The following is a 144,179-nucleotide window of genomic DNA, read 5'->3' on the forward strand; positions in this document are numbered from 1 at the left end:
TCTAGCTAGCTTGTGCACGGATGCTACACTAACATGGGCTTCAGCAGCATGGATTGCAGCATGGGCTAAGCCGCTCAGTAACTACTCAGGCTTACACAGCCCATGCTGCCATGGCTTCACTGCTATTGGTACTGGCTCTAGCTCGATTAAAGCTAGTTCTGGGAAGCCGGCAGTCCCCCTGCAGTCACACACCACAATTGCAGTGTGCATATATCCACAGAGAGGCAGGTCCTCCCCCGTGAGCTTATAGTCTAAATATACAAAGGGTAGGAAGGGAAACAAACACAGGGAGGGAAGTGGCTTGACCAAGGTCACACATCAGAGCCAGGAATAGGCCCCAGTTGTTCCGATTCCAAGCCCAGTGCACCATCCATTGGGCCACCTCTTATTCTCAGGTGCACCTGCTAAAGTGAGCGAGTTAACACCACTGCTTGGAGCTGGGAATGGAGAGGACAAGCCCTTTGCTAGCATCTTGCATACACAGCTTATTCACTGCCAGAGCTGCTGTGGGGATGGCTCACCTAACCCTGTGCTTTGCTCCAGCCTGTGCTACCATCCCAATAAAAAAAACTAATTCAACCCACCTTTCAAAACTCAAGCTAATAACACCAGAACTGCACACTCAGCTCTCCCCAAATCCTTTAAATCCCTGGGCCTCCGGAGTCCTTGGGAGCTGTACTAGTCCTCTGAGCTCCATTCCTAATATTAAAGATAAGCAAAGAAATCGATTCCACCTCCCCCGAGACCTCATCAGACAAATGATGGCTTCACCCAGGCATTATCCCCTGGGATTATCCAGAATAGACTCCAGTTAACCTGGCATTAGAGAGACTCCTTCCCCCTAATAAAGTGCCTGCTACGTGGCACCACGCTTAATTCCACAGGCCCTGCTCTGAGCTATAAGCTGCTGCTTTTCCCTTTCGTGACCTGTTTGCTGCATAAAGGCCCCGTTCCCATTGTGCCACTGACTAAATCCACCCAGCTCCCTGCAATTACATTAAGCAGTGGCCATTATGTCCATGGAGCTATATGTGCCCTATTCCTTCCTCTGGTTACAGCTGACTTATGGGTGCAAAGCAATTGTGGAACAGGAAGGGTGGGGGGCTTTCCCTTAATAAGACAATGCGATGGAGCCTCTTGTTATTTCCTTCCTCGTCTCCCAGAGTTTACTTTCCCATTGGCCTTTCATCCCATTCAATGGCTCCTGCTTCATGCATCTCCAGATGGGCATGCGGAACAGCCCGTTTCCTGGTGAAATCTTGGCTGGGTTACTTTGCCCCCAGGGCCCGAAAAAAAAAATCAAGCAGGCAGAGAAGAGGCAGGACTCAGCTGTGATGACTAAAGAGAGGATGCTGTTGGATTCAGACACACCATATGGTTCCTTCTGGCTTTCTAGCTCCCAGCCTGACTCAGGCAGCCCATGCCACCAAGGGCTAATTCTCAGTGCTAGCCCAGCTCCATTCCAGTACAGGAAATGGGGCAAGCAGAAGTGGCATGTTTGTGCCTTCCCACATCCTGGAAGTGGCTGGGGGGGTCTCGCCACCGCCTGACTCAAGTTAGAGCATCCTCACAGCAGCTGTAGCTTACACTCAACTGACCACCATGGTAAGGCACCATTCCAGCAGACAAAAATAGCCAGAGCACAAAGGAGTTGCTGTCCTGTGGCCATTGTCCAGCCATGCCTCTTACATAGGGGACTGTGAGGGACACCACACAGGTGCTATGATTCAAAGGAGACTCCTCCCTGCTGGGGGCATTCCTTAGTGACTGATCCACCAACTTGCAGGCTGCTGGCACAGCACCCAGGAGCCATAGGTCAGTGGTGAATCGGGTCCAGGTTCTCCATTAGAGCTGGTCTACACAGAGCAGTAGTCTACACTGCTGCTGTTCCCCCTGCGGTGTGAACACCCAGACACTCCATCGCGCACAGCCAGCCAAGTCCCACAGGTGGCACCAACTCCGCAAACCCCTGGGAGCTCTCTGACCCCAATTCTGCTCCCAACCAACGTGCTGCACCCGATTGCCGAAGGGGTGCGTGGAGCCCAGTTGGTGTCTCTGCATCGTGCCTTTACACCTTTCGCTGCCTCATGTGGGAGCGTGTTCACATGGCCGGAGGGCACAGCCTGTACAACCTCCCTAGGGGTGTAGCGCTGGCTGGCACAGGCCCAAGGAGTGCAACCCAAATAAGGCGACTGGGGACTTAGCAGTTGCAGCACACCTGTCTCTTTGTGGGAATGCAAGTTGGCCAGTGCCAAGCAGGGCTGGCCACCAGATGCAGGCGGATCATGGAAAAGAAGTTATCAGTTAATATCTGAGCTAGCCACAGCTGGAGACGTGTGCAAGAGATCCAGGAAAAAAGGGAATGGGCTTGCTGTGGACATCAGTTGTCCAGGTGCAGCCGTGATGTGAAATATCGTTCATACCAGCCCCAGGAGATGGAGCTGCTCTTCCACCTTGTAACTAAAAGATCTCAGGGAAGCACTGCAGATCACTGAAGTGTGGGCTACATTGGAGAGAGGTTGGCCTGGGAGTTAAGGTACACGGCTGGAACTCAGAAGATCTGAGTCCAGTTCCCAGCTCTGCCACAGCTTCCCTGTGACACCTTGGGCAAGTCATTTAATCTCTCCCTCCCCCCCCCTCTGTAAAATGAGGATAACAATTCTTCCCTTCTCTCACCCTTTGTCTCATCTGTTTAAATTATAAAGCTCTTTGGGGCAGGGCCTGCCTTTTACTGTGTGTCCATGCAGCACCAAGCACAATGGGGCCCTGTTGCTGGTTGAAGTCTCTGGGTGCTACTGTAACAAATAATAGCATAAGTAAGAGTGACAGAATTTGCCCCTACATAAGTTCTACTTATTCTATATGCCATACCCATCATCATGGCATCTGCGCGGAGCTGCTGTTTACAAATAGCCATGAGTCTTGCTTTCTCTTTAAATCTCTTCAAGGTTTGCCATCTCTCCCTTCCTTTCCCACTGCTTCTCCTCCTGCCCACAGATGGTGGAGGCTGAGAGACAATTACCATAAGGGAAGCAGTTTGGTGCAATAAGCTATTTTATGAAGTTCTGTTTGTTCTCTGCGCACGTTAGAATCCTTCAGTTTCATCGTCCTCCCGAGATTGGATCTATTTCCTTCCTCATTTGGAGAGGCAGCTGTTGAGCTCACGTGTAATGGGCATGGTGATTTCTAACAAGCACTGCAGCCCGGCCTGTGAAGCCCTTTTGCGATTACCTACCTAAAGAAGTGAGCACTGTTTTTTTTTAATTTTCCTCTTAAACAAAATGATCTACTTCTTCCATTTGGTCTCTTTAACCCTGCTGCTGCTGGACTTACGCAGGGAACATAAAGTAAGCTGCAAGCATATGTGACCAAGGATGGTTTTGTAATTCAGGAGCTGGACTGGGGCTCAGGAGAGCTGTGTTCTGCTCCCAGATCTGCCATCAGTTCCCTGCACTAGTGTGGCCAGATCAAGTGGAGTCATGTCCCCACTTCCCCCTGCCAAAAAGAGCTCAGCTGTAGGACTGATGGAAACGCCTCCCTCACAAATTCTTCAATGGATTTTTTTTTTTTTTTTGGACAAAATGACCAGTTCCAGGGAAAGGGCCTGTTTGCCTGAAAGTTTCTGGTTATTCACTGTAAAACCAAAACAGGACAAGAATGTGCGGGGTGATGTTTTCAGTCAAAAAGATATTGGATTTATTTTATTTTATTTTATTTTTGGTGGGGGGAAAGAGGTGATGAAAAGTTAGAAATTGCTGGTGAAATTTTCTGCGGGGAAAAACCCCATTTCCTGACCAGCTCTGCTCAGTTCCCAGTGTGCGGAACAACTGGAAATCAGGCTCTTGCGGGGGTTCTTATTCCTGGGAGGCTAACCAGCACTTCGCAGAATCAAGCCCACAATTCTGTGCCTCAGTTTCTTGTGCATAAAAATGGGGAGAACAGTCTGTCCTCCCCACCCCCTTTGTCTCTTCTGTATATAGACAACGAGTTTCCCAGGGCAAGGACTGTCTCTTACTGCAGCACCTGGCTGAACAGGTCTCTGATCTTGGCTGAGGCCTCCAGCTACCATTGCAAGGCAAGCAATGCCAGCGGCGTGTGTCCCAGCCCCCTTTTGAAGGTCCTGGGCCCAACTAGGCTCAGCTCTGCCTAGTCACTTCAGCTCAGGTTGCCTCCCAGGAACTCCCTCTGAAAGCCCATTCAACACCCTGAAATCCCCATGTCCATCCCTGGGCTCTCTCCAGTGGGCACCAGAATCCCGTGTCAGCCAAAGAAATAGATATGACATATGCTCATTGGGCATCACCCTCAAAGGCCTTTGGGAATTCCATCTCTGCGGTACCTGGCACTAGCCCGTGCCACCATGTTGAGACCTGTGAGTTAGGATTCATGGCTTAGAGCCCCAACTCTATCATTGGCTTGCTGCACAGCTTGGGCCAGTTACTTCCCCTTCTGTAGGCCTCAGTTTCTCCCCTTCTGGAACATTAGTGGTATTTCTCTTTCTGCAAAGCAGTCTGAGGCCTGGGGCTGGAGAAACATCATGCCCAGGCAAAAGGCTATTATTGTGTCTTTAAAATTAAACACAGCACAATGGAAACCAGTTCCTGTGAAGTGAAGTAGCTTGGAATTGTTAATGAGGCAAAAGTATCTGCTCACAGGAACTCTGGAAGTGTCAAGAGAGCCCCGAGGTGATAACTTATTTAATAGAGAATTAAGAACAGGGGGGAAAGAGGGCACCTGCCTCAGCATGCTGGCTCTGGGGTGCTTATTAAAGTCTAAATGATAACATCAAGTTAATTAGAAGGGGGCAAAGGTGCCATTCCATCTATTTTAAGTACCTCTGCATGTTGCAAAGGTCGTCGGCTGTCACCGGCATTGCCCTCAGTGTCTGAGTCAGGCCAACGCTAAGCGCTCTCCGTGGCGGATGAAATAATCACTGGTTGGATTTTCTTTATTTGATCGAAGGACCTGCCTTCGTTTGCAGGAAGAGGAATTGATATTTCCCCTTCTCACCTGCAAGAGCAGCTGCATCCAGGGCAGCCATAACAAAGGGATAGCAGAGCCCATTGAAAAGAAGGGGTGTTGGCCCCTGGTACTACAGCGATGGGTGTGATATGGCCACCAAAAGAGACAACAGACTGTTCGGTGTGTCAGGCTTTTCATGGGCACTCAAGAAACCTGGGCACAGGCAAGTCACATGCATCAGATTTTGAAGAACTCAAGGTCCAGATGTCAAAGGCTCAGAACCCACATTTGGAGCTGTGTTTTCAGAGGAGCACAGTTCCCATTTAGGTACCTAAATAAGGGCCAGATTTTTGGAAACATTCAGCACCTGGCAGCTCCCATGGTGACCTTTATGGCCAGATTCTCCATAAAGCCCAGCACCTGATGGGTACACATGTCAAAATTTTTGGAAGGGCTGGCCATCTTTTTCAAGTGCCAAAATGATATGTGATCTCTCCCTGTGGCCTCAGTTCTCCAGCTGTGAAATGGGGCTAATAATGCTTCCTCCCACCCTTTGTTTTGTCTATTTCGATTATAAACTGTTCAGAGCAGGGACTATGTCTTCTAATATGTCTGTGCAGTATCCAGCACAATGGGGCCCAGATCTCAGTTGTGGTGTATAGGTGCTACTGGAATACAAATGCATAACGATAAGCATTGGGGTGGAAATGCATGCTGTGCTCATAAAGAAGACTAGAAGAGAAGACTTCTGTTCTCTCTCTTTTCCCTGCCTTTTAAGAGTTGTATCCAAACATGAATGGTGAAGGAAGGTTTCTGTTCTTCCAGCTGAGCTGAAGCTGAAACTGGCTGAAAAACACCAGAGCATTTTCCCTTCCCTTTGAGGATTTCTCTGAACTGCAGGGCCTGGCTCAAGCTGTGACAATTTGAATATGAGAGAAAGAGTGAGAGAAAGTATGAGGGAGATTCTCAGTAGACCATCACCAGAGGGAGAGATTTTAAAAGCTGCCTAAACATTAGCCCAAGATGTGGGAGTCTTATCATAGAATCATAGGGTCAGAAGGGACCCCCAAGTGTCATCTAATCTAACCCCCATTTAGTCTTCTTCCAGTTCCCTAGGAGATGAGTCTTGGCCAGGGCTCAGGTGGAAGGGAGAGCTGCTCCACACACCTTGAATTCCTTCCAACAGAAAGGACTGTTCCAGAAAATGTTATGCAAATACAATTATTTTGTCCATCAGATAAGGCGTCTTCAGTGTAGCTGGAGTACCTGTGATTTACAGGTGTGTGTCAGTTATTCAGAACAATTTCCCACCTCCTTTTTCCTTCCTGAGACAGGTCAACTTCCCATCCCTTCATGTGACATACAGTCCAACCTCATTCTTCCTTGCAACATCACTTCCCTTCTTAATATGCTGGCTGATATCACTGCCTTTCCTGTAACATCACTTGTCTTCCTGTGACATGGGAGCAGACATCCCTTCCTCTCACATCACATGCTCTTTGTCCGATCAATCTAATGAAATCAGTGCTGCCAATTAAAATAAAATAATCTAACTGTGATAAGATCCATGCTCTGTAAAACCTTGTAACCTTCACATCACCAAAGGAAGGGGCTGTGGTTGCACCTACCAATCACCAAAACATACATCAGGAATTTATTGCAAGAGTTTGGCTTAAGACTCACCATCTTTGCCAGGATGGCTTCACGGTGTTCCATGAATAGCTGAAATACAGCCACTAAAGTGTTCTTCTAAAGGGACTGATAAGCATATGTCCCTTGCCCAAACTCCATCTTACTGCCTCCATATGATCTGATGTCTTTGTCATTGAGATAAAGCAGTGTTGAAGTCCCATGGCAGCATGACATCCACACAGTAAAAAAATCACTTACTTTGTCTCCTGTTGCATCAGGGGTGGCAAAGGACAGAGGAAGGGGTGTTATATTTCCCCCCTTCTTTTAACAAAAGGGAAACTGCAAAGTTTCACAAAGGGGGTTATGATGGTCAAGTTGTCACCAGGCTCATTACACAAGACAAGGGGTCACTGAATGAAATTAAAAGGTGGCATACCCAAAACAGATTAAAAAAACACACTTTTTCCACACAGTGCATTAAACTGTGGAACTCACTGCCACAAGAAGTCACTGAAGCCAAGAACTTAAGAGTCAAAGAGGAATTGAACATTTCTGTGGAAAAGAATATCCAGAGTTATCATGATTGATAACAAAAATGTCAGCAAGGATATTAAAACTCATGCTTCAGGGCTGAAGCCAACTTCTAACTAAGAGAGATCACTATGAGACCTCTGTGGGGGCAGATTACCCCACATCTGCTTTGTTTCTTGTATGTGGCTGCTGTCAGAGACAGGACACTGGACTAGATGGGCCAGGGGTCTGACCCTATATTCCAATGCTTCCCTGGCAGCTAGAATGGGTGCCTTCCAACCCTGCTCTTTGTGACATCAGTGGGGCACTCCCTTCCTTCCGTTTATCTCAGCTGCATCAGGCAGTCAGCATTTTGTTCCTCATGCCGACTCCCTGCTTTGACAAAAAGCAGTTTAAGAGGAGAGGTTTAGCAAGGCTTCGGGGGATATTGCCAGGATTTTTCATCCTAAACTTGCTGCCGTCAGCCCCACAACAAATATGTTTCGCCTAGAAGCTACAATGCATTCAGCAGCACAGTAGGTGTGAGCTACCTGAGTGGAACAGGCACATTCATCAGTACAGCAGATCAGTCTTATCTTGGATATAAATATTTAGCAGCGCCTGTACAACCTGCGTGGCTGGAACTGACTCAGAGAAGGTATAATTACACCTACACGCATTGGGGGCGTTCAGATGCACAAGAGACACACTCAACCTCGCTGAATGGGGAATGTTTGGCAGCACTGCTGGTGGATAGTATCTAGTGGTACCTGGAATAGCCAGCAGCACAGAGGGGGTGCATGACTTCGATACCCTAGAAGGTTTGACATCACAGAGGTGTCTCCCAACTGGAGCATTCAGACAGCACAGTGGGTACAAGCCACTTGGTGTTGGAACTATTAATATTAGAAAATATTAAGATGGGAGGCCAGACACTAATGTAACCATAAATTCCTTTAAGTCCAAAGGCTTGTTATACAGCAGCTCTAAACACACCTAACGGCTTAAAATAAGCAGTCACTGCACCCAGTACAGGGATACAGTGTTCCTAAGCGTGTGATCAGTATACTTACAAATAGGCCAGACCTGGGGAAAAACTGATCACCCTGGTGTGCGGCAGTATGATCAGATAGGGTTTGACAAAGCACCCTCAAATTCATAACTCATTATGGCCTTTAACAAATGAATGATGTCATTGCTAATTACTGACTTCAGCTGCAAACCAATTTAAGACAATTCACCCCTAGTTTCCATCTTAATCCAGATAAAAACCACAGCCTCCTTCCTTCACAAGGCCTTTCCTCCCCTCCTTGTTGCTGTCCAACAGGGTTTCCGTTATACTTGGGTTCACATAGGCTTTACTTTTAAGAGAACGTTGGTAGGTGGGGTTGGAAGGTCCATGTTGGCTCCTTTTGTCTTACTTAAAAAGACCTAAAGACACCGCAGAGACCTTCTTTTTCAAAACTTCCCCTTATCTCAATTATGTGAGCCAGGCATCCTCCCTACTCCATCCCTTCTGGCTTGATCACTCATTATTTTCAAGGCCTTCCTTCACTTGCTAATCAGGGTCTTTATTTACAACACATAGCACCAAACTTAAGCTAATCAATTCTTTAATGCCATATTTCTCCTGCGCTCGGGCACATGGAATGTTTGCAGCAGCCAGTCAGTCAAGACTAAAAACCCAGGGACATTGGCTTCCTTGGCCTCGTGTCTTTCTTTTGGAACAATGAAGATTTTAACATCTTGTCTGGTGCTTTGAAAGGATAGGGTGGTATCTAATGTTATGAGTGTTGCAGGGATATCTGGTCCATAACGTCAACACCAGTTTACTTCCTCGGCTTCCCTTCCACACTAGCTGCAAGTACTGCCTTTGATGTGCTATACAAAAACCCCAGCACGTTGTGCCTTTGAGTTACAAGCACGTTCCAACATGGCACCTACCAACCCCTGCCGGGAAGCTACTGCCATGCTGCCAGAGTAATTGAAATAGTGCAGCTCAGAGAGTTGCTAACGGGGGGCCGTGGGAGTCACTATGTTGAGGAGGAACTTGCCAAGTACAGGAGATGTGTTTGCCAGATCTCAGGGGCTGCACTCTGAGCTGGGCTCTAACACAAGGAGGGCAGCGCCACTCAGACAATTAGCACCCTGGCTTGATATCTTTGTTTAGCAACCTAAGGCCGTGCTCTCTGTTTAGAAAAAAACTCGGTGAGTTTGCAATCTCCTGAACTACTTTGAAGTGAGAAATACAGCCCTGTGGGAACAAGCCTCTCTCTGCAGCAATGCTGTCTCAGGAGAAAACAAACCCAAGATCACTTTATCCCTGGGTGCATGAGAAAGGAGAGGAGCCAAGTACTGCAGTGTCCAATGACCTCACTGAAAATCAAGGGTGTTCATCGCCTGTTGGAAGTGGGGTCAGAGTTCCCAGGAACGCTGCCTCAGCCCAAGTGATTGCAATCTCTTGGGGCAGGAACCATCCCTTCGCTCTGAGGTTGTACAGCACCTGGTTCATGACTGGGGCTCCTAGGTTCTACCACTGTCTATAAAATAAGATTCCAGGATGTCTCTCTGAAGCCTAGACAAGCTGTTGAATCAGCGTGAGGCATAATTGGGAGCTTTTTATTGTTTAAAATATGACTAGGCTCAATCATCACTGTGCCCCAGAAGAACTAGATGGAACAGAGACTAGAGGTTCTGGGGTGGTTGGAACGTGACCACTGAGCAGAGGAAGTGGGGTCCGGAGAAGTCATGATTTGTGCCTTTTGTACTTCTTCATGTTGGATGGAGAAGGCCACAAAAAGTCAGGGATGGGTCTGGGTTTTTTCTATTAGAAAACAAGACTCTATGGAGGACCAAATTCGATAGGGTTATAACATCAGAGAAGCCATGCAAGTGAAATTCAATTAACCGAGAGAGGGAGTGATTTTTGACTCCGGGTCCTTTAAACCTTGTGTTTCCTGGTAATTATCTCTTTAACGCTGATGCCTGAGAGACTCATAGGGTAAAGATATCCTTATTAAAGATGTGGATAGGGGTTGAGAGAGCTCTCAGTCCATATTTCCATGTTTTCAGCTAAGACCCCCCGTAAAAGATAGCATAGGAGAGTGCTCTCGCTGCTGGCATGCTCCCTTGTGGTGGGGCGTGGGTGTAGTAGGCTTTTCTCCATCTGGCTCCCTCTGCTGACAACCTCTCCTGACCTGCAGTGGTCTCTCTTCCCGTAACTCAGCCCTCCGGCAGAGTCACGATTCAATCCCACCCCAAGGCTCACAACTAAAAGTCCAAATGTTCCTTTTAAAATGGGCTTCAGCCCTGATTCTGGGCCCCACGGCCATCACACCCTCCTCTACGGGCTCTGAGTCATCTTTTCCCTCCTCCCAGGGCCCCACACCACCAACTAATAGGGGAACCCAGCCCCCACCCCCTCCACTGGGCTCCAGTCCAAGGACCCCAAGACAGGCAGCCAAGGTTCATGCCACCAGACTTCTTCCTACCAGGCTTTTCTCAAGCCCTCTCCGCCACAACCGCTCTAGGTTCATCCAACTGTCAGCATTGGGACTCACAGAGTCATCCCCTGGAATCTCCCAATAAAATCACAAACCAATAAGTGTATTTAAACCTATTGCCACCCTCCTTGCACTTGACCTTGCATCCTTCTCTAGCTTCCCTCCTCTATTCCCCAGTTAAAAACCTCCTGGGATTCTCCCTAGCAGATCCGCTCCTGCTCTCCTTTCAGAAAAAAATCACCAGAGCCTGCTCCACCCTAGCATCATTTCAGAAAAATTTGGGTGTGTGGGGGGGGGGCACAGGGGCAGGGCACAGATCAAAGTTGCATTAGCATAGAGAATATTATATGTGATTATATTGTATCTTACAAGGCCAGGTGGGGGACACCCAAAATATGGAAGACATAATGGAGTAGATAGCCCTATGAAAAGTCTGGGTTGGGCAACTGCCCCCCTTGTTCCATCGTAAATGACACCACTACACCCTGGCTGCTTGCCAGCCTTCTCTACTCCGGCAAGGACCCCATGACTAGCTAGCTCTCCGTCTGTCTCCCAGTGTTTCTCCTTGACCCACTCTAATCCCCAACAGTGCTTGCAAGGTTCCTCTCTCTTTCCCTCCAACCCCATTTCTGGGCCATTCTTTCTCTCAGCCCCTTCCCAGCTGGGCTTCATCTTCAATTAAGCAGCTGTGTGTTAGTTGGCCTCTCAGGCTCACTTTAACCCTTTCATCACCTGGATAGGAAATACACCCCACCACAGATCGAGATTACCATACTGGCTCAGACCAAGAAGGTGCAAGCAGCTCTGCAGTAGGCAGATATGGCATATGGGGAGGAGGGATAGCTCAGTGGTTTGAGCATTGGCCTCCTAAACCCAGGGTTGTGAGCTCAGTCCTTGAGGGGGCCACTTAGGGATCTGGGGCAAAAACTGGGGATTGGTCCTGCTTTGAGCAGGGGGTTGGACTAGATGACCTCCTGAGGTCCCTTCCAACTCTGATATTCTATGAACCTGCCTCTAAGAGAAGTTTCTTCCTGACCCTCACCTCCATTAGGGGTGACAGGGGTAGCCATGTTAGTCTGTATCAGCAAAAACAACGAGGAGTCTTTGTGGCACCTTAGAGATTAATAAATTCATGTCCGGAAGCAGCAGGGTTGATATTCCCTTCCAAAATTTGAATATTATTTTTAACAAGGTTTGACATTCCTGATATTTCTAGGGTTAAAAAAAACAAGCAGGGAAAAAATGCAGACCCCCATCCCTCCCCCCCAAAAAGAAGACCCAGTCCAAGTTGTTTTTCCTTTTGAAAATCAGCTTTAAGGGCAAAATCCTTCAGTCCTTTCTGAGGCCCGAGATCAGCTGATTTCTTTGGCATTTAGCCAGCATAAGGCACACAAACTTTGGCCCTAAATACCCCACATGCCAGGCATCCAGTTACTCCCTCTGCCCCTCTGGAGTCCTGGATAGCTGTTGATATTTTTCAGCACCAAACTGCTTTGCACATCTGGCTTTCTGTTTACAGTGCCTGTCATTCCCTTAGCTGTTATAGGAGTGAATGTATTAAAGAGCAGTCTGGGTTTGCAAAGTGACTCCTGCAAGAGACGTGACATATTTATCTTCCCCTTGGCAACTTCCACATCAAATCTGTTTAGTTTTACAAATTTCAGCGGGGACATTTATTTCTCCTCACTAAATTTTCTGGCTCCAACTCACTCCTGGAAAACTGAGCTGTGCTCTTCTTGCTCTGCTCTCTGCATCATCCCTGATCATGAAGATGAGGGTAGGGGAAGAGAATCAGAATTTAGCAGGTAACTGGGTTAATGCAACTGAATCCTGCTTCCTCTGCTGGGCTGAGAGTAGTAGCTACTGGTTTTGTCAGTAAAGGAAGCATATGTGACACATACGGCTCAAACGGTGAGAGGGTGTAGTCCAAAGAGTTGGGCACTGGTCGGAGAGTCAGAAATAAAGATCTGTTTCTGGCTCCGCCACTGGCTTGTTGCATGACCTTGGGTGAGTCGTTTTATTCCCCCCCCCACACACACACACACTTTGTTTTGTTTATTTAGACTGTAAGTGCTTTGGGGGCAGGCAGTGCTTTCTCTCACTATAGGGGTGCATCTATGCTGCAGCTGGAGGTGTAATTCCTAGTTTGGGTAGATGCACATGCTTTAGCTCTGCTCAGGTTAGCATGCTAACAATAGCAACCTGGCAGTGGCTGCTCTGGCCATCTACTGGAGTACGTACCTAGGATTCCAGATGGGCTTTTACTCTGGCAGCTTGCTTGAGCTGCCATCTGTGCCAACGTGGCCAGGCGGCTGAGTTGGCATGTCGCCATGTACCCGAGCTGGGAATTACACCTCCCTGCTGTAGTGCAGGGATACCATGTGTATGTGCATCTCCCAGCACAGGGGAGCCCTGATCTGTAACATTGGTACTGGCACCCAAGAAATGAACAGTTTCACTTTTTGTTTCTCGGAGGAGGGGCCGTGCAGTGCTTGATGGTTACTGTTCACAAGAGGATCCTGCCACCTGGCTTCATTCCATGCAGAGCATTAAACCCAGCATTCGGTGTTGAGGAACTGATGCTGAGCAGCTGCAATGTCCCTTGAAGTCAACTTGCAATGCAGGTGCTCAAGGCATTGTAAGGGGTGAAATTCACCCTGTGCGGAGGGCCAGTGCAAAGCCCGGGCATCAGCAAAGTCCCACTTAGTAGTGTGATGCTGGTCCTATACCCCAGAATGAATTTCACCCTCCCACTCCTGCAATGGGAGCTCTGAGCACAGAGCTGAGAGCAGCCATTTGCTCCTTGTCACAGAGTCCTAGGGTTTAAGGCCAGACGGGACCACCGGATCACCTACTCTGACTGTCTATCAAGCCACTAAACACCATCGCTACACCAAACCCAACAGCCAGAATTAGACGAAGTATTACAGTCCTCAAAAGAATAAACTGTAGTGTGCCACATGCAGAGAACTAGAGGGACCAAGGTGCATGCCTCTGCAATGGCGGTGAATTACTTTAGTGAGCTATACCCAGATGATCCCTGCAGGCGAACACCAGCCCACACTGCAGAGCAAGACAAAAAAACTCCAAGGCCACCGACAAGCTGACCTGCGGTGAAATTCCTTCCTGACCCTGAATCTGGTGATCAGTTGGACTCTGAGCCTGTGAGCTAGAATCAGCCAGCAAAGCACCTGAGAAAGAGAATCTCAGTACCACCTCAGAGCACCACTCCACCCCATCCATCCAGTGTCCAGTCCCATCTATGTGTACAAGAGATCCCCTGTCTTAACGGCAACTTTGCTTACAAGAAAGCTTGATCAGTTGAGCCTCCCTTGGCCCATAAGGAGTTATGGAAAGCAGGAGTGCAGCCCAAATTGGTCTCAGAGGATGTACAACATGGTGATGAAAAGAAGACTGTAGAATTGTGATTGTGCAGGACTCCAATTCCTGCAGGAGGCTGAGGACTTGTGGCTAAACAACAGGGCATCTGGTGTTCAGTGCAGGCTCTGAGAGGGCTTATTTCACCGCTCTTCACAAAACTCCTCCCCTGGCAAATTTCAAGTAGCCTTGGGGACAACCTTGGGGATTCTCCTCTTTGAGGGCCTTTGTCGAATGTGTCCGTGCCGAGGGTGGGGGCTTGCATGTGTGTGGCAGGATTCGGGGAAGATTTCTGTGATTTTCTGCCCCACTCCATTGAATCACACAGTTCTGTGTTTCATAAGGAAGGAGCTGTTTCCCCTCCGGTGAAGGGGGCCCACTTCTGCGGAGTAAAGAGCACACATGGCCATAGCAGGGCTCTTCCTCCCATAATGCAACTCTCTCATTCTGCAGGGAGCCTTCTCTCTCAGAGCTGTACGGTAGCAGGGGGAGGCCCAAAGCAGAAGGAGGTTCAGTCTTGCCTCACCCTGCAAACTCCAAGGGAATCTGATAAACAGGGCACAGATCTGGCTTGGGAAAAAAACCTCAGATCTGATCAACTGTGTTATGCAAGCCCCAAACCATGCTTCATTCTGCCGAATCTGTATCACACAGCTCCACTGAGTCAAGCCCAGCAGTTGAAGAGAGCAGGCACCGAGCTCTCTCCCTAAGACAGGCACTGCTGAGGGTAATGTTCATGCCATTAGTAAAAGGTGTCGTTTCCAGAGCGCGCTAGGGATCCTTCATGTACAGCAAATAAGTAGGCAGGTGTGCGAGTAGCTCATCATCCCCAGTGGGAAACACCTGAAGCTACTCACACAGGCATTGAGAAGCATCTCTAAACAGTAAACACAAAGAGATGCAGGGAGAGGAGCTTGACGGATATACAAGCCAACTGTGCAGGAGTAGTTCTACAGGGGAGGTCCACAAGGAAAGCCCAGACCCCTCCAAACAACGAATCCTGATGGGGAACCTCGAGGAGTGGGGTGGGATTCCAGAATGGATGGGCCAGTATAGCTGAAGGTTATAGGAAAGGATGGGGCAGCATTTAGGCGACAGGACTCAGGAGACCTGGATTCACTTCCCTGCTCTGTCACAGATAACCTGACGAAGTCACTGGGGGCCAGATTTTTAAAGGTGTTTAGGTGCCTATGGATGCAGCTAGCACCTACTCAGTGGGAGTTGGGCACCTTTGAAAATCCCATGAGGTGCCTAGCTGCTTCATTCAAGGCCTAGATCTCTTTAAAAATCTGGCCCTAGGTACCTAACAGCCTTAGGAGCCCATGTCTCATTTGCAGAAGGGACTCGGGCACTTTGGAGCCTAACCACATTGAAAGCCAATAGAACTAAGTCTCTCGGTACCTCAGTCAGGTTTGAACATGAGACAGACTCCTGAGTCACTTAGATGTGTTTGAAAATCTCCCCCTTAGCCTCTCTGGGCCTCAGTTCCCAGGGACAACAGCAGTGCCCGGCCTTATAGGGGTGTGGTGAGAATAAATGCATAGACTCTGTGAGGTGCACAGACACTGTGGTAATGGGGCCATATAAGTACCTAAAATAGAGAGATTACCTGATCTCACATGGAACGTAAGATACCTGACTACCCAGTGTGGACAAATGCCTTCTCCCAGCCCAGTCATCCCTCTGCTTCCCCAGTTTCCATGGACTGGGTCAAAAGTGACCGTTTAGAAGCCACACACTTTGACTGCTGCTGCACTTGGCGGGGGCACTGTCCACGCCAGCACGAGGACATCAACAGAGCAGCAGGGACCAGGCGCTTTGAACTAAACAGGACGCCATTTGCTTCCTATGATGTTTATTTTAGCCATTGGTTAAACTTATTGGTCGCTCTCCTGTTCCCAAAGCCCTATCAGTGGCTGGGAGAATTAAGGTTTTGTTTTTGTTCTTGGTTTTATTTTATTTTTTCCATTATAGACATTATTAAAAAAAATAAATTTTACAATAATACATTTTGTTGTTGTTGTTGGTTGATCATTTTAAAAAAAGGAAAGAAAGGAATTACAAAAAAAAGCCACACAGTATATGTATATGGTTATGTATATACATACATATATGTTGATATAGGTGGTCTCTATATACATACACTATATATGTATATATAAAACAAAAGAAAACGGAAAGAGAATAACATACAGAGGCCCCCCATCCATGGATGGCCTCTCCCGTCCAACCCAAACCCAACAGGATAAAGGAAAAGATCCCCATCGAAAGAGCAATTTGGAAACATCGAGACAACCTTTTAACGGTGGAGGTTTTTGTCTTTGATTTTAAAATTTTCATCAATCCCAGGAAAGGAAAAGATTTAAAGAGACGCCCACCCCACCTTGGAACTGGCAAAAGAATCCCCGGGGTTCCGAGCAGCCTGCATCCTGATCCAGTGTTTGCCCATCCAGTCAGGGATGCAGCCTCAAAGGGGAGATTGGGGTCCGCATGTGAAACGTTCATTGTTCCCCCACACACACACCTTCCCCACCGTGGTTTGAGTGGGGGGACGTAAAACACTAGCATGTGGATTTCCCAGGATACAGAATACCAGACTTCATCTGGGGTGGGAATTAAACATACAGAATTCTCAAGCAGCAAAGAGAAACTGAACATGGGAAGGAAAAAAAGTCTCTGTCCTTCGCTCCATCCTCCCACCAGCCTCCTGCAAACAGCTATAGTGATCCTGGCACTGCCAGAGTCCATCCAGGAAGTGGCAGGTCATTCTCTGTCCCTTGGCCTTCACCAAAGCTTCAGTAGGTCACTGCCTGTTCCCCCTAGTTCTGTTCACAGCTTTGGATCCATTGTTTGTGTGTGCACACGTGTAAGTTTGTTGTGAGTCTCAGGCTCTTGCTTCAGAAAGGAAAAAAAACATAAGTACCTATAAAAGAAAATGATCAAAGTTCATCCGCTGGGATGCATGTCCACGCAGAGGTCGGTGCTCCCAGGGCCGGCGTTAACTCTATTCTTGCACATTAAGTGTCTGACACAAGGATTCTCTTTTATTTAATTTCTCAAAAGCAGAAACCCTGGGAGAAAACAAGTTGAGAGAGAGAGAATTCTTGCAAGAGTTTTTGGGTGTGTGTGCGCGCGAGTGTGGGTTTAGTTGGTATTTCCTTCACAATGCGGTTCCTCTCTCCTTTATAACGCCAGTTTCACAAGAAGGAATGGGAGACCAGAGAGGATACCCCTGGCTGAATGTCGGCTGCCAGATGCCTTCTGGTCCACAAAAGTCTTCTGGTCTGGCATAATGTCTGTGGTCAGCAGTGTCTGTGAGCAGAGGAATGGAAAACAGGAGTTTAGTACAGTGGCAGAGCTCTGTGTTTGCATAAGGGAAAGCATCTGATCTTATCTTGGAATAATGTATCTGCTGTAATAAACACTGTTTCTACCTGCTCATAGATTTTAAGACCAGGAGGGACCAATACATCTTCTAGTTTGACTCCTGCATAACTCAGGCCAGAGAATAACAGCCAGTTATCTCTGTACTGTGCCCAGTAACTTGTGTCTGTCTACAGCATATCTTCCAGCAAGGGATCCAATATTGACTTGAAGACATCAAGAGATGGATAATCTACCACTTCCCTTGGTAGCTTGTTTCAGTGGCTTTTTCCCTCAGCATTGAAAAATCATGCTACCAACTCTAGCCAGATCTGGTTGGCTACTAGGGTAGGGTGGGGATCTTTGGGAAACAGCTTTTATTTTCCTTCTGAATTTGGGAAGGGATTTAAAGAAATCAAAGAGCTTGCATTTTTCTCAGATATCGGAATTTTTTTTCCACATTTTTGATTATTTTCAAAACTGAATTTTTCATTTCAAAATTTTGATTTTTTTTTTAAAATGTCAAGCCTGCTCTGTCATTTGTTAAAAAAACAGGTGAATTTTTTGTGTGTGAAAATTTCATCCAAAATCTCCCCTTTTTTGGTATTTAAAAATGTCGTCAACATTTCAAGAGCTGAAGAAAAAAAACATCATGTCAACCAGCTCCTCACAAAGCTGCCGGGTCACAGCTGTGCCAAGCCAACTCTGCTACAGCAGATGTAAACAGAACACTTTGAGTCTCAGTCGTATGGTGCCAGTATGAACACATCTAGCTGAACAGTAATGCTATGCCTCCCACTATCCTACGGTGCACCAGTGGCCTTGTGAAATCTCCCAGAATGCACTGCATATAGAAGCTGAGCTGAGTACTGTGGGAGAGATACCCAGAGGGCATTGCAAATGAATTGCTTTAGTGCGGATGAGAAGCAAACCTTCAAGGGGTCCTTAAACCGATTCAGCCTGGCTAATGTGGACATACTAAACGGTTTGTGCTTAATCCAGCTGAATAGAAATGGTTCCGTTCTCTCGTGGAGACAAGGCCTAAGATGCTAAGCACTCTCTGGCAAGATGATTGGCCCCTTCAACTTCGCATTGCTTCATTGCCTGGACAACGCCTAGACTCCAAGGTGATAGGGGCTATAGATAGGTCTACACAGCAATTAAGCACCAGTGGCTGGCCTGGGTCAGCTGACTTGGGCTCGCAGGCTGTAAAATTGCAGCGTAGACACTCAGGCTCAGGCTGGAGCCCTATAGGAACACTTAAGATTGAACACATAGAACATTGCAGAATCGGGCCGTAATTAGGGTTAGCACATATTCTAGAGCCAGCAAAACACAACAGGGGTGAGTAGGTGTTAGGGATACACACATACAGTACCACTGAGATGTGGAAACGGAGTAGGAACAGGCTCAAGGGATTTTAAAAGCCTGGCTTTTTTCTTTAATTCCTTAAAGGGTAGCCCTGTAGATACAGCAGTTGAAGATCAGCTCAGCTTAGAGAAACCTTACAGTCCCAGTAGATATGCTGAGCCTCATTTGTAACTGAATCTGGCTCCATCTCTTGCCTCTGTTGGCATGTATGCATGGCACAAAGCACCCCTATGCTCACACTTCCATGCTCTCCAGCCTGCCCCTTTCTCTCTTCCCAGGAGATGCCCCTGACACATACCTCCGAGAAGCAGAGACTGTGCTCTTTGGATTTGTTTAGCTTCGGTCCATGTTCCTGTGGAGGAGAGAGAACAAGCCAGGAGGTCTTGCCAAAGGTCTTAGGGTTTCATGCAACCTGAAATCAGACCTGGTAGCCAACTATCATTACCCCCATTTTATAGATGGGGAAACAGAGGCAGAAAGAGCTAAAGTGACTTGCCCAGGATCACACATGAAGTTTGTGGCAGAGGGGAACAGAGCGCGGGAGCCCTAACTCCCAGCCACCTTCTCTAGCCACTATATTACATTCCTTCACGGAGCTGGGAACAGAACCCAGGAGTCCTGACTCCCAGGCACTTGCTTTAAGTAATAGGCCATCCATGCTGCATCGTGGACAGACTGTGCTTGGAAGGTGCAAGGAAGCATCTTTGTCGGGCAATTCCAGACCAGGCTTCCTCCTTCCTGTCACTTCTCTTTAATCTCCAAAAAAAGCAGTAAGATCTACCTCCGGTGTTACGTTGCGGATGAGACAAATCATTCCCTTTAGCTGGTAAGAAAGGAATGTGCTGGCTGTTCCGTGCCCTCGGTTCTAAAGGCCTGACTCATTCCACCAGCCCTGCTCAAACACGCTCTCCCTCCGGAGCACACTAAGCCCAATTTCATGGGAGCTGAACTTTTGTCATTTTCCACTGTCCTTGCAGAGCCGGCCTGCAAGGGCATCCCAAACTGTTTTCATTCTGATCACAGGCCTGCAATTACCAGGCTTCCACATTTGCATGGGGCATTTGAAGGCAGTTCAGAGTGTGTGTCTGGTATTGAAACATTAAGTCTCTCGGTGTGCTCTGCGTACGCTGGGGCTGCCAGAAAAGCTTTGAGAAGGAGAGAAGAAAGAAAATTCTCATCCCTCACTCCCTGGGCTACTTAGCCTCTCTGCTGGACTCCTGCCTAGATCTGGGCAGATAGTGCAAACAAAATAAATCTGCAAATATCTATTCAACTTCTGCAAACTCCGATTGACTACATTCACATCTCTTGTGTTCCTTGCCTGAAAGTCTTCCAGCAGATGAATCCAGATATTGTTCTTATTTTTTATATGGCAATACTGCTCGCAGGCCCCACCCAGGTTGGCGGCCCCACTGCGTTCAGTGCCATACAAACATATAGCAAGAGACAGTCCCTGCTCTGAGGAACTCACGGCACAAACACTCACAATGTAAAATTTCACATGCAGGGTACGTCCACACTGCAATTAAAAACCTGCGCCTGGCCTGTGCCAGCTGACAGGTTTGCAAGACTCAGGCTATGGGTCTGTTTAATTGCAGTGTAGATGTCCAGGCTCGGGATGGGGCTCGGGCTCTAGGACCCTGCAAGGTGGGAGGGTCACAGAGCTCAGCTGCAGCCCACGCTGAATCATCTACACCTCAATTAAACAGACCCCCACACCAAGCCCTGCAAGCCCGAGTCAGCTGGCACAGGCCAGCCGTGGGTCTAATTGCAGTGTAGACATAACCTTTGAGAGGAAATTCTGAATCTGCATCAGGATGGGCTTGTTATCTAAGGCCCTGTCTTCCCAGCAGTGTTATCTTGAGGTATAACTCAAGTGTTTCCCCTAAACCAATTTCCTTCCACACACACGCATCTCTAGCTTAAGATAAGTAGTGCTTTCAACTGAGGCTAGCTGGCTTGTTGGGTGGGGGCCGGAGGTCAAGCACGGCAGATGCAGTGGGGATACGGCGACTCTGTGCAACTCGAGCGTTGTTTGCTGTGCGGCCACTCGCACACGAGAGGCGTTAACTCAAGTGTCAATAACTCACGCTAACCCTGCTGTGAAGACAAACCTGGAAAGCTTGCCTTCACTGGAATGCCAGGTTGTGTTAGAACACATCCTCGACGAGTTATGTTAACTGACATGCTGTCAAACACGACTTTGCTGGGACTGTTGCTTTGAGCATTGCATTGTAGGCAAACCCTTTTGGATCTATATATAGGCTCAACCCCTGGCATGGTATTAAACACGGAGGCCCCTGTGGACCCTGACACAAGATGTGATTTTTAACATTGTGTTGGTTAACGGGACTCCTGATGGCTGTGTTCTAACATCACCTACATTTCTAGGGAAGACAAGCCCCACATCAGAATCCAGCCAGGGAGCAGAAGCAGTTCAACGTAGCTTAGGCAGCAAATGGCGCTTGTTGCGTGCTGCAGCGGAGGGACCGTGGGGATGAGGAAACAGCCCTGAGAAGAGTTCAGAGTCTGTATCAGGTGGAAAGAAAAGGAGTACTTGTGGCACCTTAGAGACTCACCGATTTATTTGAGCATGAGCTTTCGTGAGCTACAGCTCACTTCATCGGATGCATACTGTGGAAACTGCAGAAGACATTATATATACACAGAGACCATGAAACAATACCTCCTCCCACCCCACTCTCCTGCTGGTAATAGCTTATCTAAAGTGATCACTCTCCTTACAATGTGCATGAAAATCAAGGTGGGCCATTTCCAGCACAAATCCAGGTTTTCTCACCCCCCCCCCCAAACCACATACACACAAACTCACTCTCCTGCTGGTAACAGCTTATCCAAAGCGACCACTCTCCCCACAATGTGCACGATAATCAAGGTGGGCCATTTCCAGCACAAATCCAGGTCTTCTCATCCCCCCCCCGTCCCCGCCCCCCACAAACTCACTCTCCTGCTGGTAATAGCTCATCCAAACTGACCACTCTCCTTACAATGTGTATGATAATCAAGGGGGGCCATTTCCAGCATAAATCCAAGTTTAACCAGAACGTTGGGGGGTGGGGGGGTAGGAAAAAACAAGGAGAAATAGGCTACCTTGCATAATGACTTAGCCACTCCCAGTCTCTATTTAAGCCTAAATTAATAGTATCCAATTTGCAAATGAATTCCAATTCAGCAGTTTCTCGTTGGAGTTTGGATTTGAAGTTTTTTTGTTGTAAGATAGCGACCTTCATGTCTATAATTGCGTGACCAGAGAGATTGGAGTGTTCTCTGACTGGTTTATGAATGTTATAATTCTTGACATCTGATTTGTGTCCATTTATTCTTTTACGTAGAGACTGTCCAGTTTGACCAATGTACACGGCAGAGGGGCATTGCTGGCACATGATGGCATATATCACATTGGTGGATGTGCAGGTGAACGAGCCTCTGATAGTGTGGCTGATGTGATTAGGCCCTGTGATGGTGTCCCCTGAATAGATATGTGGGCACAGTTGGCAACGGGCTTTGTTGCAAGGATAGGTTCCTGGGTTAGTGGTTCTGTTGTGTGGTATGTGGTTGTTGGTGAGTATTTGCTTCAGGTTGGGGGGCTGTCTGTAGGCAAGGACTGGCCTGTCTCCCAAGATTTGTGAGAGTGTTGGGTCATCCTTCAGGATAGGTTGTAGATCCTTAATAATGCGTTGGAGGGGTTTTAGTTGGGGGCTGAAGGTGACAGCTAGTGGCGTTCTGTTATTTTCTTTGTTAGGCCTGTCCTGTAGTATCCCCGATAATGTCACGGCTAACCTGGTGGCAGAACTTTGTGACTTTGTCCTTACCCATAACTAGTTTACATTTGGGGACAATGTATACCTTCAGATCAGCGGCACTGCTATGGGTACCCGCATGGCCCCACAGTATGCCAACATTTTTATGGCTGATTTAGAACAACGCTTCCTCAGCTCTCGTCCCCTAACGCCCCTACTCTACTTGCGCTATATTGATGACATCTTCATCATCTGGACCCATGGAAAAGAAGCCCTTGAGGAATTCCACCATGATTTCAACAATTTCCATCCCACCATCAACCTCAGCCTGGTCCAGTCCACACAAGAGATCCACTTCCTGGACACTACAGTGCTAATAAACAATGGTCACATAAACACCACCCTATACCGGAAACCTACTGACCGCTATTCCTACCTACATGCCTCCAGCTTTCACCCTGACCACACCACACGATCCATCGTCTACAGCCAAGCTCTGCGATACAACCGCATTTGCTCCAACCCCTCAGACAGAGACAAACACCTACAAGATCTCTATCAAGCATTCTTACAACTACAATACCCACCTGCGGAAGTGAAGAAACAGATTGATAGAGCCAGAAGAGTTCCCAGAAGTCACCTGCTACAGGACAGGCCTAACAAAGAAAATAACAGAACGCCACTAGCCGTCACCTTCAGCCCCCAACTAAAACCCCTCCAACGCATTATTAAGGATCTACAACCTATCCTGAAGGATGACCCAACACTCTCACAAATCTTGGGAGACAGGCCAGTCCTTGCCTACAGACAGCCCCCCAACCTGAAGCAAATACTCACCAACAACCACATACCACACAACAGAACCACTAACCCAGGAACCTATCCTTGCAACAAAGCCCGTTGCCAACTGTGCCCACATATCTATTCAGGGGACACCATCACAGGGCCTAATCACATCAGCCACACTATCAGAGGCTCATTCACCTGCACATCCACCAATGTGATATATGCCATCATGTGCCAGCAATGCCCCTCTGCCGTGTACATTGGTCAAACTGGACAGTCTCTACGTAAAAGAATAAATGGACACAAATCAGATGTCAAGAATTATAACATTCATAAACCAGTCAGAGAACACTCCAATCTCTCTGGTCACGCAATTATAGACATGAAGGTCGCTATCTTACAACAAAAAAACTTCAAATCCAAACTCCAACGAGAAACTGCTGAATTGGAATTCATTTGCAAATTGGATACTATTAATTTAGGCTTAAATAGAGACTGGGAGTGGCTAAGTCATTATGCAAGGTAGCCTATTTCTCCTTGTTTTTTCCTACCCCCCCCCACCCCCCAACGTTCTGGTTAAACTTGGATTTATGCTGGAAATGGCCCCCCTTGATTATCATACACATTGTAAGGAGAGTGGTCAGTTTGGATGAGCTATTACCAGCAGGAGAGTGAGTTTGTGGGGGGCGGGGACGGGGGGGGGATGAGAAGACCTGGATTTGTGCTGGAAATGGCCCACCTTGATTATCGTGCACATTGTGGGGAGAGTGGTCGCTTTGGATAAGCTGTTACCAGCAGGAGAGTGAGTTTGTGTGTATGTGGTTTGGGGGGGGGGGGGGTGAGAAAACCTGGATTTGTGCTGGAAATGGCCCACCTTGATTTTCATGCACATTGTAGGGAGAGTGGTCACTTTGGATAAGCTATTACCAGCAGGAGAGTGAGTTTGTGTGTGTGGTTTTTGGAAGGGGGGGGGTGAGAAAACCTGGATTTGTGCTGGAAATGGCCCACCTTGATCATCATACACATTGTAAAGAGAGTGGTCACTTTGGATGGGCTATTAGCAGCAGGAGAGTGAGTTTGTGTGTGTGTGTGTGGGGGGGGGGGGGTAGAGGGTGAGAAAACCTGGATTTGTGCTGGAAATGGCCCAACTTGATTATCATACACATTGTAAGGAGAGTGATCACTTTAGATAAGCTATTACCAGCACGAGAGTGGGGTGGGAGGAGGTATTGTTTCATGGTCTCTGTGTATATAATGTCTTCTGCAGTTTCCACAGTATGCATCCGATGAAGTGAGCTGTAGCTCACGAAAGCTTATGCTCAAATAAATTGGTTAGTCTCTAAGGTGCCACAAGTACTCCTTTTCTTTTTGCGAATACAGACTAACACGGCTGTTACTCTGAAACCTCTATCAGGTGGGTTGCCCCTACAGACAATTTTGTGACTTGTCTCCCACCAGTAACAGCCATATGGGCCAGCACAAGCATAGACAAGGGCAAGCCGGGGTTTGCATGAACTGAGGTAGCTGGAGGTGATTCCACTTACAAGTTTCCAGGGCTTCTGAGGGCTGAGCTAAAAACTGGAGCACAAGTGCCGAGGGGCCACACCCGCTACTTGTGCTGCTTTGGGGTTTGGCAGCGGGGCAGCTACTCCGACTTCGGGCCATCAGGGCTACTCCGGAGTGTACACGAGCCTAAATATCCTTTCAGTGTGTGTCAGTCTGAAAGGGGCTGTGGGTTTTGCCCCATTCCAACCACTGGTTCTAAGCCAGCGGACTGGCCAGTCATACCCAAGCCATGCTCTCCCATGAAACCCTTGTGAGAGAGAGCTGAGAAAGGTAAGCTGAGGGAGGGGAATAAGTCTCTGAAAGGAGCAGGTACAGTTCAAGAACAAAAGCACTAACAAGAGGCTCTCCCAGTCTCGCTGCAATAGGGCTTTTAGTGCCAGAGATGGCCATAAAAGCACTGAAGTCTCTCTCTGTGAAGTGAGATGGGGCCATTAGACTTATCTCTTCCTTTCATCCTTTTGCGGTTCCAACAGTTAAAGGGGAAATGGGTAGACTCAGGAAAGTGAGATTTACAGTGTCTGAGAGAGTTGCTGGGGCACGGGATTTTCATTCACACTTCAGAGCCCACAGTGCACCTGGGGAGGCCACAGATGCACAACGGTCAAGTGCACGCACACACACAAATACACACGTGGACACACACATGGGGCTATTGCTGCTCTTCCAAGAAAAACATTTACGGAAGTTCAAAAAATACAAGCTAACTTTTTCTTTTCATTTTCTTGCCCAAAGTCAGATAGTGAGTCAGAAGCAGACCGAGACGTGAATCCCAGGAGTGTTTTCTAGTCCCCTGGCTCTCACCGACAGAGCACACCCTTAATTCTTGACAAAGGGGTACAAACTGAAAAGCTAAGTGCATAGTTCTCTTCTCAGCGGCCCTGGTGTAAATGTGAGTAACCCCACTAAGGTCAATGTTGGTGTCACTGCACTGGGCTTAGTTCTTCTCTCACTTGCATTAGTGTAAATCTGCAGTAGCTCTGGTGAGGTCAATGGAGTCACACCAGTGCACATGATAGGAGACCGGGCCGGCTCCAGGCCTCAGCGTTCCAAGCAGGTGCGTGGGGCAGCGGTTAGAAAGGAGCAGCAGTGTTTCTGCCGCCGCGGCAATTTGGCAGCAGCTTCTCCCTTTTGCTGTCCACGGCAGTTTTTTTCACTGCTTGGGGCGGCAAAAACTAGCTGGCCCTGATAGGAGAATTAGGCCTAATGACATTAATGGAGATACTCCTGATTTACACTATTCCTGATGTACCCAGTGGATCAGTGCTCACTCGGGGTCAGATTCTGATCTCACACAAGTGTACATTAGGAGCAACTCCACTGACTTTCATGGAGTTATTCCTGATTTACAAAGGAGCGACTGAGCCTGATTTTTGAGTAAATCCAGTGTCACACCACTGAAGTCAGTGGAGTAACACAGGCCAAGTCCTCTGTTGGTATATTTGGGGCAGCTTGGCTAAAGCCAATGGAGCTGTGCCTGTTTTCACAAGTAGAGAACACAACCCTCCTCATTGTATAGAGGATCAGAATCAGGCCCTGTGTGTTACTCAGGTATCACTCCTATTAGAGTTGGGCTAATAATGGGTGTTTTGGTTCTCTGGCAATTCTGAAAAAATCAGGGAAAAATTGTTCCAGGGCAAACCGAAAATGACTTTTTTTTAAAAAAATGTCAGCATGTCGAAAACCAAAAAGAAAGAAATAAAATGTCAGGTCGAATTAAATGTTTTGTCTTGACAAAATCACAATGTTTGGGGTTCTGGACCATTTTGAAATATCTGGAGGCTTTTTCCAATAAAATTACAGGACATTTCAAAGCACAAAGTTGTTCTTAACACACCCCACCCCCCAAAAAAAATCAAAACATTTTGTTTCATAAAATGTCAAAATGAAACATTTTGATTTTTTCCGATTTTTAAGGTGTTTTTCAACCAAAACTTGGTTGGATCTGACTCCAATTCCCAACCAAATCTGCATTCCTCACTGAACAAGAGTTATGGCGAAAATATTTTACCCAGCTCTCTTCCCACTGAGTTCTCCTTGAGTAGCAACTGAGCTCAGGGTCTGACCTAGTGGAGTTCACTGGGTTTACTACAAGCAAAACTAGTCCACTAGTAATTGACTCGAGCAATATACCGCCACAGCACCACCACCAGCCCTTCCGTCATCGGGTGGCAAATGGAGCAGAAGATGCAGTAACGCTGATAACAGCGTTGTTTTTCCCTTTCTTCCCACTTAGAAGGAGAACAATTCTGCCAAGCGTGTCTCACAATGAAAACTGAGCCGAGTGCCCACCAAGGCAGCGGTGGGGCCCTGATGTGCCGCAATTCTAGCATGAAATTGAGCTGCTGATTGTCTCACAGATTGGTAACTAGAAAACATAAGATGTAATTACTCAAGCATGCCGGATCTAATTAGAGGCTGCCCAAGGGTGACATTGCTGCCTTCACATGTGCTCGACAGCCTGAAGGAGAAGACGAGACTTACTTTGTTTCTGCAGAGGTGGATGGAGAATCATCCTCCGGTTGGGACTGTGAGTAGGAGATGCCCGTCTATCTAGCTAGCTCTTTGGGGCAGGGACTGTGTCTTTCTATGTGTTTGTACACTTCCTAGAGCAGATCAGGGCCTCTGGGCATTACCATCTGATAAACATTAAAAGACGGGGGGCCTGCAGAGCGATTCCATTATCTTTCTGTACATCACCCCAATAGGTGTGGTAGCTTGATGCTTCCCCTGCCTTCAGCAATGCAGCTTCAGGTGCAGGGATGAGGGGAGCAGTAATTTCCATATGGGTCTGAGGCTTCATCTAGACTAGGATTGAAGGTTATTGGACTGAGTTAGCTATCTCGATTCCAACACCTTCGAAAACTCTAGACCAGATGAGGTAAATTGTACTAAAGCACGTGCTAAACTAGCTGAGTTAAAGCCTTGCTATAGTGCAACTTGCCTTGTCTTCACTAGAGTTTTAGAAAGCATTGTATCGAGCTAGCTAACAACACATCTTTCAGTCCTAGGTATAGCTATACTAGAATCATTCGGCAGAGTAGACCTACTCGAGCTGGCTTTCAACTAGCGAGCTCAAGTACCTGAATAGTGCAGCAGCACCCAAGTTGGACAAGTCCACCTGGGTGGGTAGCCCCTGCTGAAGCACATGCTGCTGCCATTTCACTGCTCTCAGTACCCGAGTCAGCTAGATTAAAGCTAGCCCAGGTGTGTCTCCACAAGCTGCAATCACACCCCGTGACCACCGTGTAAACAGATCACTCCTCTAGGCAAAGCTGTGAAGGAGAATGCCAAATGGGCGTGGCCAGCTCCTGCTGCAGGATGAGAATAATTCCCAAGCAACTGGAAGTCTGCAGGGCCAGAGGAATTTGAGGAGGCCAAGGATGGAGCCGTGAACTGTGGTTTGAGGTTTAAATTCTAAGACCCTTACCAGCCCATCTGGGTTTGTTGTTGCTTCTGGATTCGATTCAAAAGCAGAAGGGACCTTATTTTCCAGTTCTGGTTCCTGTTTGATTATGGCTGAAATCTCAGGAGGGCAGCTCAGAAGGTAAATCCCACAAAATCAGCTATAGTCCTAAGAGATTAGCTATTTGGGGTCAACATCTTAACAGAACCATTTGCCAAGGTTTCAGTGCCCTGGAACCTGAGGACTGGCCCTGATTCAGCCTCTGACATAACCTTAATCTTGATCCAGATCCAACCACCTCCTCCCCAGCCCATCACCAGCAGGATTACATAGCAGTGTATGCACAAAGGAGCGTACATGCGTGCCGTAAATCCATGGACTGAGGGGCACTTTCAGCTCCCAGTGCTCAAGACTAGCCTGTGTGTAAAGCCAACCTGGGCAAAAACTGGTAGCCAGTGGGCCACTGAATGGGAAAGCATTAGCCTATGAGATATCCAGCCCAAGCAAGAGAAGGCTAAAAGAAATCAAACCATCTTATACACATAACAGTGAGCACAGCACTGGGACTGTTCAGGAGCCCTGGGGGATTCTGGGTAATAGACATGTATTGGGGTGGGCAGAGCCCAGGGAGATTCTGGGTAACTGAGAATACAGTACTGGGCAGGGGTCAAGAGGATTTTGGATAACAGAGAATTTGGCGCTGTAATAACTCAAGAGGTACACTTGCAAACAGCAGCCTTCAATAAACAACCCTCACTTTCCAAGGCTGTAGGCTAAGCCCCGGCAGGCACATCGATGTGTGGAAGGCTTTGGCCAAGGTAGGTCCATGCATCCAATTAACATGCATCTTCTGTAAAGAGGGAGCAGGAGCTGGAGCTGAGGTCCTACCTGAACAGAGGTGCAAGTTGTGATCACACTTGTGTCATAGATGGTGTTGCTGTCATTGATGTCATCTGGCAACGCAGGGCTCTTTTCTGTCTCAGGTGGCAGGGTGACAGGCAGTGAGGGGTTTTTGGGGGACAGGTTGACATCCGTACCATTGCCGAAGGCCTGAATGGCATTTCCTGCGAGTAGAAAGAGAGACAGTGAAACCACATCCCCAAAGCCCTATCAGCTTCTATGCAGACAACTCACAGGGCACACAACAATAAATACTGAACATGCTGTGCTTCCCCATGGATCTGAAAACACTTTACAAACATAGGAATGGATTAACGCTCACAAACTCCCCCTCCTCATGAGACAGGTCAGCATAATCCCCATTTTATAGATGGGGAAACTGAGGCACACAGAGGGGCTGCAGCTTGCCCGAGGCCACACAGCAAGTGGGTGGTAGAGCCCAGCTCAGAGGCCATGGTGGACATGACATCCAATCACTATACAGCATTACTTCCTTAGACTGGGAATGGAACCCAGGAGTCCTGACTTCCAGGCCACTGTGCTAATCACTAGACCATAATCCCTTCCCAAGGCAAGGAGTAGAACCCAGGAGTTCTGACAGCCAATTCCCTGCTCTAACCACTAGAAATATTGCTTGCTGTGTTTTAGGGTTGCTCCCAGCTGGTTGTATCAAGCTTCATGGTCATCAGGGATCGGGGCCAGAAACTGACTTAGATAATGACTGAGAGGCAGCCAGTACCACCTCATGCCCAGACTCTCACACCAGCAAACTGTGAGAGGAGACAGTTGCTGGGGCTCTGTTGGACCAGCCGGACAGCCTCTTCCTCGGGAAGGGGTCTGCTTGCTTCGAGGCAGCTGCAGAAGCAAAAGCCCTCAAGCTTTAGTTGCACACATCCCACTTTGAGAAGCATGCCATGGCAGAGAAAGCCAGGAGCCCCTAGCTGGCAGTGGGATGCCAGGGCCGGGGGTGGGAGTGAGCTGGCATCAAACAATGTGGGCAAGTTATTTCTCTTCCTGTCAGGCTGTCATCACTCATTCATATGCTTCTTTCTTCCTGGCCTCGCACCTTCTCTCTCTCTCACACACGCTCTCTATCCACCTATTCTTCCAATTCCCTGCTCCTCTCTCCCGCTTCTAATTCCAGCCCTCCTTCCTGCCCAGACCTCATTGCTCTGGGGCCTGTTGCTTTGAGGTTCTGCTTCATTAGTTCTGACACAGCCCCTGCAGATCAAAGTGTTTTCCTCTCCTTAACCCCTTCTCCCCCCCAGCCCCAAGCCCGTTTCTCAACTAACACTAAATCCCACCACAGAGGGGATATATCTTACGAACTCTCATCTTCAGCAGGGACCCCACCCTCTCCCTGAGCCCACGGAAGGGGGTTGAGGGCAGCAGTGCTGGAACTAGGGGTGTTGCCACACCCCCTGGCTTGAAGCAGTAATAACAAACACCAAATGCATGGTTTCCATCATCAGCACCACCACCCCTGATCAAGGGGACTCTGTGTCGAGCATTTACACTTCCCACGGATCCCCCAGGACGGTCCTGGAGTCCTCCCCAGTCCAGCCCGTTGCTGTGCAGAGGTTGTCAAGTGGCTCTCCCATGCAGAAGATTGGGCTGGCAGCAGTTCTGCTGCTCCAGTAGTAACTCCTCGTTCCCCGTCTCTCTGTCTCTCACACACACGCACACGAGGCCCTAGCCTGTTTCAAGGTGGCAGCTTGGGGCAATTCTACCCAACGGTACAAGAAAAGCTTCCAAAGGGGGTCGGCAGGGGAAGGGGCAACTAGGCCCCGTGCCCAGCGCAGAGATAAATGCTCAGGTGCACTGCCTCCAGCCCCGCTCCCCCCTGCGGCGCCATCACAGAGCATATGGCAAATGCTGACGGAAGTGGCACCAATTACGTCTTTTCCATTGAGCCCCCGATTCCTCTCCAGGCTGCATGCAGGAGAGGCATCTCGGGGGTGCGGCGGCAGCATTTAGGGAAGGCAGAGAAAAGGAGAGAGCGATGGGATGGGAGTGATTGGAAAGCAGAACTAAAAATACCGTCTGGTAGAGGATCTTCCACCTCCACCTCCACCCTCTCCCTATCTTCCTTCCCCATCACCTCCCATCCTCCTCTACTTCCTTCTCATCCTTCATCCCTCTCTGCCCCTTGCTACACTCACCCTCATCCCCCAATTTCAGCATCCCTGCTCCCTTCACTAGGCTTCTCTTCCCGCCCATAGGCATTCTCATCGGCCCTAGATGCACCATGGGCAAAGCACACCAGAGGCAAAGGTTTCCAGCTCCCCCAGACAGGGACAATGCACAGGAGCCAGAAAGCTGGAAGAGATCAGCTGCCAACCACATGGTTCAAAGCCACTGAGTTCAAGGTGCTGCCCTTCCCCCCGACACACCTTAATCTTTCCTCTCTCCACCTTCTGCACCCTGAGACCCCTATTGCTCATTGCAAAGGAAAAAGAAATACCAAATGAGCAAGGGGGTAGAAGAGTTAGGTAGCATTGCCAGGGTATATGGTTTGATTGTGAGTTTCATGATAGTCTGTGTTTTACTTAGAACCCAGTATCTAATGTAAGTGACTGCATGAGAATCTCAGTTCTTTTGAAACGAAAGCTAAGATTCCAACCTTCCTGGTGTGACAATCACTAGTCAGCCCATCAAGATACATATAACATTTATAAAGTTAGTGTAGTAGTCTTTGAATATTCCATGTATCTACAGCATCTGTCACACCTGGTTACAGAGAAAAGCTTAAAAACATGACCCAAGTGTTCCTTAAAGGTTCAGAAACTAGAAGGCAAAGAAAAAAAAGCCCCAAAGTTGTGGGAGTATGGGGGTTAATCTTATGCATATTAAACTTATTTCATTATATTGCGGCCCTGACTCGGGGGTTGGGGTTGGCAGTACTGATAATAGGAGAAATTGAGAAGAGCTGAGGAACTCGGAGTTCACAAACCTGGAAGGAATTATACTTGGAGTGGAGACAGGGATTGGGGCTTAAGGACACAGGGTACAGGAAGGCTAGCAAGTTAAAGAAGTATGGACTGGATGAATAGACTATAAAGTGAATAGAAAGCTGGCGAGATCATCGGGCTCAATGGGTATTGATCAACAGCTCGATGTCTAGCTGGCAGCCGGTATCAAGTGGAGTGCCCCAGGGGTTGGTCCTGGGGCCCATTTTGTTCAACATCTTCATTAATGATTTGGATAATGGGATGGATTGCACCCTCAGCAAGTTTGTGGATGACACTAAGCTGGGGGGAGAGGTAGATATCCTGGAGGGTAGGGATAGAGTCCAGAGTGATCTAGACAAATTGGAGGATTAGGCCAAAAGAAATCTGATGAGGTTCAACAAGGACAAGTGCAGAGTCCTGCACTCAGGATGGAAGAATCCCATGCACTGCTACAGGCTGGGGACCGACTGGCTAAGCAGCAGTTCTACAGAAAAGGACCTGGGGGTTACAGTGGATGAGAAGCTGGATATGAGTCAACAGTGTGCCCTTGTAGACAAGAAGGCTAAGGGCATATTGGGCTGTATTGGTAGGAGCATTGCCAGCAGATCGAGGGAAGTGATTATTCCCCTCTATTCAGCACTGGTGATGCCACATCTGGAGTATTGTGCCCAGTTTTGGGCCCCCCACCATAGAAAGGATGTGGACAAATTGGAAGGAGTCCAGTGGAGGGCAACAAAAATTATTAGGGGTCTGTGGCACATGATTTATGAGGCAAGGCTGAGGGAACTGGGCTTATTTAATCTGCAGAAGAGAAAAGTGAGGGAGGATTTGATAGCAGCCTTCAACTACCTGAAGGGGGGTTCCACAGAGGATGGAGCTAGGCTGTTCTCAGTGGTGGCAGATGACAGAACAAGGAGCAATGGTCTCAAGTTGCAGTGGGGGAGGTCTAGGTTGGATATTAGGAAAAACTATTTCCCTAGTCGGGTGGTGAAGTACTGGAATGGGTTACCTAGGGAGGTGGTGGAATCTCCATCCTTAGACGTTTTTAAGGCACGGCTTGACAAAGCCCTGACTGGGATGATTTAGTTGGGGTTGGTCCTGCTTTGAGCAAGGGGTTGGACCAGATGACCTCCTGAGGTCTCTTCCAATCCTAATCTTCTATGATTTGTATGTAGGTGGAAACAGACCTGAGTCTATCTAGCATATCAATGGCATGTTGCAACTGCAGTGACTTAACTGAGCTACATGATGAGGTGGGGAACGGGTGTTGGTGGGACAAGGCAATAACACATTTGTTACCTACCTCTGGACTCCAACATCTCTAGCACTCACAAGTGAAATGAGCTTTGGCAGTTCTCAGTCTAAACCCTGGCAGCCATTGAGCCGTACAACAAAACGGACACACGCTTTTGACGGGACTGGTAAGCTCTCCGGAGAACCTGGAGTCTGGAACAGTGGAGGATGAAGCCAGTCCAAAAGTCCCATGCGTCACGCATCTCACACAATGAGATTTGGCAGCTCCGTTGTGCCTGCCTCCGTAGCTTGTAAAATGCCATGCCACTCTCAAACGTGACATAGCAAGTGTCATTCACTTTGTGGGTTGGCTGTGGTGTCACCGACCACTAGGCCACACTCTGGTCCCGGGGCTAGGAAGCCTGACACCCAGCATTCCAGTGCTGCCTCACAAAAAGTACTATAACCCGCTGATGAAGTGTGTCTCCCTGTATGGGCTCGTCCATGTAGAGAATAACAGCCTGCTTAGCGCAACAGCTCCTCTTAGATGGCTGAGGTGTATGCTGTGGCACTAAAGGCCCTGGGTTCAAATCCTGATAACTCATGTGGGGAAAAACAGCATGTAGTGGTATAATTAAACACTGGGTCCTAATGAACATGCATAAGGGGGCTGTTTATCTGTTTATTTATCTACCCAATACCTTTCATCAGCATGAAATCCTCATGATATTTTAAAGGAGAAGTTAAAGAGTAAATGCAAACTATCGGTGAATATGCCCATTTGCATAGTATGTCCTACATGGGGCTGTACAAAGTGTGGCAACTGTGCAAATCTGGATGGACTGGTACAGCTGCATAGGGTGAGCAGGCAGGAATAGCAGGAGGGTGGGGTCTGCAGGCCAGGATTATGGGGCAGTGGAAACATTGGAGTGGGGTGGGGAATGGGGCCCCATTACTGGAATAACAGGTGGTGCGCTAACGGTCAAGAGTGAGGGGAACTGGTGGAGCTGCATTTGGGGAATCCAGAACTGGAAAAACGGGGGTGCTGCTGGTCAGGTTTGAGGTGCATTAATAATAATAATTATTATATTATTTCTTTATTTACTATTACAGAGTACCAAGGGAACCAGGGCTCCTACTTCCTTCTCTACAGTGCCTCCTGGTGTGAAAGTGTGCTTGGTAACAGTGCCTTCTGTTTCATGAGTGTGCTAGGCTAATCCTGCAGGGCAGGGCTAAACTGCAATGGCAGAATAATCCAGGCCTGCTTGCACCCTGTTGTTATCCCCAAAACAGATGAAATTAGCTTGGCCATTAAGCAGGGATGGGAATGCTGTTAGCACTAAGGCGAGAGAGCTTGACGGTAACATTTTCAGATGATTAAATTGAATAACAACTGATTAAATGGATACCATTATAATAAGTAACGGAGAGAATGACGCTCCCGGAGCTCAGCACACCAGAGCCTCCTTCATCAAAGGGACCTTGTCAATAGCAATCTGGAAGGTTGTAACGTTTCCCAAAACTCCACAGAAAGCAAGCCCAAGCCAGAAGGAATGTCCTACATCTCCTTCCTGTTCAGAGACATGGAGCAGGAGCTCTGACAAGGTCTCGTGGAGAGGCCAGAATAGCTAGGAGGTTACAGACACCTGCAGCACCACTGCTGAAAGAAGCGTGCAATACAGACGTTGTCAGCTCCCACCAACACAAAAATGAGTGCTTCTGCAGCATAGCATACAGCACTCCTTGGAGTCTTTTGCATCAGTACTCTTAGACTGCTTCCCACAGCTTCTCCTGCTGGGAGAGGCTGGGACTGGAATAGCTGGGAGCTCCCCCACAGCCAGAGCTCCTGCCCTGCTCCCTGGGCAAGGCCAAAGCCCTTGCAGACAAACAAAGAGTGAAGAGCGGTGCCTTACGGAGACATGGATTTTCCGTGAAGTCTCTCAGGAACTTCTCACACTCCTCCTCCATGTTGCCGCTCCCTCTGCAGGAGCACCAGGGTGACACCGTGATGCTGGCGATGCTCGAGTCAATGTAGTTGGGCGTCATATCAAACCCTGCTCAGGAGGAAGGAAAGGGAAAGGGAATCAGGGGCCAGTAGAGCAAAGTCTGATGGAGAGAAACAGCTCTGCACTCCCTCCTGCCCCGACAGCCTCCCCTCACAGCAGGGTGGGCTTTGCACCAGCTTGGCTCTCGTCTTCCATGCCCAGTGGATTCCCCATGATCCAGGCAGATCTAAAGGGAACTGAAGATGGCCCATTCTGGCCCCCAGCTCTCCTCAACCCAAATGGCTCTGAGAGACCCCCACTACCAGGGACTCTCCCTCCAGCAGCTCACTCAAGAACCAGCTCAGGGTCGGATCCACAGGACAAAAGGGGAAGTAGGTAACTCAGTGGGAGATGAAGGGAGGGTAACAATTTGGTGGTGGGCGAAAGGCTCCGTGTCCCATAACTAGCCCCTGGTATTGTCCTGTCTAAGCAGACACATGGCTCTTGGTCCCTCTGAGTTGGCCTGGTCCCCTGCTCCTTCCTTCTCTCTGTGGGAATCTCGTCTGACTCAGACATGCTGCTTGCCTGCTGAACCTGCCCCTGTGTCTCTCTTCAGGCCCAATGAGCAGAGCTGCCCTGACAGCTTCACACGGGGACTGGGCCCACCCATCATCCCCTCTCCGTTCCTGGTGTCAGGATGCCTTTAAGTCCTGGTGTCAGGATCATAACAACACTTCCCGGCTGGCCTCTGCGGCCCCTGCAACACTGCGCGTTAATTGTGGGGCGGGAGAGGCGCTCCGGGTCAGAGCGAAGCCGAGCAAAGCGAAACCCTGGACTGAAGAGTGAAACTGAGTTGGAGTGACAAGGTGGCCGGATTTGCTATCCCTGAAACTCACAGCTCTCTCTCCTGCAACCTGCACCCTAGGATCTAACCTACTGCCAAAGACCGAGGGAGCACCCCTCTGGGGACAGGCCAATCGGCATGGGCTGAGCGTGGCAAACACCTCTGCCACCTTCAGTTGTTTTCTCCCAGTTGCGCCTCTAGAACCGGATTTGTCTCCAGTAATAATACATCCTCCTTTAGCAACAGATCTTGCTGTACATAGCAAGGCCAGCATCGCTGTCCCCCGTTAACAGAGGGAACCTCGAGACTTACCCAAGCCCACGCAGTAGGTAGAGCAAGGAATAGAGCCCAGCTCTCCAACCTGGGCCTATCTGCTGGGCCACAGCATCTCCATAACCCCACCCCGCAGCCAATGCACAAATGGGTTTGGCGCCTTTGCTCTTGTGAGCAAAGTGGAAGGCTCCTGCAGATACAAGTGGTTGTGCTTGCTGGCTGCAGCAGCTTTGCTAAACTTCCAACATCTGCATCCACTACCACCCCTCCAATACGCCCCAGCACTAACTTATTCTGTCTCTAAAGTGTCAAGTCCCCCAAGCCACGATCCATAAACCAGTCCCCCCAAACCCAGACACTGATTGAGAAAGGCAACCCCACTGTGCTCTGCATGATGAACAAGACAGACTCACCTATCATCCCTGCGTAGGCGCCCAGACACGCCTGGTAATTATCCCCAGGGCAGCTGGTAAGTGACTGGAAAGAGACTTGACAATTTGTGTGAAAATCTGCCAGTCTCGACCTGGTTACAAAACACAAGAGAGAGAACAGGGTTTGGTTGGTTTGTCTGTTTTTTTTTTCTCCCTCAGAACTAGTAAATTCAGTGGTTTTAAAGCAGAGAGAAAAAGAGATGAAGAGAAAGTATTAGAGAGGAGAGCTACAGGAGAATAATGGCTAGGATCTGCCAGCAATATTTTCATGTATATGATCTCATTCTGTCATCGATCACACTCATGCAGCATCTACCACGGTATATCAACCATGGCTCAACACCATTCAGGGAGATGGTGTTACTGCATCACCGTAACAGGGCATTTATGTGATTGGGAGACAGATTTGAGTGCAAACACGCACAAATACGTTGACACATGGTGACTTACATCAACCTAACTTTGTAGAGTAGACCAGGGTAGGTTTTGAACATAGCTCACACCCAGAACATGAGGATGCTCTGAGGATCAATTGCCCCCCCACCCCCTTAGACGGGCCAACTTGTGTGAAAAGCACCAGCAGACTCAAGTGAGAGGTTTCTGTGCATGGATGGGACTCTGATTAGGGGCAACACTTGTGTAGAACTCGAGTTAACTTTGCACTAAAGACACAAGCCCTCAGAAGCAAGACTCAGAATGCACAGAAACCACGAAGGGGACAGGGTGGGCTGAGGTCCCAGGCCTGCCCCTCAAGAACAAGCAGGTTCCCAGATCTCTTTGCTGATTACGGCCATGCTGATCACCGCAACCTTACAAAATTCCACTCCTCACAGGGAGTAAGATTTCCTGAAGGGCAAATGAGCTATTTATAGGGGTTGGGTTGTTTGGGGGGTGGGGAGTGTTGTTTTTCAGGTTGGGTGAGTAGATTCAAAGTCTGGGCTAGTACATTTCCATTGGGCTTTTGTAAGGCTGGATTTACAGTGAGGAAATGATATGGGCTATACACATATGGAGAGAAAATCAGAGTGCCTAACCCAAGCAGACCCATGCAAATTTCATATAGCTTCTCATAGGAACATAACAATTGCCATAGCAGATCAGACCTGGCTCTGACAGTGGCCAGCATCAGCTGTTTCAGAGGAAGCAGCGAGAAACCCCAGTGGACAATTAAGGAATAATCTGCACACAGGGGAAGATTCTTTCTGATCCTCATCAGGTAGTGGCTGGTTTGTGCCCTGAAGCAGGAGGATTTATATCCCTCAGCTACTCAGCAGCTCACTGGGGACAGAATGAGACAAAGCCCTTCTTTTTACACACACCCACATTGGGAAACCAAAAGGGAAATATTTCACCTTGTTTCCCCATTGTTGTTTTAAACAGGCTCTCACAAACCCAGGGAAACCCAGGCACAAAGGCCACCACTTCCCCTGCCAGTAAGAGATGCTGGTTTGGAGCAGGAAGGTCTGGGGAAAAGATTCTATGAAACATCAGTGACCCATTCTCTCCTGCCCGGCACCCAGCCACTGTACTATGCACTGCACACACAGCAAAAACCAGGAGAATTCACATCAGGCCTCTTGCAACCTTGCTCGCAAGGAGAGACACAGATCAAAGCTCTCCTTCATGGCCTACTTTTTTTGCAGCTCACTTGGCAGCTGTCCTTGGGGTCTCCCTTCCCTGCTGCTCCTAGGGATGGATGACACACTGCCCTAAGGCCCACTGAAGTCAGCGAGAGCCTGGCATGCTTTTCCTGACAATTGACGGGGTAGGGATTTCTGAGCTGTTTACAGTTTGTTCCTAAGCCAGGTTGGGAACAGGCACTAAGGGACTAATTCTGAGAGGTGCAGAGTGCAATCAGCACACCCCGGCTCTAGAGGGAGCAGAGAGTGCCCAGCACCTCGCAGGATCAAGCCTTAACACTTTCAAAGCCTGAAGGGCTGGACAACCATTGAGGGGGTTGAGTGACAGGCACATCAGAGCCCCTTCCCGCTCCTCTGAGTGCAAACGCTCCCCGCCTGAATGGCTCGTGCTTGCTTGATCTCAGAGAGATGTGGCTTCTGAGCACAGACGAGGCTGATGTGCCTGTCCGGCTCGTTCCGAGTGGCTGGGTCCTGCCATCCCTCCGCCCCCCGGGGGGTGACAGAAACAGAAGGCGTCAGAGCCTCGCCAGCCAGAACAGCAGGAAAAACTCCCTCTCTTCGCTCTCTCAATAGCCTGACCTGCAAGCTCCTCTCTGACCCACTCAGGGGATGGTGAGAGCAGCCCTGTTGCAAGGCGTGGGGCCGACTCTCCCCGTTGCAAGAGCTATCGCTGTGCTCTCACATTGCCACAAGTTTCATGCCATTAGTGTCTGGGTCCACGTACACTGAGACGTGTTAGCATTATGGATGGGCCGAAGCAATAGCTCCTTCTGGGAACATCCCCGCCCCAGCAGTCACAACTAATGGCTGCAGCCAAAACAAGGGCTCCCATTGTGCCAGGTGCTGTGACCCCATAGAGCGAGAGAAAATCTCTGCCCTGGAGAGCTTACAAACCGAAGCAAATTAGACAAACGAGGGCAGTGCCGTCCCCCTATTTCACAGAGATGCAGAGAGACTAAGGGTCACCCAAGGAAGTTTTCAGAAGCACCAAGAACTGAACTCAGATCTCCTACATCCCTGGCCAATGCCCAAATCACAAGGTTACCCTTTCTTGTGTTTGACGCTTTGGATTCAATAAAACCTGGATGTAAATCACCCTTTGCTGGTTTACACCACACTGCTACAGTCAGCGAGTTACACGGCTAGCTGTGTATGTTACCCTGGGCCATAGTAGCTACACTAGAAATACTAGGAATAGCAAAGCCGCAGCTACACCATTATACAATTACATTGGTATCCATGCGTGTTGCAGTATTATTTACATTGCATGTACTGTGAGTAACCCTATACTTATTGGTCCTTGCTTACTCAGGGTTCTTCCACTAAGGAAGAAGTGGTGAGCTGGGGCCATCATTCATGTTGGTGTCCATGTACTGCACACAGATTCCCAGTTACCCTGTAAATACTATAAGGATGGCATACAAGATACTGGCCTAATATGCTTAGCTAGTTACCAGCAGCAGCTGGTGTGCTGGGACATTGCTCACTCTTTAAGTACTGCCTAAATTCAGAGTGCTCTGTAAATTTCATATCCTTGTTTGGCCACGCTGCTGCCAGCATCGTTACAGGATTGTATAATTTCATTGCTGTATCTTATCGGCCCCTGAAATGTTAGAGGTTGGCGTGCAGTTGAAGTGCCTGGGGTTGGGTTGTTTTTGTGATTTGCCAATGACATTGAAATACAAAGTTGTAGGTTTACAAAGGGAATAAGAAACCAGAGGCTCCGCTTCCCCATATTAGCTCCCCTCTAGGCTCTCATGCTCACCCCAGTGCATCACTGGCAGTAGCTCTAAGCTACAGGGTAGGCAGAATGAAGGTGAAAAACAGGCCATAAGAAAGGGAAAGGATGACAGCGGTATCAGGGACTAGGGGCAGTGGGGGAACGGACCAGAACATCCTGCTTCTGAGCATCACATAAAGATGCAAATAAAGCCTCTTCCCTTTCTTCCGTGCCTTTGCTGGGGCTAGTGGCTAAGTCAGTGGATTGAAAGCCAGGCAACTTCAGTTCTATTCCTGGCCCGGCCTCAGACTGCTGGAGAAGTCACTTTGCCTCTGTTTTCCCTCACACCCCTTGTTGTCTTCTCTTGCTTCTCGGTGGCAGGGGAGAGAAATCAACCAGAATATTTGTTACGTAATGAGAGGCTCTCAGACACCAAGGTGATGATGGCCACATGGGAGCATGGCTATTATTATTATGACAGGTTTCAGAGGAACAGCCGTGTTAGTCTGTATTCGCAAAAAGAAAAGGAGTACTTGTGGCACCTTAGAGACTAACCAATTTATTTGAGCATGAGCTTTCGTGAGCTACAGCTCACTTCATCAGATGTTCAAACATCTGATGTTCAAACAGACTTCAAACATCTGATGAAGTGAGCTGTAGCTCACGAAAGCTCATGCTCAAATAAATTGGTTAGTCTCTAAGGTGCCACAAGTACTCCTTTTCTTATTATTATTATGTGTGTTATGGTAGCACCCAGGGACCCCAACTGAGATCATTGCGTGAGGTGCTGTAAAAACACAGAATGAGACAGTCCCTGCCCTATAGATCTTACAAAGACAGAACCAAGGGCTGGGGGGAAGGATGGCACAAACAAGCAGAGCGAACACAGTGATGGTCTGCAAATGCCACGTTAGTGCCACCATTTCAATTGGTGTCTTCCTTCCTTTGGAGGATGGGGTTTTCTTGGGGTTGGCTAAACAGGGAGAGAAAGGGAGGAAGAGAGGGAGGGGAGAGGAACGAGGATAGATAGATAGATAGATGATAGATTTCCAGAAAGGCCAATAACCAGGAGCTCCATATGGAGTTAAGGAGTTTGCTTACATTACAGCCTTACAGCTGTAAGGCTTGCTGCCGCCAATCGGGATTTTCTTCTCAGTTACATCAAAGCTGCCTTGCAAATCGTATCATTTCAATCTAAAATTGAACTGGCAGCGCTGGGCAGGGAATTTTCTACAGTTGGGAAAGCTGGCCAAGAAAGAAATGGGGTTTCCTCCCAGGAACAGAAGTAATAGTTGAACAAGAGATGAGTCAACAGAAAAAAAACATAAATCCAAGCATAAAACAGCTTTGGCATCTCTAAATGAATACTCTTCTCGATTCAGTTTAGTCAGTTCCAACCATCGAACCCATGGTGCCTTATCATTATGTATATTGCAGTAGACCTGCATACCCCACTGTGCATACACCTAGTGAGAGACAGTTCCTGCCCCGAAGAGCTTACAGTCTAAACAGACAAGACCAGCAGAGGAAGCAGTCTACGTGACAGACCCACAGTCACAGGCAGAACATGGAATAGAACCTAAGTCTCCTGAGTCCCAGTCCAGTGCCCTAATACCTAGATTATACGGTCTCACCATAATACCTGGAATAGGTGCCCCATATGCACTGTAAAAAACACCACATTGTGGAACTCAGAAACAATAACAGAATCTCCCTCATCAGGGTTTGCAACATATTGAGGACTGAATTGTGACTCAGCCAAACCGGGTCAATGTAGCCAGGTCCCCTGACATCATATTGCTCTGTGTAGAGAAGACCTTGGCTTTTACAGGGGAGTCTCCCCTGAGCGATTTTTTCTTGCCTCTTTCCCATTTTTTTCTTTTTGCTTCCTTGTTAATTAAATGTCAGCTCTCTACAACCAGTGATTGAATTATCCAATACTACCTGCCTACAGCCATCCAAATGGATCAAAATAAAGGGCGGAAATTGTGTTATTTTTTAAATACGAATGATTTGGTTCCACAGGTTTTTGATCATATTAAATGGAGGAACAAACAAAGCCATGACTGAATGAAGTGGAAGGATCTGCAGTAATACCCTCCATTTATACAATGCTTTTCGTCACAACAGATATCAAAGCCCTCTACAGAATGAGTGACAGACCCTGCCAAAATGCAGCCGCTCCTGGAGTGGAACACAGCAGTTGTTTACGAGCACGTAGCAATAACAATTGAGGGCAGGATGCAAGTGGTTGGAAAACAAGGGTCAGAGGGAAAGTGGTGTAACTTGAGCCAGTCTGGCATTCCATGTGTGTCCAAAACTAAGTGTGGCTGGCTCTGCTGTACATGCCAAAGGATTAGAAGTGAAACATGCAACAGCCACCAGGGAACTGGAAGATAAACAGTCGTCCCATGTGCTGTATCTTATACCCTTCTCCTGCTGCTTATTAAGCCCTTATGTGTAAGTTACAGTCATTTTTGCTCTGAGTTAGCACTTACACCAGTTTGCTGACCCACTTATTGCCTATCTACAGACTACATTTTCCAGGGCTATGTTAATGGGATGTGCCAATCTTAATGGGATTGGGGCCTTTAGACACCAGGGTAATATAAATAATGAACAGTAATAAATAATAACATAATAACAACTGTAATAATAATAATGCAGAGGACACCACCATTTAGTCCACTGATAAATCTGGCCCAGAGACCTGCAGTGGAGCTGCACCTCCTTTAGACAGAGAAGAAAGCTGGTCTTGTGGTTAAGACACTGGGACCTGAGAGAAGGGGGCTCAATTGCTGGCTCTGCCACAGACTCCCTGTGTGACCCTGGGTAAGTCACTTAGGAAACGCCTCCGCTGCAACTGGGAGTGTGCCTCCCAGCCTGGCTAGGGTCAGCCTGAGCTAGTGCCCTAACCACAGCAGTGTGGATGCTGTGGCACTAGTGGAGGCTTGGGCTAGCCACCCCAGCTCAGATCCACCTGAATCCCTAACTCTGAGCTCTGAGGGCTTGGCCAAATCTCCACCAGGGCAGCAATATACACACAGCTATTCATAGCACAGTTCTGTCTACCCGGGCTGGGAGGCAGGCTGCCAGCTGCAGGGCAGACGTACCCTTAATCTCTCTGTGCCTCAGTTCCCCACTGTGACATGGGGTTACTCATCTTCCTCCTTCCCACTGCTCATCTATTTAGACTGTCAGATTTTCAGGGCAGAGATTGTCTCTCACTGTGTCTGTACAGCACCTAGCTCTGGGCTTTTGCTACTGTAATTACATAACCTGGGCCCAATTTGCCACGTCTCCCATAAACTCATGAACATCTCTATCTGCAGAACACAGGAGACTACAGGACTGGGTATCCTGAACCCCTACTCTTGTGGCTTCCAACGTGCCTGGCACAGATATTCCGTACTGAGAGTAGAGAAGCCCTGACTTCAGCATTAGGCTTAACGATATGCACTACTATCCAGTTGGATCATGAATTCTGGAGTTGCTAAAGCTAAAAGGTCCCAGGGGATTTCTGGATCTGCAGAGCAGCCCTGGTAAAGGGCAATGAAGAAATCTTTCTCCTCCTCTGGATACAACATTCTCTCACTGGAGTTAGGCAGCGTAAAAACAATAGTTTCCCTTGATTCATTACCAGCCCGGAAACAAACAGCAAGGTATGATACAGCTCACCAGAATTAATGAGCTCAGATATCACTTCCTCCTGCATGTCTCTCCCCTGGCGTTTTCAATTCTCCTAAGCAGGCGAGGCGACGTTAAAGGACACGAGTGCTCAGGCAGGAACTTAAAAATGGATCAGTCCTGATTCTCAGTGTCGCTAAGGCCCGTTCTGTGCTGCTCGGGAGTGGAAAGGAGACTTAATGTGGGAATAACTGGCCCCATGAGAATAACCTCTGTGCAGAGTGTCTTCCCCGGCTGTTGAATAGCTGGTTTTATCAGGTCCATACATGGAGCCTGCTTCCAGCCCACTTGGGTAGGGACGTGTCCCCAAAGAGCAGTGTATTACAGCTGTTCTCTGCTTCCCAGGGCCTACAGGGGGCCAGCAAGCATGGAAAAGAGTTCAGGATGCAAAATTTCAGCTTTGCTTTATTCTGAGACCCAATTGTCCTATGCCCTCTGTCTAGCTAGGTGCCTATATGGCCTTTGCCACCACAGGATCTGAGTGCCTCTCTCCTGTTTGAAGGGATTGCCCAAGAGAAGTATTCTGAATAACCAGCAGCATAACAAATTTGTCTTTAATGAGCAAGGGGGAATGGGCAGCACAGAGGACAGCAGGGGAGAGAGAGAAACAGCAAAGGGAAAGGAGATTCTCTATTACACCTTAGCCACCAATTCCCTGGCTTCCATCTCCTGGCTAACGCCTCCCGACATGCTGCAAGCAGAGACACCAACCGAGGGTATGTCTACACTGCAACTGGGGGTGCGATTGCAGCTTGGGTGGACATACCCACAGTTGCATAACTAAAACTAGCAGTGGAGATGTGGCGGCATGGGCTTTGCAATGCGAATAAGTACCCAGCGTTCCCGGTGGGCTCGTGCAGCCCACACTGCAGCCTGGGCCGCTACACCTACGTTGCTGTTTTAAGCCATGCTACCGTGTGTAGAGCTAGTGCAGGGATGTCTACCCAAGCAGCAATCACACTTCAGATTGCAGTGTGGACAGACTCTGAGAGAAAGGAGTGCTTGCTGCTTGCGTGGCAGGAGTGTTCTATTCAGGAGCCACCAATGTGGGTTTTAATTCCCTCTTCTCTTGTGGAAAATGTGAGAACAAAAGCAAATCAGAACGTCCTGGCCCCTGATCCAACTCCCCCACCCTTCAGTATGCAAACTGTACATGTTGTCAGCCCTCAGGAGGGAAGGATGTCAATGCATACATCCGCCCCCCCATCCTCACCCCCAGTTCAGAGCCAGCTCCCACTCCTTGCTGGAAACAAACCTCTCCTTCCTGTCATGCTCAGCTCTTTTGTTTTAGTGCCACTCATAAATCCAAGGCAAAGCTACCCTGATAGCACTCCACTCCTCCTCACAACGCAGCGGATTAGGCTTCAGTAAACCTGCTTGTTTATTTCCCTGGTCTGTGATATTATGCTCCCAAAGGGAAAGACACTCTTCCACAGCCTGCGGCAGAATCAACACAGTGACAGACGCCCTGGGCTCCAGCCTACAAGGCTCTGAGCACTCCATCCCATACCCAGTAAAGCACCTACACACCTGTAGAGTCTCAATGACGTCAACTCACGTGTTTAAAGTCAAGCACGTATTGAAGTGCTTTACTGGAGTGGCTTTGGAGCGCTCAGAACCTTGCAGGATTGAGTACCCCCAGGGTCTTCACTGAGGAGTTAATCCGGGCTCTTACCCATGTTTTAGACTAACTCTCCCTCCCGTCCACACCCAAAAACCGTTTACCCAGGTCTGGAGGTGCTTCAAGCCTGGGCTACCTGGCCCAGCTGGGGGGTGCAGGGTAGAACCCAGGCTACACTTTCACTTGGGCTAGAACCCACCTGCTTCGCAATGAGGATGCGGGCTAAATCACTCGAGTGCTGATAGTCCTGTAATATTTTCCCATAATTCCCTCGGTAAGACAGACAAGTTCTCCCACAATTGACAATTGGCTGGGAAAGAATCAGACTATCTCTGCTCAAAGAACCATCGGTGGGTGCAGAAACAGTGAGGTCACAGTAACTTAGATATGGCTTTGCGCAGCATGGGTACTCACACCCGAGCGAAGGTAACACACGTGTTCAGACAGCCATGCAGATCAACTGGGCTAACTCTGCAGTGAAGACACACCCTAAAAGGGGAAGGAAAGTTGTGCCACCCCTCTGCAAAGATTTCACCCTTTCTGCAAATTTCCTAGCAGGAAGGTATTTTCAAGGAAACAGCCAAATTTAGGAGAATATTCATAGGAAGCAAATGTGGAGGGACAGAACCTCCCCGATGTAAACCACTGTAGCTCCATTGATGACGCCAGTTCGCCCCAGATGAGGATAAAGCAAACTGAATTTGCAAACACAGCCATTCATGCTGGAAATCTGATTGTAAGGGTGACACTCCTCCCACCAGGGAATGGAGTTAACACCATGTGACGTAGGGGCGCACAACACTATCTCCGGCTATGGCTACGCTGCGGCTGCAGGTGTCATTTCCAGGTTGGGTGGATGCACATCTACTAACGGTGTGGACAGAGGCATGGACTAACCACCCAAGTAGACACCAAGGGTCTTGGATGGGATTGTACTTGAGCGGCCAGCTGCTGCTTCTGCTGCCTAGCACCATTCCAGCCACACTGCTGTTTTTAGCATGCTAGCTTGATCAACGCTAGCGTGTGTGCATCTACCCGAGGTGGAAGTTACCCCTTCAGCTGCAGTGTGGACATACCCTCAGGTTTGAATACGGAATGGTCATGAAGAGCTGCTCACCAACAATCCACAGACCAAGAATTGTTCTGCAAATAATGTTGAACAAGGGTCTGTTCACAAACACACAAAAAAGTAAGAGGGAAACTCACAAGAAAGAACACAGGGATTGCCAGATTGGATCAGAACTGTGGTCGACCTAGCCCAGTACCCCATTTCTCTCAGTGGCCAAGACCAGCTGCTTCTGAGGCACGGGCCAGAAACCCTGCAGCAGGCAACTATGGGATAATCTTCCCCCGACAAGAAGTTTCTTCCTGACCCCCATTAATTAGAGGTTGGTGAATGCCATGAAGCATGGGGGTTTCTATCCCTCACTGAATACATATTTTGGTACAAATCAATCTGAAAAGGCAGCACCTGTGGAGAAACAGGAGGAAAGGTTTGCTCTTGCTAGTGGTACAACTGGAGATACAACAGCAAGCAGGCTGCAAACAGAAACAGCTCCTGCTGAGAAGTGGCATGTGAAAGGAGAAGGGATGCCAGGATAGATGCTGAAGGGAAAGTTAAGCAACAAAGCCCAGTACCAATGGAATGGAAACCTGTGGATACAGCACCCCAGGGGGGAATGAGAACACCAGTTTGTATCATTCTGATGTGGCTGAGCCACCTTACTGAGCATCTGCTCAACCCCACAGAGTCAAAGACATCGAATGCAACCAGCTGTGAGCTTTGTCAGCTCTGGGTGTAAAGAGCCCTGCCTGCCTTCCCCAGAGAAAGAGCATCGGCAAGGGTGAGGAAAGAATACGGTGCTGCTCAGGAAGCCACTGCTGCTGGCACCTGAGAAGGCCGGGTGCCACTCACCGCTTACATGTGGGACTTACATTTCACAGCTGGAGTGTGCGCTCTGCTAAGTGGGTGCTGTCTAATAAATAGAGCAGGGGGACTGTGACTCAGAGGACTTGTGCTCTATTCCCTGCCCTATGCCACTGATCTGCTGGGTGACCTTGGGCCATTTCACCTCTCTGCACCTCAATCTGCCCATCTGCAAAATGGGGATACTACTACCTCCTGGCGTGGGATGGGGGGCATTTGTGAGGGTCAATTCATTAATGTGGCGCTCAGGTACTATGGTGATGGGCACCAATGCAAAAGCACAGATAGCATGCTTGCAAGGTGCCTAGAGATCCAGAGAGGGCAGGGACTAGAGAAGGGCAAAGAATTATTATTAGAGATGATCCTGGAAGAGAAATCTAGATCCAAACCAGCCCTACGGGCGTTGTGCAAAATCTGCACCCAGATCTGGATTTCCCAAATGGCCCCTAGCTTCATAATGGGCCAGACCAAATCCCTGAATCCCAGTTGCCACCCAGTTCTGGGCCATTCAGCATCAAGGCAGCTTGAGCCCATCTTTGATGATGCAACATGAGTCGCAGACCATGTGAATTCAGAGCAGGGGAGATCTAGCTCCCACAACTGCCACCTCTCTTCTCGCACCCATTGCCCTTGGTGTTGCTATTACCACCTCCAGACTGACCTCCATGGATGTCCAGCCTGCGCCTCTTCTACTTCTGCCTGACCCCTTTCCTCGGTGCCCATCCCAAACATTCCTGCCCTGCTGCAAAGGAATGAACCATCCTGCAGGAGACAGCCAAAGCTGCAGCTAGACTGCAGGGGACAGAGGGCTGCAGAGTCCTGACTCTAATGGATGGGCAAAGGGGTGGTGTAAGAAGCTCTAACCCCATTGCCCACCAATGCAGGGAATAGTCCCTGTCCCTGAGCTCCCTGGGGGTCTGATCCTCCTTGCAGATGTGCTGGTGTAAATCAGGAGTGACACCACTGAAGTGGTGCTGCATTGGTGTGGACCCAGTGCAAGCAAGCTTAGAATCAGACTGCATGAATGCAAGCAGCAGGGAGAGTGTTAGTGCAGCCAGGGGTGTGAGATGCTCCAAAGTAGGTGTGCCCCCCCCCCCACACTTCTTTTTCACACCAGCTGGTGCAACTGCGCTATGCATTGGAAAGCGTGCTGTTCCCATGAACAGGAGGCCACTTCTGAGCATGCTCCTCAGGTTGTATGTCTCTAGGGGCTGCAGCAATGCCTCCCCATGCACAAGGCAGAGAGAAGGGAGGGAGACTAAGAACGTAGAGTCTAGTCTACCCTAGGAGTCTGGAGTCCTGGGCTAAGGACCTGATCCAGCTCCCACTGAAGTTAATGGGACCCTTTCCACTGACACCAGCGAGGTTAGATCTGGCCTTAAAAGCCCCCATAATCTCTTGCCAATCTGCAGGCAAGGGGGGACTTGCCCCACTGCAGAAAAACTCTGATGCTTTCTAAACATCCTTGTCCTAAGAAGGTACTTGAGCTCCTTCTTTCCCCCACCCCTGCCCTTCCTCAGGAGATAAAGTTCATGACAGCATCTCCCTCTCCCAGAATTAGAGACAAAGTTATGTCAATTCCCTTAAAAAACTGTGGCAAGTTCATCACCGAGCGTGATGGAAATTTGTCAGCCCACTCCCCGGGGCCCTGCTCCTGGCTTGTAGAATCCTCTAAGGCAAATGTTATTCTTTTCATAATACATGACAAGCCAGCTGGTAATCTTTCCATAATATCCAAGCCAGATGTCACTCTTTCCATTATATACAATGAGTTCACAGTCATTGGATGAGATCCTAACTGCCAGGAATAAACCTTATTGGAATAGTTCCATGGCTTCTCAGATTTCTGCCTTTAAGTGCCTCGATGAATAGAGACATAGCCAAGTCCATTTTAGCAGCAACGCGGGGAACTCATGCCAAATTGCTGCTCACAACTCCAGGCAGCAGGTGGGCCCGGCCAGTCTTTGCCTAGAAATCTGAGATCTACTTTGGAGTCAGCTTCCCTGGCAGCTGAGGTCAAATCCCATGAAAGAGGGAGGAGGAGGAGGGAGAGAGAGAGAGAGCGTGCACCAAAAATCTTGGCTGTCAAGTTTTTTTTCCTGAAATCCATCCAAGAAAAAAAGGAACAAAAAAGGATTAAAAGAAAAGAACAAACGAGCCCAACCCAAATGCTGAATTTCAAAGTTAAAATTCTCCGGCTTGTTTCTCCTTTGATGAATTCATCTCGGAAATGTGTTTTCCTTCTGGACGAAAAGGCCAGGACAATTCAATTTGGCCGGGATTCCCTGGCTAAGGTTTCCTTGTGCCCTTTAAAGGAAAACAGGCAGAGTGCTGTTGAATTTGACCACATTAAGATAGCTAAGTCACCTGCAGCTGTTCCAGTCATGGGAAGTGGGAAGGGTGCAGTGCCAAGATTTTCCAAGTAACTAGTCATTTGGAGTGCCTCCATTGTATTATGACCAACATGGGACAGTTTGAAGGGGCTTGAATGTCAAAGTATGGAGCACTCAGGTCCCTTTAAGACATCTGAACCTGGACACCCAAAATCACTGGTCACTTTGGAAAATCTTGGCCTGCGGTCACTGATATCAGAGACAAGGTAGTAACAACAAACCATTGCCAATCTGACCTGGGAGAAAATTCCCTCCCGACCCCAAATATGGTGATCAATTAGAACCAGAGCATGTGGGCAAGACCCATCAGCCAGACACCTGGGATCATCTACCAGGATGATCAAAGGAATGGGGAATCTACCTTAGGAGAGAAGACTTAAGGAGCTAGGCTTGTTTAACCTAACGAAACAAAGGCTGCGGGGAGATATGATTGTTCTCTATAAATACATCAGAGAGATAAATACCAAGGAGGGGGAAGAGTTATTTAAGATAAGGGCCAATTCTGGCACAAGAACAAATCAATATAAACTGGTCGTCAACAAGTTTAGGCTTGAAATTAGAGGCAGGTTTCTAACCATCATGTGTTGGTAATCCATCGCTGACCATAATGTGGAACTGTATCAAAAACTTTACTGAAATCCAGGTAGATTCTATCTACTTCATTTCCTTTGTCTAGAAAATCAATTACCTTCTCAAAGAAAGAGATCAGGTTGGTCTGGCATGATCTACCTTTAGCAAAGCCATGTTGTACTTTATCCCAATTACCATTTACCTCTATGTCTATAATTACTCTCTTTCAAAATTTGTTCTAAGACCTTGCATACAATTGAGGTCAAATTAACAGGTCTGTAGTTTTCACTCTTTTCCCCTTTCTTAAACATAGGTACTTTGTTAGCAATTCTCCAGTCACAGGGTACGACCCCTGAGTTTACAGATTCATTAAAAATCTTTGCTCTTGGGCTTGCAATTTCATAAAACAGTTCCCTTAAGATTGAAGATTTCCCTTAAGAATGAAGATTATCTCCCTGCACCGTTTGGTCCCATTAAGTTGTTTGAATTTGGCTTCCAGCTCGGATATGGTAATTTCTACTTCCATATCCTTGTTCCCATTGGCCACCCTGCCGCACCTCCAAGCTCCTAATTACCCCTATTAAAAACTAAGATCCCTCACAATCTTGTAACATATTTATCCTCACAGCACCCCATGAGGCAGGGCAGTGCTATTATCCCTATTGTACAGATGGGGAACTGAGACCTGATAGGGTGGGCAGGACGAAAGTGCCAGAAAGAGCAATACCCCCACTGCAGCCAGAGAGCTTCCGCGCTCGGCTCGGCCTCTGGCGCCGCATCCCCCTGCCTTTGTTTGGTTAGGGGGAGGGTGGGCTATGTCAGAGCATCCCGGGAGTGTGCACCTCACACAGACAAGCCCCTGCTCACCAAGAGCTTTACAAACCCAACAGGGCACACAGTAAACTCGCAGCTGGTAGGCCGGGCTGAGATTTCAGGAGGGATCTGTAGCGGGAAGAGCAGGACTGCACAGGAGGCCCAGAGGATTGGGAGCCCTGGGATTCTGCAGCAGCATTTAACGGGCTCCTCAGACGCTGCCCCCTCTGAGCCCTGGGGCCCAATAAGCCATGCCAGGGGAAACCTTCCCATGCAGTATCTATGCAGACACTTGCCTTCCCCAGCTCAGCAGCGGCCCCTCTTATTCACTAGCCTGTTCCTTCAGCATAGCCTCCTCAAATTGCCACTCAATCCCCTTCCCTTATGTTCATTCTGCCTGCTCCTCAAGCAACCCCTCACCCCTCTGCTCACCCCTCTCCAAGGTCCTTCAGGACACATGCCCATGATGCTCAGTTTGCACCCTGGGTCCACCAGGGTGTGTGCGCAGAGCACAAGTGGGGAGTCAAAGGAAGGGTGACAGATTGGGTAGGGCCCAAGCCCTGGACTTAGACTGGATAAGTAACCATGGGTAAGTCACCTAGCCCCTCTATGCCTCAGTTCCCCCTTTGTAAAACAGGGATAACAGTACTACCCTGCCTCACAGAGGTGTGTTGAGTATAAAGAGTGCAAGGCCCTCAGATAACACTGTAACAGGGTGAGTATAAGTCCCTAGACAGATAGGAACAGAGCTGGGTGGATAACTTACACAAAAATGAAATTTGTAGGGCAAAAAATATGTTTTCCATTGAAAACAGAAACCACTAGATGGATGATGCAGTTCCATCAGATGACCCTGGCAAAACGTATGACCAATAAGGAGGATGATTCTTTTTGCATTTAATTGTTCAAGTTCAGAAGTGATTTATGTCTGAGATGTTGTTAAGAATGCATGCCCGTGAAAACATGTGTGCGACACAGAAGAGTTTGGTGTTTGTGAGGACTGTGGTTGGTTAGCTAAAGGAGTCCAAAGGAAAAGAGAGGGAAGCAGGGGAAAAATCCACAAGAGGAGCATTTATACATGTTTCCTCATCAATATGTCACTGAAAAAAGTAATATGGAAATTTCACTTGGCCCATGAAGAGCTATTGGCCCAGATTTGGAGACTAAAGTCAGTCATTAAGGTTTCAGAGTGTGACACAGAGGAATCTTAGTCATGCTTTAAGTGCAAATCTCAACTGAACCTTAGCTCTGGAATCTGTACCAGGGAATATCTTGTAACAAATGTACACACACCTGCCACTTTATAAAAACCTTCCTGTCATAATGGAAGCTGATGATGAACAAAAGGAAAGAGGGGGAGGGGAAAGAAGAGGAGCACAAAAACACTAGACCCTGTAAAAGCAGCTAAACCTAGAGGCAGTGAATAGCTGTGTCTTTGATGATAAACTTAAGATAAGTTATTATTTAGAGGACTAAGGATTTTGGGTACATTAGATTAGAGAGAGAAATAAATTAGGTCAGATAGCCAATAGGTCGGCTGCAAAGATAAGTCCACTTCTTCTTTGAATTAGGAAATAAAGTCACCCATATTTTTAAGGACACTCCATTTTGATTCATCACGGATAAGTGCACTTGAAAGATTTTTTTATCCACTCGCCTATGTTCAAAACCTATTATTACCCAGGAAGAGACGGAAAGAATTAAATGCACACATCATTTGATTTTAATTGAAGGAATGTTCTATTTCATTGAACTGCTAACTAAGCTGAACAAGAGATTGTGTTTACATAAGCAAACCCTGAGTCAGTATAGACTGGCTGTCACATTAAGTCAATACTTATGAAGGTTCTCTATTTAATTATTCAGGGAGAATTGACTTATTATTGTGTTAAGAGTGTGGTTAGCCTTAAGCAAGGTAGCCACTGAGCTGAAAGATTTCTTTAAACTTTCTTTGAATGCTGATCTGGTTTCTGCTGAAGATTTGAGGTCTTTTATCATCATCATCATCTTTCTGACTAGTGCAGCCACCTCTCTTGTGCAAAGGAATGAATTAGCGGGGAGGGGAAGAGGTCTCTGTTATTCCTCTCTCTCACCTCTTCCTTTGGTTCTCTTTATTCCCCTTCTGCATTGCACAGGAGGACAGATCCAACAACCTCCATGCAGAAGTCACTATGCTGGGTGAAGAAGGGACTTTGCATTTTTCTAAAGCATATTTAGGTAAATCATCAATTACTGTGAGTTGGGAGGAGAATTTTCCCCAGGGGCAGGTCATTCCATCACTGCAGGGTTCCTTGCACCTCCCTCTGAAGCAGCTAGAGCTGACCACTACCAGAGACAGGATATTGGTCTAGATGGAGCCCTGCTCTAGTCTGCTTTGCTCTGGAGATTCCTAGGTTCCTATTGGAGATTTGCATTTAGGAGTGACTGGCTGGCTCAGAGGAGCATGATGGGCTGTAGAACCATTCACCTCTAGCTCATGAATTCAAACCCAGCCTAGGTCATTACTGGTGCAACTCTGCTGCCATCTGACAGTTGTACAGAAGTGTGCATGTGGTGGGATGCCGTCCTGCTCCCAACACACAGGCCTCTGCATTGCAAAAAGCTCTGCAATCATTAGCAGTCTCTGCTGAGACGCCAAGGACTCAGTGCACCATGGCAGAGACCCCTCCAGTGAGACTGAAGTCATTCGTAGGGGCAAAGCATGAAGAAAGCATGTCACATTGTGTCTGTTGTGTGGATGAGCAATGGGGTTTTTCCCCCCTCTCAAGAGCTGTCAACCCAGTGCCAGATTCACCCTACAAGACTGTAAACTGAAAATATAAATTGAGCAATATTTTAACTGGTGACTGGATAAATGACCCCTTGGCCTGTCCCATTTGGGACCAGTTACTTTGAAACAGCAAGGCAATGAGCAAGGCAATGGAGAATCTGGCCCTCCATGTTTTCCATATACCCATCTGCAGCAGGGAAGGAACAATCCTTGCAGATGGATTGAGTGAGGCCCAAAGGAAGGCTGGAGGTTTCAAGCATAGCAAGCATCCCTTGGTACCAAACCAGGCTGACTAATCAGGGAGTGATGCTGAAGGAAGCTACCATCTAGGCCCCCCTCTCACCCCCAGGGATATCTAAACTTCAGTCTGGGGCCTTAACGGGAAAGGGAGGATTCCTTTATCACACACAGATTTTACACGACAGTCGGAGCATCCTTCATCTAAAGCAGTGCAGGTGTAAAACAGAGCAGGTTGAGTAACAGCCTGAACCCCTTTGGATTCCCTCTTCACAGTCACCCTTTGAGACCTTGATCAAAAGGTACAGCCCACCAGAAAAGCACGTCGGTAGTGGCAATTCCAGTGGGCTTGCTGTCAGCTGGTTTCTACTGGTTTCTACTGATCCCTACTGATGAAGCAGAAGGCCGAGGAACCAGTTGTCTGACCCAAGTATTCTGAACTCTAGATGCCAACAGGAAATGGCTAACATTTGGCAACCGGAATTTCAGTGACAGTGCAACTAGGCACAACTGAGTGCTAACCTGGTGGCATGACAATGAGCAATGGGGAGTTCCCTCCCCCTTCACCATGCGGATATGAGCATCCAAAGACACTCAGCCAAATGCAAGCCTACCGAGTGGGGAAAGCAACCCAATAAGATCTAGTCAAGCTCAGATGATAACGTTAAACCATGCCATAATCCAGAAAGTCCCCAACAGGCAGTCAGCAGGAATGCCTGCTTCCCATCTCACTAGATAGAGAGATTTATCTATTCTATTCATTTCTTCATTTATTTTTCAGAACACTAGGTAAGTCCATGTACATATTTTTTCCCTTCTTCTTCTTTCCGGGGGAATATCTTGACAGCTAAACAGCAGCACTGAGCCACTCTCATTACATGTTGTAATGAAAAAGTTGAGCTGCTCTGATGCTGTTTATCAAGGAAACATTCATTATAAACGACATTTTGCTTGTACTAGCAAAGGATATGAAGCTGGGGACACAGGTTAAATACTATAATCAGTGCCAGAATCGAATAATCACCTTCTCCCCATCCCATAAGTCAATTGTTTTAGGGGGAGAGGATTGGGAAAGGGGAAAGAACCTGAAGAATTAAAAGCCTCCCTGCCTTTGGATGCTGTGGAAATTCAGTTTGTAGAGGATGGGAAATTCTTAAGCACCAGCATCAGTGAAGCATATAAGACCAGATTATTTGTGGTCTTGACTTGCTGATGCAAGATGAAAAATACAGCAAACTGCAGCTGCTGAAATCAGCTTTCCCCCCCCCCCTCTTTCCTTTCCCCTTAGCTGAGGTTACTGTTTTGCAAAAGGCTTTTATATTCTGGGAGCTAAAACCTGTCCATTGCAATCAGACACACAGCACAGGGAGTTTGTCAGAATTCTCAGTGGCAGAGGGGAAGGCTTCCTGGCATAAAAAGCCTCGCAAATCATAACGCTCCCTCCTCTCACTCTTCAGCACTCAGAGAACGGGAGAGGGCCAGGGCTTGGGAACTGGAGGGTCTCTCAGGGGCCTTTCAAAAGGCATCATAACATAAATGAGGAGGAGGAGTAGGATTTCATGCTAAGGCACCTAGAGATCTGGCCTCTCCAAACTCCCCTCTCCACATCCCAAATTTCTTTGAATCCAACCATCTGGTGAGGAAGAACAGAGTTTCAATAAGACTGAGCAATGAAGAGGCAGAGTCGATTGAACAGAGTCGATTTATGGAATGGGCTTAGATTGTGCAGCTCACTTCACTGTACCCTGGCCAGCATTTCAAGCCAAGTATCTAGGGGCAACAGTTAGTGTAGTAACCCTAGTGCATGCCCAGGCATTCCAGCTTTGCACTGCTGGTCTCCACACTTCAGCGAGGGATCCAGGACTAGACTAGTAAGGAATGCTGCAGTCTAGGACTGATGTGTCTCATTAGAAGTGAGAGAGAAGCTCAACTGGAGGAGCAGGGGTCAGCTCAGGTTGAAAAAGGTGCATTGGCTGAGCTACTGGGACAGGGCAGGAAGACTAGAAAAATCAATAGATGCTAGAAAATGAGAGTAAGGCACATTGAGAGACTGGGTAAGTTGCACCAGGGCTGGAATAGCCAAGGGGGCTGCAGACCACAATTACAGTGCACTGGGAAAGTTGGAGGGGTAGAGGCGGTGGTCCCAGATCTGGAATAGCAGCGTGGCTTCAGGTTGGTGTTAAAGTACATTAGCAGAGCTGTGGAAGTGCCCAGGACTAGACTACCAGGGGGTGCTGCAGCTGAGAATGTGTGCAATAGTTTGTGTGCTCAGAACAGGGATTTGGGAGTGTTGGGCCTCAGATAGCACATTGGAGGCAGGTCAGGATTGCACAGCATCAGCAGAACAACAACCCAGGACAGGCGGCAAATCAAGGCTCTGGCAGAGCCAGAGAAGGAGTGAGGGGCCGAGGCCTAGGATGGTGCTACAACTCCAGAGAGAAGGACATCAGAAATGATAGGTGGAGGGCTTGGGCAGGAAGCTTGCCCAGCACTTATCTACGTTGGCCCAGGTCCCAGTCCTTTATGTTTGTGAGCCCCATACTAAAGAAGAGGTGGTGTGTGAATTACAGAAACTTGGAGACCCAGCTAGCAGAAAGTCCTGCTCCTTTAGGATTTGGCTAGGATTGGTCACAGCTGTTCCGGGTCTTTCATTGGAAGCTGCAGTTTGAAACCGTTCTAGCACATGGCTTAGGAAGACACATTTGCCTCATTCTCCCCCCCAGAATCCTGGGACTTTAGGATTTCTTTTACCCTACAGCCTGCAGGAGAGTCCCTTGCCCAAACCATTGACAACCCTCAGGAATAACCAATCCGAGAGGTGTTGGCATCAGGTCCTTGCGGCAGAACCAAGGGAGTGCCCAAAAATCATGGCACCTGCTGCCATCCCATTGCTTCCTCTGCTTGTGTGTTACAGCCCCTTCCCCCGCCCTGAGTCTGCCCTGCGTAGTTAGTTTGTCAGCTCTTCAGGGCAGGGGCTGTCTGCTCCTCCGTGTCATGCAGCGTCTGGCACAGTGGGGCCCCATTCTTGGCTAGTCCGTAGGCACTACCGTAATAAACAGGATTAATGCTAATAATAATGCCGAGGGCATTTTGCATTTCAGTAGACATCTGCAGCCTGTAAACTAAAAAAACGTAGCACGGCCATTGCACTCCAGGAGACAGGTGACCTGTTTGTATTGCCCCTGTTACAGTGCAAGCAAATAGAATCATAGAATCATAGAATATCAGGGTTGGAAGGGACCCCAGAAGGTCATCTAGTCCAACCCCCTGCTCGAAGCAGGACCAATTCCCAGTTAAATCATCCCAGCCAGGGCTTTGTCAAGCCTGACCTTAAAAACCTCTAAGGAAGGAGATTCTACCACCTCCCTAGGTAACGCATTCCAGTGTTTCACCACCCTCTTAGTGAAAAAGTTTTTCCTAATATCCAATCTAAACCTCCCCCACTGCAACTTGAATAAACATGCTTCAGCTAATTCCAAAGCCTAGGCTTGTACCCAGGGGCCCTGGGAGCTTTCTGCAAACTTCCCTGTCAACATTCACGCAATAGGGTGTTACACAACTAGGACCCCACGTACCTGAGTTGGTGGAGTTCCTGGGAACCTTTCCACTGAGTTCCATGGGCTTTGGATTGGACATGAAGGGGCTGGATTTTTTTTTAAAACGGGCTGAGGACCTGCAGCTGCCAGTGAAGTCAATGGGAGTTTGAGGTGCTTAGCACCTCTGAAAATCATGCTGTACATGCAGAAACAGTGTCGGTACCTGGGGGCTGCACTCAGGCCGGTCTACAGGTGTTCAGTGTCCAGAAGTAGCATGAACAGAACCGATTCTCCTTGCTGCTCACCCTAGTGTAAACCAGGCGTAACGCCACTGAAATCCACAGAGTCATATCTGGGTGCAGGCAGCACAGGTGTGGGAGCAGAGTCAGGCCCAGAGAGGCTTCTTGCTTAGATAGAGCCCCAGGAAGCTTTAGCTTAATCCAAACTCATTTTCCAGGTGAGCTGTTCTCTGGGGTGCTAAAGCACATGGTCCAGCAGGCCCTGTGTCTAAAGCCAAGTCCCGTATCAGAACTTCCCAGAATGGGGTGGGCTTGGAAATCCAGGCCAGGCTCTGCAGCCTGGGTGCCCTTTCTAAACCCATCACAATTAGGTCATTGAGCCAGACCCAGGCAGTGCTCTGTGATGTCAGCGGGGGCTGCAGATGCAGCTCAGCACCTCTTAAGATCAGGCCACCAGGTTGCAATTCACCCCAGCACCAAGACCGTGCACCATGTCAGCCTCCCTGGGCAGCACAACTATAAAATGGGGCTGCTGCATTTGCAGGCCCATTCCAGCTAGCAAACTAAATCAGTTCCAAACCTTCTCCTCCCACCAGGGAACTATACCCAGAGCCAATTCCAGATGGGCACAGAAATCCAGTCCATGTTTCTATTCTCTTTATTCCAGGTGCATGAATCCTCTCTTCCTGTAGGAAATGCGTGCTCAGCCTGAGGGCCGCAATGTTTCACTTGCGTCAGTTGCAAGTAAATCCAAGGGTGGATTTTAGTGCCCAAGAGGAATGGATGCTGGTTATGCCTCTGGCGCTGCCTGAGCCCTCAGCCAGGAATCTGTGGCTCTTGTAGAGTGTGTGGCTGTGGCAAGACACCAATGGTAGCGTATGCAAACTCACTGCCGGCGCAGACCTACATCCAGCTGGCTGGTTAGCAGAGCAGTAGAGAGCGCAGCCTACCGCAGCTCTCTGGGGGAAGTGCAGCTGTGAAGGGCAAAGCCATGGAGGGGGAGCTAACTGCCTGGGCAAGGTTTGCGTCAGCTGGCACAGCCTCCGATGGTCTAAGGCAGGGGAATAGCTGATCACGCCATGGTGGGAGTGAACAGCATCCCTATTGCTCTGGCAGTATTTGGCTTCACCAGTGCAGGGATGAAGCCGTTACTGGTTTTGAGGCCCTGCCCTCTTGGCCCTCTACAGTTTGGACTTTTCTAATCCTGCCCTTGCCCATTCGGGGCAGCCTGGGGCATCCACTGAACACAGTGGGTGTCTCTGGGTAACAGCAATCCAGCCCACAATGGAGCAACGTTAGCGGAGACTGGAGGTAAAGTGCAAGCAACACGTTGTCCATTTCACCGCCTTCTCTCATACCCACAAGGCCGTTTATAAGAGCTGCAGCCCTCCAGGCTGGTACACTGCCTGCTAGTTAAAATGCCTCCATCTCCAGCATTCAGAAAATAGCTGTCTACAGTATTGCTTTCAGCTGTAATGGAAAACTGATAGCTTTTATCTCCCCAACTTTATGACTATTGATGGGACAGAGGCCAGTGTCTGACGACCATTTAAAAGCCAGCCCTGTGCAGTCAGAGAGCAGCAGCAAAAAGCAGTGAAATCTCCAGAATGATTGTCTGGCTGAGCATATGGCACCAACATCCAGTAAACAAAGCAACTAAAAAAAGAAAGAAAAGAAAAACTTTCCATCTGGGGGCAGGGGAGGGGAATCAGAAAAAAAATATTCCAGTATTGACTTCTGCAAGCATTACTTCTCCAAGGTCAGTCTCAGTCCCGTGGTGTTAGCCATCCTGCCTGCCCAAGCTTCATAAGGGGAGGATGGGAGTTTAAGAACGTCGGAATTGCTGTACTAAATCAGACCAGTGGCTCACCCAGCTCAGTCTTCAGAGTTGCCCACTTTTGCAGTTTTATTACGAGTCTTGCAGCATTTGATGTTTTTTCTTAAAGCTCCAGTTCCTGGATTCATGTCATTACATGAAAATTTCACTTTATGGTTAAAAAACTAAGTTTCAAGCCTTAGCAGTTGGGAAGAAAATTGGGAAAATGTGAGTGTAACCCTAGGGGGTAAGAAAGCAGACGGCAAAGAAAACAAATCCAAAAGTATTGCTGGGCATAGGTCGGAAGTTCATTTTTCTGCAGGATTTTGAGATTTGGACGTTTAGCTGCATTCTAAATTGGAGTAAAAATTTCAAAGGAAAGAAAATTCCAAACCATTTTTGTTGTTGTTGCTGGTCAATCAAAATGTTTCGATTTTGACATTTTTTAATTTGTATTACAATATATAATGTTAGACACAAATAGTATGTAACACAACATTTAAGAAAACCAGCAAATTGGAGAGACAAGTTTCTGCTGGGAGACAGCCAGTCGGTGCACTAGACTTATCACCTCTAGAAGTCTCAGTGTGGGTCACAAGAACTAATCAGTTTGCTGTTCCCTTGACCTGTTCACCCCCACACGCGCTTCTCACTCCTGATCTATCCTGATGCTCCATTTCAAGGCTCCTCCCACACAGCTCTACCAATGGGTCTCAATCCTGACCTCAGAATCCTCTGCCATCCCAATGTGATTCTTCCAAACTCTGCCCTCAGTTCCGAAGTACAGCTCTTCCTGGGGTCTGCACACAAGTCTGCCAATGCCCTTCCAGCCTGCCCAGCAACCACAGTCCTGGGTCTTTCCTGAGCAGAGCCTGCCTCTCATGCCAGACTGCCTGGTATTTCTGGGATAAGGAACTCCTGGCCACCCATGCTGCAGGCATGCATTCACTATTTTGTAGCAATTGGCTCTGAACAGCTTCCGCTGCGATTCCATGCAGCTGCTTTCTCGCTGGTGGCTATGCACCAAACCCTCCGAGAATAGGCAGAAACCTTTTTGTAGCTACAGCGGCGTCCATAACCAGCTCGCGGTCACCGCTTGTGTCTGTAATCTAATTCTGTACGCTCCTTCTACTAGCACAGAATTTACACACGCTTCATCTCCTAACACAGGCTACGGCATCCGGCACCGCAGCAAACAGCCCCATCTGCCTTTTGCCACCACAACCCCGTTCAGTCTGCAAACGCCCCTCCTTTCAGGGACTGGGGCCACACATAGCACTAAAACCCAGCCTGTTCCCAAGTGACTAGGGATTGGAGTGAGATTTTCAGAGCTGACTAAGGGATTCAGACGCACAACTTCCATTCATTTCCATGGGACGAGTATCTAAATCCCTGTGACAAACCTCAGAGCTGACTCTTGGCAGCCTGAGCTGTGGTGGAAGATGGGACTGGAACAGAGACCTGCTGTCTGCAGAGACCTGAGTGGCAGTGAAAGATGAAACTAGAGTTCTGAATAGAGAAGCACCAGTGCTTCCCAGGCTACACTGAATAACGGCACTGGGTTCCCAGCTGTTCAGCTCCTGTGTGCCTATTTCTTTGAATGCCGCTAATCCTCTCTCATCAGCTGAGTTGCAGCACTTTCACCAACTGTTGCATCAGGGCCTGCTCCAAACACTGGAGGGTGTTTACCTGCACATCCCACTCTCCTGACTTGGGGATGTTTTGAACTGGGCCATCCTGAACGTGGGATTCCCTCACTTGCCATTTTGAATCTCCGAACTCTGATTCTAACTCATCAGAGCTGTAAATTCTGACTGACCTTCGAAACTGAGCTGCCAACTGGAATCTAGCCCAGGCCAGATGTAAATACTGCTTGACAGCAGTTGAGTTGCCTCTGTGATAAGTTGAGGGGTCTCAGCCAGACCAGTTTCAACTGGACAAGTCACAAAACCAAACATTTTAATGGATGCCTTTGTGGGCAGTCTCAGCAGAGGCCAAAGACTGAATGGATCTTGGAGCAGGAACTCCTCCCTTGGCTCTTACCCTAGAAGAAAGTCCCTCCAAGCCCAGGATGAATCTTGCCCTGCTGTTGCCCATGTTAGATTTGTTCTGTAAAAACGTGACATCAGAGCCTGATCTAAAGCCCATTAAAGCCAGTGGGAGACTTTCCACTGATTTCTAGTGGGCTTTAGATCAGACCTCCTGGCCAAGATTTTCAAATCTGATTGGGGGGGGGCCCAACTGGAATTGGCTTAAAGGGGCCCGGTTTTCCAAGGCCTGGTGCTCAGCATGAGCTGAAAAAATCAGGTGAGCTGATCATCTTAAAAAACAGAGGTCTCCAAAAGCCCTAGTCACTTGGGAACAGCATCTGTCCAAGAACGTGAGAGGCTTCCCCAGCATGAAATTCACCAAAGTCTTCCGTGAAAAGCATGTCTCTCCGGGTGGCTCTGCTTTTTTTGGTTTGTTGGGCTTTTTCCTCTTGCACCAACTGCTGTGAGATAACATGAGATATCTCTGCTTAAAGGTTCTCCAATTACAGTTCATGTTGCCTTGCATTAGCAGTGGAAGTTGGAGGCTTAATTACCTCCCATCCTGGCAGAGAAGCTTTATCTCTTCCTTGTGTAGCTATTAGGTAGCATTGCTGCTCGTTGATTTGCTTCAGAGTGCAATCAGCACTCTTGGCCCCATGTAAAGATTAACAAGATGAGCATCATGCAACGACTCAGGACTGGTAAGTACATGCACAGATCAGATTCTCAGCGGTCCAGTCAATGAACTTACTGTACGTGGCCCAGTTACCCTCCACTTTCAATGGCAGTTGACTGGTTCTAATTCCATTCTGTACAGAAAGTAGTGTTGCACACTACCCTAGCTGGGTCATTTTCACAAGGGGTAAGTGCTCAGTAGCTCCATTTGGACATCTAAATAAAGGTCACGTTCTCCAAAGGGTCCAGCACCCAGCAGTCCCATTGTCGCATTCATGGACAGATTTTCAACCAAACCCAGCACCCAATGTGCTGAGCTCTTGTGAAAATCTGGCCTCAGTTGTGGGTGCTGAGCACTTGGAAATCTGACTCTGAGCTCTGGTCCCAAAAGACAGTGCAACTTGATTTGGTATAACCCAAAGCTTGCACTACTTCCAAAAGGGGATTAGGGAGAGGGACAGAGGCACCTACCCAGACATCACTAGGCCAAGACTGCATCTATTCATAATACTGAAGGAGTATCCACCTTACAGACCTCTTTGTCTATACTCCTTCCCTGACACCTCCTGGCCTTCTCCTCTACAGCTCCTGCCATCCACCTCCCTGAACCCTCTCTGACTGCCCTCCGTCTCTTTTCACCTTCCTTCACTCTAGTCCTACGTAGTGCCTCTTAACCTCTTCCCACATCCTCCAATCTCATCACCTCTTTAAAGCATGTTTTGGAATAGACAGCCCATAGAGAAGATGCTCCACTAAACTAACTTGCACTACTTTACACTGGCCTGGCTAGTGTGTAAGCGCACCACTGCCCTCTATTGTATGGAATCTGAATTGCTCAACTGTGTGTCCCAAGCCCTGTACTGCAAACAGCTGGCGGAGGTTCTTTCTGAGCTCAAGAGGGTGGGCTCTGTGCTTCCTCTGAAGCAGGAAGATCTGTGTCAAGTCTTAGGCAGCTCCCAGTTTGTTAGAGTATCCAGAACTAGCACAAATGTCTGGCCACCATAGTGACACCTCTGTGCTACCCGCAGAGGATCTAAGAGGAAGCCACGCCAGCTGGTCCTGAGGAACGATGAGGTTGACATCCTCCAAAGGAAGTCATCAGAGTTTGTTACTGTGGCAGAGGTTCTGGAGCCATGACTAGTCTACGCCACCATCACTGCATTTGGAGGGGTAACCCGGGAGCTGATACAGGCTGCCTGAGGCTGCAGCCCAATTGAGAGAGATGCAAAGCAAGTGAGGGCAAAGCTGGCATGCTCTATTTATACACATTCCCAGCATGCTGAGGTTGGAATTACAGCCTTGGCGGTGGCTCACGGCCAATGCCTTGTTATTTATAAATGTACAGCGCCTTGGAGACAAACAAGGGAGAGGAGACGCCTTTCCAGCAACAAACAGAACTACAAACAAATATCAGGCTCTTTCTGATGCTCCCAAGTGAGTGTAGAGCCTGCCTGCCAGCACATCTTGCCTGGAGCCAAAGAGGATGCATCTGATACCAGGGGAAAGGTTACCATGCATGGCATCTCGCTACCCTACCAAACCCACCAGAGCTTGATAAGGCTCTAATCCTCTATGGGTTGCTGGGAAATGGCTGCAAGTGACTGGGGAGGTTCCGTTCAGATAAGAGTCTGGCTGCTTAGTCAGCCCCATGAGGTTCCCTTCTGAGCTACCCAGGCTCCAGCACAAGCTGGAAAAGCAGTTTCTCTCTCTGTGTGTTCCCACTGCCCTGTCCATCTCATACTAGTAGGAGCCACGTGAAGCAGATGTTCTCAGATCTCAAAACCAGGATGGGTCCAGCCTTCTGGGGCAAAGGGTCGGGGCAGATTCTGTGTCTGAACCCTGTCCGCCCATCGCTAACAAGAGTCTGATTTGGGTTGGATGCCAACTCATTACGATTGTAAAGATTGGGCATGGCCTTGCTGAGATGGTCAGGGAAGCCCGGACTGACCTTACAAGTTAGTGCTGATATTTATCAAATGGCTCCACCTACAGTGAGGGCTGGGAACAGTTTCACAGTTGTAGTTAGTTTCACAGGCTGGCACAGCTAGGCTAGTGACGTACAACTGCAGTGGGCACTGGTTCATCCGATGCTGGCTACGTCTTGTGCATGTAGGAATCAATGGCAGCCGCACTGGAGCTGCCCACACAAGGCCATCACATGGACTGCACAACGCTCACACTGAACCTTCTTAATTCAGTGCAAACCCAGGGAAATGTGGACTATATATCTGCACAGCTGACTGTCCCTTAAGGAGTTTGGGCTGCCCCAGCTCCATAGGGTATCTCTACACTGCAATAAAATATCCATGGCTGGCCCATATCAGCTGACTTGGGCTTGGGCTGCAGGGCTATAATATTGTAGTGTAGATGTCTGGGCTTGGGCTGCAGACCGGACTCTGGGGGAACCCCACAAGGAGGGAGGGTCCCAAAACCCAGAGGTCTACACTGCAATTTTATAGCCCTGCAGCTCAAGGCAGCTGACACAGGCCAGCCGCAGGTGTTTAATTGCAATGTAGATGTGTGCTATATGAGCAGAGATTGATTCTGTCCAGCTTCAGTGCATTGCATAGGGAAGTAGAAGTGGTATCCCCAGGAATGCCGAAATCTGCTCTCCCCAGCTCCAAATTTACTGCACCATCGTGGGAAATGCAAATGACATCCCTCGGCGAGCAGAAACCTCATCTGAGCAGCTCCAGTAGATTCCTGGATGCTCAAGACTTAGCTGGCAATGGATAAGCCAGTGCCCACCACAACCAAAAGGCTAATAGCTTTGGGAACAAACCTGTAGGCAAGTGTTCACTTGTCAGCCTTTCCAACAGCTGTGAGAAAGAGAAAGAGAGAGGGCTGGGTGCACGTTCCAATGGGAACAGCAGGTTCCTAACCCTTCTGCAGGGACAGCGCCGTAGTTAGATGCCATAGACAGAGAGTCTCAGCAGCTAGATAGACAGACAGACAAAGTCATATAGACAGGGGCAGCGGGAGACTCAGATACACTGAGACAAGTCTATCGCTAATGATGTTTTTCCTTGGCCGGTTCTTCCGTGCATCCTTGTAACATCACTCAAGATTTTCCTCTCTCTGATCTCAGATGACACTCTCCTCCAGCCCGCAACACAACAAAAGCGCACAGACCAAACCAACTCAGCTCCCCACGTGCCAACCTCAATGGTCACATCCCCAAACACCCCCTCCCCAAACTGCCTCTGTCACACAACACTCACATTGTCCCGACCCCCAAATTGCTCACCCCAAGGTGCCCCTTACGGCATTCCCGCCAAATCCTCCAACCCCCACAAATCATCCCAAACACACCAAAGGGCCCCAGCATCCAGATAACCCCAACACAGACCACCTAACCCACACATATGCACCTAGATTTATCTTAAGACACATGCACCCCAACATACACACACCCCTGGGAGAGACAGTAAATGCAGGGTTTGCCCTCCTTTTGGTAGTCTGATGCCCACGTCACAGCTGGCCCTGTGCACTCATGGTGCCTGACACCCAGAAGCCTCTTGGCCTCCATCAGGGGATTTTTATTACACTGCCAACAGCTCTGCTCTGCTGTTTGTCCCCAGTGGGACTGGCTGGGTGGCTGCCTTCCCACCGTAAGACTGGCGCTCACAACATTGACGCCTGCTTCTAGCCCCAAGCCCCAAAACACCCCCAAAACAAACAACACTGAAACTAATCAACCTACACTCCCTCCCGCCCAGTACATTAATAACGGTTTTGAAACAACCACCCTAACCCCAAGCAGAGATTGTTGGGATTTTTATCCCAAAAGGGGAGAAGTGCCAGAGACTCCAGGAAACCCACCAGGGACTTCACTATTGCTATTGATTTTAAGTGGAAAGTGCTCAGATCCCACACTGATGGCTGGCACCACAGAACCCACAGAGAGTCTCTCAGCACCATTAATGCTCAGGCTCAGACTGGCCCGAGAAAGGCCCGCAGAGCAAGTATCACCAAATTCCACAGCTTGGCACAAACGCCAGCTTTGTTCCCGGGATAGGAGAGCAAGTTACGAGGCTGGGCGGGGGTGGGGGAGGAGCAGAGCCAGTTTGAGGGTCACTGGCAGAGCTGTGGAGGGCCCCAGAACTAGAATAACCAGGGGTGCTGCTGATGGGGATTGAGGCACCTGGGCAGTCGGGCGGGTAGGGAATTTTTCAACACTTACTGTAATTGAAAACGGCCAATTTGTCAAAACCGAAACTTTTCACTGAAGTGGTGCAGGATCAACAAAACTTTTCCCCGGAAGGTTTCTTGGGCCCAGGATGGAATTCCTCATCAAAATGAGAGAGCCCCAGTGATCAGGGCATGCAGCAGGGATGTGGGAACCCAGGTTCAGGTCCTTTGTCTTCTTGATTTGGAGCAGGGACATAACCCTGAGTCTCCACCATCTGAAGTGGGTGCCCTAACCCCCAGGGTATTCTGCGGTGGGGGGGGTCTCTCCTGCTGGAGCTGTTGCATGTTGCACTGGGTCAGGGCCAGAAAGACTGACTCTATAGCCCAGTGGTAAGGGCACCAAATCAGGGAGAGTAGGGTCTTGAACCTGGATCTCTCACATCCCAGGTGAGTGCCTGGCCACCTTGCTTTTCTGGGGTGGGACTCTGGCTATGTCTACACAGCTAAAAAACTTCAGCGTCCAGGTCAGCTGACTCAGGCTCGCACTGCTAGGATAAAAATAGCAGTGTAGACATTCAGGTTCGGGCTGGAGCCCAGGCTCTGAAACCCAGCAAGATGGGAGACAGGCTACAGTCCAAGTGGGAATGCTGACATTGCTAATTTAAGCCTCGGGCATGGGCCCCGTGAGTCCAAGTCAGTTGACCCAGGCTCTGAAATTTGCTGCTGTGGGTACTGCTGTGTAGACAAGTTTCTCTCTCTCTGGTTTTTCTAAAGGTCTCAGTTTTGTCCCAGTGTGGAATCAAGCCAAATGCCAAAACCTCAACTTTTTTCACAAAACAAAGTTCTTCTTTTCAAGGGCTGCCAACCCTCCAGCATGGTCCTGAAGTCTCCAGGAATTAAAGATTCATTTTTAATTAAAGGTTACGTCGTGCACAGACACAGAGTTGTGCACATAAACACCCACCCATGCACGCACCCCAGCTATAAACTCAGCCAGAGGATCTGCTCGAGCCATTTCCATTTCAAACGCCAGGAACGAAATCTTCTCTCTAGCTCTCAGCCTGACAGTTAAAAAGAAAATTATTCTTTGGTTTTTTTCTGCCTGCATCCCGCAGGGAAACACAGCTCAGGTGTTGGGCCGCATTTGTCCGCAGACAGGTCTCTGCTTTTAAACAGCTTTACAGCTGCAAACAAAAGCAGGTCAAGTGAGCTGCCCAGGCATGTCAAAATCCCATCGCATGTGAATAGGGCTACCGGCTACTCCTCATTGGTAGCTAGGGATGCCTTGGATAGATTAACCCTTTGCAAGGCATGACATCGCCGTGCAAGACCAGCGCTATCCCTTCCTAAGGCCACCAGACAATAAGGAGTCTAAGTAAGCAGACAAGCATGACGTGCCCTCAGGGCTAGAGCAAGGGACTGGGAGTTACAACTCCAGGTGCTATGCTAGGATCTGGAAGGCAGTGTGGGTCTAGCAGGTAGAGCAGGGGCACCGGAAACCAGAATTCCTGGGTTCTGTACAGGCTGACTTCAACATCTACTTTGTACTTTCCTAGCATGTTCATGCAATGTTCTCCAAGTGTTTAATTAATTAATCACAGCTATTGGTGAGGTAGGCCGCTATCACTATCTACATTTTACCAAGAGAACAAACAGGCAGAGAGGATAAGCCCAAACTTTTCAAATTCAGTGGCAAAAGATAGGTACCTAAATAAAAATTTAAGTGCCCATGTTTAGCTACCCAAGTTTGAAAATTTGGCCCTAAGGGCCACCCAGCTAGCCCATGGCAGAGCCAGGAATGGAACCTCGGAGTCCTGCTTTCACACTCCCTTACTCTAACCACTAGACCCCACTGCACTCCCTGAGGCAGACATAGCATCCTGCAGTCCTGACTCCCCGTCCTCTGCTGTAAGCACTAGACCTGCACTGCCCTCCACGAGCTAAGGCTAGAACCCAGAAGTCTTGCTTCCCCAGCCGCAGGGCTCTGACACACCATTGTACATTCTCTTCTTTGCCAGGAACATATTTCAAAGTGAAAACACACAAGACAAATGTCGCACACTTTCCTGCACTCCTGCTGCTCTCCCTCCCCTTTCAGTCTAAACTTCATTTCATGCTGGAAGGGGTCTATAATTTGTGCTCTACAGAGCTACATTCTCTCAGGCACTCTCTCTCAACTCTTTCCTAATGCAGGTTATTTCCCTCTGCGAGTCGGACACATCCACAGCATTTAACTTCTGACAAGTGTCGGGCTTGCAGACCTGCTGACAAAGAACTGCCGTTAATTTGACGCTGCATAGAGCCTGCCCCATATCATTTATTCATAGACACTGGTGTATTGTATTACTGGTGGATTAAAAGCCACATTCGGAAGTTTCAAACTGACTCATTTGCAAGGAGAGGAGAAGTAGATACAGCTTTACGAGTGCAGGGACTGGACTAGATGACCTCTCAAGGTCCCTTCCAGTTCTATGATTCTATTTTGACACTAACCACCGAGAGCCTGCAGCCATGCGACAGGAAGTGGACCCTCCTCCGATAAACAAATTCTTTCCGGGGCCAATCTTCCACTGGGGAGAGCAAGGGGAGTTTTTGCTGTATGAATAATAATGCTCAGAGGAAAGTCCGGAGCACTCTCAATTTGGTTTGTACACAGGGGAACCAAGAGCCTTCACTAAGAGTGGAGACATGGGTGTGGGTTTTTAAAGCAAGAGCTCATCTCTGAGTGGTATTTAAATGGTGCCCATTGCTGTAGCATTTGAGCAGTGAGCACCACACAGGTTTTCATGGGATTATCCCCACAGCACCCCCATGAGGCAACGTAGTGCTTTATCCCCATTGTACAGCTGGGAGACTGAGGCCGTGTGGACACGTCTACCCTGCGTTTTAAAACCCGCCGCAGAGAGTCTCAGAGCCTGGGTCTACAGACTCTGGTTCGCATTACAACACTAAAAATGAAGCCAGGCTGGGCTTCAGAGCCCAAGCTATACAGCTCTATTTAGCGCCGTAGCATGAGACCGAGTCTGTAGTCCTGGGCTCTAAGACTCACTGCCGCGGGTTTTAAAATGCAGTGTAGACATACCCAGACCGGCTAAGTCTATGGTAAGTCAGTGGCAGGGCAGGGAATTGACCACAGGTGCCCAGGGTCCCAAGCTAACACCCTAATCATCAGGCTGTCTTCCTTCTCCCTACACCCACCTGCCACTGAAACACAGCTCCCCTACACCCCAATCCTCCAGGCACAAAGCATCGAATGAGGACCCCTTGTTACTTACTACGTCTTACTATTTATATTACTGCAATGACTAAGAGCCTGAACAGAGCTCCAGGCCCCAGCATGCTAGGCACTGTACAAACACACAATCAGAGACAGCCCCAGGCCCAAAATGCTCACAGTGTATATAGACAAGACAGAGAAAGGGTGGGAGGGGAACGGGAGGCCCAGCAAGGGGAAGTGACCAGTCCAAGATCTCACAGCAGGTCACTGGCTGAGCTGGTGAATAGAACCCAGATCTTTGGACTCCCACTCCCTGGCCTTAACCGCTAGAGTCTAGACGGTACTTCCCCTTAAGACTGGGCTTGTTAGTAGTGCTAGTGAAATAAAAACCAACAGGGAAAACTGTCTTTCCCTGGTTTGTCAAAATTCAAAATGTAATGAGGAAGGCGGTCACACACAGAAATACATCAATCAGCTCCCCCCATAGAGCAGATTCCGTAAAACCCTCTTTAGCTCTGGGCGCTAAATTCCCTGGCGCTTCCAACAAGCCAATGACATTAGACAAAGACTTAAGACAAATTCCTAAGTACAGTTGTAGCCCTTCCCCATGGAAGGTCGGATGGCGTGATGATGAGACTGGTGTAAATACCTAGAAAGGTTAGGCCGGGGTAGACTAGGCAGACAGAGAGACAGATTAAACATGCCAGTAGACAGAGGAAGGAATCTGAGCAGCTGTGACAGAACATCACTGCCAAGGCGATGATTGAACCAGCAGAGGGGACACCTCTAAGCATCCAAGTCTTTGGATAAGGAATAAAGCTCCTCTCCAGCAGCAGACAGAGCCTGGACTACACAATCAAGCCTGAGTTCTTCTAGTATCCCACCAAGGTATAATGGAACACTCAGTCCGCAGGCTGTACCACTGTATACCGAGTGGCTATACCTCAATACAGGATCCCCCAGACACCAATCAGCAATCAGCGGAAATGCTGCAGCCATCAGGGATTGTTTACAACACCACACACTCATCCAGCAGCAAGAGGGGTGACCAAGAAGGATCTGAGTTAATCTCTTAAATCACAGGCTCCTGTGAGTTAAAACCAGCAAAGGGAATCCACAGCGGATGGACTACATAGCAAGGTACCTACTGTGGAACATGGAAGCACCATGTCATGACAAGCATGTCAGAGACTAGAGTTGCACCGCCCTGGTCTAAGGGCATGCCGGGTCCCTGGAGTCACTGAGTCCATGGAACCGTGCACCAATTCACACCAGCGCACAATCTGACCCAAACTCAGTAGTTTAAAAACCTAGAAGAGAGCCAACCAGCCAAATGCAGCATGGAGCCATAGAACAACCAAACAACCAGAACCAGCATAAACCCAGCTACCAGCAGCTAACCAGCTCTGCCAGAGCATAGTGCAGAAGAGACCACTGCAAACCTGTACACAGACCAACCGCACACCCCAGCACTGCAAGGGAGCCAGAGGAGGCCACACAATCACTGCATCATTGTATTGATGCGGTGCTGTGACTGTTCTCTGCCTCCCTCCACACTCCAGCACAACATCCCCTCTGCCCACTCCTTAGCTTGGCGTGTGCAGGTGGGAGGTGAGAAGTGTTGTGAATGGAAGAGGAGGCTTCTCTTACCCCGCCTCCAATATCCTGGCTCCTTGGAGGGACCGGGAAGGATCCAGGTTTGTTAGGAGACCAGGCAGATGGAAAAGTATTTGCCATCAGGCCTTTGGACCCCACCAGCTCTGCAGGGAATGCCCCATGAGGGTCTGTGGGGCATCCCTGTTCTAGTCTCCCCATCATGCCATGCAGGTGGAGAACCAAGAACAAAGCGTGCACGTGTACATGGCGGGGGAGGGAGGGAGGACAGTTCTTACCGGCAGAGATGGTCCGTCCGGCACATGTTCCGCAGATCCAGGCAGTTGGGCTTCTCCTTGTCCTCGTAGGAGCAGCTGGGGACTATGGTCTGCCGGCGGCGCTCGGCACAGGCCGGGTCCTTGCAGGAGCAGAAGAGCAGCCGGTAGGTGTATTCGCTGGGCACCCGGTCGAAGAACTGGCGCAGGGCCTTGTGGCACTTGCGGCGGTTGCAGTGCTCGGTGGCCGAGATCTCCTTGCTGCAGGTGGAGATGTAAGCTGAGCGCAGCCTCTTGCAGTTGTCATTCAGGTTGCAGGCTTTGGCTGCATCTAGGCAGTGGTTACTTTTGGAGTTGGTGGCAGGATCCATTCCTGTCCAAGCAGAGAGAGGGAGAGGGGATGGGCGTTACTCAGAGGGATGGCAGAGTGACTGATGCTGCTGACATCCCCCGAGACTAGAGGTGAAGAGGAGAGGGTGTATGTAACTAGGGGGTCCAGAACAGGGTGGCCACAGCTACAGCATTCTGGCCTGCCCCCGCACCAAGACACAGCTGCAGTGTCCAGGCACACACCGCACTGTGCCTATTACACTACGAATGGGATAGGCATCACCAGAACTCAGCTGAGCCACTCATTCAACGCAGCAGTCATCAGCCACATTCCTGCCAGCCGGGATGCCACACAGCAGTGTGGCAACCGCATGTGGTGAGGCACCGAGCTGGTTATTTGGCAACGCTTCCTTCCATTTAAAATCCATACCTTGAAGAGACACCTCTTCATTGCTGGTACCTGTGGCAAGGACAAGAGGAGGGCAGCTGCTAGGGTGCCATAAGGGGTGAGGGGTGGGGAAGACAATGGTCCAGCTAGGAATTTATGGCCGTTTTTAGGTTTCCTGGGTGCTTTGCTCCCCCCTCTCCCAGCATATTCTTTCACTAATGCCGCTGTAATTACAGCTTGGCTCATTCCCAATCAGAGCCTGAACACAGAAGATATTTGCTTTTAAAAAAAAGTGTCTGTATATAGACATAGGAGCATAGCACAAATTGGTACAATTCCTACAAAAACCATGTGAAAATGCAGCAGTGGCAATGGCTCACTGCCTAGCTACTGGGCAAATAAACCCCCGGGGAGAGTGTGGGATGCTGGCATCGCTGCACAGCGAGAGGCATGTGGTGAATGACATGGTAGTTGGTGCTACTTTATGATCTCTGTGTAAGCCACTGCAGCCTGACCCAGAGGTGCTGGGCCAGCTGCTACTAGCAGGGGGTCACCTCAAGTAACAGGGCAAAATTCTCCCTTTCGGCCAGAAGTGAGATGCAAGGACCTCGCCTGTGTTATTTACCTAGGGGTGAATTGTACCGTTCATGCAAAGAAGAGGGGATGACAATCCGGTGCCCTGCACTGGGCGCAGTCAATCCCACCAGTAAAGCGTGGGTGTAAAGTGCTACCACACTGGTAGCATTTTGCACAGACAGTGGACTGGTGACTGATCACAAGAGGAACCTGGTTCCTATTTACACTAAGGCCCCAGGCTCCTTTACGCTGCCTAAGCCGTGTCAATAAGAATGCAAAGGCAGGCTCAGCGGAGCATCGAGGTCAGGGTGTCTCGCACAGAGAACTGATTTCCAAGGATGAATAGATGCTTGGAACCCACTTCTCCAGAGAGGGTAGCCCTTAGGAGGGTACAAGTCTGCCAACAGGTACAGATTTTACCCTTCATCCACCAGCAAGGTGCCCCAGTTGAGCAAATGGAGCTTGGGAAGACGAGAGCATGGTCCATCTGATTGGTCACGCACTGTAGCAAACCACCTGCCCCTTACAGACCCATCCACCCAGGCAGCACCCCGGAGGCCTAACCCAGACCCCCCGAGCCAGCCTGTCGCTGGAACTCCAGACTGAGGGCAAAGATACAGGTATACTAGGTACACTATATTCTAAGTCCTGCCCCAGCGCAGCGGGTGACCTCTTGTGGTCCCTTCCAGACCTCTGCTTCTATGATTCTATGAGCAGCTGCAGGGTTCATTGTTGTGGGCAGCTCAAACCGAGAGCCATTTCCTGTTCTCTGCCGAGGAAACACCAGGAGGTTGGGGCATTTTTTTTAAAGTGTGCTAATACTTAGGAAAACATATTTGCCAACTTGGCACAGGACCCCTCTCTGCCCCCATCTGCTGGCAAACTCTAGCCCTCAGCATCACAAAGGGCCAGACCCAGAGCAACCACCACTCCCCCAGTGACTTCAATGAGAGTCACAGGAGCTCAGAGCCCCTTAGCCAGGCGCTCTCAGGCATCTGAGTCAGAAAACGTGGGCACTGTCACCCAACTGAGACCTTGGCGTATTCACCCTGCGATTCGCATGACCAATTCCTGTTAGGAGGGTCACAGACAGCTGCCACCAGATCAGTGTGTATATCTGCAGCCAGAACAGGACCTGTATTCACCATGAATTTCCCTAAGGTCTGCTCAGACTAGAGGTATGCAGCTGGCATGGAAGGGGTTAACCTGAGCCAGGCGAGAAGCAGCAGGGGGATCAGAACTCATCAAATAATATTCAGTGCATAATTTATGCCATGAATTTGCACTATTTTTCCAGTCCATTATTCAATGAATAGGGATTAATTATTTGCCCAGCTCTAGAACAGAATCACCTCCTGTGATGGGCCCGGTCCCGGCCAGCTAGCACCTTCCCCTCTGGTTCCCCTAGGGGGCCGTGTGACCCCTGCCCATAGACCCAGTGTATACTCAGTGCTTCTGCAGCGAAACAGCTACATGGGTGCAACCCCTCCAGTAGGGGTGCCCAGCCCTGGCGCAAGACAGGGCTGGCTCTGGGGAAGCATATCTGGAGTAAACCACTCGAGCACCAGCCCTTTCTTTTTTTTTTTGCCTGCATTAGGCACTTGCACTAGTATTGTCCCATGGACGCGGACAGCCCCTAGTCTAGCCAAGCCAAGAGCACTGAGCTAGAGACCCAGCAGGGCCGCTTGCAGCCCGGCAGGGCCAGGGAGAAGGGGAGCGGTTAAGTGAAGAGAGCTGCCGGAGAAGCGGAAATGCAGGCCTGCCAAGTGCACAGCTGGACGTGCAGCATCTGCTCCCGGAATCCCAGCAATCAGCAAAAACAAAAACCAAACACAAACATATACAAACACACACACCCTGGAGAAGGAACATGGGCTGAAATTTTTGTCAAAAGGATGAATTGCCCAAGGAGAGCGGGGTGCTATTTTAAAGTCATCTGACTGCATCAGTAATTTCTGCCCTAATTTCCCCTCCCCCGCAAACCAGCCAGGATCCTGGATTCGCCCATTGTTCCCCAGTTTCCACTGGCAGAGACAGACGGCAGCATCCAGGAGGGTTTCCTAACAGAAATATTTGCAGAGCCCTGGTAATTAGCAAATGGCAAGCAGCTACCTAGGTGGGAAACCTTGGCTTTGTTTTTTCCGCTCCCTGCTTTGTTCCATCAGTGCTCACAGGCCCCACCAAGAGCTCCCCCACAGCCAGCCCTCCTAAGCTGTAGCCTACCGAAGCAGCTGTTAAGAGTATCAGACGGCTTCTAAAACCATCTCTGCAACTGAGGCATTTCAGGCCTTCCAACACCTCTCCCTGCAGCACCGCCTGCTGAGAAAGGCCAAAACTGGAATGACTGGGTGTTTCCCGACAGCCAGACCACCTGCACCATTCCCTGCTGCGCCTCCTGCTCAGAAAGGCTAGAACTGGGGTATCTGTGATCGCACTCGCAGCTGGCTCTGATGTGCCATGTCGCACACCCTCCTTGAAAAGGAAAGGGACAGAAGCAGCCACAATCTCCGCACTCCCAACGCATGCACAGCCAGCTATTTATCCCACACCCTTCCCCAGCAGTGGCTTGGGGAGTGTTCTCTGCTGGGACAGTTGCTTGCCAAGCTCTAGACAAGTGCTAAGTACTAACACAGTATATACGCTAAAAACCTGCCCTGCAAAATACACTACAGAGCACAGAGTTTGCCCAGATTCCTGTCTTCCCAAGCTACATACGTTCTACCTTGCAACTTCCCCTTCCCTAGATACCACAGTGAGGAGCAATAGACAGATGATAAGCAGGCAGACATGCCTGGGGGCAGCATGTATGGTGATAGACACATGGCAGTTGTTTCTCTCCAGCTCCCAGGGCCTTTTTTCACCTTGTCCCGCACTCGCTGAGCATTTGATCTGAGATCTGGTTTAGACCAGAAGGCACTGGTGCAGCTGGATCATGCTGACTCCGGCCAACCCTCCTCAGAGCCCTCAGAATACTTAACAGAGCAGAGCGTGCAGCATTCTGATGCACTGGCATACATGTGGGATCGATGCACAGTGCTGGCTTAATGTATAATCCTCGTGAGCATCTGCTTCTGTCCTGCCTGAGACCTGCAGGGACCTGGATGCATTTTAATAGAGCCTGTACTTGGAAAAGCACAGTTTCTGGGGAACTCATTAATAAGGTAGAAGCATTAACATTTCCTGAGGCAGAAAGGCAATGGGGTCTGTGAAGCTGGGGTTTCTGAGGGAGCTCTGGGAGAGTGGCAACTCCAGTCCCCTCCAACTCCCCGAGCTTATCCCAACCCTCACAACAGGTAGGACAGGGCCCAGGGCCCTTCAGGGACAGGAGATGATCCAGAGACTTCCAGGGCACCTGCAACCCCTGTGTATGCTGCCCACTGTGCACAGATCAGGGATACAAGAGCTCGAGCCTGCATCAGGGTCTCCAGGACAGAAGTTAGGTGCTTAGCAGTACCCCAGATCCATCTCCCTCCCCATCAGCCCCTGTACAAAGAGGCTTCATAGAATCTCCAGGACAGGTGGGTCCAGGAGAATTTTGAGGCAAAATACTGGTACAAAGTCTGAGTCTCGAATGAGTCGCTGCTAACGTCCCTTAATGCCATCGGAAGCCATGCCTGCTCTCCCTGGGTCTGCCTTTGGCTCTTGGGACAGATGTGTCATTATTCACACTTTTGCCAAAAGCCAGACGCTGCTAGCACACAAAATGAATGAACGTTCACCACCAACTTGCGGCCTGAGCTCAGAGCGCCCCCTTGTCCAGCGTGGGTTCCCTTCACTGCAAATATTGGGCAGAGACAGTACCAGGCAGTAGATCACTGTTCTGGCTTGAGCTAAGCCTTGTTATGGGTCAGAGAGGGGCACTGCCTTTCATTCAGAATAAATGTAAAGAATCCATTGTGATCATGTGACTGAAGCTACAGCAGCAGCACCCAAAACATAGGCACATGGCAAGGCTGAGCAGAAGCTGAATCATGTGGCTCAAGGGGTTTCAAGTGCAGGGCTAGGGCTTTGACTGGGGGAACAGTTTCTCTGGTCTGTGAGCAAACGCAAGAGGCACAACACAAGGAGACAAAAGGCAGAAGTGGAGAGAAAAAGCCAAGTAGACCTAGCCTGGAAGGACAGTAATGTGGTCCTGAGATAAAGCTAAGAGACAAAGCTCTTTGGGTACAGAGTGCTGACTGGAAAAGGCAGGCCTGAGACAACCAACAAAGAAAATGTGTGTGGGTTTGTTTTGTTCCTCCTGTGTTTGGGGAAACAATTTCTCCTCCCAACTAGAACAACTGCCAGGGTCCCAAATTTTAAGCAGCTGCTCAGGCCAAAAGGGGTACCAATAAAATGTAATGGTGTCTACTGCAAGGGAGACCTAGCAAGCTTTTAATGAAAGGGGAGGAGAGATGGAATCTGGGACAGAGAGAGACAGAGGAAAGCTGGTCTTGTGCTTAAAGAACTGGATGGGCACTCAAAAAATGTGGGTGCAATTCCTGGCTCTGCCACAGACTCCCCTATGTGGCCTCAGGCAAGTCAGTTCATCTTTCTGGCCTCAGTTCCCCCACCCCAATCTGTAAAATGGGGAGAATAATCCTCCCTTTGTCCCACCCTGCGTCTGCCTCATCTGTTCAGACTGTGAGCTCTTTCGGACAGGAACTGTCTCTCGCTATGTGTGCTTGCGGAGCTTAATGCAAGGGGCTTCTGAGCCAAGTTGGGACCACTGGGCACTACAGTAAGGATACCAGAGCCAGAGACACAGAAAGCTCTGGAGCCAGCTGGTCTCCAGAAGGGAAGCTGTGTGCACAAATGGAGGAGAACAGAGCTGAAATTGACCCCATGATGGAAGTGCATTTAGCTGCTTCCCCCACATCGCTGTGCCAACGCCCTCTCACCTGCTCTGCAAGCACCCTGCTGTTCCAGGCCTGCTGGGCTCTCCACAAACAGCTCTACTGAGGCCTCTGAGTCCTGCCCTGCAGCCCCCTTGCCCTTCCACTTCAGAACACAGGCTGCTAATTGTGCCAACTTGGGCACTGGTTCTATTGATGCAGGAAACAAACACACACAAGGGGCTAGAGGGAGACGCGAAGAGGGAGACACCACCGAAGCCATTGGTGATGGTATTTCAGGAGTTCCCAATCAGGTCAGCTGCTCTGCAGCCAGCAAGCGCGGCGTATTTAATATCTCCCTCTTTGCTTCCACAGCCCCTTTTAAAAAGGTTACCGTAATCCCACGGCTATCCCCACAGGCAATCAATGCCAGGCTGGCCCAGCCTCGTTATCGACAAACAACAGTAACAGCTCGTTTGCTTCAGTTGCTTCAGCTTCAGATCAGGGGGAAGCGCCCACTCCCTTCGCAGCCTCATTACTTCCATGCATGCATGGACACAGCACCAAGGGTGCAGGGCAGAAGGAACAAAGGGAGGGGCTGGGAGAAGCAGCTGCACTGAGCCACAGCCTCAGCTGCTCTTAAAAGACACTGGAGAAGAAACTTGTAGGAGCGCAGGATAGAGGGAACATCCTGGGCAGGAGGACAGGACAGGAGAGAAGACCTCAGCAAACGGGCACACAAGGTGGTGGACCAGGGCAGGAATGGGGATGGAGTGGCGTCTGAGGCAGGACTGATGGGGTGGAGTCTAGTCAGGGCAGGAATGGTTGCATCATCTGCAATAACAAAATAAGAGCACCAGAAGGGTAAGGGATGGAGCTGAACAAGGGGTGGGAAAAGGAAATTGCAGACAAGAATGTGTGCGGGCAGATGGGTGTAGGACATTCAGGCTTTAGAGATTCAGGCTTTTCAGTCCCTGGTTCAATCCCCGCTGGGTTGGCCAAGATGGTGACAGTCACATATGCACCACTTAATCCATCAAGAGAGGGCTAAAGTGGGACTTGACTGGGACACAGGCCTAGCCAGGCTCCTCCGCCCAGGGCTGAATCCCACGCTATGCATAAGTGAGGTGCAAAAGACCAACATACAAATGTCTACCCATTCCCCGTGTTCCCAAACTGGCACCTCCTGCTCATGTTCCCTGGAGCTAGTGGTGATTCCTCCAGGAGTTTGGAGAGACGCCCAAGCAGCAGCTCTAACCTGCTTTGCGTGACACTTAGCAGCTCTGACAGCTGTTTGGCGAGGAATCGGATCTTTTTGAAATTTAAATAACATGTTTTCTGCATTTGGCTTGGGAGACAACCTGAGGATAATCACATTATGCCCCATGCAGCCGTGAAAGCAACACTCTCCTTTGCTGAGCATTTCCCCATCCTATATCCCAGCCTCCCCCTCTGGCTGGCAGTGCCGCCCCTTGGTATAAGAAGCGTCACTCCTCCCCCTCCCCACCAAATTGCCAGAAACATTTCCTGTTAATCAGGGGTTGGATTTCGGAATAGATCAGCCCATGAATTAATAATCCCCGACTCCAGACACTTCACTTTTCATATTTTTCCACCAACTAAATATTTCCTTGATGATAATTTAATCCAAAATGTGGGGGGGAGAAATGGCTGTGCTGTCTGGAACCCAAAGGCTGAGCTCCCTGGAGCACCTTTGCTTCAGAAGTTAAAAGCAGGAGTTCGATTCAGCAATAATATGATCCTCCCTTTGAGCCACCTCTCAACTAGACTGAGGAATCTTCAGGGTAGGAATTAGGTCAGCCAAGGCATTTGTACAGCACCCAGCACAATAGGGGTCCTGATCCTGCCTGGGCATTACTTCAGGGAAAACAATCTAGCCACTGCCTTCAGTTAGCCCTTTCAGAGCTGAACCGAGCAGGGCACTGATAGGAGATCTATGATCCCCTTCATCTGTGACCTGTCTGCTGAGCTCTTCCCCCCGCCCTGTTATGATGCTGGATGTTTTGTGAGGTGGATAAAACTGAGAACTGGCAAACTCATTTCACACAGGCCACTGAGCTGACAGACAATAACAGCTTGATCTCTCTAAGCCTGTGACCAAAGAGCATAAATAGGGCCCTACCAAATTCACAGTCCATTTTGGTCAATTTCACAGTCAGAGGATTTTAAAAATCATAAATGTCATGATTTCAGCTATTTAAATCTGAAATTTCACGGTGTTGTAATTGTAAAGGTCCTGACCCAAAAAGGAGTTATGTGGGGGGGAGGGTCACAAGTTTATTGTATGGGAGGTTGCACTACTGCTACTCTTCCTTCTACGCTGCTGCTGGCAATGGCGCGGCTGGCTTCAGAGCTGGGCAGCCGGAGAGCGGTGGCTGCTGGCCGAGAGCCTAGCTCTGAAGGCAGAGCCGCGGCCGGCAGCTGCGCAGAAGTAAGGGTGGCAATATCGCGACCCCCCTAAAATAACCTGGCAACCCCCTGCAACTCCCTTTTGGGTCAGGGCCCCCAATTTGAGAAACACTGCTCTCCCCTGTGAAATCTGTATAGTATAGGGTAAAAGCAGACAAAAGACCAGATTTCATGGTCTGTGATGCAATTTTCATGGCCGTGAATTTGGTAGGGCCCTAAGCATAAGGCTCTGTGGTCTATTACCAACACCCCAGAGTAACCGGTCACTTGTTAGTATCTGCCCACTGTTCAGCAGAGTCAAAAATCTAATGGTGGCAGGCTGTGCTCACGCCTCCCCTTTCCTTCACCCATGCCCTGAGCTACAGCCCTGGCTGTGGCATGTGAGCTCTCTAAGGCAGGAGCATTCAGATGGCCAGCACAGTGTGTAACCATTATAGGCACACGAGCTACTTCACTGCAGTTAAGAGCATTAACCTCTCACCGGAGCAGAGCAATATGTCACTTCACTGCTGACAAAAGCAGCCGCTTGTGCCCTTAACTGGTTTTATTTGGAAGAGTCTGAAGGGACATTTTTCTATTAGCCTACCCCATTGCAGGAACACACTCTTAAAGAAGCCCTAACCTTCCAGACAGTGCAATGAGCCATGTAATGTACCTCTGAAGAGTAATAAGGTTCCGGCCCTTCCACTCCTCTCCTGCCTCGTATATTACCACAACCGAACTCCGTAGCCATAGCGACACGGCTGCTGGCGAGAAGGCAAATGGTACAGGCTTGGCTTTCATCTCCAGGGTTAAAAGGAGAATGGGTGAAAAGAAGTCAAGGCATTGCAAGTCCTCGTTTTAGCTGGCTGGAGATGTAGGGGACTTGAGAAGAGGGAGAAGCCAATGGAAAGGCAGCACCGATGGGTGGTCATGAAAACTGATGGCCAAAAGTTACAAATGGACTGGGATGATGTTCCAAAGGATGCTCAGTGGGTGGCACTGAAGGAAAGACACCGAGACAGAGAGAGAAATCTGAGGTTCTCAGATGCCTCCTTGGCAGACAGACCACTGAATTCTGTACAGCCAGTCTGCTCTTACTTGATTTCAGTTGCCAGGGCTAATGAGTGACTTGTGGGTCCCAACCTGAGACTCTTTAAAGGGTTTAAAGATTTTCCAAGGGAGGGCACTCAACCTTGTTTGAAAAGTCAGGCCCCTTTAAGTTGTCTTAAACTGCAATCACCCCAAAAAATAAAGATGTAACATCCTTGTTTGGGTTATCGGTAGACATTGAGCCTGGGACCTCTGTATCTAAAACCATGAGCTGCTACTGCCTGAACCTCTAAACCTGAAACAAGTAGCAAATTCAAACCTATTTTTCAAGACAGAGACCTACATTATGATGGAAGTAAGATGACAGTTCCTATCAGTAGCTTAAGAGTAAAAATTCTTACTAGGATGTTGTGATCCCAAACCCAACTATTAAATATTCAGGAAATCAGCGTTAAGGTTATTAAGGATTGGAAATGCACAGTTATAGCACCCAGCCAACCTTAACTCCAGGCCCACAGTGACAGGCAGAGAGCCCCACGGTGTTAGCATGAGTTACAACTAGAGCTGGGAGAACTTATCCATCCAAAACTTTTTTCACTAAGAAAAAAATGGAGATTAGGAGACATCAAAATGCTTCACAAATTCATGTCAAATTCACTGACTTGTTTCAGTAAAAAAAAAAAAAAAACCCTGAAAAAAGACCACCCCAAAATTGAAGTGTTTTGATTTGAAACAATTTTTCATTTCAAAATATACTTCAATCTTATATTTTAAAAGTTTAAAAATACATTTAAAAAGCTCAAAAATGAAGCATTTTGTTCAACCGAAAATACATGCTTTCTTCAACTTTTTGGTTTCAGGTTGACCAGAATTATTTTTCCACCCCGATTTTACAGGACAGCCACAAACTGAAAAATTAGTTACTGACACAGCTCTAGTTACAACTAATCTCTTTGGCACACCTAGACCCAGGAGTCCTGACAGACTTGACCCCAGGTAAGGGTCTTCCCTCCTCTTAGCAGTTGCACCCAGAGTCTGTTCCAAATACAGCATTGGGTTCTTCTCCTGGGAATCAAGACAAAATTGTGTGCCTGGTCCTTCTTGTCCATTCTCCCCTCACTGTCAGTGCAGAGAGCTCCCACTAAGCAGTAGGATAGACCCAGGTGTATACAGATGTTTATATCCTGAGTGTACAGCTGATCTGTCTTGCTTTTAAACCCATTGACTGGAGCGGATCGAAAGCTGGAATTTCCATTCCCTGGGAAATTCCAACACATCAACATTTGCTTTCATCCCGAAATGGGATGAAAAGTTGAAATTAAAAAAAAAAATGATGGAATGGAAATTCAAAAAAAATTGTAGAAACTTTTCATTTAGACATTTTTGAAAAACATTTTGACATTCCTGAGGGAGCCGCATTGCACTGTGTGAGATATAGTCCTCCAGGGAGCCCTGCTCGTAGGAGACAACAGGGACCCAAATTTCAACACCCATAAGACAATGAGCTAGAAAAATGCAGCTTAATGTTATTGTTTAACTGATTCAAAATGAAACATTTTGGATCAATTCAAAAAAATATTCTGATCTGGGTCAAACTAATCCACAACAAATATTTCATTTTAATTTTCCTCACTGGGAAACTGAAATGAAATATTGCCTGCAGAAAATTTTGATTTTGCAGAAACTTTGTTTTCTATTGGGAAAATCATTCAACAGAAGATTCCCAACCAGCTCCACTATTCGTGGTTTTTTCATAGAAACATAGAAATGTTGGGCTTGGAAGGGACCTCGAGAAGTCATCAAGTCCAGCTCCCTGTGCTGTGGCAGGACGAAGTAAACCAGGACCTGGCAGGTATGTATCAACCTGTTCTCAAAATCCTCCAGTGATGGTGATTACACAGTCTCCCTTCAAAGCCTATTCCAGAGTTTAACTACCATTACAGTTACAAAGTTTTCCCTAATATCTAACCTAAATCTGCCTTGCTGCAGATGAAGCCCATTACTTCTCGTCCTACCTTCAGTGACATGGTGAACAATTGATTACAGTCCTCTTTATAACAGCCCTTACCATATTCAAAGCTGTCATCAGGTCCCTCCTCAGCCTTCTTTTCTCTAAACACGCCCAGTTTTTCTCCCCTTTCCTTATTGGTCAGGTGTTCTAGACCTTTTGTTGCTCTCCTCTGGATTCTCTCTCCAGTTTGTCCACACCTTTCTTAAAGTGTGGCACCCAGAACTGGACACATTACTCCAGCTAGAGCCTCACTAGAGCAAACTAGAGAGGGACAATTACCTCCCAGGTCTTACATATGATTCTTCTGTTAATACACCCCAGAAGGATATTAGCCTTTTTCATAACTGCAGCACATTGTTGACTCATATCCAATTTGTGATCCACTATAACCTCTACACCCTGTCCAGCAGGCCTACCACCTAGCCAGTTATTCCCCATTTTGTAGCTGTGCATTTGATTTTTCCTTCCTAAGTGAAGTACTTTGCACTTGTCTTTATTGAATTTCATCTTGGTGATTTCAGACCAATTCTCCAATTTGTTAAGGTCCTTTTGAATTTTAATTGTGCCCTCCAAAGTGCTTGCAACCCTTCCCAGTGTAGTGTCATCTGCAAATTTTATACGCATGTTCTCCACTCCATGATCCACATCATTAATGAAAATATTGGCTAGTACCAGACCTAGGCCTGACCCCTGTGGGACCCCACTAGATACATCTCCCCAGTGTTCTTTAACCTGTTCTTTCATGATTTTGCCATGGGACTAGCATGTGCCTGGATGTTCCTCACTCCTACTCTGCATTTGGGCAACCCTTAGACAGGTGAGCACTAACTCCACAAGTGATCTTATAGCCTTCCATAGGCAAGTGCTCACCAGTGGGACACAGGGCTGCACAAGCTGGCCCGCAGAAAAGAAGTCCTTTCTCCCAGTATAACACTTAAGGCTTAAGGTTCATACTGGTACCCTTCTTCAAACCCTACCACTATAAGGTCCTTTCGTGTCTATTTTGGGCATCTGGAAATCAAGATCCCTCAGGTAAAAAAAACCCAACCCAACCAAAAATCAACTCTGCTTTTTCTCCAGACCTCTTGCTTTGAATCCTGCCAGCTGGACCTGCCCCCACCTCTGGACTCTTTCATAAATCACAGCGTGTCCAGACTGACACAAATGCAGGTGACACAAATGGCCATCTGCCCTCTCCACCCAGGCCTGGCACCTGGTCAAACAGCCTCCTGGAACTCCAGCACAGTCGCCCCATTACCCAGTCACTCATTCCCATTCCTGTTCCCCTCGCTGCTGACCCCCCTGCCCAAAGAATGGGAGTGGCAGCAGGGTGTCAGCCCCCCCCAAGAGAGAGGGGAGCTGTGTCTAAGTGTCTCCCTCTGGGAAAATCTTTGCTTAATGGACTTGACACTCCGCTGGGCGAGAGAACACGTTTTGTGTGTCTACGAGACAAATGAGCAAATTACAAGATCTCCAGCCCACTTTATCAATTCCTTATTATCTGATGCTTGGAGGCAGCTAGGTCCAAAGGGAAAAAAAAAAGTCAAACACCAAACCACAACAGCTTTGTGAAAGAAAGAAAGAAAGAAAGAAAGAAAGAAAGAAAGAAAGAAAGAAAGAAAGAAAGAAATCCACTCCAAGGAAGAGCCTGCGCTCCTCACGCTGATGGTCATGCCACAGAAGATGAGAAGGTAGCACGTTCCAGTTTCAGTTCCATCTTGCCAATTTCTCCTCATCTGCTTAAAATTTAGATTGACCTAGCTACATCACTCAGGGGTGTAAAATGTTTCACACCCTAGTGCCATAGTTAAGCCAACCTAACCCCTGGTGCCGATGTGGCTAGCTACCACCACTCGGGGAGATGGATTACCTCCATCAGTGGAAAAACCCCTTCCATTGGTGTAGGTAGCATCCGCACTACAAGAGCACAGCAGCACCACCGTATCTGTGCCCCTGGCACCCATAGCTTAGACATGACCCTAGGTAAGAGACTAACAGAGACAGACCAGGAAAATTCTGTGCTGCTGGAAACTGGCACATCTCCACTGAAGTTAATGGAGCCCTGGCGATTTCCATCAGCAGGGAATTTGGCCCTGGATTCATTGCACCTTTCTGGCTATTTCCCCAAGTTGTCCTCTCCCAGGATTCCTCAGTATCTGTTAAAAGAAAAGGAGGACTTGTGGCACCTTAGAGACTAACCAATTTATTTGAGCATAAGCTTTCGTGAGCTACAGCTCACTTCATCGGATGCATAAAGTGGAAAATGCAGTGAGGATTTTTTATACACACAGACCATGAAAAAATGGGTGTTTATCACTTCAAAAGGTTTTCTCTCCCCCCACCCCACTCTCCTGCTGGTAATAGCTTATCTAAAGTGATCACTCTCCTTACACTGGACCAACATGAGTTAACTAATAACACTTTGCTGCAGAGTCCAATAGGAGGCAAATGCAGAGAATAGTGCAGGGGTGACCCTACATTGGGTCACCCCTGCACTAAAGTGGGTCTAAAGTGATCACTCTCCTGAAACCTGTCAGTATCTGTTAGTCATCCATTGACTTCAGCGAAAGCAGGAACATGTTGCTTTGCTGGATGCATTTGGCAGATGGATTCCAATGTCAGGAAATGGGAGGCACCAGACACAGCTATAGACCCCTGCTCTCACGGAAGCCAATGGGAATCTTGAAAAAAGAAAAGGAAGTCTCTAAGGTGCCACAAGTACTCCTTTTCTTTTTGCGAATACAGACTAACATGGCTGTTACTCTGAAATGGGAATCTTGAATGTCTGAATGGAATGGAGCTAGATAAGAAAGGGGAGGAGCTGCAAGCGATGCCTCACAGTTACTGAGTTCCTAGGAACAGCTGCAGCCGGGAGCCCCTTGGAGGTGCATAAATCAAGGAATGCATTTCAAATAGAGAGGAAGAAACGGTGCAGCACAGAATGCACACATGCACATGGGTCATCTGGCTTGGGAAAGGATCCCACAGGCCTGGAGACAATACAGAGGGGGCAGAGAGAGGGAAGAAGAAAGGAGACACAGAGATAGAGGGAGCCCTTGAGGGCCAGGAGAGAAGGCAATGTCGAGCTGCAAAATTAGAACTACCCTGAATACCCAAAGGAAGAGAATAACACCCAGAGGTCCCGTACTGCACCCAGACCCCATCTCTGCAAGGTCTCTCAGGACTAGAGCACTCCCCAGAAGATCCAGTTACAAACTCTCCAAGTCTCACCCAGCCCTGGGATCTCAGGTGGTGGTGCTACGTAACCAGCTCCAACAACTGCACAATGCCATTCGCCATTTCTAATCCCCCTCACCACAACGGTTAGTTACCAAAGCCACTGTGTGGTTGCAAAGAATACTCCTCACAGCTCAGAGAAATTAGCAGGACAAAGACCCAGGAGACCCAACGTAGGGTCACCCCTGCACTACTCTCTGCATTTGCCTCCTATTGGACTCTGCAGCAAAGTGTTATTAGTTAACTCATGTTGGTCCAGCACTCTGCTCTCAGTTCCACTGTTTTAAACTCCAAGTAACTCCACAAAAATCAGTGCAGTGCCACCAGATTGGCACCAACATCACTGAGATTAGACTCTGCTGCAACAAGCGTTAATTATATATCTATACACGCTAACCCCAAGAGCCTGCTTCTGGTGCCCCGTATTTCATGGCATCACCAGTGCACGGTGTGAACCACTACCGAATGAGAAGAGTAAGGCTCAATTCTGCTCTCAGTCACACCAGCACAATCGAAATCTCTCCTGACTGGAGCTACTCTCGATTTGCACTTTTACTTGCTTGCTGCTTTATGTGAAGAGCATCTGCCCTGTAAAAGTGTTTCACGCCTGCTTTGCACGGGTGGAAATAACAGCGTGAGGTGCAGGGCAATTGAGAATGAGGCCCAAAGCATTCTCAGTAGCAGCGCTAGAGATGTCACCGTTATCCATAGCTCCAGGCTGCAACATCTTAGTCACAGAATTATGATTGCAAGGCAGCCAGGGGAAGGGGGGCACAATATGAGATATTATGGGGTGGGAGATAGGCTGGAGAGGAAGGGATTGAGGAATGGGAACGGGAGCTAATGTTTTATCATTCCCCTGGAGGTTGGCAGAAGGTCTATTCACAGGCGAGAGGAAGAGAATATAAAACAGTGAAAGCATGTTTTGTTTTGCTTTTATTACCTGAGAAAATTGAAGCGAGTCTGAATATATCAGAGAGACGAGAGGTGACCGGCTCGTAAGGGGAAGCTTCATAAAATTCTTCTCCTGGAGTAGGGGAAAAAATAAAATAAAAGAGATTGAAACCCCGCACTGAATAAACCCAACAACCACCCATGCTATTACTGAGCTGCCTCCCCCAGCCACTGTGGGGGAAGCCAGTCATAAAACACGAAGGGGAATAGGTGCTAAATCCCATTGAATTTCAGCAGGATCCAGCCACGGAAATTCCTTTGACTCCTCTACAAATCCTATTCATCCTGGAATGTTCTGATGATTCATTTCTGCAGAGCTGGTCAAAAAAATTTGACCATAAAAATTTGCCCATAGGAAAATGTAATTGTCAAAATTGAGACTTTCCCCACAGGAAAATGTCAATTTCACCAAAGCTTTTTGATTTCCTGTTTCAGGAGAATTGAAACAAATGTTCATTGCAAATGGACACTTCAAAACTAAACAAAATTTTTTTTTCAGTTCAAAAAAATCTCATTTTGCCATGTCGCTCAAACTTGTTGACGTTTTCCCAGATTCAAAACTTCGGGGGATTTTTCTCCCCTGCTTTGCAGAAAGTGTCAGTATTTTGACAGTACCTTCCAATCAGAACAGAAAGTTATTTCAACATGTCAGAATTCTCCTCTCACCCCCGAACAGCTCTCGTTCAGGGCTTAGCCTTTGTTAGAATTATGGCCGATTTGGTGGGGAAGAAAGGGCATTTCCAACCTTGATTTGTATTGATAAGCAGCCCCCTACAGTTCCTGGTATCATTGGGTCCCTATCTAAATAATTTTGCAGCCTTCAGCACCATCATATCATAGCTCCTCCCAAACATTAATGACTTTACCTTCAGAGCCCCACTATAAATCTGATGTCATCCTCATTGTACAGATGGGGAAACTGAGGCACAGAGAGGTTTGTGTGAACTGAACAAAGTCATCTTGTAGCAGAGCTCAGAACAGAACCCAAGTCTCTTAACTCCAAATCCATCTTCTCACAAACACTTTCGCACATAGCAGAAAGGTGTATATTCAGGGGAAGGGGGGAATTTGAGTATTTTAATTACAAATCCAAATTTTTTGCTTCCAAGACCTTAATTGGGGTTTAATAATCCACATCTACAGACCCTAAACAGGCTCAGCAGAACGCAACAGCCCCTTGCTAACAACCCCAACCACGGACCATAACTCTGCCAAAGATCATGGCATATTAACCCTTGGAGCATTGGTATGCAGAGAGCTAAAGAGCTTGTGGCTTTTCTCCAGGGCGGCTTCACAACTCTGTGGAACTGAGCAAAGCTGCCAGTATGACCAGTATACATAAAGCACCACACTAGGGGCCAAACCTTGGGACCACTCCCATTGACTTTAATAGTGTCAGAATTTGGAGAATTGCTCTCCAGGGCAATGAGCCCATTACTAAATTGCCTTCAAGCATCTCCAGGAGCGATACTAAAATTAGTTGCAGGTGATGATCTCTCTTGCACGCACACACACAAATTCCTAAACCAAACTGCACCCCAAAGAGCAGCCGTCAGCAAAAGTTAAGGGTGGGATGACAAGCAGAATAGGTCATGAGAGCATCTGTCCCTCTTAAGGAGAGATTCGTGAAAGGACCATTAATATTAGTCGTGGCCCCTGAATGCTCCCATTGTGCAGGGGCTCTTGCTAGAGAGAGAAAAAGAAAAAAATCAATGGAAGGCCACTCCAAGCTCCCAGCAGAAGACTGACCAACAGCCTTGTGCATTGATTTCCATTGTACCTAGCCATGCTTTCAGTGAGCTCCCAGCACATCTCTGTGGATTGGGAGAGAGCCAGGGCTTGTGGAGAGGGCCTGTCCGAAGACATTTCCTGCCCAGAGGAAGGGTTGGCAGACGCTGAAGTGCCCATCCTGGTGATAAGTGAGTTGGGGTTGCAGTGGAGGGATTAGGAGCAGATGAACTGCCACGCCACACATGGACCCATAAACCAAGGAGGACACTGGGTCTAACCACACTGCCCACACCGGCTCTCTGGAGGTGGAGGCTGGGCTGGGGATGGCTCCTTTCCAAGCTAGCTCTCTGCTGATCAGCAAAGGGGATTCTCCAGGAAAGGGGCAGATGATTAAACAGAGCAGCCTTTTTCCAAACCCAGCAGCCTGGCCCAGAGCCTGCTCGGGGTTATATCAGTATAGACCATTGTCTTCGGCGGCATTGACGCCGGCATAGCGGAGAGGAGAATCTGGTCCTGTCTGCCCAAACCAGTACTAGGAACTGTGGTGCTAGAGTGGGAGGGTGTCTTGTGGGTAAGGCATGGTACCAGAACTCTGGGGAGCTGGTTCAATTCCTGGCTTGGCCATAGACTCCTTGTATGACCTGGAGCAAGACACTGAAGACCTGATTCTTAAAGGTATTTAGCTGTCTAACTCCCATTGCAGTCAAGGAGAGTTAGGTGCCCAAATACCTTTAAGAATATGAGCCTTAATCTCTCCATGTCTGTAAAGCAGGGATGACCATTCTTCTTTCGGCTGTTTAGACTGTAAGCTCCTGAGGCGCGACTGTCTCTTGCTATGTGTATACGCAGCCCCTGCCACAATAGGGCCCTGATCTCAACTGGGCCCTGAGGGCACTGCTGTAACACAAATTACAGCTAGCTACTTTTCACTGTTGGCTTCGGCTTGCACCCGCCACAACAGACCCCAGAAATAATCATGGGGATCTCCAAGCACTTGAATCAGTGCTGGATTTAGCCTCCCCAGTCCTTGCCAGGAAAGTAGGTATTATTCATCTCTATTCTACATTACCCCGCACCACGTGCAGTCAGCAGGGACTGACTCCACCACCTCCAATGGCAAGCACAAGCCTCAACCACTAGAGCTAAAGGAATCACTATTAACTAGCAGCAATAACAGGCTCTTATCCCCTAGGTGGGCCAGCCACTAGCATGAAAACACAACATGATTTGGCAGAGCTTACAGAGGGGGAAGTGAAGCATGAAGCGATGGGTATGGACGGGCGACTCTACAGCAGACCAAGCCTTGGGGTTGGGATGACAAGTGGGTGTCAGGAGTAACAGGGGATCTCCAAATTCCACCTTCCGCCTGGGTTTCAGGTCTACAGATGTGAAGAGAACCAACTCTTTTCAGTTCGCTGGTGATTCCAAAATGTTTGTTTTGAGCTGAACCAAAACTTTGAGCAAATCAAAACACAGCTTGATTTTGAAACGTTTGAGTTTTGACTTTACCATCTTTAAACTGCTTTGATAATAAAATAAAGAATTTTGAAACAGTCGCTTCAAAGCAAAACACAAACATCGAGATTTTTCACAATTTTTTTTCGCAAAACAAACCTCGCAATCTGTCAATTTTGGTAGACCATGCAGATGGTGAAAGAGAGGCATGGAGGATTCAAATCAGCCCTGATCTAAGCAGCTGCAACTCTTTGAAATCAATGGAAGTTCCATCCTCTTGTGCCAGAGCTGATTTTGCTCAGATAGTTCAAGTGATTTGCCCACTATTCTCAAAGGCAGAGCCAAAATCAGAACCCAGGAGTTCCAATATGGGGTTCCGCGCTTGCTCCCCAACATCAACACACACCGATATCCACACTCTCTGATCTGCTTTTTCTTTCTCTTGCTTCAAATTCAAATTTGCAAGGCTGATCTAAAGTAAGGCTACCTGCAGAAAAAAGGGGGCCCTCTCCTCATGAGAGAAGTGCTGGGATACCGCCCTTTACCACCAGGTCATGGATTCAAATCCAACCTTGGTCCATAGCGACCAAAAGCAATCGCTCCCATGAGATGTATGTGACGTGACTTGAGTGGGATTCAATTTCATTCCTAGTGTTTTAAATTGTTGGTACGACAGTATTTACAATCCCGCACCAAGCTCAGGGTTCCATTGCACTAGATGCTGTACAAATACAAAGGAAAAGATACTTCCTTCCCCAGAGAGCTTACAGTGTCACTAGGTAAAACAACACAGAATTTGTTCCCATCTGTAGGGTGGGGACAAGGCACAGAGAGACGAAGTGACTTGCCCAAGTCACAGAGGGAGTCTGTGGCAGAACCGGAAATAGAACCCAAACCTCCGGGCTCCTAGTCCAGAGCCTCAACCATCTCTCCAACTGTTGGCTGTTAAACCATCTCTCCAGACCTTGCCGCCACAAGAATACTCATCATGCTAATTGTCCTATCTCAGACTCGGTTGCCCTGGGGGTAGGAGTGTGTCTCTCTCTCGAGTGAAGGGGAACATGAAGTGAGCTTGCTCTGGCCCACAGATGATGCACCTACTCTGTGGATGAACAGAGGTCTCACACGGTGACCCAGCTGTTAGTTCCCTTGACAGGGAAGATGCTCAGCCAGAACAGGAGACAGGAGGCTTCTGTTTCTAAAAAGATTTACAAGCCTCCTAACAGACTGTGGCCCATGCCCGCTCTTCCAGGCTCTTCTGGATCATTCAGGATATTATTAGCCTGAGCAAGGCTGCTTTTGTCCCCCATAATTAAGAAGCCACTCAAAACCTTCTGCTGGAAAAGAGGCCTATTAATAGGCAGGAAGCAATCAGGCAGGGCCGGTTCCCCTTCCAGCAGCTCCTCCACGGACGGTTATAAATGCATTTCGCAACAGGAAATGTTCAAAAAGATCGTGAGGCAAAACTGGCTGCCAGGGAGCTGGGATTGAGCCACCCTCCTTCCCTGCTGCAGAGCAGAAGCAAGACCAGGATGGGACCTGGATAGTGGGGAGATCAGCAAGAGGACAGAGAGAGAGGCTCCCACCTGGCTCCAATAGCTTCCACCGCCATTCGGTGGCCTCTGAGAAATGAATTGGTGGGTCTCAGTCCACTTCCCCCTGGCCAGGTGTCTTCATGGCACGAAGGAGCTGGAGGAGTAACTCACGCTTAGCGAGCATGAGTGACAACAGCATGGCTATCGCGCCGTGAGCTGGAACACAAGCCTCCAGACGGTGTCGTGCTCACGCTGGCCACTCCAGACCGCCCCATCTCAACTGAGCCCAGATCACCTCAGCTCAGACACAGTACAGCCAGTCTCCCACAGGCTGTCCCATGGCCTCACTCTCTGTCCACCTACCTCACCTCCACGGCCCAGGGACCAACCCGGCCGAAGCCGCCAGGAATACACATTACACAGCACAGACACGCCAGCCCCAGTTCCAAGCTGTTCCCATGGCGACCGGCTCCTTTTGGCAATGGACTCCTGCCCTGCCCGCTGAATGGGCCTCGTGAGGAGTCCCGCGATCGGGTACCCAGCAGCCAGGAGGAAGGTGCCAATAGCCTTTTGGGAGGGGGCAGCAGCACTGCAGGCCCACAAGAGAAACTAGAAGGCGCCTGCTGGAATTAGAGACCACGGACTGACCTCCTGGAGGTGATCAAAGCAGACTGAGAGGAGCCTCAGTGATGTGAGAGAACAGAATTCCAGCCTCCAGGCTGGAAAGGAGAAGAGCAGGAGGAACACAGAGAAAAGGCAAGCTACAAGACGGCAGTGTCATCTAGTGCACAGAGCACTGGACTGGGGAATCACGAGACCAAAATGCTATTCCTGGCTCTGCCCCAGACCCTGCTTTGTGTCCACGGAGGAGCCACTTCTCTCTGTGCTTCCCTTCCCATGTCTGCTCGAGCTAGATTGTGAGAGCTTTAGGGCAGAGGCTGTCTCTGACTATCTCGGTTGAAGCCTCTGCTACAGTACTACAAACGAATATTGAAAACAACAACAACCCACCCTCCTCATGTGTTATTTTGGCCTGTTACCACGGGCTGGTGAAATTGAAAGGCTGTTAAAAGGAAAGGAAACACTTACGATCATTCTGTAAGAGTCCCTCGTTTAAATCCTGCCAACACGTTCGCCATGCTGGGTTTGCTAATGCTCTGATGACAAATGGCACCTTTATTAAAGTGTGTTTAGGAAACACTAACCTCTCTCTATATTGCTTTGCCAATGCAATAAATAATTAAACACCGGCTGAACCTTGCTGCTCGCTAGGAAAATTACCCAGTATTAAAAGGGCATCGAACTTCCCCTAAGCTGGCTGAGATGCAATTAACTGCTGGGAAAGGCACTGGGGTGAAACCAGCCAGGCTTAATGCAGGGAACTAAGCTGCCATGCACCAGGAGAATGCAAAACTTGCTCACTTGAGAAAGGTGAGCGAAGAGCAGGCTATTGGCCAGATGCATTGTGGGAGAATTAGCCTCTCTGAAGCATCACATATTGGCAGTGTCAGAGACAGGATACTGGCTAGATAGACCACTCTGATCCAGTGAGATAGGTGGGGGATCACTGCATTGAGAGATCTAGTTATGGAAGGAGATGGGATACCTGAACAGATTGTCCAAAGGTCTGCTGCACTACAGTGAGTCTACCTACATAACGAGGTCTCTGAAACAAGATGGGATTTTGTATGATGGCTTTGGATGGTCCTGCAGCAGCTCCCTGCTATCCTAGTCCTGGGTTCCCCACATAGATCTGCCAATGCCCCTCCTTGCTGGGCATCAGCACAACCTTCTACAACTGGTCTGTTACCTACTGGTTAGACCACAGGAGAGGAGTCAGGAGTCTTCCTGGGTTCTATTCCTGGCTTCCCCACCGACGCTGTGCATGAATTTGGGCCCTTTGGCCTTGTCATCACGATGGGAAAAGGTGTGTTCTTACCCCGTTAGCTAATATGTGGTAAGACAAGGTAAAATCTGAGTGAAGGCAAAGCTGTGCCGTTCTCATGTGAGTTAACAAGTTGAGGTAAACCTAGGATCCTGGCCAGAGTTGCCATCTCACCCTGCTAACCTGTGTGAAAGCTACAGCCTTCCTTGTCTTCACTAGGATTTTACCCCATGTTAGCCAACACATGGTAAGAACAAACCCTTTTTTTCCCTTCTGTGTCTTAGTTTCTTTCTGTGCCTCAGTTTTCTGCTCTGTGAAATGGGGCTAGTATTCTTCCCTCCCTCCTGAAGTTGTTGTTAGGCTAAATTCATTCATGTGTGCAAAGCCCTTTGAAATTGCTGACTGCACGGTGCTGAGGGGCAAATCACCATTAAGTAGAGATTCCTGCTTCCCGCCTGACTTTCTGGCCATCCAGCAGCAGAGCTGACCTAGAGGCTAGGGTTTACTTCCACCAGCTGACACGTGTTAAAACTACAACTTGCCTCATCTTCGCTTGCAATTTAACATCAGAAAAAAGTGTGTTTTAACCAAGCATGGGTGAAGGTCTAAGGGAGTCACCAGGGGCCAAAGGTTTCAGAGGTACTCAGCACCCACAGTCAGGGCCAGATTTTCAGCACGTTGGGTGCTGAGTGCTTTTGGAAACCTGGTCCCAGTGTTGACTGCACACAAACTTATAACACTTTAATTAAATGAGTGCAAACCTCTGGGCGGACACTCTTATTCCAGTTTAAAAACTGGTTCTATTGGTTGAGCTTACCCCTGTACGTTTACCAACACACTCTAAAACAACACAAGTCCGGTTTAACCTCACTGAACAGTGTCCACACACAAAGTTTCACTGATTGAACTAAACTAGTTTAAAAATCACACTGATAGTTGAACAGGTGCCACTTTGTGGGTAGGCCGCGTTCTATTTTATCTCCAGCCTGGAGCCGCCAGGCAGTCACCGATGGAGGAGAGACCCGTGTAAGGAAAAGAGGAGGGTTACAGTTTTGGTTGCGCCGCATGGTTAGAAAGAGGAACTATTCCCCTTTCACTCCCCACCACACTCCCTTGGCTCTTAATTACATGAGAGGAAAAAATGAATTGCTTTCACTTGCAGGATGCACTCCTATGATGCTCTCTCTCCCCAGCTCCTTTCATCCTCTCTCTCCTGTTCTACCCTCTCTGCTTTATCCTTCCTTCCCCCAATTTTTCCTCCCTCCACCCCACAATCAGTTCCCACTGAGGCACCTAAATAAGGGCTGAGTTTTTCATGGGACCTGCTGTGTGCTGAATCTGCTGGTCGCTCCATTCAGGTGCCCAAGCAGGAGCCTTCGGGTACAGAGCTCTTTGAAAAACCTGGCCCTGAATCTTTAATGAGGCAGCATGGTCCAGCGGCTGATGCATCTGACTAGGAGTCAAGAGACATGCGGTATATCCTAGCTCTGACACTGACTTGCTGTGTAACCCTGGGCAAGTCATTTAATGTTCGCTGATTCCATTTCCCCACCCATCTTTAAAATGGGATAGTGAAATTCACCCCACTTTGTAAAACACTTGCAGATCCAATGTCCTTTGCAACTGGCAATTATTATTTCCCCAGGGCTCTTCTGAGTTCTCTACATGATACCTGACCCTGGGCACTAGAATGTCGTCACTCTCTAGTACCTGCTTTTTGTGTGCGAGACACCCCAGTACACATAACCCACTTTTCACCTCTCTCTTACAAGGAAGCAACATCCACCATTTCATCTGCATGTACCGGGAGCATTCTCAGGCACCCAATGGTCTGCAATCCACATTGTGGGCAAACGTATTAAGGAAAAGCTACAGAGATTGCTACGGATAGGGCTGGACATGTCTTGGCTGGCTCATCGTTGTGGGACAGCAAGGATGGATGATGCACCTCTGGCTGGAAAAGATCGTCCAAGGGGCAGCACAGGTGCAAGGGAAATGGGAGGGAGGAAATTTGCTCACTACAAATAGCAGCCCAGCGACAGCTGGGATTGAGGCAGAGACTCAGGCTCATTCTAGTCACCAGTGATACATTTTCCCATATCACAGAGCAACCCACTGGGGGATAGTCAGAAATGACTACGGCTCCTGCTCCATGCAGACCGAGGACGGAAATGACCAGGGGGGCAGCTACAGACTCAGGATTGAGGGGTATGGGCAGAGCTGCGAGAAGGAATCTTGCCAGCACCTGCCCACAATACACCAAATTCCAGCCAGCACTCCCAGCCCCTCAGGTCTGGGGGGTCCCCAATTCCACATCCTAGCACAGCCAGTCAGCTGAGCCACTGATTGTGATATATAGCAAGGGGGAGGGGAGGCCCCCGACTTGCTGATGTAGGGAGGGGAGGGATGGGAAGAGACAGCTTCCTCCCCCATCCCTTTGATGAGGAGGAGAGAGTAGATAATCCTCTCTCCAATAAACAAACCGGCCCAGCGCTGACAAAATCCAATTTCAATTACCTGCACCGCTCCCCTCTCTGATTTACACCCTCACTGGCCTGCAATCACAGCTGCCTCTGGTGCATCTCGAGGCAGTTCATCTATGGAAACAGCCAGCTCCAAGATCCCCTCGTGCCCTTCCCACTGCTCTCGCTCAAACCCCACCCTTGCCAGAGAATGGCCAGTATTAAGAAGGTGCCTGGTTTTCTCCCAGAGAGCAGACTTAGGGCAGCTGACAGACTGCACATGGGGCTTTAGTACAGCCTACAGCCTGTTCCCAGCACATGCCCCTCTATGGCATGCACGCAGCGTCACAGGCCTGTAAAGAGTCAATGACGCCTAATGGCCAAAGCAGTAGCTTGGAAGCCAGGAACTCCTGAGTTGTAGTCCCCTTCCTCACTCTTCTTTTGGGGGAAACTGAGGCACGGGGAGCAGATGATCAGTCCCATCCTGAACTCAAGCAAGAGTTCTGCACTCACAGGGGTTGAAGCCGGAATCATATTGTAACAGATACAGGACCACTGAAAGCTTCTTGTCCAGAACGGGGATCAAACCCCAGCCCTCTTGCTCCCTGAGCACAGGCCCCTGCTGCTTGAGCTAAAGGAGAGTCTGCATAAGCTGCAAGCAGTGCAGGGCCTGTGGCACATGGCTGCGCAGTTCCAACACCACCCACCAGAACTGGCACATAGCACTGTTAGAACAATCCTTTCTGCACTTATGTAGACTCTTGTACCCGAGGATCTCAAGACACTTTACAGAGAAGGGGAAGGAACTTGCCCAAGGTCACTCATTGAATCAGTGGCAGAGCCAAGAACAGGAGCCAGGGCCATAGTTTGCTCGCACTGATGCTAGTATAAGTCTGAAGCAACTCCACTAACTCCAGTGCAGTTGCCATAATCCAGGCTGGAACAGAGCAGAAGACAACTAGGAGTCTGCTTCACCAGCCACGAGCCCACCCTGCCTGGCAGATGAGAATTCCCAGAGACAGCGAGTAAGGGGATGAGGTGCCATTCCCACCTGGCGAGCCTGGGCTTCCACTGGACACAGACAGCAGGAGCCAATACAGTGCAGGAGAGGGAAATGCTCCGCAAGCAAGGCCTGGGGGACACTCATATAGATACACGAGACTAGATTGACAGCCCGGAGCCTGCTCTGAGATGGGGGCAGGCAAACAGCCCATGCACAGGCACCAACTGGAGACCTGGCCCTTTGACCCCACTAACGCAAACTGGAAATTAACTCCCCGCTCCCTGGGCGCTGAGCTCCCCTCTCCGTGACCTGTCTCGATGCCCCGACGTGTCTTCTCATTACAGCCCAATCTGCTCCACCGTGCGCAGCCCCTTCCGGGGTGAGGCTGCCTAGGATCAGCCTGGCATTCACAGCTTGGTTATGAAAAGGCAGCCGCACCAGAGAAGAGCCCAGCCCCACACTCCTCTCACTCCCATCAGCCCCTGTTCCAGCTCAGTGTGGTTCTTGTGAGGATGCTCCTTCCAGAATACTAATCAGCTGTTTAACATGGAGAGAGAGGCAGTCCCAAAGCCGGTCAGCCTGGGACTGCCCTCTGCGTTGGTGCAGCTCACCGAGCTCTCAGCCCCTGCCATTGGCGATGGCGGTGGGGGTGTGTGCAGGCACTAGGAAGCCTCATGGGCTCTCCAAGTCTGGCAAATTCCCAAGGCAGGGATGGGATGTGCCCGAGTCTAGAGGAAGAGAGAGTCTGGGAAAAGGGGATGGCGAGAAAGAATCTAGAGGGGGAGAGTGGAGAAAAGGGAGAAGAGTCTGGAGGGGAAGGGGAGAGTTTGGTTCTTTCTTCCCCATCCCCACCCATCGATTTGGCTTCTGTTTGATAATGAACAAGGTGAGAGATCTACCAGGGATCTAAACACTAAAACCTTGGGGGTTGAAAGCTGAGACATGCCAGTCCAAGACAGCCCTACTGATACCACTCCAGCTCTACCCAGGCTTACACCAGCCCGTGCTGCAGAATAACCTTGAACATTCCCCATGTAATTCCACTAATGCCCCATATTCCTGACCTGAAGAACACCCCCTGCTATTCCAGTCCTGGACTCCCCTCACAGCTCTGCAAATGCCCCTCAGTCCTTTCCTGCTGTTCCAGTCCTGGACTCTCCCTACACACACACTGCTCCACTAATGCTCTTCACTCCAGACCGGCTGGCCCCCTGCCACTCTCGTAGTAAACCCTCCTCCCAAATACACGAATGAAGAATCTGATTCTTCGCTGCCTGGCACTTGTGTCACCCGTTATCCCACCTGTGCAGAACAGGTACGAATCGCTCCCAAATCAGGACACCAGCGGGCATGTTTTACTTCCCCTTTGCACAGGTGTAAATGGCAATGAGAGAGAGAGAGAGTCAGGCTCTGAACACATCTCCTAACTCACGCCTGCTTCATCAGCTCCCAGGACTAGCCACATGGGGTTCCTGGCCTTGCCAGAGTGGATCAGAACAGCTAGTGGATGAGAACTGTTCCCTCTCCACCCACCCCCAGCCACACACACCACTACTGAGCTAGCGGATCAGAACCCACCCACCTACCAACAATCCAATGGGCCGAAACCACCCCTCCAGCCATATCAAATGGATCAGAAGCAGAACAGCCCCCAGCTACTCCTGAGCAAACAGACTGGACCATCGCATAATGGTGCAGAAGGGCCCCTTTACCGCTTGCCCGTGGGATCAGCCCTCACCCTCACATAGCTCCGACGGGGCTAATCCATCAGAACAACTGCATATGGGGCACCCCCCTCCCCATGGACCAAGCCCGCCCCACGCAGGACACTTACCCTCCGTCAGCCCGAGGTGTATACTCCAGTAGATCTGAAGGCACTGCAGCTCCTTCTTCATGCCCCGCTTGCAGTGGCAGTCGTAGAGTGAGCTCTCCTGCAGCACCTCGAGAGCCGCCTGGCACTCCTTGTTGGCCAGCATGGTATTCCTGTCCCGGCCAGCCAGGCACTGGCGCAGGGTGCGGTAACGGGAGCTGCAGCTCGACTCAGCAGCGCACAGCTCATTGGCCCGGACACAGTCCACTGGGGTACGCCAGCCATGAGGGTCTTGGCCAGATGCCGGGGAATGGAGGATCTTGTCTGGACAAGGGACGGGGAGGGGAAGAAAAGAAAGGCCAGAGCGAGGTGAGTGATGATAGCCACAGGGCAGGGACGAGAGCCCTGCAGCAAAGCAACGCACTGCCCTTTCACAGCCCCTCATACTGACATATAGCCCCCCGCCCAGCCAGCCTCCGCTAGACCTGGGTCCCCCTCTCCCAATCCTGCTGATGCAACATGATCCTGACCCATAGTTCCTACTGCTCCACCAGCCAGGTCCGCACCCCCCGAGCTCTGCCTCTTCAGCTGCATCCTGACCTGCAATCCCTCCCCCCTCCTCCTATATTAGCCCTGGGTTCCCCACTCCCCTCGGTGCTGCTCTGCTACACTCTCAGCTATACCAGTCCTGGACCAAGGAATCCATTTTGAAGCACTTGGAGGAAGAAAGGTGATCAGGAACAGTCAACCTGGATTCACCACGAGCAAGTCATGCTTGACTAACCTGACTGCCTTCTATGATGAGATAACTGGCTGTATAGATTTGGGGAAAGCGATGGATGTGATATATCTTGACTTTAGCAAAGCTTTTGATATGGTCTCCCACAGTATTCTTGCCAGCAAGTTAAAAATGTATGGATTGGATAAATGGACTATACGGTGGACAGAAAGCTGGCTAGATTGTCGGGCTCAATGGGTAGTGATCAACGTCTCAATGTCTAGTTGGCAGACGGTATCAAGCGGAGTTCCCCAGGCGTTGGTCCTGGGGCCGGTTTTGTTCAACATCTTCATTAATGGATGATTGGATGGATTGCACCTTCAGCAAGTTCACGGATGACACTAAGCTGTGGGGAGAGGTAGATATGCTGGAGGGTAGGGATAGGGTCCAGAGTGACCTAGACACATTGGAAAATTGGGCCAAATCTGATGCGGTTCAACAACGACAAGTGCAGAGTCCTGCATTTAGGATTGAAGAATCTCATGCACGGCTACAGGCTGGGGACCGACTGGCTAAGCGGCAGTTCTACAGAAAAGGACCCAAGGATTACAGTGGACGAGAAGCTGGATATGAGTCAACAGTGTGCCCTTGTAGCCGGGAAGGCTACTGGCATATTGGGCTGCATTAGTAGGAGCATTGCCAGCAGATCGAGTGAAGTGATTATTCCCCTCTATTAGGCACTGGTAAGGCCACATCTTGAGTATTGCGTCCAGTTTGGGGCCCTCCACTATAGAAAGGATGTGGACAAATTGGAAAGAGTCCAGCGGAGGACAAAGAAAATCATTCAGGGGCTGGGGCACATGACTTACAAGGAGAGGCTGAGGAAACTGGGATTATTTAATCTTCAGAAGAGAAGAGTGAGGGGGGATTTGATAGCAGTCTTCAAATACCTGAAGGGGGGTTCCAAAGAGGATGGAGCTCAGCTGTTCTTAGTGGTGGCAGATGACAGAACTCAAGTTGCAGTGGGGGAGGTTTAGGTTGGATATTAGGAAACACTATTTCACTAGGAGGGTGATGAAGCACTGGAATGGGTTACCTAGGGAGGTGGTGGAATCTCCATCCTTAGAGGGTTTTAAGGCCCGACTTGACAAAGCCTTGGCTGGGATGATTTAGTTAGGGATCGGTCCTGCTTTGAGCAGGGGGTTGGACTAGATGACCTCCTGAGGTCTCTTCCAACCCTAATCTTCTATGACCCCAGTTCAGCTCTGCAGCCCACCTGCTCTTTCAGACCTGGGATTCTCTTGAGCAGAAGCTGTCTGTCATGCCTAGCTCATAAGAGACTAAGTGGTGCCATAGCCTCATTTCTCCTGCGGCCAGGTTCCCAGAGTTCACTATCTCTCATAGCACTAGTAGATTGGTCCTTACAACCCTCCGTTAGCCACATTTTCCAGGTGGGGAAACTGAGGCACCACACCATGAAGCAACTCAAGCAACATCACATAGCAAATTAGGAGCAGAGAGGGGAATAGAAGCCTGAAATCATTGCTGTCAGTCAGTTGTTCTAGGAGAACATTGCACTGCACATATAAAGCCGTATATTTGTAGTCAGTGATCACATCAATATGAGTTTCATTGCTTTTCAGTCTGAAGTATCCTTACAATATAATGAAAATCCTGCATATTAAAAATATGAGAGGCAATGAAAAGATGTACCATGCAATAAATCTGGCTTAGCTCTTATGATGACAGTCACAGAAGGGTTAATTTTTCACTCTCTGAAGGACCTAGACAACAACCTTCCATGGAGGCCATCATCAGGGTTTGAACTCCCTGCCTTCAACACCAACCTCTGCCATTTGAGCTAGATGAGTACATCCAGTAGCTGGCAGCCATAGTAAACTGTTATCCTCCAGGGGAGCAGCCACTACAGGGGAAGGCAGCATGCACTGTGCTAGCATGAGACATTGGGAAGCATTAGCAGGTCCTCAGGATCACTGATCAGCTACAGAGAGCTCATTTCCAGGGCTGCGATGTTTGTCACTGACTAGCCTTATTAGAGCTTAGGGAAGAGGTGGTGCAGGCCTAGTCTCTCCCGCTGAAAGAAAAGATCAGCTCACAAACCTGCAGTAAGTCATCCCTCAGTAGACAGTACAGCAGAACTCACTCGCAAGAGTCAAACTCCTACTGGACTCTTCAACACCCTCCTCCTGGTTATAAGGGTTTTACTCATCCACCTTGGGGGCGGGGGGGGGGGGGAGAAAAATACCATGTGACTTATGCAACCGATCGCAACACAGCTCAAAAAATGAAGGCCGTCTCAGTGGATCATGTGCTGTCAATCCACAGGATAAAACAAAGCCCACTGACTCCATTGCACTCCACTCCAGGTGTGTCCCAATGTCAGGTTCACAGAACCCAGGATGTTCCACCTAAAAGGATCTTCTTCTCAGCTTGCAGACACCCATTGAAATAAGGGCGGGACGGGGATCCTTGTAAATCTGGTCACACTCCACTTCCAGGTCTCTCTGCCCCTCCTGTCCCAGGCTGCACTGATATGTCAAGGAAGGTCCATGTTGTCACCTGATTATGTGTAACCTCTATTCAAGTTAAGGGCCAGATTTTCAACAGAGCTCAGTGTCCATTACGCATCCGCTGGTTCCCAACTCAATGGGTTTGTTGAGGTTTAGTCCCCCACTGGTGACTGCAATGACTTCATTGGGATGACCCCCCCTTTCCTACCAGCGTCGGGTTATGGACTAGTGGATGGTGTGCCAGACTGGGACTCAGGAGAGCTTTACTCTATTCCCAGCTCTACCACTGCGCTTATGTGGGACCATGGGCAAGGCACATCACTGCCCTGTGCCTCAGTTTCCCCTCCTGCTTTTTGTCTGTCTTCTAAATTGTTAGCTCTTAGGGACTGTCTCTTACTGTAGGTATATACAGCACCGAGCACAATGCGGTCCAAATCTTGACTGAGACTTCTAAGTGCTGCCATAATGCAGATAATAGTAATAAATAATCTATCCTATTGCTGCTTATTACGACGTCCCCCAGTATGGAACAGCCTGCAACTTAGGCATACTGGGAAGGCAAGATAAGCAAACCCTATGAATACGGTGGGAGTTTATTTCTCATCTTCTAGGTTGAAACCACCAGGCTCCTCTCTCCTGTGGCCAGATCTCTAGAGGTGCAATAACTCCCAAAGCCCATACGTGGCCTTTACATAGCTCGTGAACTTGTCCAGGAGATAGACAGGCACATGTAATAGGCCCACCCTGACAGAGGAGGAAACTGAGGGTCAGCAAAGTGAAATGACACATTCCAGCCCCTACAGGGAGTCACTGTGAGACAGAACCCAGGATTCCTGACTCCCAGTCTGAGTTCAACCCACTAGATCACACCTCTTTTCCATTTAAGCTCTGATCCTGTATTCCGTCCTTGCTGCAAATCCCCAGTGACTTTAATGCAGGGTGGTGGCTGAGAACTTCCTGTATCTCACTGTTTAATTCCAAAGTCAACAGGGGTCCTGACCAGTTGTTTGTAAACCAGCCCTCGCACAGAGAGAGCCCAACATCCTGTTCTGTGAATCTGGAATGAGTCTGCTGAAGTGACTCTGGATTTGTAGCACTGTATCCTTGAGCAGACGGTGGCCTGGCTGCACCGGATAGGGGCAAGCAGAAGAGGGAAGAGTCCAGCTCGCCAAAAGAAATGCCTCGAAAAGTAGCAAATTCCAAAAGAAATAAATAAAGCTGGAGTATTCTGTGCTCATGGAAGGTCTTGACCTGGCAGTTTTTGTGCAAACAACAGAGAGGGCCCTGAGCAGTCCCCCTGTGCTAAGAACTGGACCATAGCCCAGAAGGCAGTGCCCCTCTTCCTGCAAACCCTAATGCTGTTTCTAGAGGGAAGCCGATGTCTGGAGCAATCTGCCCCAGGAACTGCTGGCAGATTCCACCTTCCCCAGGGTGCTGGGGTAAGAGGAACAGTTAATATGCAGGGCCTGGTTCTCCTCTCACTCACCCCGGAGGGAATCAGGAGCTGCTGGAGTTCCCAGTAGGAGTCGGCTGTGGTGGGCAGCTCAGAGTATCAGTGGTACCAAATATAGAACCACTTTTGCTCAAGCTGACTGGTTGTAACTGATGAGTCGATTTGGGAGTAAGGAGCAGCTCCTCTCCCCACACCCAGAACACACAGGGGCTCTTCTCACCTTCTGGAGCATGGAACACAGCATATCTCACATGACCCATCTCCTTCAAATGCAGGCCACCCAAGGGGCCCTGATGGACATGAGTCCTGGCTTCTCTTCTTGCCTGGCTGAGTAATGCCCTGAGCTTTCTCAGCCGCACGTCACTAGTGGGTGAAAGCATTCAACACCCTCTAGCTTTGAAGGGGTTCGGAACCTGGCTCTGCTTCCAAATCCTGCAGCTCAGCCCTGTCTCTGCTTAAACCAGAGCCAGGCAAAGGGTTGGGTAACCCACTGGCTAAGCGTGCGTCCAATCACCCTCTAGTGGCTGGTCCACATAGAAAATAAGAGTCTACTCCTGCTGCCAGCTAGTGAGTTGCACCTACCACTCAAGCAGTAGCAGTCTGTGCTGAACATTGCAAGTTAAAACCCTGCTGGGAATCTGGGCACTGGGTTATTCTGTTTGGATCAAAGCACAAACATGGAGCTCCCAGCCAAGTTCACTAAGGCTCAGGCAGCCTCTGAGGGTATATGTACACTGCAGCTGGGAGATGTAATTCCCAGCTCTGGCAGACATACCCATGCTAGCTCTGCTTGAGCTAGCATGCTAAAAATAGCAGTTTGGCCATGGCAGCTCAGGCAGTGGCTCGAGCCAGCTGTCAGAGTATGCACCTAGGAAATCAGATGGAGTTATACGCAGGCGGCTAACCCAGGCTGCCGCCCGTGCTGCCGGAGTCACACCGCTATTTTTTGTGGGCTGGCTGGAGCTAGCATATGTACGTCTACTTAACCTGGGAATTACACCTCTCAGCTGCAGTATAGACATAGCCGAGTGAATGTGCAACTGTTTCACATCAAAATTACATGAAATTCCCCTCTGGTTTCCAAAAAAAAAAAAAAAGAGAACAAAACTTGCCTGTTTCAACGAGCAATCCTGAAGTGCCCAGCTGCTTTTATAGTGATTACATTCACAGGAACTTGGAAGGTAAGGAGATATGTAATTATCCAATAAGACTAGTGGTCTGATACAGCTTATTTGGGGCTCTAATAAAAACCAGTAAAGACTCTGCAAAACTCAAGCAGACAGTAACCAAAGGAAATATTTGCACAAAAGAGAATCACTAGGGACATTTCCTCCATCCCTTTCCCCATGACTGAACACTGTCCAGAGCTCAGCACTACCTCCTTTTCCTGCCCCAGCCTCCCCTTCATCCAGCCAGCTCCCAGATGTATTCCCCAGCAGCCCAAGTTCTGGTTTGTTGTGCAAACTGGATTCAAGATAGGCCATCAGTCAGCTGAACTATCTGGTGCTCCCTGCCGCAGCTCTCTCCCAAAGTAGTTTCCCCTGTACGATTCCAGCAGACTTCACTGAAACATTCATACACATGCTTCATCCCTGACCGGTCCTCCTTCCAGACTGTGCAGGCATTAAATACCTCAAGCCTCCAGCAGGTTTTTAAATGGGTCTCGCAGCTGTATTGCATCTGTTGCTCACTGTACAGCAAGGTCATGCTGGCCAGTTTGGCTGCAGGGTTTGCTCTGTTAGGGAAGATTGTGCAGGACATGGCTCCTTCCCTTTGGTGTTCAGGGACATATCTCCTTGGACCAGCATCTCTGCAGTCTTTCTAAAGCACAGATCCAAAGATGGGAAACAGTCCGTCCTCCATCAAGCCATTCCAGAAATTCAGCAGCTGCAGAGCACCAGCCTTTCACCCCTGCAGAGTTCGGGACCAGTTCTAGTTCAGGTCCCCAGTGCATTGAGTCTGGCAGGTTTCATTTTTAGCCCAGGTGAAAGTTTGTCCCCCTTGTGCCAAAACATGCCACTGGAAATGTCAGCTGCCAGTACTGGAATAGCAGAGAGGGCTGCAGGCCAGGAATGAGGGGCATCAGCACAGCTGTGGGGGAGTCTAGAGCTGGAATAGCAGCGAGGAGGGGGGCTATGGGTTGGCAGGGATGGGCACTAGCAGTGTGGGAATAGCAGGGGTGCTGTAAGCCACGGCTGAACCATGTTGAGGGCTGGAGGTCTACATTGGGCCACCAAACGAGCTTTGGAGGTATAGGACCTGATTCTTAGTTATGCTGTTGGGGCAACGTAAAGGGCCAGGAAATAGCCCCCTGGTTGGTGTAGTGCTGTAGAGCTGCATAAAAGCAATATACTAGCCCAGCTCCCCAGGAAGGTGGGGATGGGACAGTGGCGGGGAAGGGGCAGGGCTTTTATTATTTTTAATATTGCACTGTGGCCATTCTCTGCTTTCATGGGAAGGAGAACATAAGCTAGAGCAGCCCTGAGGTTTATTGGCTCTCCATAGACCTCGTCCTGGAAAATGTTACTGAAGTGAGCAAATGAATTTGAGGGGAAGGGAATGTAATCCCTAGCCAACGTGGCCAGCTCCTGTGATTTTATCAGGAGTCTCACAATAATTGCTTTATTTTCTTAAAGCCCCAGCTTCTGGAGTCAGGTGAATACAGGAGAATGTCAGCTTCCATAAAAAGAAAAAGCTTGATGCTAGCCCTACTGGTTGGGAGAAAAAGCTTCAAGATGTGATGTGGAAAGGCTCAAAAACCAAAGGCAAAGAAACAAATCCCAAATGGGATTTTTTTTTAACCTCATGAGTTTTGGGGCATCAGACTCAGGATTCTTGAACACTTGGAGTTGGCGATGCTGTAGATTGGATACAGCCATGCAGGGTATACTAGATACTCAGCTTACACACAGCTAGCGCTGACCTTCACATGAGCTGGCAGGAGATCTACTAAAAACGGTGTGTCTTTCCCTTCCACTTAGCTCCTGCCCCTGAGCAGAGTCATGCCTGGACTCCCTGCCTCCCCCGTCTCTCTCTCTCTTTTCCTCCTTCTCCAACCAGTATAATTGGATCCAGACATAATCATTCCATTTCTAAGCAGGGGCTTCATTGGATTTATTCGGGGGGGAAGGGGGTATTTCTTTATACTGAACAATATTCCACCGAATTTAAAACCAGGCCTTTCACCAACAGGTTGGAAATGAAACCCGCAGGGCCCATGGACTGGCGGCGAAGATTCCATATGCTGGAGCCTAACATACAGGTGATGGTGGAAGAAAAATGCCTCTTTAAATACCCAGCCAGAAAGGCTCCCTTCTTCTCTGTGCCTGGGGTGTGACAGATTGTACCCCCACACACACACACTTCAGTCCTTGCTAATGCCCATGGGCCTGCTCCCGCCCAGCCTTCAAAGGTGAACTCCTGATTTTACAGCCCTGCCTTCTGCGCCACGGAAGTGATTCTTTCCCGCCGTGTGCTCTGATAACGAAAAACACTAGCTATAAACAGAAAATGTCCGGCTGGGTCTAGCCTCAGTGTACCAATTTCATCTTATCCCCCGCGGAGGGTCACTCTGGCCAGGTATGGAAGTGAGACAGTGACACCTAGAGGCAGCTGGGAGGCCCATGCTAGCTTCATTCTGAGAGCAGATCCGATTCCACCTGCAGCAAGGACAGCGAGGGTCGCTTGGCTTTGTTGTGAGTGTCTTTAGACGTGCTCACTGCTTTCCTACCGCCCTGCATAGCGGCTGATGATGACCTTTTCATTCGCTATTATGTCCATGGTTTGCTCTTCTTCTCTGCCACTCTCAGACACGTGCCGTCCTGGAAGCTGAGTGGTGCCCTAGGTTCGGCACCTAACACAAGCTTTTCATGCGTGGACCTGAGATCAAACCTTCACTTACGTTGCAAGTTAGTGATTTATCCTGCGCGTCCTTTGAGAATATTAGTACACCATTCAGTGCACAGGCAGAGAGAACAAAAAGCTAAGGACTGGGAAAAACCAGCCTTGAAGGGGAATTGTGCAGTCCAGGACTGAAATAGCAGGAGGGATTGCAGGTCAAGAAGGAGGGGCATTGGCAGAGCTAGAGGGTGAGGCAGTAGCCAGAACTAGAATAGCAGGGGGTGCTGCAGGTCAGGAGCGAGGTGCCATGGCAGAGCTGTGTGTGGGGAGAGGACTGGACAGGGGATGGTGGAGGTCAGAACTGAGGGGCACTGGCATAGCTTGGGGAGGGAGCCCGGGACTGAAATAGCAGCGGGCATTCCAGGTCTGAATCGAGATGCCTTTGCAGAGCTGTTCACTGGAAATGTGTCCATCACTTGCCCTCAGGCCAAAGAGCAGAGAGTAGATTTACTTCTCATTTCAGCAGATCTCTGACCTTTTGGGCCATCACTGAATCTTGTTCCATTTGGGCAGACATGAAAGGTGTCCCGGTAACTGGCACTGTCGGTGTAAGAGACCGTAGCTCGAGACCGCATCCAGCCGAGCGATGAGGAGCAAATTTACCCTTGCCCTGCTGGAAGTTCTTCTCGTCCTGCTGATACTATACTCCAGGTGGGCTGGATGAAGGGATTCGTGAGGCAGAACGGCGCTGGAATATTGCTGTCAGACCTCCGGTTCCATGCACAATCTCAGAGCTGAGCGGGCTTGTTCTCCCCATTACAGAACCGCAGCCACTCTGAGCCAGCCCCGCACATATGGAAAGCTAAACGCTTTGCCCAGGCAACCAAAAACTCCAGAAAGGGCTGCTGGAGGGAGGGATCTGCCCATCTCCCCAAAGCTAGCTCTTCCTCCCAGTCCCCCATCTCTGCACACACTCAGATTTACATCAGGGATGACGTTGGCCCTTAGTTTCTCATGGTCTCGCTGCTGAGTTAAGCCCCAGTAGGCCTAGATCCAGACCCAGGTCTCCCCTTTCTCAGGAGACAAGGGAAATCCATGCTCCAATCTTTCCCAACAAGGTTCCACAGCTCAGTCTGAAGTGCCTTCTCCATCCTGCCATCCTCACTGGATTCCCTTCACCCATGATCCTCACACCCCAGCCCAGCCTCCAGCTTGACTCCCCGTGAATGCACGGGATTGGTTTACATCAGGGGCTGAAGGGCAGGCATGGCAAAGGGGGAACCAGGTCCGGAGGCCACGCTGCTCCAGAAAATGCTGCCAAGGCAGATGAGAAAGACAAAAAGCCTTGATCTGATGTAATGAAAAGAGAGCCTGGGATTGCAGAAAGAGCCCATGGGGAGGGAGGTCCAGTGTGCATATGGAAAGGCATTGCTCCTGCACTGACCCTGGCATGAGCAGAGATGCCCACCAGTGGCAATGAAGGGAAATGCAACAGCAAATCTACCAATGGAGAGATGGAGAGCTGGACATGGGCATGTTCCGGTGGCCCTATCTCTGCTACCTGGCCTGCCCACCCTCTAGTGCTAGGGCCAGAATTTTTCCATCTGGCACAACCATCCCAAGCCAGATACTACCCCAGCCTGGCTTCTTGGCTGGCGTATTTGCTGGGACTGTCCTGGTCCGGTAGCCAGTGAGGCACCATGTTGGGGCCCAATCCAGCAAAGCACCAAGCACCCTGAGCTCCCGTTGTGGGCACCTCTGAAATAGCCCCTACACAGATAATGACCCAGCTCCTGCTTCTTAAATCCCATGGAGCTTGTGCATTTAGCTCATTACAAGCAGGGGTCGGAAACAGGAGGGGGAGCTATGGGGGACCACTGTTCCCCAAGCCTGCTGGACAAAAGGGAGCCTCCCTCTGCTTTCAGAAGAAGACTGGAAGCTGGGTATCCCTGCATGCCCCCCTTACTTCCACCCCAGATTATGAGCTCCTTCTTTAGAATGTGCCACTTGTCATCCCAGTGCCGACCTGAATCTGCATCACAAGCATCAACGGTGCCTGCTTCTCTGCTCTGTGCCCCCAGCACAGATTAAACCCTCCCTGCTCAGCCCATCCTGCCAGGGAGGAGGAGGTCTGGGACAATCACAGACCAAACACATGAGGCCAAGTTCACTCCATTGACTCCAGTGACACATTGGGCCCTGCCCTCCACCATCCGCAGCCCAGGCCCAGCTGTTGTATCAGGAAGCCTGAAGTTATCTGATGGTGCCTTGCGCTCCTCTCCCATTCATAGCATTGAAATGCTCCCCAGAGCCCCCAGGAGGGAGTTTGCATGGAGGGGCAGGGTTAGTGTTTTCCTGCACCCGGCGCATACGCACACGCTGAATTTATATCAATAAAACATCTGCAGAGAATTTACATCTAATCCCCAGCAATCTCCGTGGCATCAGAGCATGGGGAGGATTTGTAGCTGGATGCACAAACCTCAGTCATAGAGCCAGCAAATATTCCAATGGGAGCACGGGCCTCAGTCAGAATACCCCTCGCTGCCCCCAGCTTCCTCGGTCACATCACCTGTAATATGGGTCTAAGGTCTTAGCAGAGCCCATTGGACATGGGGTGCTTTATAAGCAAATATTCACTGCCCTAACTTAACTCAGCAGTACTGCTCTCTCCTCTTGCTACACATTCAACCCCTGCACTCCATCGTAGTGGTGGCATTTGTTTCGCCCCAACAGCAATGGCTTTCTTTGCTCACTGGATCGAGGGGACAGATTATCAAGGACTCAATACCTGCAGCTGGAGCCAGGCTTTCACAAGAACTCAGCTCCCTTTTAGGTAGCTAACTAAGGCTCTGCTCAGCACCTAGTGTACATGCAGCATGGCAATTCTGGCCCCACTGTCTAGAACCATGAGTAAGCTTTGCCTGCAATGAGTCTATTAGTCCTTCAATTTGCACCTCTCCCTGATTCCTCTCCAGGCAATTCTCCTGGCCCAGCCTGAGCCACAGAAGATTGGGACCCTTACAAAGAAATAAGGACCCAAAGGAGAAAGATCCTGTTTCTAAACAGCCTCCTCGTGGGGGTGAAATGAAGTGGGCTTGTGGCTGTTCAGTATCACAGCCTGCTGCTTAGCTGGAGTGTCCTGGGTTGGCAGGGCTGGGGGTCGGATTCTAGGACTGTTCCCTCCGTCCCAAGACTCTCATGTTTAGCTTCCCAACCAGCCAAATGTGCATGCAAATAAACAAGGAGTTAATGCCTAACAACTAAAATAATTTGGTGGTTGATGTTTCCCCCACCCCAGCCTCTTCTGTGAGCAGAGCCTGAGTCCACACCACACCCCCTGCTCTCAGCCAGAGCCAGTGCATCAGAGGGGTCTGTGCATTCACTCTCTGACCCCTTCCTACCTCCCGCTCTCCCATTCTTGCTGCCGCAAAGCCCTCAAGCCATTGGGAATGACAACATGCCCTATAAGTGGCAACTCCATCTTCCATCATCCCCAGCCCAGAGCCATGTCATCCCCCCCCCACACACACACACACACACCCTCTATGGAGTCAGGCACTCCCACTCGCTGTCAAAAGAGAACCAGGCAGCAAGCTATGTCACCTCATACCCAAGCTTATCCCAAAGACCCTGCTACAAAGACACTTTGATGTGTAACACACTGATTGCAAAGGAGACTGTCACCCCCTGCCCAAGGGAACCATTCAGACTCTCCTACGGCAGATGAGAAAATATCCTCCCATCCGCCTGGGTCCAAAATGACATCCTTCCCTGACACCCTTCCCTGGCAATCAACAAAAATAGCCTTTCAAAAGCCATGCTCTTGTCACTGAAGTGTTTGCAAACCTGTGCCCAGCAGCAATAGAGACCAAGAGCAGACGGTTTATTCTCCTACTAGCCAAGGACACAGGAACTTATTGTGGAAATATTAAACCTAGACACAGATCTCTTGCTGGGGGCTTCCCATGCTGTACCCCCCACCTCCCCCAGTCAAAACTAAAGTCCGGGGGAAGGCTCCTGGAGCAGATGTGTTCTCCTGAACTCCCACTTGTGCCATGGCCAACCTCCAAGTCTCCCTCATCCCTCTTCGCCCCCATGACCCTGAACATCTTTCTGCCCATTGCCTCTCTCGTCTTCCAACCCTAGTCCACTCCATGCAGGGTTAAGTTCCGAAAGCCAAGGGGATTTCAGCAGAGTTCCCCAGGAGTTCAGTGCTAACCCTCCAGTGCTGCAGGGTTGTGTGTGAGACCCAGAGACAGAGCTGCAGGTACTGTCTGTAACTGTATCTCCATGCGCGAGTGGAATTGTAACACAAGGGACATTACCTGCCAGATGAGAATACTGAGAAGAACCCAGATGATAATTCGCCAAGGTGATAACGTGCTTTGGGGGAAAGGGGAGCTTTTTTGCTTTTATTTCACCTAAAATACATTGCAACTCCTCCCTTGCCAGGGCTGCACCTTCCCCATCTCTGGATGAGGCTGCTCCAGAAATACAAGCTTTCCACTTGGCAAAATAGCCTGCTAAATAAGTCACACATGATCTAAAACAAAAGGCACTTGGATTGCAACAGTGATGGCAATTCCTCCCCCCCACCCACCCACCCCCACCCCCCCGACACACAATTCACTTTCTAAATCAGTTCTCCATGCACACTTTAAAATCAGCCAGCAAAACCCGTGAGACTTGCCTCACATCAGCTTTGAATCACAGGGTTTTGGAAAGGGATTGAATCACGGGGGTTCTTTTAAAAATAATAATACAAAAAAGCCGCTACCATAAGGGCTGGGATAGAGGGGAATTAACACGCAGCCGGGCAGCTATCTGCAACATGCTGCCTACCAATTCACCAGTAATACTCCTCTTCGGACGGAAGGATCAGAATATCTGACTCAATTCCTCCACAACTTGGAGAGGTGAGGCTGTGCGGACAGGAGAGGCTTTCGGGGGGGGGGGGGGTGTCATCGTAAATCTGATAGTTTAAAAAGTTGCCCCCTAGATAAGAGCCTGATTTCTGTTCATCCCCCTCCCTTCCCTGGACCCCAATTCCTTCTCAGTAGGAATCGTTGCAGAGACGATTAGCTGAATTGAAACCTATAAGCGTCTCTCAATCTCTGTATTTCATTCCGGACTGTAGCCCACTTTAAAGCGAGGGTCTGTGCCAAGCTTTGCCGTTGTGTGTTGGGTTTGTCTTTTAATATAAAACATGTCCGCTCTTAAACGCTGTCCAAGCACCAGAGCTTCTGGGGTTTGACAAAGGACTCACAACCACCAAACAAACCAGAGAGTAATGATTTGCATCCTAATCAGGATTACTCACCTAAAAAGAGGAGGATGCAGAAAACGTTTGCTAAAATCATGTTAGTAAATCCAATAGCTCCCCACGTGTAAATATATATTTATATCTCTCTCCCAAATCCAGGCAAAAAGAAATCCTGAGATTTCTCTGATGAACTTACAAAAAAATGGTTTCTTTCAGCGCCCACCCCCCCAAAAAATACACCCCAGCTCTGCAGCCAGCCAGCTAGCCTCTCTCTCTCTCTCTCTCTTTAGCTCTTCCAGTGATGAACAATTCTGGTTCTATTCCTCCCAAGCATCTTTCGGGGGCGAAAGGGTAGCCGAGAGGAGGTGGAAATGGGGGGGGGGGGGGGGAATAGACGAATATCCACAGCGTGATCTGAGTAGACACAATCCGGCGGGGTCCTTGAGACAGCTGGGAATGTGGGGCGCTCACGACTCCTGCTTCCCCCCCTTGGCTCGCACAGTTTGCTGATGGAAATTTCTGCAAACTGGGGATGTTTGCGTGTGTGTCTCTCTCTGCCTTCTGGGGGAGGGTGGAGAGAAGGGGCTGACTCTGATATCCCCGGCGGTGGAAAGCAGCAGCGTCAACCGGGGAGCAGCGGCGGCAGCTTCCTCCAGCCCGGCCACTGACCAGCTGGCCTCTGGGACGGGAACTGACCAGAGCCTGGAGTGAAACGCGCCAGCCCAGAACGGCCCCTTCCCCTCAACTTCGCCTCCCTGTCTCAGCTGATTCTCCGCTCCTCACCCCCCGCCAGCAGCAATCCGGAGAGGCCGGGGTCGGTGGGGTGGGGAGGCAAAGCCGGGTGATGGGAGAAGACAAAGGGCAGCCCGCGATGACCAGCAGCCTCCTCGCAAAGCGCAGCGGGCGGGTCGAGGCTGTGCCTTTGCTTGGGGAGGCGGAGAGGGGGTGTACAGATAAGGCAGGCTCCCCCCACCACCACCACTACACACACACACTATTTAAAGAGGCGGAGGGTCCCCTTGGTCTCAGGCAAGACGCAGCCCTCCCGCTCCAAGGAAGAAGCCAGGAAACTTTGCCACCGCACAAAGACGCAGGCGCTGGCTGGCTCCAACCCTTGCTGGGAGCCGCGTCCCCAACGGCTGGGCTCTTAAGCACTTTTCTCGCCCTTCCGTGCCACAGTGGGAGACCCCCGAGGAGAGCTACATAGCTGCAACGCTGGGCTTTGGGATGGGGCTTCCCTCCCCCCCCCCCCCCCCAAGGCAGCAGGGGATGTGGCTGCATCCAACCCGGCACGGGAGAAGCAGCCCTCTCCTGCGCCAACAGTCCCGGGGATCCTGAATGTGCAGGCTCCCGCGGAGCGCCTTTGATGAACGCAGAGAGAGGAAACCAGGGAGGGAGGAAAGGCATGGGGCGGAGGGGCAGTTTGTCCCAAGGCAGATGCGCAATTCACCCTGCAAAGTGCATTGCCTTGCCCCTCTTTTTTTTGGGGGGGGGGAAGGGTGCGACATGAACTATACATTACCAATTGCATGTAATCGGAATTTTAAACATTAAATAAATTAATTAATTAGGATCCGCTTTCTTGGGGGAGGGGGGAAATGAAGCGAGGTGCCAGCTGATCTCAGCCTGTGTGTGTCGGAGGAATGTCACAAACACGTCTGAGTGCTCACAGCCAGTGCGATCTTCCCGAGCTCCAGCCAATGCCAAACTCAGACCTCGCCCTGGGCTTTTACTTCTCTTCTCCTTTTACAGACGGACAAAAGGCTTTTTTTTTAATGGTCCTGCAAAGCAAGAGTACCTCTCCCAAATGTCCCCTACCATTCTCCCAAGCCTCCTGAAAGACACCGAAACGTTCCCAGTGCGCACACAGGCAATCAACTTTCCTGCTCTGGATCTGCTGGCTTTACTGCCCTCTTCGTTGCTGTGGGGACCAGATCCTGGGGTACCTCTGGTCTGGAGAGAGCCTGTAGCCTAGGCTCCAGTGCCTGATGGTTCTCGGCTCTGCATTGCTCTCTTGGTGACCAGCCCCCGTTTCTGCACTAGGGGAATGTCCATGTGGAGGGTGCCCTGGACTCTCCCTGTGGCCCAGACATGGGGGCTGGGGAAGAGCCTTGCTATCTGTGGCAGGGGGCCGAAGGGTGCAGAGGCGTACGAAGGCGGAAGCCGTTACCAACCTGTGTGCCTGAGTCACGCTGAGGTTGTGACCCAAACGGCCAAGAGCTGGGAGATCCCAGGTGAATTGAGCACCGGTGAAAGCTGCTGGGTGGGAAGTCCAGGAGACTGTCCAGAGCAGGCAGTGCAGAGGAAGGTGCTGCGCCAGCCCCCCTGCATGCCTCTCTGCTCACCTGGAGCAGCCCCTGCTCTTCTGCTCCTGTTCCTCTCTCAGCAGCTCTGCCAATGTCCCTCAGTAGCGACCTGAAGCCAGCACCCCTTCTCTTGTGTCACTCCTGGGCTCCCCACTCACAGCTCTGCTGCTGCCCTTCAGTCATAAGAACGGTCACACTGGGTCAGACCAAAGGTCCATCTAGCCCAATATCCTCCTGTCCTCTGACAGTGGCCAATACCAGGTGCCCCAGAGGGAATGAACAGAACAGGGAATCATCAAGTGATTCGTCCCCTGTCGCCCATTCCCAGCTTCTGGCAAACAGAGGCTAGGGACACCATCCCTGCCCATCCTGGCTAATAGCCATTGATAGACCTATCCTCCATGAACTTATCTAGTTCTTTTTTGAACCCTATTATAGTCTGGCCTTCATGACATCCTCTGGCAAGGAGTTCTACAGGTTGACTATGCATTGTGTGAAGAAATGCTTCCTTTTGTTTGTTTTAAATCTGCTGCCTATTCATTTAATTAGGTGACCCATAGTTCTTGTGTTATGAGAAGGAGGAAATAACACTTTCTTATTTACTCTCTCCACACCAGTCATGATTTTATAGATGTCTATCATATCCCCCTTTAGTCGTCTCTTTTCGAAGCTGCCCAGACTTATTAATCTCTCCTCGTACGGAAGTTGTTCCATACCCCTAATCATTTTGGTTGCCCTTTTCTGAACCTTTTCCAACTCCAATATATCTTTTTTGAGACGGGGTGACCACATCTGCATGCAGTATTCCAGATGTGGGTGTACCATGGCTTTATATAGAGGCAATATGATATTTTCTTATCTATCCCTTTTTTAATGATTCCCAACATTGTGTTCATTTTTTTTCACTGCTGCTGCACACTGAGTGGATGTTTTCAGAGAACTATCCACAATGACTCCAAAATCTCTTTCTTGAGTGGTCACAGCTAATTTACACCCCATCATTTTAGACGTAGAGTTGGGATTATGTTTTCCAATGCCCAGTACTTTGCAGTTATCAACACTGACACACAGTCCTGACACACAGCACCTCTGGCTACTACACACAGCTCTGCCACTGCCCTTCAGTCCTGACCTGCCACTGCCATCCTCCCCACTACTCCAGTCCTGAGCAGAGACTGCCAATCATGCTGAAATACGCAGTGGGTTCTGAGATGTGGTCCAATACCCAATAGCAACACTAAAGATCCCTCTTCACCAGCCTAACCAAACTCTGACCCAGGGTCTCCAAAGACAGGTGGCCAGTGCATTAACCCACTGCGTTCCAGACTGGGGCAAGGGGAGGTGATTTTCTATTGCCACATAATAATGGATATGCAGAGGTCAAGGTGGCATGAGCCCTGGTGCAATCAGAAGGCCTGGGACTCCTAGAGCAGAGATTCAGCCGCTTTGCAGGGGGGTTAGTCTGGCTGTCATTATGAGCTGCCTGCTTAGGAAAATTCCACCTTGACCCTTAAGGAGCAAGCATCCAGCTCACCCGCTGTCTCATGCATCGGGCAGCATTAGCTTCTGTTCTGTACTGGGTGATGATGGAGGCCTAAAAGGTGACACGCACCCAAAATCCAGCAGGACAGATGGCTGTGAGGTCCAGACAGACCACTCAGGAGCCTTCTCATAGCCACCACTGAAGGGTGTTTAGCGGCATCAGCACCAGCAGGACCCAGGAGCCAAGCCACCTGTGGGTTTAAATCTTGAAGTCCTTCCTTCCGCACTGCTTGCTCCCCAGAGCGGGTGGCATGGCTCGGGAGCACACACTTCCTGCTTTTTTGTTTCTTCAGCAACTAACATACCCCCCCCCCCATGTGGCTGCTGCTTCTCTCAGCAGAGGCAGCTTTGGCTTTTCCATTTGGCTTTGGCACTCGCTGACTGGGAGTGCTGCAGGCTGCCTTGAAAGCTGCATGCTCCCCGTCATGGCCAGGCACTCCCCTGTCACATGTGGAAGGACTTGGAAGGGCTGGCTGCTGGGTCTCATTTCCCTGCTCTTTAATGCCATATGATTCCTCTTCTCCATTGGTCAGGAGGGGGTGTGGATTAAAAGCCCTGTAAAATGTCATGTTCTACCAGCTGTTCTGATAGCTACACTCGGTCCCTCCAGAAGAGCATTTCAGAGAACCTATTAAAATCTGCAGTTACCAGGGCCTGGATGGAGACAGAGCAAAGTTGGAAACTCTAAATCGCCCTTTAGCCACAGAGAACTAAGTCCTTGGCTGATCATTTCTTGCATTTGTTCAGAGGTGACAGGCTCAGCGTACTTGCAATCAGATCTATCACAGGTGAAGTGAGCCTTCACAAAGAGCACCCATCCTGCCAGCTGCTGAGTACTGTTCATTTCTGGGATTGAAAGCACTCAGCGCCCTCCAGGATTGTACAATGATGTGTGAAAGACATTAAAAGAAAAGACACTGGTTAAGAGCCTGGGGCATTGTACTGTAACTCAGGAGCCCCTACTGCTGACCTAGGACAAGTCTCTTTGCTCCTTAGTCTATTGTGGGCACAGATTTTAAAAAAACCAATTACATTGTTGCAACAAGTGTTCTAGCCAGAGCTGGTGATTTTATCAGTTAAAACCGGAGATTTCAAAGGCAGTTAGATGCCTGTGTGTTTTTGCAAATCCCATTAGGCACCCATCTTCAGGCATCTACATACCTTTACAAATCAGGCCCTAAGCCCTCCTTCTCTGAATTTGGAAAACACGGGGCATATTGTGAGCATCAGTGCAGTGTCAACAACAGGTCACTACAAGAGGCTGGTTCACAGTCCTGTTAGCTGTAAAGTGCTTTCCCAATGGGATGGACTTCTGCTAAGGGGGCGCTGTGTGATTTTAGTGCCAAAACACAGCTAGCTTGAACAACAATGCCTTTCCCCTTGGGTCATCTGCAGGAATTGAACCTGGGACTTCAGGATCTATATTTAAAAAAATATAAGCGTCCACTGCCTGAGCTAAAGGACCCAGCTCATTAAGTGACCACCCTGCTGCAGGCACAGCAACTACTAGGTAGCAACACAAAATCCTGGTGAACATGAACTGCACTTGCATTACAGAGCACTGATTCCGTTGCCTTCGATTTAACATGGAGCATCCAGCAATCTGCACTTTGATTTGTAATTTACTTCAAAAACAATGTAGTGAGAGCTCTTTAAATCAAGGCACTGAGTCTTGAAAGGGACATCCATAAATAAGGCACCACGTCTGCACTGCCTGGCTGTCTGCACAGCATTGCCTAATCTCCTAGGGTCCTGACCCAGTGGGGTCAACGTAAAGGCCAATCTCTTCTTTGATTATTCCAAAATCCTAGCAAGACGTCAGGAATGGGATGTCCCCAGGTCATCACTGAGATTATGGGTACATCCAATATGGTCCTGCTGGTAGTGAATCTTGCATTTGCAACTTTAGAAGATGCATTTGCAACTGTGGCCCTAATTGTATACACAAAGCCTAAATCATGTGCTGAATTTACAGGCAAGATGAACATTAATAGCACAGCATGACCAGATAGGGGCTGACAGTGCAATTGTACTAAGGTATCTGCACCATACAGTGCAAGTAATGTGATTAATTCCAAAAATAACCATTTGCACATCAACAGACCATCTTCTTTATTAGCAGTGCTGCATAGACTAAAACATGCCTTTCAGACGAGGAACATTTTACATTACACAACCCTGCTGGTAAGAGCTAGTATGCCTGGGTGCCAGCCGACGCCAGCTGCTTTCATCATGTAAAAAGATGGACAGAACCAAAAAGCAGCTATGACTTCCTGTGAACCTTGGGGCAGTTTGTGCAAACAGGGCCCTTTCTTTACTATGGGCTGAACTGAAAACCTAGATCCAAGCATTCCTGCTTTTGTGATGCCAGGCAGAGCTGAGAAAGGAGGGATGGGACCAGGAAGGGGTGAAATGGGTCAGGACTGAGAGGCATCCACAGAACTGTGTAGCAGTCCCAAGCCTGCAATAGCTGGAGGTTTAAGGGTTCAGGATTGAGGTGCACGGTCAGAGCCGTAGGGAGGGTCCCAGGGCTGGAATAGCTGGGGTGCTGTGATGCATACTGGCAAGTGTTGCTGTGCGATAGGACCTCACACTGTGCCTGCCTGCAGTAGGTGGCATTATCGTCTGACAATGCATTTCCCCACAACTATTTATACATGTTTGTAACACTATTCTGTAGGTGCGCCAGGCAACTTCAATCCCTTTGTGCAATGACAACACTAATCACACAAGCCGAATTCAGAGCGAACACAGGCTGGCAGAATGCTGGCGTTGCTTTTGGGATATTCCATCCAGTCTCCTCCTGTGCCTCAGAGATACCACTGATGAAGCCCAAAATTCAGGGCAGTACTTGATGCTTGGCCCCATTTGGAAGTTGATATTTAGGATCACAGGATGCAGTTCCTTTACTCTCCTTGTGTAACCGGCCCAGCCTTCTAATGGTCCTATAGGCAAGCCCCATGCTGGAGTCCATGCTAATTGGAAGGGACTGTTCTTCTTGGGTCTCACTTTATTTCTTGAATAAACTGATAAATGTGACCAAAAGATTCCCCTCCCTCCCCCCATTTCCATTTAAGTCCCTTTAATACATGCTGAATTTGCTTACTTTCTCGCCTTTGGAGTCTAATTCTGTAAGGAATTACCACATTAGCTAGTGTCAAGGTTGTTAAAGTGATGGATTACTCATTAACACTGTAATCCTCGGGCGGGTGGGACCGGTCTGAGCACTGTCCAAACCCCAAAGCTTCAGCGCTGATTCCAGCATCCTTCCACGCAGGGTCTGCCTTGTCTGTTTTGAGGGTAAACGCTTCAGGCCAGAAGCTATGTACATACAGCACCTAGCACAACGAGTTCCAGCTCTGTGCTGGCAGCTCAATGGGCTACTGGAATGCTAAGAACACCTCCAGCAGCGTTCTGAGGGCTGGGGCTGAGCCTCGGCCTCTGTTTCCCTTCCTAGTCTTTTTGTCATCAGTTCATTCAGTGAACTTCCTGAGGCAGGGACTGTTTGTGCAGCATCTCAGCCGCAGGGGCTCTGATCTCAGGTCGGGCCCCTAGACGCCTCCTCAGCGGTACCAACCGTGAACAACTCGGGAAGGCTGCGACTGCCATTCCCAGTGTGATGGATGATGCTCTGGGCCCTGTATGGCCATGGGATGGTCAGCCAACCCTGAAGCACAATGCAAAAGAAACCTCAGTCCACCCAATGATCTTGCCCCAAGACAGGGCTGTTGGAGTGGGAAAGCATGAGCAAATGGAATGACCACTCCAGGCCTGGCTGCCTCCCTAAACGTCTTCGTGACATAGCCTGTCAGCAGGCCTCTCCCGCAACATCTCCAAGGTCACCCTCCTCAAAGTACCTGGGCTGGCCCCTCGAATCCCTAAGCCAAAAATATAAAATTAAACCAACTGCCACCTCCAGGTCCCCTTGGCCTGTTCCTACACTGAACGCTTCCCAGCTTCTCACCACTCTGTAGTCCTGGAGAATGACCTCAGAGCTTCTCCCTCCAACCCCCTTCTACTCTGGGCTTCCTTCCTTCATAGTCATCAGCGAGTTCTTCCCCCACTGGGGGGCTCATCTTCAAATGGGGCTGGCCTATGCTCCAGCACATGTTAATTGGCCTCTCAGATCCCATTAACCCCTTCCGAGCCAGGATTGGCTATACAGCCCAGCACGGGGCCATATAGATACCATCAATGGACCACCAAGGAGATATGGAGTGGATTCATCCATTCTTTGCTTTGCTTTAATGAGCTCCCCGAGATGCATGGCTGTCCTCCATCCATCCATTGGCTCTGCTCTGTGGATGGCTGCCATAGTTCTTGGCCTTAGCGGCTGCCGCTGAAGCAACTGCCTTTGGAAAACAGATGCTCCCAAGTGGTTAACAACAACTTCATCTCTCACCAGTCAGAATGCTGGACATGCCTTGCCAGGTTGATCATTTGTTCATTAGCCACCAAATGAATTACTTGTTAATTACAAATCTGATGAACAGCCAGCAATCCCCATCTGCCTTGGTGAAGAGAGTAGCTGGAAGTGCAGAGGTTCAGGCGGCCTTCTGTTACAGGAATAAGGAGGCAAAGATGTGGCTTAATTTTATTACCACTATATTTCTTTTGATGTTGGGGGGGCAGTACCTAGTAGTCAGAGCAAAGGGGTGGAGAGCCAGGCTTCCCAGGTTCTACTCCCAGCTCTGATGGGAGGATGATTTACTCATGAAAGCAGGGGAGTGACATTCAGGACACCTGCGTTCCATCTCCTGGCTCTGGGGGGGAACTTGGCCACGTGGTTAGAGCAGGCAACTGGATTCTCATTCCTCCTCTGCAGTGGACCCTCTGTGTGGCCTTAGGCAAGTCTCTTCAGTGCTCTGTGGCTCGGTTTCCCTTTCTGTAAAAGACCTGGAACAATGCCTCTCACCCTGAGCTGTTGTGAGGGTGTAAAGTGATGGAGATGCTCAGATGAAAGGTGCTAGAGAAGGACAATGGACTGTATTATTTATTATAGTAAAGGACATACTGCTTCTCTCAGGCTAATGGAAACGCACTCTGTCTGTACACCAAGTGCCTAATGCCTGGGAGTTTGCAGTATTCTTGTACCTGTTCTGCACAACAGCAGTAAGGCAGAGCCTTCAGGAGCCAGTATCTGCAGTGAGTGCTGGCTGCTGCCAAGACCTGAACCAGCTGGGTTTCAACATGAGCTGCCACTGAGGTTTGGACTCTGGCCTGTGGTGGGGGCAGAGCTGTTGCTCCTCAGCTGACCATCTAGGATAGACTTTCCCAGCTGAGGATCTCACGCTCTGGGCAATGAGAGCCAGACCAAGGAAGGAACAGGGCTTAGCTCTCTTCTCCTGGTTCTTCCTATTCCTACCAGGGGACTGGGCCCAGATTCTCAAAGGTCCTTAGGCTCTGGACTCTCATTCAAGCTAGACTAGGTCACCCCTGGGGCATTCCCTAGCCCTTGATCTCCTGAAAAAGGAGAATGCAGAGTCCGCCCGGCCTCTGGTTGCCCAGAGAGTAGGGTTGCCAACCCTCCAGGACTGACCTGGAATCACTAAAAATTAAAAATGAATCTTTAATTAAAGATTGTCACATGATGAAACCTCCAGGAATATGTCCAACCAAAATTGGCAGCCTTACCGGAGAAGCATGTTATCTTGGAACTGTGACTATTGGTGGTCTCAGTCTAGCTCATTGCTGAGCCAGGGTCAGTGCTCCCAGCCAGGACTTTGCTCCAGTCCCTGACACAAGTGCCTTTTCATCGTGTTAATAAAAGCGCCTGACAGAAGGGAAAACAAATGAACAAAATCCCAAGGCCAAGGAGGTAATAGACCCTCTGCTAGCATTACCTGCGCAGCTGCCCTGCCATAACTTACTTGCATTTCCTGGCACGGCACAGGGCCGGCCCCCCATTACTTACAGCCCTGCGGAATAGCCTCCAGTGATCAATACATGAGACACTGAAATGGTACGTGAGTGCCAGGCAGACCTAGGCAGAGGCTGGGGAGACAAGAGGAGCTCTGAGCAGCAGTGCTCTGTCTCCATCTCTCCCTCCCAGAGCCTGGCCGGGGCTGGGAGTTCTGCATAAAGCCTAGTGTTTGCCAGGGTGCCGCTGTACACAGAGCCCCGTGCAGGATGGTGATTGCAGCCTAGCAAGCAGAGGGATCAGATCTAGCTGGCTCCGACTGGCAAAGGGCACCTGGCCTTGGGGACAGCCTCTCATTCTGCCCTGCTGGATGTGGCACCATTGAGTGTGGCCACTGACTTCACAGGGAGCAGGGCCTTACAGCTTTACTGTGCTGATGGGAAAGCAAGCAGGATTCAACCAGTTCGGCTTTCAGCTTCCACCCTCCCTGAGTCGGTGGTGCCCTGAGCCATCCATTCCTCTCTGTGGTCACTAGGGGTCTGCTCACTCTATGTCCTGTTGCCCTTCCCACCTACACTGAAGCTCCTGGGCCAGTTCGAGCACTGCAGTATGGATTCCTGGGTGCAAGAGGCTGTGACAGCCCTCCTTCCAAGCAGCCACCAGATGGAGTCTTGGCTTTCCTTGCCAACTGGAACTCTGAGCCAGGACAAAAACCACAGGGGACACCGCAAGAGGTGGAGTGAGGTTCATTTTAAATTGCTCACAAGCACATCAGATCTACATCCACATGGGTGCCACTTTGTTAGGCTGGCAACATACATCCTAGGGCAGTGATGTAGTTAAAGTGTGTTGTGGGGGTAGGGGTACAATTAATAAGCATGTGCAAAGGGCAGCTGGAAAGAGACCATTGCTATGTCTTTACTTTTAAGGGTTTACATTGCAGCAATACCTAGAAGCCCCCAGGCATGGGCCAAGTCCCCATTGCATTAAGCCCTGCAGAGACACCACTTGCACTAAAAGTGCACTAGCCAATATAATTCTCTCGAGGAAGGTGAGTCTTTGTCCACTTCTAGTGGTTGGTCTGAGGGGGGAAAAAGAAGAAAAAAAAAAAAGAGAGAGTCTACTACAGCTGCCAGCCCACAGAGCTGCTCTTTGGCTCAAAGTTCTCAAAGCCCATCTCATTGGTGGCCTATGGCATGGTTGGTCTACAAGCCTACAACCTGCTTGTGCAAAGGCCTGTGTGTTGTGATAGGCCAGCTGGAGGGGGGTGAGCACACGTCCCTGTGTCAGATAAAATACTGGGTTGCTCCAGGATGGGTGGTTGTCAGCTACTAATAGTTACAGCCCACAGAGGATTCAAGCCCTGTCCTTTAAGCCTAGAGCAGCTAATGGACTTAGAGCCAGGTCTACAAAGGTATTTAGCCTCTAACTTCCACTGAAATCAATAAAAGTTAGGAGCCTAAATATCTTTGTGGCCATGAACCTTTCTGCTTCAGGGTGAGTGGAAAGAGACTGTCCTTGCAGGGCCCATTCCAGAGTCCATGGGAGTTTTTCTATGGATTTCCATGGTTGCTGGATCAGAAGGTTTTGAGCTCTAGCCTCCTTCATGACCCCGCAGCCCCTTGAGTTTGCAGTCCCGCTGACGGCAGCGGAACCGTGGTGGCCAGCAGATAGCCTGATCTTGGGAGTGGTTGGCAAGGTGTCTTGCTGTACAGGGGCATGTGCTATTTCTACCCCCACTGATGTTTTCCAAGCCAGCTCTCCCTCTTCAACTGCTGTGAGGGAATGCCCCCCGCCTTGCTGCCTTCCCTCACACAATTGAGGTCTTTCTACAGATGTAATTGTTAGTGTGGAAAAAGATGCTTGATAAGAGCAGCGGCTTTAAAAAAAAAAAAAAAAAAGGCAAGCAGAGGAGCCAGGCAAATATAGAATCTCCTGCTTGGTCTGACCCCTTTGAGTCAACACTCCTCTATTTGTCAAACGTTAAACCTCCTGCATATGAAGTTGATGGAACAGTGTCTGCCAGCTTGGTAATGTCCTTGTCTGGAGAATTTGCTCAGAGAGAGACATCTGACCAGGACAAGTTTCCATTAAGCAAGCCAGCAGCTTTGTATTCTCTCGGACTGATAGTAATTAAGGCAAAGTAATTCAGCTCTGATGCTGCTCGTGAACCCGTCATTCCCTCGCTGTCTATGAGACGAGATTCTTTCAAGGTCACTCCTGTCATTCTCCTTTGCTTTCCCTTCTCCTGCTTTCCTTTCCAAACCTCCCATGCAGTGGGCGTGCGCACACACACACAAAACTTGAAACAATCATGTCAGACTCATAGAAACATGAGTCTCGAAGGAACCTCAAGAAGTCATCCAATCCATCTCTTCACACTGAGGCAGGATTGAGTATACTTAGGCAGATCTACACTACAGCCTAAGTCAATATAATTTACGTCGCTCAGGAGTGTGAAAAAGCCTCCCCGCTGACATAGCTTCCGCTTCTGGCCAAGATGGAGTAATTGCGCCAACGGGAGAGCGCTCACCCTTCAGCATAGTGTGCACAACTGCACCCATAGACTTGCCCTCAGAGCATCTCCTGTCCTTCTCGGACCGAGGCTAGTTTTCAGCCAGCAGCTCTCACTGACTCCAATTGAGGCTAAGCTCAGCACAATCTAGCCCTTTGCCTTCTCTCTCTCTCACACACACACAACCTCTCACCTCTTCTAGAGATGAGGGCATTTGGATGCGGGGGTTTGACATCAAACCTGAGCATCACAGGTGTTTGAAATCCAAACCCACAGCTGGATCTGAATTTTAGAAATGAGACCAGCATAGTCTAGAAATCAGAGCATGAGTCAGAACATCAGGGTTCAATTCCTGGCCCTGCCACCAAGCTACTGATTGACCTTGTCAAGTCACATATCCGTGCCTTAGTTTCCCCATACAATGGCAGTTATAACCCCGGCCTCCCTCTGAGGAACTTTGTGAGGAGCGATTAAGTAATGTCGGTGAAGTGCTTTGAACATCAAGAGCCACAGGAGCATTACCAACGGACTAAACCCACACACTAGAGCTGGGTGTCCAAAAATCCAGATCTGGTTCCAAGTTTTGCCACTCAAACCCACCTCTGGTATTAAGGGCTTGTAAGTTCAAAATAGTTCACTTCAGAAAGTTTTGCAAATATACGTTCTTTGTAACAATGTGCTTGGCTGGAACCAAGTGCTCTACAACTAACCAGTTATCGACATTATGGCAGCAGCTTGAGGCCCATTGCACTCTGTGCGGTACAGACGCACAGTATTATGTGGCCCTTGTCCCAGAGAATTTACTTTCTAAACAGACAAATGCAGAGAGAGGAAGGAACTTCCCCACGGTCACAGAGGGGGTCAGTAGCAGAGCCAGGAATAGAACCCAGGTGTCCTAAGTCAGTGCCTCATCCACTGGAGCACACAGTCTCCCAGTGTTTATAAAAAGAACCCCCAAACCACAAGTGGGACAATGCCTCTCCCCAACACACAAAATCAGTTCAACTGTCACTATTGTCTCATCCTTTCCTTGCATTCCCCAGCTGTCTGGCTGGCTCCACCTTTTGCCTCTTGTCTTATGCGGAGATTGGAAGCTCCTTGGGGCAGGGACCATCGGTTTGTTCAGCACCTAGTACATCGGGGCGCTGGTCTATGACAGGGGCTCCTTGCCACTACCACAACGCAAATAATCATAACAAGTCATTGATCCCAGAGGGCTATACCATGATTTGCACCATAGACCCACACAGTGGAGCACAAATCCCTTACAGAGGCTGCATGGGTCTAGCTGCGCATGAATAAGTTGGGGGTAGGCATGCATCCTTACCTCAAGGGCACCCCCTTATGCCTGGATGCAGCATTGCAGGGGACTTCACCTCTTACACCTGCACCCCCCACCCCCCAGTAGCCACCTCCTTGGACACAAGGCCAAGCCCAGTCAACATCAACATCTTTCCATAGCTCGGCTCCCTCAGTCAAGTCATGTAACAATTCACTCCCCTTCCTGGGTAAAAAAAGGTCCAACTTAAAGTCCAAACCAAATGCATAAACTAATAGTTCTGCCCCCTCTGGCAGCCCTGAAATCTTCTGCTTCTGGGCCCCTCCAGAGCTTTTCTTGCTTTCTTCCCCACCAGGCTTCTCCCACTGCTTCCCTTGCCAGGGACTGCAATAGTTTGCCTCTGAGGCCCTACCTCAAGGCTTCCCCGCCAGGAAGCTATTCTGCTCCCCGTGGGTAATTCAGCCTGACTTATGGCTCGTCCCGGAGGGGAACTCCCCTTGTTCCTCCCACTACCGAGTTCCCAGCTCAATTTAAGTAATGCTATCCCGTGACAGTCGTTCACACCCTCCTCAGAGCGGTTGGGATTGATGGGACAGGGCACAGCCTGGCCTCCATCCCCTCTACTCAGGGCAGGGGCCGAGGAATCGGAAAGCAGCAGCAAGGGCAAGATGCTTCAGGCCCTGTACCCAGCACCTTGCAGACACCAGGGATGAGAGCGCTAGTTCTTTTACACTTGTTCCTTTCTCATTGTGTGGAGAACTAACAAGGGCTGCTTGGCGGCAGCACACTCAGAGCTATCGAGCTGGTTCCCAGATCTGCTCTGCCAGAGAGAAAGCGATAGTTGCATAAGGACATGATTCTCCCGGCTAATTGAACGCTCGGATACTGGGCCTCATCCAAGACACTTAAGAAGATGATCAATGCGTGTGCTGCTATATATACAGAATATCTACATATGCTTCCCCACATACAGAGGGCCCTTTGGAACGGGACCAGCAGATACCTGAGTAAGATCCCCGAGGAATCATCAGGCAGAGCATTTGGAACAATTTAGAGAGCCAGACACAGGTGATCTCTGCTCTGCTCCACTCCATTTGTGCCTTGCGGTGTGCTATTGGGAACTCCTACTCCTCTGACCCAGTGCAGGGAGGGGCAGGCTGGGGGCATGACAGGATAACAATGTGAACTAGCCATCTCCAGATGGCACGTGGTCCCTTGGGGACCATTTCCAACTGGCATAGGTTAAAGCAACCTCATGGTTGCTCTCACCTTCCCCTGGGGCCAGGCAGAGAATCAGGAAACTGGAATCTTGTCTCCAATCCAGTGATAGACTAAACGGCCCATGGGGCACTCTGGGTTGGCTGTTCCTCAGTTCCTAGGTAGACAGAATCAGATATTGCCATTTCTGAAGCTTCCAGGCTTTGCTCGGAACAAGCTTTATTTATTAATTTTTCAGTGTTTACTTAAAACAAGAGCGGGTCGAGGAGATTTCTCCCATGGCCCTCTGCCAGCGAGTGGTCAATTAGCCCAAAGAGTAGGTAAGTACTGACGAGACCCAGAGCTGAGCTGTCAAGTTTTATGTTCATACACACATCAGCCTCTGCAGTCCCAAATTATATTTGACATTTAATTAAAACCCCAAGGCACCTGAGCAAAAGAAAAAAAATTGGGTTGAAAGAGTGGTGGATGGGGATTTTCTTCCTAAGGAAGGGATTTGTTTGACTCCAATCTCTGTTCATCATTTGCTTGAATCTGGTGGCTTCAGGAGGTTTGTACAGTGCTGGGAGGGTGTATTTAATGGGCAAGGTGTGTGCGCGATTGTGTGTGTGTGTGTGTGTGTGTGTGTATGTATGTGAGAGGAGAGACAGAGGTTTGTCTGAAGACCAAGGCCGAGGTTTGACATGGAGCGATGGTTTCTTTGAATCACCTGGACTGGTGCAATGTGGTTATAGAGCAGCTATAAGCTCACCACTAGGGAGCAGCCCTTGGCACAGGAGGGCCCTAGGCCGGCTACAGACCTGACACCACCAGCTCTGTGCCACCCCTGCAGCAGCTGGGTGCTAGCTGTGGATCAAGCTACATGCAGAACAGAGGTGGACTAGAGTGGAGCCAGGAAGCTGCACCCCAGCAATTCTGCACCCCTGAAAAGCCCCATAAGGCAGGGGCATAGGCTGCCCTGGTGTGCACTGAGAGCTACAGTGCCCTCACAGCCAGCGATTAGAGAAACTGCTTCCCTTCTGTTCTTGCACTGGGCCCAGCACACAGCAAGGCTGCCAGCATGTGCTTTAACGGGGAAAGCGTGAGCATTGGAAGGAGGGTAAGCTGCAAACAGTTCCTCTGCCTGCCCTCCGCAGCCAGCTCTCCTTGTAAGCACAAAGCTGCTCCTGGGATACATTTTATGGGGGGGGGGTAGCAGCAAAAGCCACCTCCCCCCTTTCTGCTGGTGTGTGACCAAGGAGCCTTATAGAAGGGCTGGCTAGCTCCAAGGGACGGGGATGGGCTAGAGACCCTTCGGCCTCGCTTCTGAGGGTTTGAATCCATCCCACTAATTATATGGATCCACGTGAACTCAGCCCAGGTCCAAGTAAGTTAGGGCTCCCTGCCACTGCTGTACATCAGCTGAATGTGGTCCAACCACGCTCGGTCAGGCGAGGCAAACGGGCTTCCAGAGGTGGATTTTATCACCCAAGTGGTGCTTTACCGTAAGCCACAGCAACCAGGGTGGACGGCAGCTGATGAATCTGTGGGGGGAGGCCTTGAGCATGTTCCTGGACTGCTGCCTACCTACACATGCAGGGCTGGGCTGGGCCCCCCTAAGTGCAGCTTCTAGTCTACAGGCGGCAGCTGTCTTTCAGAGCTGCTGCAGAGGGAAACCAAGAGTTCTACCAGCTCGTCCAGCCACCAAGGAGCTAAAGTGAAGTCACAGGGACACGGGAGTCTCCCAGTACCTTGAAGAACGAGGATTCAAGATTCAGTGTGCTGTAGCCAAAACCTAGCTCAAGCCATGGGACAACGTGGCTTTTAGGATAAGCGATTGCTCCAGAAGGTTAGATTGGCACGGACAGAGCTCCCACAGGGCTAGACACTGAAGACATCAGCTGGAATAGGCCCAGGCCATCTTGCTGGGCCTTTTTTTTCCTGGCTGCAGGGCCTCTGGGGTAGTAGATGAAAAGGAGAAGAAAAGGAAACTCAGGGACATTAGAATCCATAGGTGCGAAGACTGTGGGGTTTGCTGGTGCACCACCATGCAGGTCTATGAAATATACCCCATTGGCCAGAAGGCATCAGAAGGTGGGTCTCAAATGGTGGTGCCACAAAATCAAGTGACTCCCACAGGGAGCCTATGGCAGACCTGGGATCAAACAGATCTCCTGAACCCTTACTCACAGCTGCGAGTACAAGCACATCCTTGTTCTTCAGCTGAGACACCCCACCCGAGGGACCCCATAGGCCTGGCAAGCCCCACTCCTCCCTGCACCCCAGTGGAAAAACCCATAGGCTCCTGCCATCACAGAGAGCAGGGAACAGGGCCAGCTGTCAGAGGAGACAGATGCTTTTAAAATGCCCTGTGAATAACTTGCGGGGGAGGGGCGGGGAGGAAAAGATAATGAGAGACGCGAGGGGCCAGTTCCAGTATCAGCCACTCAGCCTTAATCAGGCAATGAAACAAATCAAGTTTTGCTAAAAGCTCCAGAGCCCAGGCTGGGCTCCCCTCAGCACTCGGGGCTGGTCCTAGGGAATGCGATTTCCATCCATTAGCTGGACATTAGAGGAGGGTAATTGAGATGGTTTGCATCGGGGCAGGGAGCACTTGAGTGGAGATGACATAATTGAATGAACATTCTCATGCCCTCGCTGTTGAGGTGAATTAGCCGAGCCGGGCCTCATGTCAGGAAACAATGTTAAATTCCTATATATCAACATTACTGCCCTGTGCTGAAAGCCTCCACAGCGTGGGAGGAGACGACGCAGCAAAGGGTAGAGGCAGCGAGGTGCTCTGGGCACAGGCCCTGTTCTAGAAATGGTGACAATGAAGCTTCACAGGGGCCTGAGCAGCATCAGCATCGTGAGGGTCTGCAGGATTGTCCCCCCCCCCCCCCCCGCAGGACTTGTTGCCAGAAGGGAAAGGACATACGGTGTTTCCTTTTGAAACCAAGTGCCCAAGGGGCCCAGCGTAGAGGCCTGCATGCACCCACCCACGCTCATGTGCTGTTGCATGGAACCAGTCCCCTTTGAGTTGCGGAGCTGTGCCACACTGGGAATGTGGCACCCTGAGGCTCCGTGGCTTGGGTGAGCAGTTGCCTATTGGTGCCAGCGCTTGGCTCTTTGCCTGTTTCTCCGCTATAAGGCGCCAAGGCATTCTCCCTCTTGCTGGCTGTTCATCCATGACCAGCTGCACTGAGTATCAGAAAGATTTGCCCTCCAAGCACCAGCCATCTGGCTCCTCCAGCCAGCATGGAGCCCCGAGGTTCCGCTCCGTGATGGTACCTTGCCCACCTAGCAGATTGGAGAGGCCACACACCCTTCCCCTCCCCTTGTCCGTGGTGTTGGCAGCAGCTGCATCTCTTGGCTGCTCTTCCAGATGGACAGATGGGCCTGCGTCATCAGAAGCAGAAAGGACAAGCTAGGCACTAAGAGCACAGCCAGTCATGTGCTGGTGCAGCGGCCATACACGGCTACCCCTCTTCTCCATCGTGCCCCCTGCTTCCCAGTCGGGAGACCCCCACTGGGGGCTCCCCCCGAGAAGCTCCAGGAGCAAAGCTGTGCCTAGATACAATAACCGCCTCCCAGCAGCGTGCGCCTCTGATGCTTTTTGTTCCAGCTCTTACTAGGCCAAAGCTTAGAGGGACTTGGGAATTTCTGGTTCACCTTCATGGCCAGTAAATTTCCAGCCTGCAAAAATAGGTTCCGTGATCTTGTACTCCTGCCAGGAGCCATAATAAGAGGGCTGGTTTTCCAGGCAGGCGCACAAGTCATCTGAGTGGGTTCAATTGTGGAAGATTTCCACACACAGGGAGGGGAAAGGAGAGATGTACAGCCAGGGGACGACAGGGTGGGGAGAGAGATGCAAAGAAAAGGCTGGAAGGTTAGAGTGAGAGAGAGGGGAGCGATGGAAAGAAGGGAGAGATGGAAAAAAGGGTAGAGGGAGGGAGACACCCATAAGTGGAGAAAGGAGAGGAAGTTACAGGGAGAGACTGAAGGAGAGGGGGAAATGCCTCTGCAGCTTCCTCCTCATGCTCAGCAGGCAGCATCCCACTCCTGCTCCCCTGGAGCATCCTGTCGGCCCCTGTCATGACTCTGTTCTGGCTCCCAAGGGGGCTGGCAAGCACCAGGCCACTTTCTCATTGTCCTTTTAGAGCCTTTTAATTTTGAGAGTGTTGCCCACCCACTGCACAGAGATGCAGAGAACACGTCCCCACTGGGCAGCCGGGCTCCTAGCAGCTCAGCTGGATGAAAGCAACTCAGAGGTGAGCACGGTTTGTCCAAGAGAGGATCGCCTCGTTCTGCTACAGCCGGGACTTATGAACATGGATATGGGGGCATGTCAGACGCGCAGAGCCACCTGACCTACTGATGGCAAAGTGCCAACTAGCTGTGCATTATGATCGGTCTGTAAAGCCAGCAGACCAGTGAGCTACTGCAGTGGGGAGTGCTGCAGGGGAAGAAACAAACAACCTTGCTGTTCATTCAACAGCTTCACCGTGAAGCACTGGGGCCAGCTAGAAGCTGGAGCAGCAGGAGGCTGGGTTGAGATTTGGGTGGGAGACTGCCTTGGAAAAGTTGGTGTGCTATCAGAACAGCTGCAGTATGCTGGTGATTTGCTCTCCCTTCTGAGTCAGTGTTGAGCCTGTGTATATCGGCAAAGTGGTGGGGGGGCAATGCTGGTTTACACCAGCAGAGGATCCGTTTGGCTGGGATGTACAACTGAGGCCCTGAGTGGCCATGAAAGATACCACTAGCACTTGTTCTTTTGCAAAAACGGAGCTGTTAACGCCAATGTCCGGACCAACCCAGAATGTAATTATCCGAGTTATATCTCCTTGCATCCCCTGTGTATTCACAATTAGGTACAGGATTCTGCTTCACAGTCTCACCACCCAGCTGTGGCGTTCTGTCCCAAAGGTGACTGGTTTTCAATGGGCTGGTGAAAAGATCCCTGCGTACAGTCTGTAAAGGTTGGGGGTGGGGAGAACCTTATGGGGAGATGAAAGCAGCTGAAAAAAAAAAAGTTAAGGTCTAAATCAACCAGAAGCTATTGCCTAAACCCATGTCTGACACCATGTTCCCAGAGTTTCAAGAGACAGGCTACAATATTACTTGCCCCATTTTCATTCCGATGCACTGAATCGCAGTACTAGGCACACTGAATAATGCCAAACAAAGGGAGGTGCTTATGAAACACTGTGCTCACTTGTGATAATAGAGGAAGGAAAAGCTTTGTCAGGGTAACTCTGATTGTCTGGGAACACGAGCGCCGTGTGTCAGTTCAAGAGAGGCGGCTGCTGCTGGGAGAACATCTCGCCCCGGCATTGTTACTCTGCCGCCTTTTTTTTTTTTTTTTAGGAGCTGAATGCCAGCATCTGTGTGGGTGGCAAAGCAACTGCCCTCATTTTATCAACCACTGGGGCTGGCGCTGCACATGGCAGCCATGTCTGCAAAGGCTCAGCCCCTTCGTTTAGGGCAGGCTGGGCAAGGAAGGGAACCACTGGCCTTGGGATTGCCCTGGGAGAACGTACGTCCATGCTGCAATCAGAGGTGTGATTGCAGCATAGGTAGACATAACCCTGACTGCTTTGCCCACCCTAGCATGGCTGTGTAAATGCAGCAGCAGCTTCAGCACAGCCTGCATGAGCCTGCCCAGAACCCTGGGTCCGCATGCCTGTTCCTAGCCCATGCCAGGGTCAGTGCAACCACATCTAAACTACCCTTTTTAGCCACACTAGCACAGGTATGTCCAGCCGCGCTGCAATTACACTGCAATCTGAAGTGTAGATAATCCCAGGGCAGTGCGAAGGAGATGAACGTGCAGGTTGGGATTTTTAGAAGTGTTCCAGTGGAGCCAGTCAGACTTTATACCATAGTCTTCACTGGGGGAAGAGATGCCAGAATCTACCTTTGAGTTCTCAGAGACATAGGGAGGATTTGTGGGTTGAGCACAGGACTGGGAGCCAGGGATGCCTGAATTTCTAATCCAGGCTCTGAAACCTTCTTTGGCCACACTTGGAAATGCTCCTGACTGAACTCATGGCAACTGCAGGTACTCGTCAGCCATGAGCACCACACTCCTATCCTTTATGTGCCTCAGTTTCCCATTCTATAGCAGGATAGATTCATAGATTAAGACCAGAAGGAGCCCTGATCATACTCTAATCTGACCTCCTGCAGAGTCTAGGCCAGAGAACCTCACTTAGGGATTCCTGCATCTGGCCCATAATTTCTGGCTGAGCTAGAGCATGGTGTTCAGAAAGACACCCAGCCTTGATTTAAGATTAAGTGATAGAGAATCCACCACAGCCCTTGGTAAATTTGTTAATTTCCATCACTCGTTAAAAATGTGTACCTTGTTTCTGGTCTCAGTTAATCTAGCATCAGCTTCCAGACATTAAAACCTTGCTCTGATTTCATCTACTGCTATCAGAAATCTCCTTCCCACATAGGTGCATATAGACCACCATCAAGTCCCCTCCTAAACTTCTCTTGGATAACCCAAATAGACAGCTTCCAAAAAAAAAAAAAAAAAAGCTACACACACCCACACTCCACTCATGTAGCTCTTTTCTGAGCCCTTTCCAGTTTTTTTTCTCCACATCCCTTTTGAAGGGCAGACACCAGAACAGGACACAGTATTCTAACAGTCTCTCCATTGCCATACAAACCGGGAATATCAACACTGCCTTACTCCTACTCAACATACCACTCCTTATACATCCAAAAGATCACCTTGGCCCTCTCAGGCACAGCATCACACTGGGAGCTCACGTTCAGCTGGTTATCCACCAGGTCTTTTAATGTTTATTCCCCCTTTCTAATGCTCCTGGAACTCTATGGATGAAAAGCACTAAATAATGGCTTAGTACAAATACTTATCCTAATAATTTAGAGCTTAGGAAGCCAGATAGGAACAAAATAAGACCCAGCCAAAGGGATCACAATTGGAATCTCAATGTCTGGGAAAATCATGCAGGAGAAGGAGAGAAACGCACACCAGTAAGAGAGAATGCCCTCCCAGATGTGCGAGGCAGTCAGAGGAGCTAGCAAAGGACTTTAAAGAACATAAACAATGTGATCAAGGGGCAGATCAGGGGACCTAGGCAAACCCAAGGAGCAAAGTGAACAGGATAATTAGAGGAGCTGAAGTTGCAGAGAGCCCAAAGCCACGCAGAATATTTTAAACTCTGTGCTCAGCAACTCTTCAGCTAGATCCACAGCAGAAAGAGAGAAATTGGCCCATTATAAAAAAATGGGACTGTGGTAAATTAGAGACAGGGGAAATAAGGAAGTGGCAGATTTGTTAATGAGCTATTTTACTGCTGTCTGCACAGAGCAGGGAGATGGAGAGAGAGAAAGAAGGCTGAAAACGATCTTCTGGAATGAGTGGGAAGGAGCATGCAGAGATCAGAAGAGACAGGGCCAGGGAAATATTGGAGCAAGAAATGGGAGTGAATCAACCCCCAGGATCACAACCCCTTCAAAGCCTGGAACCCCCTGGAGCAATTAGTTTATAACCTGAAGCCTGGGATGTGATTCCCCTTATCTCTGTTTGCATAGATAAAAATGCTACTATTGATCATAAAATGGCAGGGCTGAATCTCTGGCTGCTGTAAATTGGAGTAACTCCACAGACAGTCTCCACTGAAAGGAATTCTACACCAATTCATTCCATTATTGTCATTTATATTGTGGTCGAGTTGAGAGTCCCCCCCAACAGGGAGCAGGGCCCCAGGGTGAGAGACACTGTACAAAAAAGTCAAAGACAGTCCCTGTTCTAGACAGCTTCCAGTCTAGGATTATTTATCCACCTCTGGTCTCCTGTCACAGAAAGGCTAGAGGAATAGAACCCAGGTGTCCTGACTTCCAGGCCTCTGCTCTGTCCCACTAGACCCCATTCCCCTTGCAGAGCTGAGACTAGAACCCAGGAGTCCCGACTCCCACTCACCTCTGCTCTAATCCACTACCTTTCCAGATCTGGGAGTAGAACCCTGGAGTCCTGTCACCTAGTTCCTTTTGCTAGATCTTTCCCCATTGACCAACTTGTGGACAAAGTTTGTGGGAGACAAGGAGAAAAGCAGAATTTACTTATGAGCAGAAGATCATTCTAAACCAACTGGGAGTTCAGAGTTGCCAAGAGAAGAGGACTGGTGGGCATTAGGAGAGAGCAGGTAGTGGGACTGAAATAAAACTGAAGGGGTGGGAATAGATGTAGACAACCAAGTGGCCTTTTGTTGCCTAGAATTTGACCATCTGGGTGCTTCTCTCAGGAGTCTAAGTGAGATCCCAGAATAGCAGGTGTGTAAACACTTTAATTCTCATTAATGCTCACTGGTGCTTCTGTTTGTTTCTTAGTTTTAATAAAGAGTTTACAAATGTCTTTTTCCCCTGCTTTCCCAGTCATTGAAGGCTCATTAATAAAGAATGACTAGCTCAACTACAGCTCGACATTCTTGCCGACAAGGAGGGAGGCTCATGAATATTCATGGTGATTGTATTTGCCTTCTTCTGACTTTCATAAGAATGCCTCAACAAATAGTGCTCCCCTCCCTACGCATGTTCAGAAAAACAGCTTGGGCACCAGCATCTCCAGTAAACTCCTCCCAAGCCTGCTCTCTTCCTTTCATCCCCCACCCCCCAGTCCTCCCTCCCTGGTGCCTTCTGAAATGCAGCTAGGATCATTAAACACCCTCTCAGTCACAGCTGCTCAAATACGACAATGTCCCAGCACAGGCTTCAAGAAGGGGAAGGGAAACACAAACAAGGTGTTAGTAATATAACTGAGTGTAGGCATTAGCACTGCAAAAAGGGGGCACAGGTTTTAATAAGATTGGAAAGCAGGCTGCCAAGCTGAATAGCTGTGGTCGCTACATACCTAAGCGGTGTCGATTTCAGAGACATTCGTGGGGGCAGATTTTGTCCCAGGTGGTTGCAAATATATTTGCAACATCTTGAAAGGGGCTACTCAACTGTACTCTATTCTCATTCCTATGCTGTGCTCATCACCATGGTTTCTGTGCACCTTGGGCAAAGCAGAATAAGTGGAATGGCTGATCTTGCCACAGAGTTGGGTCCCGAGTGCACTGACTGCTAAAAATACAGACCAAGGACCTCCTGGAGGATCAAAAGCTCCTGGACTTTACAGAAGGTGAGAGCCAGTTGCAACTAGTTCCCATCAACCTGAACCAGATGCCCGGATCTGAATATCCCAGAACTCTGCAGCAGTGGGCCCCCCACTGCTAAAGCCCAGATGGGCAAGTGAGTACTCTGAACCAACAGTGACCACCCCCAACCCCCTCTCAATGAGTGTGGTATGCCCCCCACAATAGAACATCCTGGAACTAGCCCTCAGTGCACTGGCAATTCAGCATCATGGCCAATACAGAAAACAGCCCTAACAAGCATGCAGGAAGGCAAAAAAGATTCTCTCCCCTTCCCAAAAGCTAGCCAGCATGTGGCACGTTCCAAAGGCCACTGGGTATGCCTAGCGCCCAATGGGTTCGGAGCCCAGCTCTTGTCTACTAGACAGACAGCAAAGACAACAGGGAAGAGGCAAGGTGGGGGGGGGGGTAAAACTTGTCCCCAGTTTTTGTAGCAACCAAAGGGAAAAAGCTGCCTACTTTTAACCAGACTTAAGACTTCTCCACCACAGCAGAAACAGAACTACCCCTCATTCCTTTGCTTTCATTGTTGACTCACTCCCTTTTCATTTCTGTTTCCGGGCCCTTTTGCCCATAAATGGGGGATAGAAGATTTGGGCTGAAATTAGGTACAAGTACTGCTGTAACACACTGGCAACATGTGCCTCTCTAACAGGGTTTACTCACCCGTAGAGCGCCTCCTCCTGGCTGCTTTGGGAATAACAGCATCTAGGTCCAACATCCCTCTCTTGATGGTTGCTCACACTACACCCTCTCTGTCCAGGGCTCAGTACTACCTCTTCATGACTTGACCCTCCAGCTAGATCACTGTAAAGTCCTCCCTTTCTGGGGTACTAGAGTCCCACCTGATTAGCTAGCCTCATCTGCTCCTGTCTTCCAGTCCAGTACTAGGTCCTGTGCCTACCCCCTTCTCCTGGTCCCAGTCCAGGGACCCTATGTCTCAGTTATGGTCTCTTTGCTCCCAGACCCTGTTGCTATTTCCCACCTTCCTGCTTTATTGTCCCCTAGATTTACTAGCCCAAACACCCTCTTCCTAGGGAGTAACTACAGACTACTTCCCCTGTAGCCTTCTTCTAGTCTCAGCTTGCTGGCTTTATACAAGATCAGCCTTCCCCTGCCCAACTGGTCTTCATCTTCAATCAGCCTTTCAATCCCCCACCCACCACCCCCAGCTCTCCCCAAGGTGCAGCCTATCAGGTGAATTGACTCACTCAACCTGCTCTGTCTTGTGTGGGCTGGACACCCCCATCACAGTATCCCATCCCCTTCTAGTGGGCATGGCACTATAGGATAACAGCCTGCTACAGCTACTAGGTAATGGAATTATTCCTTTAGCACAAGTTCCAGAGAGATCTGTTGTGAAGGAGCAGATCCTAGTTCAACCCTTGCAGTCATGGTGGGGGCCTTATACTCTCACTGTCTCCTACAGGTTCCTTAACTCTTGCTACCTTAATGGCAATTTCAAGCCTTGCTCGTTCAGTGGAAGGGGAGAACAGAGGGAAGGGGAAAGGGGGTGGGAGGGTTGCAAGTGGTACCTCCACATAGCTGTGCCAATCAACATTTCAGCAAATAACCTTCTCCCCACACTCAGCCTATGAGCAGACTTTTAAGGCCTCTTTTAGATGTCTAAAGCCATTTTCTGATCCACTGCCATGAGCTGCCCCACAGGTCCCCAGCAATATCCCCGAATCCCTTGATTATCTTCATTGCCTCTAGCTTCCTCCCAAAGTCTTCTCTGCTGCATCAGCAGGAATATTTATATCATCCCTTTCTGTGGGCACAATATCTTGCCTGGCTGATATTAGCAGCCTGTTTTCCCCTGGCTTCATGTTACCTATCATTTTGGTCTCTTCCTTGCCTAGCTGGGCAAGTCCAATCTCCATCCCTTTTCCTGCTTAAACTAGATTTAAGAGTCCAGTAATATCATCACCCCCCTCCTGGCCCCCTCTCCTCGCAGTTACAAAGCACAGCACCTGGCTGGTCTCCACTGAGTGAAGCAGGGCAATATTCTCTCTGACAGATGAGGACATCCTCATAATATGCTGACCCTTTGGTGGGGCTTTTCACATCAGGCTCTCAGAGTGCTTTCTGAGCAATTATTTATACCTACCATCTGAGTGATGTGAATGCCTATGTTAGATATGGGGACACTGAGGCTCAGAGAGGTGAAGTGACTTGCCCTAGGCCACACAGTGAGACAGCAGCAGAGCTCAGTATAGAACCCAGGTGTCCTGATTCCCAGGAGCCAGTTCTAACAACCAGACCACACTCCCCTCCCAGAGCTAGAAAACGAATCCAGAACTCCTGACTCCCAGTCTCCTGCCCCGTCACATGTCTCCCTCAGACTTAGGAACAGAATCTCAACTCTAGCCCCTAGACGGTAATGACCCCCATCCAGCCTCCCTCATCAGGCACAGCTAGTCCAGAAGCTGGACCAGCCACAGCATGCCCCCCTGCTCTTTCACTTAGAAACCTAGTGCTCCTTTCCATCCCTTTGGATGCCCCTTCCAGCATCTCCCGATCAGACTTGGGGTATATCTGCACCTGGCACTGGCCTGCTTGATGTTGGAGTCCTGCAGTTGCCACACAGACCAAGTTCTTAGGAGCCACAAATCCTTTGATCTGACTAATTCTGCAATGGCTGGGAAGTGCCCTTTCCTCCCCAGTAACTAACACTGGGGTGTCACTGCACAGAACGGGCTGCCATGACCTCCCCTGGCCAGGTCCAGCATGGGGGTGTGCTTGCTCAGGTCAGGAGCCAGCACTGACCTCATGCTCCTCCGCAGCAGGCTATCCATTCAGGAGTGCCGCTGGACAGAGACAACAGCAGGAGTGGCTGTGGGGAGCCTGGCAGGAGCATCTGGAAGGGCAAGGGGCAGCAGCAGAGGTGACGGGGAGAGGTTGCAGAGCCAGAGAGACGGTGACCCAGATTAGTGGCTCTAGCCATCTGCTTTTCCCTTGCCTGTGATTTACCGCTTTCATTTTCCTTGGCGGTGGGAGCTGAGCTTAATTAAAGATATTTTTATGTGCATTAATAATGTTTTCAGTTATGCAAGCTAAGACAGTGGGGTGAAGGAAATCAGAACCAGTGCTTCAGGGTAGAAGTTCATCATCTGTGGAGGAATTCTTCTTCCCCAGCCCCCATGCGTGGCATCACACAATTGTTCAGGTGCTCCATGGGGAGAGAGGGGCTTTGCCTTCCTCTGCAGCCCCAGAGACGGGATCGGATGCAGGGTTGGCTGGACCGATGGCCTGAGGGGTTATGGCCTGTGTGAGGCCAGGTCTTTGTTCCACACCAGGAGTGCACAGTGATGGGGAGGGGAGGGGAGAGCGCACCCCCCTCCCCCCCAGGTGAGAAGGCAGACAAAGGGGAGAGAGGCCAAGAGCGCTGCAGGAACAGCTTGCTGTGAAGGGGGGTGAGATTAAACCAGGCAGGGGGAGCAAGATTGTGGCTTGAAGAATGCACCTCCACTTCAGTGTAAGGACACCCCTTCCAGCCCCACAAGCTCCTTTGGCATTGCCTAGGGAGAGCTTCATCCGGAGCCAGAACAGAGCAAAGCACCGGTCCTCCATGTCACACCTGTGGCAAGAGCCGATCCTGCCTCTGCTCTCATCCGGAGGAGATCGCAGTCAAATCTCACTGTCTCACCCCGGAATCAGGCCTCTGCTATGCAACAGCAGGGCCTGGCCTAGCCAGCTGTGCCAGGCACTCCCAGCCAGTGCTTACAGTAGATTGAAACAGGATGGGAGAGCGCCCATAGCGTCAGCCCAGCAGGACAGATAGCTGTGGGGGAGCGCTGCTCATCCCAGCCAGAGAGGAGAGCAGAACCTCCCTTCTGCTTTTAAGGAAGGGGGGAAATGCACTCCCCCCGTCCCTACCTTACCTCCAGTCCCCACCACAGTCCCAAATTACTACCCCCTACTGAGTTTGCTTCTCTAAGTAATGGGACACAGGGGGTGTCCCTTCTCCTCCCCCTGACTGCCTCTGGCTCAGAAAACACCATGGGAGGGGTCGTCACCTGCCCCCACCCCCGCTGCAGGTGTAACCCGGCCGCATGAGCCGGCAGCCCCCTGTATTTCTCAGAAGGTCTGGATCTAATTTAAATCCTGTTAGTGCTGGATTCCCTGTGCACTGGGGCAGGTTGGGTTACAGAGCTCCTCGCCGCGCCAAATCCAATGGGGCAGCTGGGATTTAATGAAGGCAATAAATCCAGACACACAATAACCCGTGTGTGCTACGCGCTCCCAGGAGGGGCCCTGGTGCTACATCCTCAGCTGGTGTAAAGCGGCATAGCTCCACTGGAGCCAAGGGGGCTACTACAGCTGAGGATCTGGCCCATGTTTTAATTAACACATTGCTCTTTTATCTAGGGCACTCAATGAGCTTTACTCACATTAACTAAGTCTGCTTCATAACCTTCCTCTCTAGCAGCGCAGTGTCCTTATCCCCATTTCACAGAGAGGAAGTCATAAGTTCGAGGTCAGTGTCAGAGCTGGAAATAGACCCAAGGAGTCCTGACGCCTAGGCTCCTGCTGCAGAGGGTAGACTACGCTGTCCCCTGGGTGGGGACAGACCCAGGAATCCTACCTCCCCTCCATCCCCACTCTAACCACTGGACTGCGCTCCTCCAACAACAGAACCCAGGAGTCCTGACTCCCAGTCCTGTTCTTCAGCCACAGGACCAGCTTCTTCTCCAACAAGATAGAAGCTTGTCTTCTAGAAGTCTCCATTTGTACCTGATAAACAACAGCCAGCACCGCTTGAGAAAGCGGGCAAAGGACAATCCTGAGGCAGTGCTGATAAGAATCTCTGCTTTGTGGGTGGGTGATCCATGGGTGCATCTAATATACTGTTCTACACAGAACTGAGTGCTACTACACCAAGTGAGAGGAGTAGGAAGGAAGGGACAGATGCACCATCCCTTGACCTTTATGTTCAGGGCTTAGACCAACTTGTAATTGACGGGGGTTAGGAAATAACTTTCCTTATGGACAGGTTATCCCATAACTGCACATTGCACTTTCTTCACAATTAGCAGATGCCGACGACCCCTGACAGAGACAGGATCATTGACTAAATGCACCCCCTAGTCTGATCCAGTCTGGCAAAGCTTATGTTTCTTTGGAGGGGAAATGCAAGCAGAAACTCTCCCAATCTGAGAGCTCATTTCGTTCTTCATTAGAGATGAGCCCAGATCTGAACACCTTCTGCCTTTGGCATGGCTGGAAGCCTCACATAGACATTCTTTGATGGGCAGAAACAAAGCCTTGGATCCATTTCCACCAGCCCAATCTTGGGGTAATTGAGATCTGCACATCCAACCCTGTTATTACTTTCCATCAGATTCACCCTGTGGGGTGCGCCCCTCATTAGTTCTTCTCTCTGGACAGAGGGCTGGGGCAGCCTCTCAGTTACACTGGGGTAGAACAGGAATAACCCAGAGCAAAGGAGCCTTGTATTGAGCTCTTCCGTCCATGGAGGTTGTTTTCCCCGGGAAAGAACAACAAGGCAGAAATCTCCCATTTCCATCAGCACCAGGCGGCTCATAGATCCAAATGCTGCAGAACCTTGGGGACATGTACTTTGCAGCTCAGGGATATCCTAATAGAACCAAACCCCCTTCACTTCCAAACTCACGGGGCAGAAACCGAGCTCCAGATCAAGCCCGTCTTTCATTGTCATTCATCCCTAGTGTCTCTGAGAAACTTGACTGAAAAACTGGGTGACAGTAATAACAACAACAGGGAGGAACCTCTCTCGGATGCAGATGCTGCAGTATCAGAGGCAAGATTCCCCTAGGCAAGCCATTTCAAGCAGAACAAACACTTCTGTCTTCCAGGAGCCCCATTGTCTCGCAGACATAATGCAAAAAGAGTTCATTCGTTTTTTATTTAAGGTACAAATATTAATAATAAGCGGCATTGGAGGCTTGGAAACACTGCAGCCTTGGACGATGTCCTCTCTCACACACCACACACCCGCTCATGTACTGTCCGTGCACACAGGGGAAGTGAGATGCACACTTAGCGTTAAAAGTCACTGCATAGGAAAAAAGCAAAGCTAGCCTCCGCCCACAGAGGATTCAGTAGCCTCTGTCCAACTAACAGGATTAGCCCATTTTTTCTAGGTTGCTTCAGAATGGCAACGCTCCAAATTCCTGAATAAATAGGGCACGCCGGAACGCCTGACTCACAGAATGATCAGCTGCCAAGCCTATGGGTCTGGATAGGGAAACATCTGTAAGAGATGGGCACCGGCTAGAAAAAGTAAAGGGGTGATAAGGGTGAACCCCAGAGCTTTAGGGGCACCTGGCATTGGCCACTGTCAGAAGACAGGTTTCAGAGTAGCAGCAGTGTTAATCTGTATCCCCAAAAAGAAAAGGAGGACTTGTGTCACCTTAGAGACTAACAAATTTATTTGATCATAAGCTTTCGTGAGCTACAGCTCACTTCATCGGATGCAACTGTAGCTCACGAAAGCTTATGCTCAAATAAATTTGTTAGTCTCTAAGGTGCCACAAGTACTCCTTTTCTTTTTGTGAATACAGACTAACACGGCTGTTATTCTGAAACCTGAGATCAGGAAGAGTCTTGTCATTGACTCCAATGGGTTTAGATCGGGGCCTAGTTACACACACACACACTAAAGACGCAATTAGAAATGATCAGCCCAGTCTCTGCTGTACCAGAGGAGCCAGTCAAGGGAATGTGAGGCTGCTACTGCTTTGGAGATCCTTATGAGAGCATGTGCTATAAAGTCTGTGCTATAAAGGCCCTGCAATGGCTGCTCCCACATGGAGCTACTCCAGAAATTCCCCAAGATAACTGTACTTAGCAACTTCCCTTCCACCTGGTGATCTCAAAGGGTTTGGCTGCAACCCCTCCGGGAGGGCAGTCAGCATCATGATGCTCATTTTAGATATGGGGAAACTGAGGCACTGAGCGATTACAGGCCAGGCGTTTAGCTGGTCCAATTGACTTCAATGGAGCAATACCTATTCACACCATGGTGGGAGATCAGGCCTCCTGATTCCAACAGAGCAGCACTGATTTACACCAGCTGGGAATCTGGCCCTTAATCTCTCTGTGCCTCAGTTTTCCCAA

The 144,179-nt window shown here is 49.4% G+C and overlaps 1 protein-coding gene across 3 annotated transcripts; it reads right to left on the reverse strand.

Moving 5' to 3' along the window:
* Positions 1-15,823: 15,823 nt before the first annotated feature.
* GFRA2 (GDNF family receptor alpha 2) lies at positions 15,824-114,284 on the reverse strand. 3 transcript variants are annotated; one of them, XM_048828991.2, is made up of 9 exons: positions 113,261-114,270; positions 99,420-99,719; positions 87,504-87,587; positions 71,767-72,115; positions 36,835-36,944; positions 35,233-35,373; positions 29,124-29,299; positions 19,018-19,071; positions 15,824-17,297 (listed from the first exon to the last, which is right to left on the reverse strand). In XM_048828991.2, exons 1-9 carry the CDS (start codon positions 113,298-113,300, stop codon positions 17,169-17,171), a joined length of 1,383 nt encoding a protein of 460 aa, XP_048684948.1. In that variant the 5' UTR covers positions 113,301-114,270; the 3' UTR covers positions 15,824-17,168. The 3 variants fall into 3 exon arrangements, with proteins under 3 accessions (XP_048684948.1, XP_074979485.1, XP_048684949.1); XM_075123384.1 differs by lacking the exon at positions 19,018-19,071 and having other exon boundaries at positions 113,261-114,284; XM_048828992.2 differs by lacking the exon at positions 87,504-87,587 and having other exon boundaries at positions 113,261-114,272.
* Between the last annotated feature and the right edge of the window lie 29,895 nt (positions 114,285-144,179).

Source organism: Caretta caretta, chromosome 26 (genome assembly GCF_965140235.1).
Source record: "Caretta caretta isolate rCarCar2 chromosome 26, rCarCar1.hap1, whole genome shotgun sequence".
Taxonomy (NCBI): domain Eukaryota; kingdom Metazoa; phylum Chordata; order Testudines; family Cheloniidae; genus Caretta; species Caretta caretta.

What these genes read in the sequence shown, in the direction of transcription:
- GFRA2 (XM_048828991.2), bottom strand. Translation starts at nt 113,300, where the DNA reads ATGATTTTAGCAAACGTTTTCTGCATCCTCCTCTTTTTAG. An exon ending in CGGACGGACCATCTCTGCCG is followed by an intron (nt 36,945 to 71,766) that starts GTAAGAACTGTC and finishes TTTTGTAACCAG; the next exon opens with GTCGAGACTGGCAGATTTTC. An exon ending in ACAGTCTCTGCTTCTCGGAG is followed by an intron (nt 17,298 to 19,017) that starts GTATGTGTCAGG and finishes CTCTGCTCACAG; the next exon opens with ACACTGCTGACCACAGACAT.